The sequence below is a fragment of the Ochotona princeps genome, chromosome X, assembly GCF_030435755.1.
Source record: "Ochotona princeps isolate mOchPri1 chromosome X, mOchPri1.hap1, whole genome shotgun sequence".
Taxonomy (NCBI): domain Eukaryota; kingdom Metazoa; phylum Chordata; class Mammalia; order Lagomorpha; family Ochotonidae; genus Ochotona; species Ochotona princeps.
Window position 1 is genome coordinate 70,294,166 of NC_080865.1, and position 118,297 is coordinate 70,412,462.

General features: G+C 41.2%; 1 protein-coding gene across 2 annotated transcripts; it reads left to right on the plus strand.

Annotated features, from left to right (window-relative positions):
* The first annotated feature begins 2,833 nt into the window (after positions 1–2,833).
* RNF128 (ring finger protein 128) lies at positions 2,834–117,852 on the plus strand. Of its 2 annotated transcripts, none has more exons than XM_004590167.3 (7): positions 2,834–3,463; positions 93,542–93,789; positions 106,887–106,958; positions 110,010–110,092; positions 111,108–111,204; positions 112,074–112,242; positions 116,431–117,852. In XM_004590167.3, the coding sequence occupies exons 1-7, from the start codon at positions 3,058–3,060 to the stop codon at positions 116,562–116,564; spliced, it is 1,209 nt and encodes a 402-aa protein (XP_004590224.1). In that variant the 5' UTR covers positions 2,834–3,057; the 3' UTR covers positions 116,565–117,852. The 2 variants fall into 2 exon arrangements, with proteins under 2 accessions (XP_004590224.1, XP_004590223.1); XM_004590166.3 differs by lacking the exon at positions 2,834–3,463 and adding an exon at positions 51,426–52,134.
* Positions 117,853–118,297: the final 445 nt, after the last annotated feature.

The following is a 118,297-nucleotide window of genomic DNA, read 5'->3' on the forward strand; positions in this document are numbered from 1 at the left end:
ATGCAATAAGACTGAAATGAGAGCAACTGCTCTGTCAGCAACAAAACTAGAGGCAGTTACTATTCCTCATGGACAAGTGAATTATTCTTTTAAATAAAATAAATCTTTTTTTTATAGAGACATTCTGTCCATGTTTCTCTTTTTTTGAGATAAAGATTAATTTATTTTTATTGGAAAGCTGGATTTAAAGAGACAAGAGACAGAAAGATCTTCCATCAGCTGCTTCATTCCCCAAGTGGTTGCAACACTCGGAGCCATGCCGATTCAAAACCAGGAGCTTCTTCTGGATCTCCCATGTGGGTGCAGGATCCCAAGGCTTTGGGCCAGCCTCCACTGCTTTCCTGGGTCACAGGCAGGGAGCTTGAAGGGAAGCAGGGTTACCGGGACTTGAACTGGTGCCCTATGGGATCCTAGCATGTACTGGGTGAGGATTTAGCCATTGAGCCATCGTGCCAGGCCCAATAAAATAAATCTTAAGAAAACTTTAGAAAGGGTGAATAAACATGTAGAGCACTCACTCATCAGCAAATAAAGACTTAAAAGAAAAATTTGGGGTAGGCTTTTGCCTTAAAGGTTAATGTACTGCCTGAGATGTTTTTACTCCTGGAGTGCCCAACTTCAAGTCCCAGTTTCCTTCCCACTTTTAGTTTCCTGCTACCATACACACTGAGAGGCTGCTGCAAGGACAGAAGTAATCAGGTTCCTACTCCCCACCAGGGACACCTGGATTGAGCTCCAGCTTTGGCCTGACCCAAAGCTCACTCTTCTCTCCACTCTCTCTGTCTTCCTCTTTCTCTCTCATAAATGCAATTAATTAATTATTGAAATTGAGTAAAATTGCACCTATTAGTATTATTGTAGGACTAGTTTTTACTCAGTTTCAAATTTTTAAAAGCAACTTGTAGTGATCACCAGTTATGACTCTCAGAAAGCAATAAAAGGAAAATATTGAAGTACTTATATACAAGTCATATAATATTGGTAACCATAAAAGCTCATGCACCTTGCCCTTCAGAGCAATTTGATCCAATAGTTTAATAAACTTTTTAATACACAGTACTGGCACAAGGTGTTACGGGCAAGGTATCTTCTTTAAAACACATAATGATTCAGTTTGTTCAAAAACATAACATGAAGGTTTGAAGCATTATATTAAGGTCTCCTAACAAAATATGATTTCTAATTAATTTAACTTTCCACTAATTTTTTAATATAAACTACTTCATGAGATTTTATTTTAGGAGCAAGTTAATAAATGTTAGAAAAAGTTAAACTAAATTTTTGAAACTTTACTAATTAATTGGATAATACTGAATGCTGATGTTGTATTACAGATGACTGTCCGTAGTTAATCAGCAGACTGATGGCAATGGCTTTCATAATAACAGTAGTAGCATTTATATTTTCATTTTGATTATTCTGTCTAATGAGTACAGGCTTTATGAATATCTGCATCACATCAAAATAGTAGTACTACTCACAAAATAATGGACTTTTTGTTTTTACTCCTAACTAGAATACAAGGTAATACACAAGAATTTTTAAATGTGTGATCGACATGTGTGCCCATGCGTGATTGGCAGCTGTGATGGAAGGTTTAACTTTACAGTGGATTCATTCTGCAGATTCTAAAGTTGGTTTCCTAAATTCCCCCCACCCTACCCTGCTCTGCAAGTTGTCAATAATTGTTACTTTGTGGTTTCAGGGTTCACACCAACGCTAATAGCTCAGATGTCTAGGAATAGACACCAAAAAGCGGGGGCTGGGGTGGGGAGAATCAACTTCTATGACCACCTGCCATCAGCTTACCTCCTACTTTCCTAGTTTGGGTTGTTCTGTCGTTTTGTCTCTGGTAGTCTTCCTGATTCCAGACTACTTGCCTCGGACTTTGGACCATCATTGTGCCTGCCTTCCTCTTAACCTTGTGGCTTTCTGCTCCTTTGATGGCCTGATGCCTGTTTGTCCAGTTTGCTGACTCTTGGCCCAATCAGATTCCTGATAGCACTGTTTGTCTTGCTGTCTGTTCACCTATTCCTTCACCAGCCCTTGGCATACATTGCAATCTCCCCATCCCAGAAAATTGCCCAGACCAGTTGACCCTGTAGCAATATGTGCTCAAGTGCTGCTAGGGTCCAGTGTATTACTTGTACACCTGATTGAAAGCAGAACTTAAAGGCAGCTATCAGAAATAAAGGTGCCCGTACATTTTTAGAAATGTAATTTAAAACGCTGTTGACAATTAAAATTTGACCAGTTGTTTATGTAGTAGAATATAAGGGGCATAAAAATTTATGGCATGCAGCAACTCAAAGATATCAGTCAACAAATATTTGAGTGCCTACCATGGGCAAAGCACTAATACTTGAAACAAAGAGCTCTCTAGCTACTGAAATACATTTGCTTTCCAACAAATAAACAAGGTAGCAGGGGATTTTCCTTGGGGGACCTGCTAAGGAAAACTCCACATAGAGATCAGAGAGGGAAAAAGAGTGAAATCCACTCTACTAATGACCTTGCAATTAGAACTGCAGTTGTTAACTTACTCCTAGCTGAACTGGTTAATGTCATATTTCAACAGGGCTTGGAAAACCAGTTCAGTGTTTTAAGATATTCTGAGAGAGGTGACTTTCAGCATTGTCACGTGGGATCCCCAAGAGTCCAGTTCCTCATTCCATTCCACTCCGTGTTTATGAAAGTGCATTAGCTGGAACAATAAGAAGAAGAAGAAAAAAAAAAAAACTTCACGGCAGGAAGTCATCCTGTCCTGATCAGTTGACAGGTAACACAAAGTTGACCGTGTTATTTATTACTAAGGCAGTCCTGACTAAGGGTTATGTGTTTGTATGGTTGGAGGAGGGACAGGCAAAAGGGAACGTAGATAACTAAAGTGAAATAGATCTGGTGTGTTCAGAGCTTATGTTGCTGGAAGTGAGATCAGTTACCTTGCTGCAACTGAAATTTCAAACTTTTGTTTAGCGGGGCTCTGAGTGGACAATGGTGACTGATAGTTGGACATATCAACAGGCATCTTAAATTTTATGCTTAGATGTGCAAGCAATGAACCAGAAGAGTAAGTCCAAGTTTTTTCAGCTCGTTGTCATTTTGACCTTTTTGCATCAAAGTGCAACATCTTTTTTAGTAAAATCCTATGTGACTGTGACTTACCACAATGAAACCAGCAACCACACTACAACAGAGAGGTGTGAATGTGGTGTTTATGGATTGGCCTCCCCAGTGGCTAATGCTGTGGGGGTGGTGAGCATCCCTAAGAACAACAACTACCAAGCTTGTGACTCCAACACTGAGTTCACGAACACGGAGAAGCCCTGGATTGCCCTGATAGAAAGAGGTAACTGTACATTCTCAGAAAAAATTCAAACAGCGAGCAGAAAAAGTGCTGAGGCTGTGGTGATTTTCAATGCTCCAGATCCTGGCAACAAGACAATCCAGATGGCAAATTTTGGTAAGTACTAATTGATTCCCAAAGGGGGTAAATGTCTTTGTTTTTTTTTTTTTTACTGGCATAAATTGTTAGTATTACCCACTGAATTGGCATTGAAGTTGGAAAGCAATTTTACTTTGAATTTTGTTGTCACTGCTTGGGATTCCTTTATTACTATTTGATACTTGCAATTAATGTTTCCCATGAATGATACCTTTTTCATTTCATAGTTTCTAAGCTCATAGTTTTAAGTATCTGTGTTATATGTTTGCTTATTTAATGAACTGTACCTCTAAATATCAAACATAGCTAATATTTTTACTTCATTTCCTCCTACAAAAATTAGTGTACATAGTAAAGTTATGCAAACTGAAAAACTAATTTTTATGATTAAACCATTCTGCTCTTCAGGCACGCAAATGATACAGAAACTGAGAATTTGACTCTAAGCATTTAAGACTTTAATGTGATTGCAGTATTCATAAATATGGAAAAATTCTGTAAGAACTGTTGCTATCCATTGGAAAGGGTATGGCAGTAATAGGGTCACACAGTAAATCACAGCAAAAATAAAGATCCTCCCTAGAAATATGTACTAGTAATAGGCTCATCTGATTTATTAATTTTCTAAAAGAATTTGCTTTTCAAAAATACTGATTTTGTTTTGTTCTGTCCTATAAAGCAACCGCTTTTTTTGGCTTTTAGACCAATGAATAAGTAGACTTGTATTTTTTGCCCCAGACCAGACCAGAGGAAAGAGGAAATAATTTCAAAGAAGGCAGTAAATTAACAGAATATTTTGATAGCTAATGTTATCACCACCAAATTTGGACTGTAAGAAAATTAATGAAAATTAAGAAAATTTCAAAAATTTAAATGTTTTAGAAACAGTGAAATGTATGTAACATTCCAAGTTACATGTACACAATATAGCTGTTTATTGTTAATGTTTGAAATAACAAGCCAAATGTTTTTTCTGGGTATTCAGAAACCAGGTAAAATGGCCTTTTGGCAGAATAAAATTATTCTAACTATAGCAAAATGCTGCTGCTTACTTTTTTCAAACTTGTGCTGGAGATTGCCAGAGCTTAGACCTCCACACTTGTTTGTCATGTTAAGAGCAGTTCCTAAGCATTTCCTGTGTGTTCCTATATGTTTACTTTTATTTCTGCCAAGTGAAAGCAGGGCAAGGAATTAAACCTGCTGTTAGGAAACTACTTCCTTTAGACGTAAGCTTAGTGCTCCTGAACATTCTACATTTCTTTCTACACGCACTATCATATTCTGCTTATTCACACTCCTGATATTTTTAAAATGTGAACAGCATCAAACTAGATAGCAGGCCTGTTTTTGAAACTTGCTTTGCAAGTCGGGACCAGCATGTAGTGGAATGTAGATCCCCTCACACTGAATTTAAAATATTTACCAAAGGTCACTCACAGTAAATCTCACCAAAAGGTTTGTGTAAACATATGAGTATGTGGCTCTGAACAGAGTTTTTCAAAGGAGCCGAGCAGAGTTATCATTCCGTATATGAGGGAGCCTCAGAGAAAAAAAAATGGAAATGCATATTATGCAAGAGCTGTGAATGACTTCTAGAAATCACACCAAAATAAATGTACCTTTAGACCCCATTTTCCATAAGCTTTGTAAAGACCCCTCATGTATACTACAACATGGATGGACACTGAAAATTATATGAAGTGCAAACGTCCCTGCACTACATGATTCCATTTACATGAAGTGTGGAGAACAGTCAGTTCCACAAAGACAGGAAGTTAATTGTTGGTTGGCTAGGATTCCGGAGGCTATGGGGTAGGAAGTCACAGCAAGAGCGTATGAGATTTCTTCTTTTAAAAAATTTTTTATTAAAAATTCTTTAATTTTATTGGAAAGGCAGATTTGTAAAAGGAATCTTCCCCAAGTGAAGGAGAAACAGAGAGAAAGATCTTCCATCCACTGGTTCACTCCCCAAATACGATTAGAGCTGAGCCAATCTGAAGCCAGGAACTTCTTCTGGGTCTCCCACGTGGGTATAGGATCCCAAGGCTTTGGACCATCTTCTCCTGCTTCCCCATGCCACAAGCAGGGAGTTAGATGGAAAATAGAGCAGGTGGGACATGAACTGGCACCCATATGGGATTCCCATGCATGCAATGTGAGGATTTAGCCACTAGGCTATTGTACCCAGCCCTGAGCTTTCTTCCTGAAATGATGAAATGTTCTAAAGTTGAAATCAGTGATAGTTACACAATGGCAGTCCTTGAAACATTCATGGAAAAAAGGCATATTATGAAAAACATATGCATGAATTTCAAAAATGTTGGCTCCAGAGTAAATTTGTTTCTTAACTCCATTTTCACACACACACGCACACACATACACCCCCTACACACACTTGGAATACCCCTCATCTGCTTCCAATATAGTAGCAGATACATTATAAAAACATTTTTTAAAGCTATAGCATTGTCCTGGTTTTAAGAAAAGCATATTGAAAAGGACAGCACAATGCTATCCACTGTAAGGGTTACTGTTGATTGGCTTTTATTATACATTGGGCATTGGTCTAGGACCTTTAGTATTTTGTATTAATTTTAACTCTTAGTGAGCTCAACCCAAAAGAATGAACAATGTTAAGTTTGGAGTTGGCAGTTATAAGAGATATCAACTACTGTGTTGTTGGATTTTTCTCCTTCCTGGAAATTTCTCAGATATGCAAATATCAGTGATGCACTTGGCAAATACAAAGAAAAAAGTATGGATATGGAAATTGCATGATCAGTCTCTAGATCTTTAAAATCTGAGGTGCTATTTCATAATGTAAGCCAAAATTTTTGTTGTTTTTGATCTCCTTTCATTAGTGGGTTTTTGTTTGGTGACTTCCTTTCATTTTGTTTGCTAAAGCTCACAGCTTCACCTTCTGTCACCTCCTCTTCTTTCAATCCTAAATGTACAATGTAGCCACCTCATACCCAATCACTGTCCTGCCCTTCTTTGGCTGCCCCTTCCTCTCCATTCTTTCAGTCCATTTTTCCATGCTAAGTATTTCTAGACCTCCCACTGTGTGTTTCTTTTTTTATTATTGGAAAGTCAAATATACAGAGAGAAGGAGAGACAGAGAGGAAGATTTTCCCTCCACTGATTCACTCCCCAGTTGGCTGCAATGGCCAGAGCTGTGCTGATCCAAAGCCAAGAGCCAGTAGCCTCCTCTGGGTCTTCCACGCAGATGCAGGGTCCCAAGGCTTTGGATCATCCTGGACTGCTTTCCCAGGCCACAAGCAGGGAGCTAGATGGGAAGCGGGGCTGCCAGGATTAGAACCGGAGCCCATATGGGATCCTGGCATGTGCAAGGCCAGGACTTTAACCACGAGGCTATCGTGCCTGGCCCTGTGTGTTTCTTTTTACTTATTCTTGATGTCAGTGTCTCTAGCCAACAAAAGTAGCAACAGACCACAGGCTTTGTTTTTATTTAAGATTTATTTTGTTATTTGACTTAAAAGTCGAATTACAGAATGAGAGAGGGAGAGAGAGAGAGAGAGAGAGAGAGAGAAATCTTCCATTCACAAGTTCACTCCCCAAACAGTTGCCAAGGCCACAGCTGGGCCAGTCCAAAGCTGAAAGCCGGAAGACTCTTTTGGGTCTCCCACATGGGTGCAGTGTCTCAAGGATCTGAGCCATCCTCTGCTGCTTGTCTAGGCCACAAGCAGGGAGTTGGATCGGAAGTGAAGCAGCTGGGACTAGAATCATTGCCCATATGGAAAGCCTGTGCTGTAGGCAGAGGATTAGCTTACTATGCCACCATGCCAGTCCCGCAGACCATTGTTTTAAGAGTTGGGTTTGTTATTAGTTGCAGCAAAGGGAGAACAAATATCATTGAGAACCCTGGGGCATCTCAGTAAGAGATGGGCTTACAAGGGGATTGGCATTCGGCACACCGTTCATCTACCATCTGGAACTCAAGTTGCAATGCCTAGGTTTGAATCTTACAATGTTCTGCATTCCAGCTTCCTGATAATGTGCACTCTGGGAGGCAACCAGTGATGGCTCAGATATTGGGGTCCCTGTCACACAGATGTCAGATCTGGATTGAGTTTCTGGCTCCCAGCCTTCAGTCTGGCCCAACCCTGGGCTGTTGTAGTCATTTCAGAGGTGAACCAGTAGATGAGATGCTCGCTCTCTACCTCCCTCTCTGAAGCACTGTATTTAAATAAAAAAAAAAATGTTTTCCAAAACTGATGGATGTCCAGGTGTGAGCTTGCTTTAGGTGATTTGGGGGAGAATTTATGAAAGAAAGCATTGATCCATCATCATAGCTTGCTTAAAATTAAAAGGTTTCCCAAGATGTAAGCTTCTTAGTGCTAAAACCAGGAAATTCCTGGGTAAACTGGGACAAGTTGGCTACCCTTGCTAGATTTGTTCTTAATTTGGATGTCGTCAGGAAATGAGAGTGATTCTGAGATTGGGTTTCACAGTAAATCCTTTTTTGTTTTCAATAAGCACAGAGGACTCGTGGTAGGCTAAAGCTGTAATTGGGAAGGAAGTAGTGATCACGCATCTTAGGATACAGGAACATTTCATGAGGGTTGGATCTGGGGCTCTGTCCCTGTTTTATCTGAGTTCAAATATGATTACAGAACATTTTTAATATATCCTATTTACAGAATGAGTTTCTCTAATATTGTTCAGCGCGATGGTTTAGTTTCAACAAGAGCACACCAATTGATGGTACTAGGCCAGGTGCTGATCATCAAGCGCTGCTCCCTAACAACTCTTTTGCTGATGTGCCAGTACGTTCTGTCCCTACTCACATGCTTTGGCCCTTCTGTGCTTCCCTAACCACCATAGGCTGCCTCCAAAAGGGCCCTGGTTAAGTCTAAGGGAGGTTTCTGTATCCTGGCCTCTTGCCATGCCCTGATACTCACTCTTCTGCCTCACTCCTGGGCCCCATCTGTTCAGACTCCCTTCTACAAAGTTTTTTGTTTGTTTTGTTTTGTTTTGTTTTGTTGTTGTTGTTTGGTTGAAGGGGAACACTTCCACCTAAGTATTCCAAGGAGGAATACTGCTGAGTGTAATATCTGCAAGTAAACCTTTCATTCCAAGTTTCTGAGTTGGCTGTATGTTTTGACTTGCATTTTATTTTGTTTTATTTGAAAGGCAGAGTTGACAGAGAAACAGAGATCTTTTCCTCTCACTGGTTCACTCCCCAAATAGCTGCAACAGCCAGAACTGGACCAGGCCATAACCAGGAGTCCAAAATTTCATCCTGATCTCTCCTGTAGATGGCAGGTGCATTAGCCAGGAGCTGGATCAGAAGTTGAGCAGAGGGACTGACATTGTGGCATAGTGGATAAAATTGTGACCTGTGACACCAGTACCCCATGTGGGAGTGAGTTCAGGTCCAGCCTGCTCCACTTCTGATACAGCTCCCTGCTAATATGCTTACAAAAGTAACAAAGGCTAACTCAAATCATCGGACCCCATGTGAGTCTGATACACCCATGTGGGAGACCCAGAGTAGGGTCCTGGCTCCTGCTTCTTGGCTATGGACCACCCCAGCTTCAGTTGTTGCTGCCATTTGGGGAGTGAACCAGCAGGTGGGAAATCTCTCACTCTCTGTAACTTTACCTTTCAAGTAAGTAAATATGAAGGAGGAGGAGAAGAAGAAGTAAAAGGGAAATCTCTCACTCTCTGTAACTTTACCTTTCAAGTAAGTAAATATGAAGGAGGAGGAGAAGAAGAAGAAGAAGTAAAAGGGAAATCTCTCACTCTCTGTAACTTTACCTTTCAAGTAAGTAAATATGAAGGAGGAGGGGGAGAAGGAGAAGAAGAAGAAAAGGAGGAGGAGGAGACAGGACTCAAACTGGTGCACTTATATAGAATGTTAATGTCACAATTGGCACCTTAACCCACTGAGCCACAATGTTGGCCTGTTGCCTTGATATTAGAATGATGTTAAATATAGAAAAAAAATATGCTTCCAGCATCCTTAAGTATGTAACCTTCTAACAATGCTTAGGAAATAGCCATCTATTTCTATTCCGGATGTGCAAGAAAAATCAGGACTGCTGCATTATCCAGGCAGAAAATTTGAACATTCTAATGCTTGCTGAGCAAAGGGTTTTTGAAAGCTAACTACTCTATTTATAGGTAAATTACCTTAAGAAATGCTTAGATTTAAACACTATTTGGGAAGGAAAAATGGTTTGCTTGTTTTTTTTTTAAGATTTATTTATTTATTTTGGAAAGTCAGATCTATAGGGAGAGGAGAGACAAGAATATCCTCCATCCCCTGGTCAACATCCCAAGTGGCCACAACGGCTAGATCTGGGTGGATCCGAAGCCAGAGGGCCCCTCTAGGTCTTCAAATTGAGTGCAGGATCCCAAGGTCTAGGGCCGTCCTCCACTGCTTTCCCAGGCCACAAGCAGAGAGCTGGGTGGGAAGTGGAACAGCCAGGATATGAACCAGAGCTCATATAGGATCCTGGCGCAGGCAAGGTGAGGACTTTAGCCACTAGGCTACTCTACCAGGCCCACAAAATGGTTCTTTTCATTTTTTTGAATGTGTCTAATGAAGTGAATGACAGAGTAAGTGGTGCCACGTTGCAGAATCCTAGAACCCCAACTCCTCTGACTCCTGCCTATCACTCTATCCTTGTCAGAGGTAGTAACCCCCTTCTGCCTTTCACCAAGTTCTAGCCACCCTGGATTCCTTTCAGTCCCTCAGTTCTGTCCTGCTCTCCCCTGCTGTTGAGCCTGAAGGTAACCCTTAACACCTCCACATCTCATTAAACATGAAGTGTCCTGTGGGAAAGCCTTTCTTCACCCAGTGCCTTGCCCTCTGCTGCTTCTATCCAGTCCTTAAGCAGCATCTCTCACTTGAATCATCACAATAACTGCCCAGTGGATCCCCTGATATTCTCAATTCCTTCATAGAGTCTGCTTTTCACATAGCAGTCAGAGTGATCTTACGGAAAAAGTAATTCAGTCCCAAGCAAAAATCAAACCCAGGCTCGGTGTCCAGGCCTACAAAGCCCTATATGATCAGATCTTGTCCCGTGTCCTCCTTCCCCGGGCACTAGGTACTCTGATTTTCTTTCTTTCTCTCTTTCCTCTTTTTCTTTAATCTTGTCCTCCTTCCTTCCTTCCTTTCATGCTCCTTCCTTCCTTTCTTCCTTCCTTCCTCCTTTTCTTTGTTTAACTAACCTAAACAGGTGCAACGTTTTACACTTGCTATGCCTTCTGCCTGAGTTGTTTTGTCTTCATTTGTTTTTTCACATAATACCACTTCCAAAATATAGCCACAAGTAAAATGCAAACTACTACCAGCTCTCCCGCAGACTACAGCAATTAGTTTCTTTTTGATGCTGTCTGCCTGGACTCTTGCTAATGATCATACACATCCTCTGTCCAGCAGACACGAAGATGGAAAAATACAGAGGCGACACATCATTCCTCTTCTTAAATTCCCCCTGGTGACTCTCCATTGTTCCGCACAAAAAATCTAACCTTGACCATGCCTGAAAGGACTTGCGTGGCTTGCCCTTTGCCTATCTGTCTGACCTAGCAATCCAGTCTCCCTGTCACGAGGCTTCCTCCGCTGTGACCTTTGAACATTTTCTCCAACACATGATGTTGGTTCTGCAGAGCTTGTTGGCTTGGTTTTGTTTCTAGCACCACCATCATTATCACACAGAATCCTCCAAATCCCAAACTTGAGCATTTCTTCAAACTTGAGTATTTCTTATTTGAAGAGAATTATCCTCAATTGTCTCTACACCATTTCCCATCAGAATCTGCTGATCACTCCCCCTTCATCTTTTGTAATGTGCAATCGTTCTGTTTGCTACCTGTCTCTTCCACACCATTATGCTCAGTGAAATAAGTATATCCCAAATAGACAAATATCATGTTTTCTCTGATATAAGGTAAACTTCATGCAAAATACAAGATCAATAGCCTTTTCAATACTGTTTTTGCTACATCTCAGGGAGGGGGTTGATATTTTTGTTTTTATTTTCATTCCTTCAAAAAAGTTTATTTTTTTTTCTTATTAATTTCCTCACTGACTCATAGGCTACACAGTAGCATCATTTCCTTCAAGCAGGTTTTTGATTTTCTTTTTCACTTCTTCAGAGACACATTTGGTCATTCAGTAGCATGTTATTTAACTTCATGTTGTAAATTTCTATTTTTCTCCCTGTTGTTGATTTTGTATTGTGGCTTTTCATTTAAGGGGATGTATAATAACTATGTAAAGGAGACCATTATATCCAAATGTGAAGATACAATGCAGTATGCATCTCTACTTCCAGATCAAAATGGACTCCCAATGAAACTGTTTACTATATCTTGACAATAGGATGCTGGACTCTCTGCCATTATCCATACCTACAATGTCAAGATATACTTAAATAACAGAATGATGGACTTAAGACAGTTTATGAAGGACTATACTATTGTAACATTATAGGGGAAATCAGTTGGGGGTGGGATTTGGGGAGGAGGGAAGGAAAATCCCAGAGCATATGAAAATATCATAAAATAAAAAATAAATACATTTTAGAAAGTGAAGAAGAGAAGGGATTCTCACAGGTCACAGGCTGTGCCTGGCCTGCTTGCCACTGAGTCCTTATGCTGAATGTAGTATGTGGCCTTACTTGTTAAGGGGATGAAAAGTTAAGAAACTAGAAAATAGTTCCCTTTTTATTTCTGAACATGATAAGTTTAAATAGAGTTGATTGCCTGGAACAATAAGACAACTTTATTTTTAAATTATTTTTATTTTGACTGATCACAAGAAATAAATACTTATTTCTTAAAGATTTATTTTTATTGTAAAGGTAGATTTACAGAGAGAAAGATCTTCACTCCCAAAATGGCTGCAATGGCCAGAGCTGAGCTGACCCAAAGCAAGCAGCCAGGAGCTTCATCCCAGTCTCCCATGTAGGTGCAAGGTCCCAAGGCTTGAGCCATCATGTGCTGCTGCCTTCCCAGGCCATAAACAGGGATCTGGATCAGAACTGGACCAGCCAGGACACAAACCAGAGCCCACATGGAATAGTACGCTTGCAGGTGGAGAACTGGTCCCTATTTTGTCCTTAAAATATACGTGTGTGTGTGTGTGTGTGTGTGTGTGTGTGTGTGTGTGTGTGTGTTGTAGCACAGCAAGTTAAGCTGACTGCTACACTTCAGATCCAGATTCCTGCTAATGGGCCTTGGGCCACTGCCAAGTGGAGACCCAAATACAGCTGAACCATTTTCAGAGTGAACCACAAGATGGAAGATTTTCTGTCTCCCCATCTCTCTGTCGTTAATGCCTTTCAAATAAATAAAATAAATCTTAGAGTATTGAAATTATGGAGCTAGCATCATGACACAGTGCGCTAAGCAACTGCCTGTGTCCCTGGCATCCCATATGGACATCAAGGTACATACAGCTGCCCCACTTCTCATTCAGCTCCTTGCTAATGTGCCTGCGAAGGCAGTAAAAGATGCCCCTAGTGTTTGGGCCTCTGCACACCTGTGTGGGAGACCCAGATAAAAAAGCCCTAGTCACAGCAGTCATCTGGGGAATGTGCCCACACATGGATCCTCATTCTCTCTCTCCTCTCTCTCTCTCTCTCTCTCTCTCTCTCTCTCTCTCTCTCTCTGTAACTTTTCCCCCTGTCCTACTACTGTGTGATATTTGAAATGGTTCTTTCTTAATGTTTATTTTTATGTGAAAGGCAGAGTTACAGAAAGAAAAGGAAAAACAGGGGGAGAGAAAGTGGGGAGGGTGATCTCCCATCTGCTGGTTCACTCCCAAATGACTGCAATGGCTAGAGCTGGGCTGGTCCGAAGTAAGAAATCAGGAGCCTCCTTCAGGTATTTCACATGGGTGCAGGGGCCAAAACACCTGGGCCATCTTCTACTGCTTTCCTAGCCACATTTGCAGGGAGCTGGATCAGAAGTGGAGCAGTTGAGCCTTGAACTGGAGCCCACATGGAAATCCAGTGCTGCAGGCTGAGGCTTAGCTCACTACACCATGATGCTGGCCCAGGTGTTTGATAGGTTTGTAGGAGACACTATCAAGTATTAGGAACTTCAGTCAAGTGTTTAAATCTTGTTATTCTGGGTTTTTTAATTATTTATTTGAATGGCAGAGTTAAAGAAAAAAGGGATGGAGAGAGAGAGAGAGAGAGAATCATTCGTTCACTGGTTCATTCCCCTCAAATAGTCACAACTGACTGGGCTGGACCAAGCTGACACCAGGTCTCCCACATGATTGGCAGGGTCCCAAGTACTTGAGCCATCTTCACTGCTTTCCCAGGCACATTAGCAGAGAGCCATAGTATAAGCAGAATACCCAGTATTGGAACTAGTGCTGATAAGGGATGCTGGCATTGCAGTATTGGAACTAGTGCTCATAAGGGATGCTGGCATTGCAGGTGGCATCTTAACTTGCTGTACCACAATGCTGGCCCTGAATGTTGTTATTTTTTTTAAGGATTTATTTTTATTCGAGACAGACAGAGAGAGAGTGATTCCGTCAGCTGTTTCATTCCCCAAGCAGCTGCAATGGCTGAATCCAGAAGGCAGGGGCTTGTTCTGGCTCTTTCACATGGGTGCGGGGGCCCAAGCACTTGGGCCATCCTTCCAGGCCCATTAGCACGAAACTGAATTTGAAATAGAACGGCAAGAACTGTAACTAGCACCCATGTGGGATGCTGGTGCTGCAGGTAGAGGCTTAATCTGATATGCCCCAGTGCCAGCCCTCTTGCTATGTTTCTTATAAACTAGAATATATAAATGTATGTGTGTATTTACATCTCTATGCCTAATAGATAAAGATGCATTCATAATTGTAGGATAACAACTCAAAGGGTGAATTCAAGAGTTTACCATTGGTTTAGGGCAAATATTAAAAAGTGGTATTCAGAAATAAATGGCAAAATGCACAATTCTATAACTCTTCTTTTTTCAAAAATAATTTTACTGGTGCCCTGGATAACAGAATTGGGAAAAAAATGTATCATTTCTACATGTGTCAAGTTGAGTGTCAAGTTGTAAAACAAAATATTAAAGCATGTTGATAAATTAGGAAAACTATTCATTTAAAGTAAAATGAAGCACCGTAAAGAATAATGCAAGTAGAGACATAGAAAATATAAAACCATGGACAAGAACGAGAAGTTTGTGGGAAAGCAGCAGATGATTGCCCACGGTGGTGAATTTCTGCCACCCATGTGGCTTCTGGCTTTAGCATGGCCCAGTCCCTGCCAATGCAGCCATTTGGGGGAATGAACCAGCAGATGGAAGATATCTCTCTCTCTCTGTCTCTCCCTCCCTCTGTGTGTGTGTGTGTGTGTGTGTGTGTGTGTGTGTGTGTTCTCTGTCACTCTACCTTGCAATTAAAATAAATCTTTCCCCACAAAAGTAGTTGCTTTAGAGGCTGACATGAACATGGAATATACTAACAAGCATGTAGCATGTTAGGTTTCAAAATTAACTCAGCTTGGGATTCACAGATTTCTATGAACACCTCAAATTTTTGTCAAATCTGGATTAAAACAGGAGATCTTAGCGCCCCCTCTTTTACTTCTACACAAGTACTTGAGTGGCCCCCTACCTTCATCCCCTGAATGGGGACAAACTGCCTGAAAGTATATGTGTTTCTATGGAAAACAAGATACTGTACCTCTGGACACTGGTTTCCAGGAAGAGCAAAGTGAGTGAATTATCTGTGAGCTCTATAAAATACGTTGTTATTAAAATCAAGCATTAAAATCAAGGCATACTTTGTGTGTCTAAGCATGTGCTTTTTACTCATTAATATAGTATTTGCTTAATTCTTGGCTTCTTCCTCTTAACATGTTGAATGTTTCAGGTTAGGACATTGACTACCCTCAAAATCAATGTGTGTGTGCAGTGTGCATTTGTAAATACCCAGAGAACAATGTCTGAGCAAAAACATATAAAGTAGGTTAGTTCCTCGCAAGTGCCCTCTCCCTCACTTTGAAGCACTTGGTTCCTAAGTGTTCTTAGCCCAGCAACACCTCTCGCATTACTCCTAACTTGTACAGGAGGAAATAACCACATGCATTTCCACTTAAACTTCATGTGAAATAACCGCATGCATTTCCATTTAAACTTGCCTGTGTCTCACTTGGGGAGTTGTTAGATATTAAGGAGCTATTTTGATAAAGTGAACCAAGGGAGATTTTGCTTGTTATGCCTGGAAACAACACACCTTAAGGGGAAAATGTAGTATTTGTTTTCTCTCCAATTTTTTATCAGCTTAATCGCTAGGCAGAAAGAGAAACAGACTGAGATCTTTCATCTGCTAGTTCATTCCCCCAGATGCCCACAATACCCAGTGTGAACCGGATTGAACCCAAGAGCTCAGAACTCAATTTGTATCTTTACATTGTGGGGCCTGGCACGATAGCCTAGTAGCTAAATCCTCGCCTTGCATGTATCAGGATCCCATATGGGCGCTGGTTCGTGTCCCTATCCATCCACCTCCCTGCTTGTGTCCTGGAAAAGCAGTCGAGGATGGCCCAAAGCCATGGAACCCTGCATCTGTGTGGGAGACCCAGAGGTGGCTCCTGGCTTCTGATTGGCTCAGCTCCAGCCATTGCAGCCACTTGGGGAATGAACGCAATGAGTGAGAGTGAGCAGACCAGGGTAATGATACTGTCCATGGTATAGCCAGGAAGGTGGGGTTCCTGAAGCAGACCCAAAGCACCACATCCCTGAAGTTGAATCACTCTGAGACTAGAGTGTTGGGCAATGAAAGGGTTTAGGGTGGAGATGCTGGCTGTGATCCAACTGTGATCACAGAGTCTTAGCATGTGAGAATGACTAGGAGGTTTGTTTATGACCAAGCAGGAAGGAAAGAAATTGAGGGTGGTGAAACAAAATGTCTGGAGACTCTGAGAAGCAGGAGGGTATGCGAGACGCAATTTGGAGATAACACATATGCCAGAGGAAGCTCCTGATACTGTGAAGTACTTGGGGTCTGGATAGATGAACTGCTGTTACCGGAAGTCACTGAAGAAATGTGTCCTCATTCATAACAGGAGTTCCGGATGAGTCAGGAGCCACAGGGAACACCCAGAAAAGAGTGGAGGAGGGGACATTACATGTGTCATCTAGTCAGGGACCTAGAAGACACAGTGGAAACTTAGGGGAGACAGGAGCACTAGAGTAAAAGCAATGGGCAGGATGAAGAGAGGAGCACCGAAGTGAATTGGGCTCCATGTGTGCAAGTAACAAAAGCTGCAATGACTGAGGCCAGATGGCATTGGGCAAAAGATTTTAGATGAAATTCTGGAATAAAGTTGTCCAGGCAAGTACAGCACATGGTCTATCAGCATAAAAGGTTGACAACATGTATAAAACATAGAGGAACAAGTCTGAGAGGAGGCATGTTTGAAGGGACTAGGAATGGCATAGCTAGATGGTTGAGAGATGCAAATGTGGAAAAATTTAAGCCTGAGGGCTTGTTCCCAGAGCTGTGACTGGCGATCCCACAGATGAAGACAAAGCATATTAATACCATGTTAGCACCATGGATGGTAATAGGTCCTGAATGACCTGAATAGCAAACCACCCTCTCTGAAGTTTTCAGATGGAATTACTCTGAAATCTTCATCCAGCTGCAAGTCAGCCCTCCTTTTGAGTGGGTGTTATCTGGGTATCTGGAGGGTGCTGCCTAAAAATAGGAAATCATTATAAGAATGTGAACATAGCAGAGAGCCGATGTTCTGAGAAATGATCTGTTTGTTAGGACAAATGTTAATTCTCCTTCTCTGCATTGAGAAGAGAACTTTTAGCAAAAACTGGTAGAAACCCAGTCAAGCCCTTAGGATGTCAAAATGAAATCATTAAATGCCTGGATAGCCTGCATCCCAGAATTGAATTAAATCCAATCTACACTTGTGCATATTTTTAGCTGTTGAATGTGAATGTAAATTGACTTCTCCTCAAAGCAGTCAATTCAGCAGAGGAGGAGTGCAGAGTCGGTCAAATAGCATGCTGGCCTTTATTTTGCTCCGAAAATAACCATTTTTCAGGAATAATTTCTTAGCTGATTTTTTGAGCCTAATATAGCAAGCAGCCTGCCTCTGAATGCTCAGTAGCTTATGTGTATTGACGTGAGCAGCAGTTGAAGGCCACAGTGGTTAATTCCGAGAAATTGAGTACCGCTTTAACTACAGTGGCAGGCAAGTGCTTGTAGAAAATTAGTTGCATCAAAAAACCAGGATATGGTAAAAGCCCATATTGACCAAAGGGTTTTCTGAAGACTTCTTGGAAACGAAGCCAGGTGGTAAAAGAGGCAAACCACTTCACGTGGGCTAAATACAAACATGCAGCTCAATCATTTTTCCAGAAATACATCCTTTACTTCCGGAAGGCTGCAGTGCATTGCCTCAACTCAAGCAGTTTAAAAGAGATCCGGGGGCCAGATTACAAGTTAAACCTCCCTCTGTAGTACCAGCATCCCACAATGGGCTGCTCCACTTCCAGATCCAGCTCTCTGCTAAATCGGCCTGGGAAAGTAGTGGAGAACAGCCTGCAGCCAGTGGGAGAGCGTCACTGTCCTGCAGAGATGGACTTGGTGCACGGACCCAATAATAACACTCGTGGACTCTGACTGATGGTCAAAAGCTGAAGCTTATTAGGGGCATCAGACTTTATACACTGAGGGTCACCAACAAAACCCACCAACTGTTTCTACACTTTTGTTTGGAATTCCTTTTGTATATTCCACCAAGTGTTCTCATTCACATGCTGTCCGCTCAACTGTTTTCATACAAATGATATCCATTTTTTATACGAATGGAACACACTCAGTTGTTCTCATACAAATGATGTCCAATCAGTTATACAAAAGGTATCCATTAGGTTGTTTTCGTGCAAAGGATATCCAATCAGTCACACAAATGGCATCTATCCAGCTGTGTTCATACAAATGTTATCCAATCAATTGTAATCCTGTGCTCGCTGATCTTCAAGGGTCACAATGTCCTTCTACAGGAGAGCGGGAAGAAGCTCCTGGCTTTGGATTGGCTAGTTCTGGTGGCTGCAGCTACATGGGGGAGTGAACCAGTAGATGGAATCGCTCTCTTTCTGTCTATCTTCTCTCTGTCTCTAATTCTGCCTTTAAAATAAAAAGTCTGAAGCGAACTAGTCAGGCTCTAACTGAATTCATATTACCCCACAGATACCCGTGTCACCTGGGAAACCACATGGTAAGGAGAAACCCTAGGCTGTAAATCCCCAGGGTGCTATTCATTCTTGTTTACATATCCATAGCCTGGGCCCAGGCTAAGCTCTGGGGAGAACAAGTTCTGGCTGACAGCTGAGTTGTCTAACAGAAGAATAAAATAAGACCAAAGACTAGTGCTTTCCAATCTGGAAGGCAAGAACTTCCTTATTCTTTTACCACATGTTTACCAGGAGCCAACTCTTTCTGTGACAAGTTTTGTATTTCATACGACGGAAGTTCACAAGGTTCAAGAGAAATGGGAAGTAAAAGAGAAGTTCCAGGGGCCAGTGGCACAGTGGATTTACACACTCACTGCGATGCCAGCATCCTGTATCAAAGTGTCAATTTGAGTCTCCGCTACTCTGCTTCTAGTTGAGCGCCCTGCTAATGGCCTGAGAAAGCAGCAGAAGATGGCCTAAGTGCTTGGGACCCTGTACTGACGTAGGACACCCAGAAAAAGCTTCTGATTCCTGGCTTTGGACTCGCCCAGCTCCAACCATGGCAGCCATTTGGAGAGAGAACCAGCAGGTGGAAGATCTGTCTGTCACTCCCTCCTCCCACTCTATACATCTGCCTTTCAAATAAATAAATTATAAAAATATAATTATGAGGGGCTAGCACTGCCGCATAGTAAGCTATATATCTGCCTGTGGTGCTGGCATTGCACATTGGTGCTGGTTTAAATCCTAGCTGCTCCATTATCAATCCAGCTCCCTGCTAATGCTCCTGGGATTCAGTAGAGGGAGTATGGCTCAAGTCCTTGGCCCTTGGTGCCCGCCTGGGAGACCTGCAAGAATCTCCTGCCTTCCACCTCTGGCCATTGTGTCCATTTGGAGAGTGAATCAGCAGGTAGAAGATCTTTCTGTGTCTCTCCTTCTTTCTTTTATTCTGTCTTTTAAATAAATAATACATCTTTTAAAAAAATAATTCTTGGAGGAAAAAAAGTATCTGATCTTTGTGACTCAATGTAACAGACACATTACCCTAAGATACACAAGCTTATCATCTCAATAACTGAGATCACAGCACAGAACATTTTCGAAGGGATCTGAGTGTGACATAGCAGCATGGATGGGAAGTGATCTAAATGCAGCCCTACACTTCTAGACATCCAGGGGCCTCGTTTCGCTGGTCTCAGGGTACATAGCACTTAGCAGGGTGACTCAGACTAAACCCTTGACTAAGTGAGAGGATGAGAATGAATGAAAAGCTGAAAGGGGAAGCCTAAGCTCCTCTAAGCAAACGTGACCTACTTAACAATTGTGTGCTTAGCCATTGGAGTGCGGTGTCCCTGGAAAGGTTAGGGTTCCTTAGCTTCGTGATCCTTTTCTGGCTATTAACAGTGTTCTTTTTATCAATGTGTTCTGCCTGCAGCTATTTAATGTCTCACGGTTAGCTGGCAGTCAGGGATGGGACGTCTTTGGTAGGCGATTTCTATATAAAGCCCTGGCAATAGGCACTGTCTGGATTATCACCGGTGATTAACAAAGCTACGGAGCGTGCTCACACCCACACAAGGGTCAGGAGTGAAGGAACCAGATTCCAGTTCCTATCTGGTTTCACTGCGCGATATTGCAGTGTTCACCTTATTCCTCCACTTCACCATGTCCGCTGTTAGCGAGGAAGTGGTGTGGGCGCGCCAGGTGGTGTGAATTCGGGTAGCCCGGAAAAAGCCTTCTTAATTCTCACTGGTGTTTAGAGTATGTGGCTAGCGCTTAGAGGAGTGATGAGATGATGAAGTACCTTCAAAGAACACAATCTTCGGGGCATAGGGAAGCAAGTGCCAACTGTCTGCGGCTGTTCATGAAAGTGAACCCGGCTGTCCTTCCCTGGAAAATAATCAAGCTTTATTTTGCACTGCGTTGAAACTCTAAGAGGAAGGCCTGACAGAAGACCTCTGAACTGTGAAAAGGTATTTTAAAAACTCCATGACATGAGTATTTTCAGACATATGCCGCCATGGAATCAAAGTGAGATATTAGAAATCTGCCTCAAAGCGCAAGGTGAATGGTTTAAGTTAATAGTCAATTGCTTGCTTACACACAGATGAATACTTGCTAAGCAGTAGGGGGGAAAAAGTGGATTTTCTTCTACAAGGAAACAAGTCCCAATGCAGAACTTCAATACAACATGAATTTACATTTGTCATGAGAGGAGTCTCCAGCCTAATGAAATATTAGTATATGCTATAAATCAAATGCTAGAACTCACCAACTTCAAACAGTTTTACTCTATTTGTGAATACTTTAATGGTGGAAATAGAGTTCTGCTTTTGTAAAAAAAAAAAAATCTTTATGCTTGGACTGTAATTGTAATAGTTACAAACACTAAATCTAGAAGAATATTGTGTTTTTCATTTCTGGATATTGTTCAATAGACTAGTACTGCCTCTCATAACAGGAGATATATACAGCCTGTGACTCCTCACTCCGTGGGTGTTTAAAATAACAGTGAAATGGGAAATATCTGTAAAACTTTCCCCCTCCATGCAGCAAAACCTTTCTAGCTATAGCTGGGCCACTCCCTTAACCTGTAGTTACATTTATTTATTTATGTATTTATTATTTTTAAAGATTTATTTTTATTTTTATTGGAAAGTCACATATACAGAGAGGAAGAGAGATAAAGGAAGATCTTCCATCCAATGATTCACTCCCCAAGTGGCCACAATGGCCAGAGCTAAGCCAATCTGAAGCCAGGAACCAGGAGCTTCTTCCGGGTCTCCCACTTGGGTGCAGGGTCCCAGGACTTTGGGCCATCTTCTACTGCTTTCCCAGGACACAAACGGGGAGCTGGACAGGAAGTGGAGCAGCCAGACACGAACTGATGCCCATATGGGATCCCGATACATGCAAAGCTAGGACTTTCTGGGCACTTATTTATTTTAAAAGATATATTTATCTTTATTTGGAAGACAGATTCACAGACAGAAGGAGAGAGAGATCTTCTATTCACTCGTTCACCCTCCAAATGACCACAGCTGCCAAAGCTGAGGCAATCTGAAGCCAGGAGCCCCTAGTGTCCCACGTGGGTGCAGTGTCTGAAGGCTTTGGGTCATCCCCTGCTGCTTTCCCTGGCCATCAGCAGGGAGCTGCATTGGAAATGAATCAGCCAAGACTAAAACTGGCACCCCTGTGGGATGCTGGCACTGTAGGAGGAAGATGAGCTTATGGAGACACTACACCAGGCCCTGCAGTTACATTGTGAATACACGAAGTTATGGCAATTTGATTTGGTTTTTAATTCTTTTTTTCTTACATTTTTTTATGCTATAAGTTTTTATGGGAATCTTTGCACTTCCTAATAGATCATATATATTTAAATAGTCTTCCCAAATCACATACTATCCCAGGACTTTACAGATAAAAAAAATATATTAGAATAGAAGGAATAATTAAAGGCTTCTAGCCTTCAGCCACATGAAATGGCAAAAGTACACAGAAACCTCACTGTCCTGAATTTATTTTCAGTTAAATTATTACATATGTTGCATTCTGATTACTCAGAAGCTAAACTGTAAAGTACTATGCTTTACTGAAATAAGCTTTTTTTGTTGTTTGTTTTTAAATAACCAGCTGTGTTCTGGTCAGCTTTACTTTGTGTCAGTTGGCATCAGAGGATGCAGAAATGAAGGTCTGTCTACATTCTGTTTAGTTTCATCATTTGCCTCTTTTAAAACTCAACAGGAGGGCCCGGCGGCGTGGCCTAGCGGCTAAAGTCCTCGCCTTGAAAGCCCCGGGATCCCATATGGGCACCGGTTCTAATCCCGGCAGCTCCACTTCCCATCCAGCTCCCTGCTTGTGGCCTGGGAAAGCAGTCGAGGACGGCCCAAAGCTTTGGGACCCTGCACCCGCGTGGGAGACCTGGAAGAGGTTCCTGGTCCCGGCATCGGATCGGCGCAGTACCGGCCCGTTGCAGCTCACTTGGGGAGTGAAACATCGGATGGAAGATCTTCCTCTCTCTCTCCTCCTCTCTATATATCCGGCTTTCCAATAACAATAAAATATTTAAAAAAGAAAACTCAACAGGAACATGTATCCAATGAAATTGTGTTTGGTATGTGTATATGTGTGTATAGATATATAATTTATACACCTGAACTGTACTTCAGTCTATTTGGCTGTGAAAGAATTGTTCAAAAGATACCTACAAACTGGTTATAGGTACCTATTTGCCACACGGGATACTGAAAAATATTTTGATTCACCACCAATCATTTTTGCTAACAGAGACATTGATTCTAACTCCCCAATCTCCTCCATAAGCAGAACTCCCACTTAATTTATAGAAATTTGGGTTTGTTTATAGGAGGAAGCCTCAGATTCTCTGCCTAGTGGTAGCGATGAGAGAGGAAATGCATCTTTGAAACTCTGCAAAAATTTTGACTTCATATCTATTGCTTCCCAGACAGCTTCTTGTGAACAGATCATTCTGTTGTGATGGAATTTCTCAGTCGGTTTATGTGCCTATGGTGCAATTACTTAACAGCAAAATCATCTTGTTTCATAAGAAACACAGGGAGTACCTAGGTACTTAACAAGGTTTTAGTCTATGTGGGCCTCGAAATGGGCCTTGAATCTTCCTTTTGAAATGAGCTGTGGGCTAGACTACTCTGGGTCAAAACAACTCGTGAATTTATGTCTGGATTTCTTCCTCATGTTTCATAGCTACAGCGGAATTGTTCTTAACCCACTGCATAGCTGAGTGACGCAGCATTTTTTGGTTCCCAGCCTCCTGGAGGAAAGGTCCAGCAGAGGGCAGATTGAGCAATGCTGTGGCTAAAGCAAACACCTCCGTACTTGTCTCTCACGTATTTAGACAACAACTTGTTCTGTTGGCCTCTGAAGTCAGACGGCCAGTGTGTTCTAACACCAATGGCAACTCCTCCAATTAAGAGAACACCAAGACATTCGGTGAGCCGAGGTCAGCCACAAAGATTTGAATAAAACAAAAAATCCATCAAACTGATTATTTTAAGGGCAAGTAACTTGAACATGTGAATGAATTCCCAGAGTAAAAAGACAAGTGAGTCCCTAGATTCTTTTTAGTAGCTACATGCTCATGAAAGGAAGGTGAGCCATAAAATCTAAATATGCTAAGTTAAGCCATTAATTTAATTCACCACCTGTTTATGGCTAGTCCACTGGCAGAGTTTAAATCTCAGGCTAACTTTCTTTGATATCTCAATCGACCTCAGAGTCACTTCTTAATGGGTTAGACAGAAATGTCTATGTAAAATCTAAATAAAAATGTACTGGAAAATACGTTTCTTTTAAAAAAAAAAAAAACATTTATTTATTTTTTTTATTACAAAGTCAGATATACAGAGAGGAGGAGAGACAGAGAGGAAGGTCTTCCTTCCGATGATTCACTCCCCAAGTGAGCACAACGGCCGGTGCTGTGCCAATCCGGAGCTAGGAGCCAGGAACTTCCTCCAGGTCTCCCATGTGGGTACAGGGTCCCAAAGCCATCCTCGACTGCTTTCCCAGGCCACAAGCAGGGAGCTGGATGGGAAGTGGGGCTGCCGGGATTAGAACCAGTGCCCATATGGGATCCCGGAGCGTGCAAGGTGAGGACTTTAGCTGCTAGGCCACGTCACCACGCCCTGGAAAATGCATTTCAAAGCCAAGTTCAAAAATATGTTTTTTTCTTTTACTATCTGCTTTTTTTAGGGAAAAAAGGTTTAATTATTTTTGAAATTTATTTGAGAGGCAGAATGACAGAGAGACAGGGAGAGAAATAACTTCCATCCACTGATTTACTCTCCAGCTGGCCCCAACAGCCAGGGCTGGGCCCGGCTGAAGTCAGCATTAGAGTTTCCTATATGTGTAGAAGAGGCCCAAGTACTTGGGCCTTCTTCCACTGCTTTCCCAGGCACTTTACCTGGACACAAGATCAGAAGTAGAGCTGCTGGGACTCAAACCAGCACTCAGATACATACTGCACAAAGTGCCATCCCCTATTTTCAGCTCTTCTGTATTATTCACATTGGTTTTTCATATCTGCTATAACTGTAATTGAGATCTAACTCAATTCTTTTTAAAGAGACTGATGCATTGTTATCCTGAGAAGCTACTCTTATATTTATATAAAAAGAGATGAAATCCAATTAAAAAAAAAAAGGTTGGCTGGTGCCATGGGGTAGTAAGTTAAGCTTCTGCCTGTGGTGCCAGCATTCCAGTTCATGTTTCAGCTGTTCCACTTCCCAGGCAGGCAGTACAAGATGGCCCAAAGCCTTGGGCCCTTGCACCCATATGGGAGACCCTGAAGAGGCTCCTGGCTCCTGCTCTGGATTGACTCAGTACTGCTCATTTTAGACATTTGTGAAATGAACCAGCAGATGAAAGATTTTTCTCTTTATCTCTCCTTCTCTGTAGATCTGCCTTCCTAAAAAAAACCAAACCAAACAAAACAAAACAAAAAACTCTTTAAAAAGAAAATGAGGATTTCAGTTTCTGAAGGAGAAAATCAATGAGGCAAGCATGTTATTTCTATTTCAGGTGAAATAATTCTCCTAACAGAAAGTGCGTGAGAGCTTTGACAAATGACTACCCCCTGAAGCATGAAAGCCTTTGAATCCTAAACATATGACAGAACTACAATGAAACACACATATATTTAACTGCATGAAACAAGTTTCCTTACATTTTCCCCACCCTTTTAACAACTACATATCAAAAATGTTATTCAATTCAGCTATCTATTTTCCCATCACAATATCTAATATCTCACTCTTCCCCCCTCCTATTTGACTTTGTAAGATTTATTTGTCCACTTGAAAGGGAAAATGACTTGTGGTGGGTGTGGAAGAGAGAAAGAGAGAGAGAGAGGGAGAGAGAGAGAGAGAGAGAGGGAGAGAGAGAGAATCATTTTCTGGTTCACTCCTAAAATGCCCAGTGCCTGGAACTTCATTTGTGTCTCTATGTGGGTGGCAGGGACCCAGGTACTTAGGTTGTCATCCTCTGCTTTCCCAGGTGCGCTCTGTGGGTGTTTAAAGTAGCGGCTTAACCTGCTGCATCACAACACCTGCTTTCTCTCTTCCTTTATTTTTTAATAACCATTTGTCCAATTGGCAAACACTAAATTCCCTGACACTAAAAGAGAGCGAACGAATCTATTTCAACAAAGCACCTGACTGTTCTACTTTGAACCAACTGTTTTGATGTTATATATATAAACTAAGCTTCTAATTATTTCCTAATATACATTTTGTATCTAAGTTTTTGAAAATCATTTATTAAGGCCCGACACGGTAGCCTAGTGTCTAAAGTCCTCACCTTGCATGCACCAGGATCCCATATGGGCACCAGTTTGTGTCTTGACAGGCCCCACTTCCCATCCAACTCCCTGCCTGTGGCCTGGGAAAGCAGTCCAGGACAGTCAAAAGCCATAGTAACCTGTACCCATGTGAGAAACTTGCCAGAAGAGGTTTCTGGCTCCTGGATTCGGATTGGCTCAGCTCCAGTCATTGGGGCCACTTGGAAAGTAAATCAGCAGATGGAAGATCTTCCTCCCTGTCTTTCTGTATATCTGCCTCTCCAATAAAAATAAGTAAATCTTTTTAAAAAGTAATTTATTGGTGCTGGCATAGTGGCTGTTTGATTTTTCAGACCACAGGCTCCTCTTCTGACATATTTTAAAGCCTCACTTAGAAACTAGTACTAATTATGATGTGAGACCAGCATGGTGGTGCATCAGGCTAATCCTCTATCTGTGATGTCAGCATCCCATATGGGCACTGGTACTAGTCCTGGCTGCTCCACTTCTGATGCAGCTCCTTGCTTGTGGCTTGGGAAAGCACTGGAGGATGGCCCAAGGCCTTGGGACGCTGCATCTGCATGGGAGACTTGCCAGAAGAGGATCTTGCCCCCAGGCTTTAGACTAGCCCAGCTCTGATCATTACAGCCATTTTGGGAGTGAATCAGCAGACAAAAATCAATCTCTCTCTCTCTCTCTCTCTCTCTCAAGTGAAACAAATAAATATTTAATAAAATAAAATAAATCTTTAAAAAAAAACCAGAATCCACCAAAAGAGCGTTTTCTATGCTGGTGTCCTTGCCAGTCTGCAGTTGGGCCTCATACAACACTTTTGCAGTTCAAATATTCATTTTTTTTAAGCTTTATGTACATGGAGTCAAATTGTTAAAAAAAAAAAAAAAAAAAAAAGTAAATCTAATCCTAAGTGATGTTGCCCAATTGAGATTTTGTAATGACACATACTTCTCTCTCTGCCTATTATGAGGCCACAAGCCAGCTGTGGCTATTATTTGAAACATAGCTAACAGTACAGACAAATTGAATTTTCCTTTTATTTAGTGAGGCTATTGGCTAGCCCATTGAACAGTGTAGCACTAGATGAATGTTAATATGGGGTCATTAGAGAAGCTACATTAGGTCCATGAAACTCCTTGAGATCCTTTACAGAATTGTGGATGTGTTCATTTATTCTGCACACAGGTTTTGCCATGTGTTCAGAGGCAAATCTAGCCTCCAAAATGTTTAGAACGACCATAATAGAAGCAGAAGTACTTGCTCCAGCTTGGACCCAGTGTTTCCTGACAGCAAAGTTATACATTTTATTGTTTAAATTTTTATGTTATAAGAAAGCATCCAAAATCCCCATTAGCTCACTTTTTTCAAGTTAAATTTAAATGACATATTTCTATCATAAGCATGTGCTTCCTCTTTTTTTATTTTTTATTGTAATAAAAGTGCAGATTCACATGTAGTTGTAAGAAACTGAGAGACTGTACATACTCTTCGCCCAGTTTCCCCTGACGATATGACCTTACATCACTCTAGTGCAATATAACAACCAGGAAGCTGACATTGATACAACCCACCTTACTTGGATTTCACAAACTTTATATGTACTCATTTGCATATTCTTTGTAATTTTGTCCCATGTGAAGGCTCATGTGACCATTACCAGAGTCAAGATTCAGAATGAATCTGTTTTCCACAGGGCTCCTTCCTATTGCCTTTTTAGAGCTACATACTCCTCCATCTGACACCCCCTTTTTAACTCTGAGCAAGCATTAATTTGTTCTTCGATATAATTCTGTCATTGAAAATACGTGGACATATGATTGTTTATGACAAATTATACTATAGTAATAATATAGGGGAACTCGGTGAGGGGGGAGGGAATTGGGAAGGGGATAAAGGAAATTCCAATGTCTATTGAACTGTATCATAACATGATAATAATAAAAAGAAGTAAAAAAATAAATAAAATATGAAAAAATAAATTGGTAAAAGTAAATAATGTATTATTGCATAAACTAAGGAAGAATAAATTGTGGGCTTAATATTGTTTTCTTCTAGTTAATATTGTAATAATGTTTCTTAATTTCTATATTTGTGGGAAACAAGGCATATCAAACTGGTTACATCTCAGAAATGTAAGATAGTTGCTTATTTTCTGTGGAGTCATAGACACAAATATGCATTTTAATAACATAAATATAAGCAAACTTAGTCAAAAGTTTAAAAGAAACCAATTATTCTACTTAAGTTTATGAACAGTTGAAGTGTTTTCAAATAGTACTGTCATGTTTTTGGCTCTAAATCAGTTGTGAAGTTATATTTTATTTAAAATAGAAGCAAACCTCAGATACTTAAGTGAACCAGTGGGTGTTTTAACCCATGGAAAGTTGATGGCTGAGGGCCCGGCGTGGTAGCGTATTGGTTAAAGTCCTCGCCTTGCACACACCAGGATCCCATATGGTCACCAGTTTTAATCCTGGCGGCCTTGTTTCCCATCCAGCTCCCTGCTTGTGGCCTGGGAAAGCAGTCAAGCGTGGCCCAGAGCCTTAGGATCCTGCACCCACGTGGGAGATCCGGAAGAAGCTCCTGGATCCTGGCTTAGGATCAGCTCATCGGTCATTGCAGCCACGTGGAGAGTGAACCCACAGATGGAAGATCTTTCTCTCTATCTCTCCTTCTCTGTAAATCTGCCTTTCCAAGAAAAATAAATAAATCTCAAAAAGAAAAAAAAGAACCGGATAAATGACAGAAGCCCTAATAATAATTCTTAGTTATGACCATGAAGATATTTCTTCAGAGGATTCAGAAAATAAGATCTAGAAATGTTGTTTGTCTGTCTCATGGCTTGATTCAAGAGTTAGCTGGAAGAATGCAAATACATGCAGAGAAAAAAGAGTACTGGGCAGGTGTTAGATACAGTTGTTTTGTGAATGCAGTTTTAAAAAGATTTACTTATTTTTATTTGAAAGGCAGATTTTACAGAGAGAGAGAGAGAGAGAGAGAAGAGATAGAGTAGGTCTTCCATCCACTGGTTCACTCCCCAAATGGCCACAACAGCCAGAACTGAGCTGATCCAAAGCCAGAAGCCAAGAGCTTTCTAGGAGTTTCTCACGTGCATGCAGAAGCGGAGCAGCTGAGAGTTGATGTGGTGTCCATATGGGATGCTGAAGCCACAGGGCAGAGGATTCGCCTGATGTGCCACAGTACCAGCCCCAGTATGAATATATTTTTCTAGGAAGTACTTGTAGTGCATGTAGTTCAAGTCCTTGGAATCTTTTGGATATATTTGCACATAGTTTGTTGCCTTGTTGTAAGAGGCACAGTTGTCTACCTGGACAGAGAGCAGTGCACCTCAGCTCCAACAGGGCAGCACAAACTACTGTAGGCAAAATCATAGCTGTCTTTGCAAAAGAGCTTGAATGAAAAACCCTTTAATGGCTGCACATTGCCTAACGAATCAAGATCAATTCCCAGATACCTGTATGTTAGTCAAGGTGAACACAGCCGGTTTTACTTTTTGTGCCTGACTTTCCACTCCTCTTGTGCTGCAGCCAAACTGAAATGCCACTCCCCAGCGTCACCCTGCTGTTTCCCGACTTGGAGCTGCTGCTGCTGCTGAGTCCGCTCCTGATATGCTTTCCCTCACCATTTGTGCCTGTCAACATCCCACCCACCCCTGCGCAGATGTTACTTTCTCTAGGAATCATCTTTCAATTTTTTGAGTCAGAAGCCGATGTTCCTGCTTCTATTATTGCGTTTCACTTTGCACACCCTCACAGCAATCCATATCTCCAACGGCTCTTTTGTTTAAATGTCATGCCAACGCACTAACATGGATGAATCTTAAATGCGTTTTGCTAAGTGAAAGAAGTCAGACACAAAAGGCTGTGTACTGAATGCTTCCATTTATATGACATTCTGGAAATGACAAAAACCATAGGGAACAAACACAGATGAGTAGTTGTCAGGGGTTAAGAGTGGGAGGAGGGTTTGGCCATAGAGGCACAGCACAGGGAGTCTGCAGAATGATGAGCTGTTCTACGTTTTGATTGTGGTGATAGTTACACATGCTACATGTTCATCAAAACCTATACAACTGTACACTAAGAAGTATGGGTTTGTAAATCATAAAAGCAAGGGAAAAAACTCAGTCCAGCTAAGAAACAACCTAGAAAGGCTGAGCTTGAGTTCTTGCTATCCATTTCCTTTTCTGTTCAAATAAATTCTAATATGCCAAGGTAAGATATGAGGCTCCAAAGAAGACAGATACATGTCCTTTCTCCCAAAGTACTACCACAGAGGAGGGATATAGCCATGCACAGAACTAAACAGCATAGTATGAAAGATGCCATATGTAAGACTGGTATTTTAGAGATACAGTGGAGACATTAAAAGGAGACAATGGTCAGATTGTTCTAGACGTTTAAAGTTCAAAATGTCAAGTTAAGAAATTTCCATTTCATTTATTGTGCCAGTAAAATCACAATTCATTCTTAGAAAGTATAATCTAGGGGCTGGTGCAAAGGTGCAGTGGGCTAATCTTACACCATGCAGCGCCAGCATCCCATATGGGCAATCCCCAGCTGCTCCACTTTCAATTCAGCTCTCTGCTTATGCCCTGGGAAAGCAGCAGAGAATGGCTCAAATCACTGGAACCCTGCACATGTAAGAGAGATTGGGGGGAAGCTCCTGGCTCTCAGCTTCAGCTCAGCCCAGTTCCGGCCATTGCAGCCATTTAGGGAGTGAACTAGTGGATGGAAGACTTCTTTCCATGTAAAAAAAATCTGCCTACAAAAATAAATAAATCATTTTTTTAAAAAGAAAGCTTAATCTGGATGTAAAATGAAGTATGATTTGGAATAAGGGAGGGACTAAAGACAGACAGTAGTCTTAAGAAGAAAGAAAATGTCATTTCCCTATTATTAGACAGACTAGTAGACTATTTTTAAAAGATGTTTTAAAAGGCAGATTTACAGAGAGAAATGAAAGAGAGATTTTCCATCTGCTGGTTCCCTCCCCAAATGGCCACAAAGGTCGGGGTTGAACTGATCAGAAGTCTGAAGCCAAGAGATTCCTCTAGGTCTCCCACATGAGTGCAGGGGCCCATATGGGCCCCTCCACTGCCTTCACTGCCTCTGCTGCCCGCTCAGGCCGCTGGATCAGAAGTACAGCAGCCAGGACTTGAACCCCCACCCATATGGGGTGATGACACCAAGGCAGAGGCTTAATTTAGTACCCCATGTTGCCAGCCCCTAGAATATGCCTTCAATTCAATTCAAACCTGTATTGCTGATCCCCTAGGTACATTTGGGCAAATGCAAACAGAAGGATTAGGAGGCTTTTTAAAAAATTAATTCATCTTCCAGGACACTAACTTTTTAATGGGAGGATCTTGTTGAATTTCTTTTCATCTTCCCCAGCAACTATCATAAGACTTTGTTGACACTAGAAGAAATAAAAACTGCTATTCTAATGAATAAATTAGAGAATGTATGGACTTTCAAAAATAATTACTGCAACTCAGAAATGTTAAAAATACAATTTCTGTATGTCCCAAATGAGTGTTGTTCACAATTTTACATGATGTCCAGGAGGTTAAGGTTGGTAAGATATTTGATTCCTAAATAAGTATATTGATCGTGGTGGTCAGGTAGAATTCATCCAGTACACTTTTCCTTCAGTAATATTGTTTCATTGAAAGTACACTTTCAATGTTCCTTTCTTTCTCTTGTACTTAACATTAGCTTGCCCTGAGTGGCAAGGGCATGTAACTATTGAAAATAAAGTAACAGCAGAAAATGTAATTCTACTCTGCAGTACACAACTTTTCAGCAATTAATTAATTATTGTGTCTTAAAACTTGAAAACCACTGCCTAAAATGCCATATGGGAATCAGATTGCAGGCACTAATATGAATTATCCTGCTTCCTGGGATGTGTATGCTAAAAAGCTCTCCCTGTGTCTTAAATCCAACCAAACAGAAGGCCTTGACACCAGCATAAGTTGTGCCCAAAACTCTATGTAGGGCAAAACCAGCCTGCCTCTGGCCTTGAAAGCACTTCAAGCATTACCTGAGACCAATGGAGACGTTTAATGAACTAGTGGGATCGTGGAAGGTAAACTTCATGAGCCTCTTCTTCAAACAAACATGAGCTCCCAGCTTTCAGTTGCTGCCCTCTTCCTCCCCCCACCCAACGAAAAGCAAATATTGCTGATCCACCTCATTGCTACTGGTAAAAGGTTCTCTGCAACCCTGAACTTGACATGAGGCAGAATACCAAGCAGTCACTGACTGGTGTGCATCAATGGCAGTGGTTATGGAGGACAGACCTCTTCTGATGCTGTCTGCACCCACAGTCATGCAGAGACCCTGGAGACAAAGTGGACTTAGCACCCCTCTCCCATTGCAAGAGTATTGTTTGAGGAAGAAGTGACTTTATGGATGCCAGGGTGTGCTGGGAGGTTCCATGTATCTGGACATATTTCTTTTGATGTTTCTCTTAGTGTGTTGCTCCATTAAAATTCCTGTACTTTATACTGAATGATTTGTGGCAAAGCCAAATTCAAATAATTGTTGTAGCCGTGAAATACTCTCTTGCTAAAAGCCTCCTTGTTTCTTGCCAGTGTCCTGCTACTAACACAATCCTAACACTTATCTAATTCTGGTGTGACAGAACTTAATTACTGTGTGAAACACGAGGGGCAAGCTAGCCAATTTCAAGCATCTCAACTCTGTGATAGCACCTGGTCACTTATTGCCAGATACTTGTTAACTCCAAGTTATTGATCGCTTTTGAACCCAGGAAAACTGCAGCTAATCCTAACGCATATAGTTGGCAGCTGTGAATTTGTGACTGACCTTGGAACACAAAGGCCACCTTTGCCCACACACAGGCCGACTGTAGCTTCTAAAGGGCAGGTCTAAGTCCCCGGAGGTGACTGTGGTTTCACTCTGGCACATTTTCTTTTCCTCAACTTGGGTTTTTAAAATTTTTATTTTACTTGGCAAATAATTGTATATATTCATGGAGTATGACGTGATGCTACAATGCATATATAGGTTGTAGAATGGTCAAATCAAACTGATGAATATACCTATCATCTCAACTACTTAGGCTTTCATTTTGATAAGTGCATTTTAAATCCATTCTTGTAGTTATTTGCAATTGTGCAACACAGTATGTATTTTCTTTTTATTTGGGAGGCAGATTTTACAGAGAGGAGATAGAGAGAGAATGAGAGAGAGAAATCTTCCACCTGTTGGTTCATTTCCCATAATGGCCTCAAGGGCCAGATCTGAGCTGATCTGAATCCAGGAGCCAGGAGCTTCTGGCAGGTCTCCCAGGGTCCCAAAGCTTTGGGTTGGCCATCTTCTACTGCATTCTCAAGCCATAGGCAGTGAGCTGCATCGGAAGTGGAGCAGCCGGGACTCAAATCAGTGCCCAAGTGGGATGCTGGTACTGCAGGCATAGGATTTGCCTATGAATCCCCCGCACTGGCTCCACAACATATCATTATTGTCAGTGGTCACTTTGCAGCAGCATCAGAGCCTACTCCTCCTGTTTAACTGAACTCCTGGATCCTTTAGATAACAGCTCTTTTTTCTTGGTCCACATGCTACTCCGGCCTCTGGAAATCACAATTCTAGTCTCTTCCATGAGTTCAACTGTTTTTTAGACTCTACATCTAAGTGTGACCATGCAGGACTCATTTCTCCCTGCCTGATTTCTTTCCCTTAGAATAATATGCCTTAGGAGAGCCAGTTTTGTGGCACAGTGCATTAAGCCACTACCCTGTAGCACTAACAAACCATGTGGGTGCCTCACTTTGGATTCAGCTCCCTAAATGTGCCTGGACCCCTTCACCCGCATAGGAGGCCCTGAAGAAGCTCCTGGCTTCATGGTTTTGGCTGGCCTAAGCCCCAGCCATTATAGCTTTTTGGAAAACAAAACGAAAAATTTTATTTTTATTTGAAAGATTCACAGAAAGGAAAGAAGAGAGCAAGACAGAAAGAGAGAGAGAAAAAAAGAGATTTTTCACCCACTTGTTAACTCCACAAAAGGCCACAATAGAAGATGAGCCAATAGAAAACCAGGAACCAGGAGCTTCTTCCAGGTCTCCCACATGAGTGCAAGGACCCAAGGACTTGGGCCATCCTCCACTGCTTTCCCAGGCCATATGCAGAAAACTGGATGGGAAATGCAGCAGCCAGGACATGAACTGGTGTCCTTATGGATGCTGGCACTACAGGCAGAGGATTATTCTAATAACCATGGTGCTAGCTCTATTTTTTGATTCACCTATTGAATGGGCTTTTATGTCTTGGCTGCTGTGAATAATACAACTGTGAATAATGTGGTGAATAATGCACATGGGAGTGCAAACATTTCTTAGAATGATTTCAGTTCCTTGGATAAATACCCAGAAGCAGGATTGTTGAATCATATGGCAGTTCTGTTTTTAGTTTTTTGTGGAACCTACATACTGTTTCCCCAAGAATGCTATATGAAGAGCAGACAAGATTTCCCTTTTTCTACATGGCTGCCAGCACTTAACTATATTTCATCTTTTTTCATAATACACAAGCTAGTAGTTATGAACTAATTGTGGCCTAATTTTTGCATTTTCTGATGATTAGAGAACTGCATTTTTTTTCTCTTACATTTGTTGCCCATTTGTGTTTCTTCTTTTAAGAAATACATACTCGGGTCCTTTCCGCATTTATTTTCTTAAGAGATTTATTTATTTTCTTAGAAAGTCAGATTTACAGAGAGAAGGAAAGACAGAGAAAAAGACCTTCCATCCACTGGTTCACTCCCCAAATGGCCGCAATGGCTGGAGCTGAGCCCATCTAAAGCCAGCAGCCAGGAACTTCTTCCAGGTCTCCCACACGGGTTCAAAGTCCCAAGGCTTTAGGCCTTCCTCAATTGCTTTCTCAGGCCACAAGCAGGGAGCTGGATGGGAAGTGGAGCTGCCAGGATTAGAACCGGAGCCCATATGGGGTCCTGGTGCTTGCAGGGCAAGTATTTACTAATTGAACCATCTTACCCGGCGTAATACATCAATCTTCGAAGAATTATATTTATCTTAATTGAAAGCCAGAGATACAAATATAAAAAGAAAAAGAGATCTTTCCCCTGCTTGTTTACTCCCTAAACACCCACAGCACCCAGAGCTGGACCAGGCCAAAACCAGGAGCCTGGACCTGAAACACTTTAATCATCAGGATGTGCAATAACAGGCAGTTGGATCAGAATCAAAGAAGCTGACCCGGAAGCAGGCAATTCGATCTGGCATGCTGGCATTCCAAGAGGCTGCTTAATTGGTATGCCAAATCCCCACACTCCTTTTTTTTTTTTTATGAATTACTTGTTTTCTTGTTATTGCATTTATTTGGTTTTCTTGTATATTTTGGATATCAGCCCTTGTGGGTGACAGGGACCTAACTGCATAAACTATTATTTGCTGCCTTGCAGGGTCCACATTAATAGGAACCCAGAATCAGCAGCCCGACTGAGACCTGAACCCAAGATTTCTAATATGCAATGTGAACTTCCCAAGTGACATCTTGAATGTTTTGCCCACCAGTTCCTTCTGTGATTTTTTGTAAAATTCAGTAGTGTGATGCTTCCAGCTTTGTTCTTTTCCCCACAAGATTGCTATTGCTCTGCAGGACCCTTTGTGATTCTGACTTTTGAGATTTCTTTTTTTAAATTTCTGTTCCACATGAATTTTTAAAGGTGTATTTGCTTATTTGAGCCTTGCTGGGCCAAGCTGAAGTCAGTTGCCCAGAATTCCACCCAGGTCTCTCATATGGGTGGCAGGGACCAAAATACTTGGACCACCATCTGTTGCCTTCTCAGACATATTAGCAGGGAGTTAGAGTAGAAGCAAGCAAACCAGAATGTGAACTGGTACCCCAGTATATGTTACTGGTATGCCATGCAGGAGCTTAACCCACTGCACCACAACACCCATGCCTATGTGAATTTTAAGACTGTTGTTGTCTCTGTGATGAATGACATAGGACTTTTGATAAGAATTGCATTGAATTTGCAGGTAGTTTTATTTAACCTGGACTTTTAATGATATGTATTACTTTTACCAAACATCATAGGATATCTTTTCATTTATGTGTATCATCTCTAATTATTTCATCAGTGTTTTGTAATCTTCAGTATACAGATCTTTTGCCACCTTGGTTAAATGTAAGTATTTTTATGCTATTGCAAATAGAACAATTTTCTAAATTTCTTTGTGTGTGTGTGTGAGGGTATAAATAGTTGGATTTTTCTCATCAATTGTCATGTTCATGTGATGAATGCAGCAAACAGATTCCATGTGCTTTCTATGATACAGTTGTAAGAATATAATGATACTTCATTCCCTTTTTCTTTCCTTTCTCCGTCCTTCTTTCCTTTCTGTTTTTTTTTTAATACTTGAGATAACTTTTTTGAGATAACATTTTTAACTTACACTGTAGTCAAAGGCTTAATGTTCCACTAATACAGAGTTCAAATAAATAGTAGAAGGACCAGAGCCAGCATGGTGGCTAGCTGTCTAATCCTCTGCTTGCATCCCTGGCATACCATCTGAGCGCTTGTTTGTGTCCCAGATGCTCCACTTCCCATCCAGATCCCAGCTAATGGCATGATGAGATAGCAGCTGAAAATGGCTCAAATCCTTGGGCCCCCGAATCCTTGAATCCTTGTAGGTTGACTGGAAAAAACTCTTGGATCTCAGCTTTAGTCCAATTCTGTTCTGGTCATTGTGGCCGTTTGGGGAGTGAACCAGCAGACAGAAGATTTCTGTTGGTCTCTCCCTGTCTCTCTATAACTCTTTCAGGTAGAGTAAATAAATCATTTAAAAATTAAAATGAAAGGGTTAAAGCCTCAGCAGGACTATCGACTAAACTATAAAAGATAATCAAATTAAAATATGTTGTGGGCCCAGTGCAATGGTTCAGTGGCAGAATTTTCACCTTGCATGCGCCAGGATCCCATATGGGCACAGGTTGATGTCCCAGCTACTCCACTTCGCATTCAGCTCCCTGCTTGTGGCATGGGAAAGCAAAGGAGGACGGCCTAAAACTTTGGGACTCCGTGCCCCGTGGGAGATTCAGAAGAAGTTCCTGGCTCCAGGCTTCAGATAGGTTCAGCTCCAGCCATTGTGGCCATTTGGGTAGTTGTTGTCCTGCAGCGATGCACTTGGTGCACAGAGCCAATAATAACATGCGTGGACTCTGACAGATGGTCGAATGTTTATTAGTGGCATCAGACTTTATGCACTGAGGGTCATATAGGATAAGGGAGGAGGTTTTGAGCTTATCAACAAAACCCATCAACTTTCTATACTTTTGTTTGGAACTCCTTTTGTTTTGCATATTCCACCAAGTGTTCTCATACAAATGATATCCATTTAGTTATAAGAATGGTACCCACTCAGGTGTTCTTATACAGATGACATCCAATTAGTTATACAAAAGTTATCCATTCAGTTGTTCTCGTGCAAAGGATATCCAATCAGTCACACAAATGGCATCCAACCAGTTGTTCTCAAACACATGTTATCCATTCAATTGTGCTCGCTGACCTTCTAGGGTCACAATGTCCTTCTACAGATGGTAAACCAGTGGATAGAAGATCTCTCTTCTACTCCTTCTCTCTGTAAATTTGCCTTTCCAATAAAAATAAGTAGATTTTTTAAAAAGTAAAATATATTCAGTTCAGGGCCATTGTGGTAGTGTAACAAGCTAATCCTCCAACTGCCAGCATTGGTATCCCATGTGGGTGCCAGCTAGTGTCCCGGGTGCTCCACTTCTGATCCAGCTCCTTGCTTGTGGCCTGGGAAAGCAGCAGAGGATGGCCCAAGTCCATGGGTCCCTGCACCCATGTGGGAGACTGGAGGGAAGCTCCTGGCTCCTGGCTTTCGACCAGTCCAGCTCTTGCTGTTGTGACCATCTGATGGGTGTACGAATGAATGGAGGCTATTTCTCTGTGTCTCTTCCTCTCTCTCTCTCTGGAACTCTGACATTCAAAAAAAAAAAAAAAAAGAAAGAAATCCTTTTATAAAATATGTCCATTTCACTCATATACAGAAAATACTAATGTTTAGAAATACTACTGAATTTTATAAGTTGATTTTGCATCTTACAACTTTTCTGAACTTTTAAGTTCCAATTTTTTTTTTTTAATGTAGTCTAGGGTTTTCTATAGATAACACCATGTTGTTACGGGGTGCGAGTGAGATCACACCAAACGTGTCTAAGGTTTATTAAGGAGTCTTTATTAACCAAGCTTGGTGATAATAGAGCATACTAGAAATAGCAAATCACAAGTCCATATGGCAATCCAACTAATCATAATCCAACCAAATACAATCCAAAGAGGAACAAATGGTCATTACCCTTAAGTCCATCCATTAAGCTGAAGACCTATGTCCTAGCTTCCCCAACAATGTAAGTTATCCTAAGAGACATACAATGAATAACCTGGACACACTTACAAAGCTACAGACATTCACCTTGCCCTGACTTCTCTGCCCACATGCCATCACTGCTAGGCCTCACCTCTCCTTGAACTCCTGATAGTACACAAACCAGAAAAAACATTACTATATCCATTGTCCCATCTAAGTACACAGGGATCACCTCAGGGGATTACCTGTCCTGGGTCAGCCAGGACTCGAGGTGCCAGAGTAATGGAAGCACCTGACCAGGAAGAGAGCAAGCTCCTGCTTCAAGGGCCTTTTACAGGGGCTTGTGAGGGGAGTGGTTACACAACAATGCAATACCATCCCCTCTCAGGTAGGCAGGAGCGAATATCTAGGTGGGGTGGGGAGGGAGAGTGACTGAGGATGGAATTAACATTCCATGCTGTTAGGACCCACCTTCAGGACAGAGGGCAGGGGACACAGCCACATTTTATTTAACCACTGTGAATGGGTGCTGGCTATCACTGGCTGTATCCCATAACATTCCCCACTTCTAACACCTGAATCAAATCATTGACTCAGTCATGTGTAACAATGTCATTAACAAAAGCATTTTTCCTGCTCCATTCCTTTCCTATTTCAGTATTTCAGTGTTCTTTCTTTTTTCTTTCTTTCTTTCTTTCTTTCTTTCTTTCTTTCTTTCTTTCTTTCTTTCTTTCTTTCTTTCTTTCTTTCTTCCTTTCCTTTTATATATATATATATATATATATATATATATATATATATATATACTGATTACATTGCATTATGTGACACAGTTTTATAGGTTCTGGGATTCCCCCCACCCCTCCCAAACCCTCCCCCCATGGTGGATTCCTCCACCTTGTTGCATTACCACAGTTCAAATTCAGTTGAGATTCTTTCATTGCACATTCTTTCTTTTTTTTTTTTTTTTTTTTTTGCCTACTTCCTCAGGGTAGGACTTCTGGTACTGTGTTGGACAGAGATGGTATAAATCAGTATCCTTGTCCTGTTCCTGATCTTGGGGGTAAAACTTTCAACTTTCCACCATTCAGTAGTATGAATGTGAACTTGTTGTACACAGCCTCTATCGTGCTGAGGAAGAATCCTCATTTGCTAAATTTATGCCATGACAGGATGTTGTATTTTTGCCAACATTTTGTATCAATTGAGATATTTTTATCCTTCCCTGCTTTAATAAGTTACACACACTTATATTTGCATTTGTTAATCCATCTTTGCATCCCAAAGATATATCTCACTTGATCATTTTTCATGAAGGAGTATTTACTCTTGAATTGCTTTTTCAGAAGCCCTGGCCTTTTTAGAACTTATCATATTAGATCTTACTGAAAAGCAATCCCATTATTTCTGTATTTGTAAAAGATTTACTCTTATGTGCATCTTTAAAAACTGGTCCCTAATTTAGAAAAAAAGATTTATTATTTTTATTTGAAAGAAAAACTTACAGAGAGGAGATGAGAGAGATCTTCCATCTACTGACTCACTCCCCAAATGGCCTCGATGGCCAGAGCTGGTCTATTCTGAAGGCTCCAGTCCTTGGGCCCCTGAACCCAAGGACTGGTTCAGGGGCCCAAGGACTGGAGCCATCTTCACCTGCTTCTTTGGGCAACTGGAACGGAACTGGAGTAGCCAGCAGTAGGGAGCTGGAATGGAAATGGAGTAGCCAGGACAGTAGCACCCTTGTGGGATGATGGCAGCCCAGGCTGAGGCTTAGCCTACTATCCCATGGTACCACCCTCCAGTGATCCCTAATACTAAGCTGATCCTATCCATGTTTGCTAAGTTCACTCCCTTTTATGGCAACCCTTTCATTTGTCCTGGGTTATGATTAAGTCATGAACATTTATTTGAGATATATAATCACGAGCTGCTTGATAATATTTCAGCAGTGATGAACCACATGCATGATGATGGTTCTAAAAAAAAAAATCACAAAAGGGGCCCGGCGGCATAGCCTAGCGGCTAAAGTCCTCGCCTTGAATGCCCCGGGATCCCATATGGGCGCCGGTTCTAATCCCAGCAGCTCCACTTCCCATCCAGCTCCCTGCTTGTGGCCTGGGAAAGCAGTTGAGGACGGCCCAATGCTTTGGGACCCTGCACCCGCGTAGGACACCTGGAAGAGGTTCCTGGTTCCCGGCATCTGATTGGCGCGCACCGGCCCATTGCGGCTCACTTGGGGAGTGAAACATCGGATGGAAGATCTTCCTCTCTGTCTCTCCTCCTCTCTGTATATTCGGCTTTTCAATAATAATAAAATCTTTTAAAAAAAATCACAAAGGAACTGAAAAATTCTTAACACCTAATGGATAAAGAGCTGAATACAAGGCAAGAGACAAGGAAACTGCAGAAGAATAAAAAGTAGACCCTCTAAGAAAATTCACAGCAAAGGGCTTAGCAGAAACTGGCCAACTTCAACAAGGCCCTTAAAAATTCAGACTGAGGACTCCAACAAAGAAAGTATTATCTGCTAGCAAGCAAACTGTGGTGAAAAAAAAAAAAAAAAAAGCAAACCGAGCAAATGATCATGGACGTATTTCTGAAAATCATGCCACCTTCTCGAGAGGAGCCTCAGGCAGGTCCTTTGAGAGGAGTGGGCAGAAGGCATTGCTGTTACAGGAGCCAGCAGCAGCTCCATGCATGCCTGCTCCTTCCTCTGAGCAGCTTCCAGTGGCACGTGGAGGTAGAAGACAGTGATGCTGACAAACCTGACCCTGTGTAGACCTCCATTCACATGGGGCTTTGTATCATAGTTTTAAACAAAAACTGACAAGAAAACAGAAACAAAAAGTAAATACAGAACAAATGTTTATAGGGTCAAGGCTATAAAGATACTTTTCAGTTTTAATACAAACTTTCGTTTTAAGCTAAATGCTATTGAAAGAGTGAAAAAGTTTTTAAAATTTTGATGAAGAACAAAGTGACCGTATTTTGAGGCCGATTTATTATTGGAGAAAGACTAGTTCATAAGTGTACTGTACCCTGAGCATACAGTTTTTGTAATGTTTACAGCAGTGCCCAGTAATGTCCTAGGCCTTTGCGTTCACTCAGCCCTCACTGACTCACCCAGGGCTGCTTCCAGTCCTGCAAGCTCCATTCAAGGTGAGCACTCTATACATTTATTACCCCATATACATATATACATACACACACACACATATATGTATTACAGTACTTTTTCTGTGTTTAGAATCATCAATGCTTGCCATTGTATTAAAGTTGCCTGTAGCACCCAGTACAGTACTATGCTGTATAGGACTGAGCTCAGGAGCAATAGGTTAGAGCATCTAGCCAAGTTGGATGGTAGGCTATAGCATCTAGGTCTATGCAGTCAGATTCCAGTTCTGTAATTTGGTTATTATAGGTGGCCTCAACAAGTCACTTTACTTGACTCTTAACACCTTTTGTAATGTGTAGCATATTATACTTGCAGATATGAAGTTCTTGGCCCAAGATATAGGAATAGGGAAAGACTTTTTAGAAAAGATGCCAAAAGCAAGGGCAATCAAATCTAAAATGAACAAATGGGACTACATCAAACTAAAAAGCTTCTGTACAGCAAAGGAAACAATTAACAAAGTGAAGAAGCAACCAACAGAATGGGAGAAAATTTTTGCATACTACACAAGTGATACGGGACTAATATCCAGGATTTACAAAGAGCTTCAGAAACCCAGGGACAGAAAAAAAAACCTATAACAAAATTGGCAAAAGAAATGAACAGACATTTCTCAAAAGAACAGGTTCAAATGGCTAACAGACATATGAAAAGATGCTCAGGCTCTCTAACCATCAGAGAGATACAAATGAAAACCACGTTGAGATACCACCTAACTCCAGTGAGACTGGCCTACATTCAGAACTCAACTAACAACACCTGCTGGCGTGGATGTGGGGAGAAAGGAACCCTCTTTCACTGCTGGTGGGAGTGTGGGCTAGTACAACCACTGTGGAAATCAGTATGGAGAGTGCTTAGAAAATTGCAAATAAACCTGCCATATGACCCAACTATCCCACTCCTAGGAATATACCCAAAAGAAGAGAAATCTGCATGTGAGAAGGGGATATGTAATCCAATATTTACAGCAGCACAATCTACAATAGCAAAGACATGGAAACAACCCAGATGTGCGTCCAAGGAAGAGTGGCTAAAGAAACTGTGGTACATCTACTCCATTGAATATTGCTTAGCTATTAAGAAGAATGAAATTATTCTATTTACAACCAGGTGGTCCCAACTAGAGACCATTATGCTCAGTAAAATAAGTCAATCACAAAAGAACGAATATCATATATTCTCTCTTTATAAGGAAGCCAACATGGAAAATGTAACTCCAATAGTCCAACCCATACTGTTTTTTTTAATTGTTTGTTTGCTTTTTTTGGCTGTATCCCATGTGTTTTGATGTTTTTATTTCAGTTTGATTCCTTCTAAATAGTCTCTTTTCTCTAGTCGAATTCATCACATGCCCATGAATTACACGATGGCATCATTTTTCCCAAGAGAGAAAAAAAATAAAGTTCTTGGCCCATAGTATGTTATCAGTGGTAGTTACTGCTATTATTAACAAATGCTGAGAGACTATCCTTAGGTTTAGATAAGCATTTCTACCGTTTGTAATGGTCCTCTTTTTTTATTTTTAATTTATTTTTTAAAGATTTTATTTATTTTTATTGGAAAGGCAGATATACAGACAGGAGGAGAGACAGAGGGGAAGATCTTCCATCTGATGGTTCACTCCCCAGGTGGCTACAATGGCTGGAGGTGAGCCAATTCGAAGCCAGAAGCCAGGAGCTTCCTCCGGGTCTCGGGGTCCTAAGGCTTTGGGCTGTCCTTGACTGCTTTCCCAGGCCACAAGCAGGGAGCTCGATGGAAATCTGGGAAGCAGGGCTGCTGGGACACGAACTGGCACCCATATGGGATGCTGGCACATTCAAGATAGGACTTTAGCCACTGGACTACCATATGTAATGGTCCTCTTTGAAGTTTTATCTTTCCTTTGAGTTCATAAAAACTTGGTTGCTTAGTTCTCAGGGGCTAGCATTGGGTATAGCAGGCAAAAGTATGGCCTGTGAAGCTGGCATCCCACACGGGTGCTGGTTTGTGTCCAGGCTGCTCTACTACTGATCCAGTTCTCTGCTGATGGCCTGGTAAGGGCTGCAAGGGATGGCCCAGGTGCTAGGACCCCTCTCACCTATGTGGGAGACCCAGAGGAAAGTCCTGACTCCTGGTTTTAGCTTGGTCTAGTCTTTGCCATTGTGGCCACCAGGGAAGTGATCACACAGATGGAATATTCTCTCTCTCTTGCTCTCTCTCTCTCTCCCCTCCCTCCCTCCCTGTCATTCCTTCTCTAACTCTGCATTTCAAATAATCGATCTGAAAAAATATTTTTAAGATTTACTTATTTTTTATTGCAAGGGTAGATTTCAGAGGGAAGAAGACAAAAAAACCTTCCATCTGCTGTTCACTCCCTAAATGGCCCCAGAACTGGAGTTAAGCCCATTAGAAGTAAGAGCCTGGAGTTTCTTCTAGGTTTCCCACATGGGTACAGGGTCCTAAGGCTTTGGGCCATCCTCTATTGTCTTCCCAGACCACAAGCAGGGAGCTGAATGAGAAGTGGAGCAGCCAGGACACAAACTGATGCTCATATGGAATCCCAGTGCTTGCAAGGGGAGGATTAGCCAATTGAGCCATTTTACCAGGTCCAAAATAATCTATTTTCTAATGATTGTATACTAAGTTGAGTTGATTGGGGTTTACCCACAAATGCCGATAATAGTATTTGGAAATCAGCTCCGGCATCACATTTTGTCTGTTTGCTCTAGCTGTTCCTGCTTTCCACACCCCCAGCATTTTCTTCTTGCTGTTCCTTCTCCATACGCTGTCTACACTTCTATGGTAATGTGATGTGAAGCCTCAGCATCGCTGGGATGTTAGGACACTAGTTGTCTCTGGACTTCTTCAATTGTTTCTTGATAAGAGGCCAGATGTGTTTCGTACATAGTAAAAAGGCCAAACACCAGTGTCCACCTGCAGGCCTCTAAGAAGCGTGATCTGCCCCTGTGATGCCTCACTGTTGCTCCTGTAGGATGCTGATCTGTTTATCAGATTCACCATTAGCTACTGCACTGCTCAGGGCTGCTTTCAGTCTGGTATTGCTGATACAAATATTTGGCAGTTAGCCTTTGTGAAAGGATTTGAGGAATTCAAAAAGGCTCCTGGCCCAATATATCTCCCTCGGTGGTCACAGAGCTTGAAATGCATACAAAATACATTTCACTTGAATTTTCTTTGTCATAAAGTAGTGTTTAAATAGAAATGCACTCTCCACAGGGAAGAAAGTGAATCATTACTAATTATTGATATTTAACATCAGAACTGCATTGGACTGCCGCTTCTGCTCCTAGCTGTGAGCTTTGACAAGTTATCAATTCTGAGCTAGTTCCATCTAATATAAAATAATAGGTAGTTTGGGCTTGGCAGTGTGGCCTAGTGGCTAAGGTCCTCGCCTTGATCCCATATGGCCGCTGGTTCTAATCCCGGCAGCTCCACTTCCTCTCTATCTCTCCTCCTCTCAGTATATCTGACTTTGTAATAAAAATAAAATAAATCTTTAATAAAAAAAATCTACCACAAGTAATTAAAAAAATAATAGGTAGTTTGTGGAGTTTAATGAGATTATGTATGTAAAGCACATAGTCAATGCTCAATGAACTTTAGGTTTTATTAGCCCTGTGGAAACTAGAACCCTGAGAGAATCTATTTAGGTTTAGGAAATCAGATTTGTCACGAACCAGGTGAGGCCTGGTACAAGGGAGGTTCCCAGAACAAATGTCTTGGTGGAGTGATGATTTAGCCAGGGAGTAGCAGGGAAACTCCTTGAGCATTGGAACAGATGGGTAGGAGGAAGAGGAAGGACTAAAGTGAAGTTGAACACCGAAACATGGACATTCTCATAAGAAGTGAACTCTGACATAGGGAGTGTTCTAACAGAGGCTAAATGCCGGCTATTTGCAAGAACTGCTCTAGCCAGGGCTTCTCAAACTTAGAGAACTGCGTCCGTGACCTGCAGATCCTGTTCAAGTGTAGGTTATAATAATTCAGTTGTTCTATGATTCTGCATTTCTTTTTTAAATATATTTTTATTTTGAATTATGTGGTACAATTTCGTATAGGCTGGGATTCCCCCCTAAACTCCCACCCCTGACAAATTTTTCCCATTTTACTACAATCGTGTAGTCCTTCAAAAGGAATCATAATTCTATCAGTCTCTTATTTAAGTGTACCCCAACATCGTTGGTACAGACAATATCAGTCCAGCATTCCATTGTCTACACACGTCCAACAGTTTCATTGGGAATCCATCTTTTGTCTGAAAGCAGGGATGCATGTTCCATTATCCCCCCACATTTGTATATGATAGACCCCAGTACTCCATCACTGTACATTTCCATAATTGAGAAGCCATGAAACAAGGTCAACAACTGGTATGAGTTAGAACAGCCACAACAACAGCAACAACATCAACAACAAATCGCAGCACCACTGAGTAACCAACACATGAGTGACAAAAAGGAAACACCAAAAGTCTATTGGGAAAATTTTTTTCCCAAGATTCTGCATTTCTAAGCAGCTTCCTAAGGATGCTGATGCTGCTGATCAACAAACCTCCCTCTGGCAGCAGGGCATATTGTAGTTTTCAAATAACTCTTGGTGAGATAGAGGATCCAACTGGGGCAAGCCAGTGAGTGACCCAGGCACATCTTCAAGTGGAAGGACTTTGATACAGTCATTTTTTGTTGTTATTATTCTTTTTTTTAAGATTTATTTTTATTGGACAGTCAGATATACAGAGAGGAGGAGAGACGGAGAGGAAGATCTTCCATCCATTGATTCACTCCCCAAGTGAGCCGCAACGGCCGGAGCTGAGCCGATCCAAAGCCAGGAGCCAGAAGCCTCTTCTAGGTCTCCCCAAGCGGCTGCAGGGTCCCAAAGCTTTGGGCCATCCTCGACTGCTTTCCCAGGCTACAAACAGGGAGCTGGATGGGAAGCAGGGCTGCCGGGATAAGAACCAGCGCACATATGGGATCCTGGCTTGTGCAAGGCGAGGACTTTTTTTAGCCACTAAGCCATTGCGCCAGGCCCTGATGCAATGTTGATCCATAATCTGATTCTTAGTTTTCTAAGCTTTTAAGTTTTGTAAGCTTTGAGATTTGATCGGTAGTATAACCAGAGACTGTGCTCTTGGAGACTGAGTCACACTTAACCACATTCACAAGAGACCAATATATACGCCAGAATGCTACTTGATGAATTTATAATGAGAAGTCTAACTTCCAAACCGACCAGATACTGTTTGCTCTTCGGTGTAATATCTCCCTGTAGGCCTATTTCCGTGAGGCGCTAAATGATAATCAGAGGGTTGCTTGGTGAGGATGGACTCATTGGATGACTTTAATGGTTCACATCATTAAGTTATGATAGTTTGCTGCCTCCATTCCATAACAGGGCTCGAGCTCCAGAACAGTTCTGCGATATTAGCCTCTCCCCAGTCTCTCTGTCACCAGTTTTACCCTCATGTGATGCTAATGATCTATTTCGCCCATATCTGATGATACCATTTGTTTGCTCCACAGACTCGAATATAATTTCATAGTTTTACAACCAGTTTAAAAAATACAGATGAACCTAGAGCACCCCTACACCCACAGCCTAGACTCAACAATAGTTATCAATTGGCATGTTTGCTTCTTGTATGTGTGTATCCATGTACAAGTATGAAAATATGTAGAGTCCACACTCTATCATAGTTTTCTAAACTCTTCGTGTTCTGGCACAACCTACTTAACTAGCGCCACTTCCCCTGATTTGCGACTTAGGTCCCAGCCATGCCTAACTGATGAATGTTAATTCTCTGAATGTCTCCTGGTGTGCTGTTACAAGACTGTTGTCTACACCTGATATCCTTATACTCGCTTTGCCTCAGTAAATCTCCTAGTTCTTAATTTAGCCACACCCATGTTACCATAGCAGCCAATGCTTTTCGCAGTCATAACATTGATCTCACTGCAGTGTCATTTCTGTTTACCTTTCTGACTGTCCCACTAGATGTTGAGCTCAGAGAGCAGGGATTCTATGGCTTCTTGGCCTTTGGGCCAAGATCAAGTGAGAGCAGGGACTCTTTCGTGTCTATATAATCAGGCCTCTCTAGTGCCTTACACTTAGTAGATGTTCAATTATAAGAAAATCCGAGTGTCTACTGCACAGTTGTCAGCTACATCATTGGCTCCTCAACATGAACACATCTAAAGCCCACTCATCCTTAGTTTCAAATCCTCTTCCTATATTTCCTAATTAAATGTCATCCTGTTTTCTAAGTCAAAATCCCCAAAGCAATCCCCAACTCCTCCCTCTTTCATACACCAAACTGTATCTTACTGATTCTACCTTTAATGCATTTGATTCTCAGGGCAAGAATGGTGGCATGGACGGTAAAGCCATCACCTGTGATGTGGCATCCCATACAGATGTCGTTTTGAGTCCTGGCTGCTCCTCTTCTGAGGACCAGTTCCTTGCTAGTGGCCTGGGAAAGCAGCAGAGGATGATCCAAGTGCCTGGGCTCCTGCATTCATGTGGGAGAGTGGAAGAAGATTCTGGCTACAGGCTGACTCAACACTGGCCATTGTGGCCATCTGGGGGAGTAAACCAGTGAATGGAAGATTCTGTCTCTTTCTCTCTCTCTCTGTAATTCTCCCTTTCTCCATTTTCTCCACTTCTCATCCACACTACCCGTCCAGCACTGAACACCTTGTCCTCTCACCTGGAACACTGCTGACAAGCTTCTACCTGGGTTCCTTGCTGTTCCTTTTGTCCCCTACAGCCTATTATCTACAGAGAAGCCATAATGGCCTCTTAAAATTCAAGTCTCATTATATTGTTCCACATTTAACCTTGGCTGTATTACTCTCTGTTTTTGGCTACATTTCAAACTTTCCAGTTTTTTTTTAAAGATTTATTTATTTTTATTACAAAGTCAGATATACAGAGAGGAGGAGAGACAGAGAGGAAGATCTTCCGTCTGATGATTCACTCCCCAAGTGAGCTGCAACGGGCCAGTGCGCACCGATCCGATGCTGGGAACCAGGAACCTCCTCCAGGTCTCCCACGTGGGTGCAGGGTCCCAATGCATTGGGCCATCCTCGACTGCTTTCCCAGGCCACAAGCAGGAAGCTGGATGGGAAGTGGAGCTGCCGGGATGAGAACCGGTGCCCATATGGGATCCTGGCTTGTTCAAGGTGAGGACTTTAGCCACTAGGCTACGCCGCCGGGCCCCAAACTTTCCAGTTTTACCCAGAAAACTTTCAGTAACCAGTTCCCATGTTCCTCATCAACTGTATCTATTATAATCTAAGTTCCAAACATTTTGCACTTGCAGGGATGGTAGGAAATCTAGTTTCCCAACATTTTATATTTTCTATCTCAATGGCTTTCATTGTGTTTGTAAAGAAATTTTTTTAAAGGGAGGGAGGGAGGGAGAGAGAGAGAGAGAGAGAGAGAGAGAGAGAGAATCCTCTTCACTCTGTATTATTTTCTGCCTTTAGCACAGGTGAAAGCTCTGGGAAGCTTTCCCTTATTTCCCAGTTTGGGTTATGTGCCCCTTTTTGCATTCCTTCATTACTTCCCTTTACTCACTTTGATTGTACCCCTTACACTATGTTCATGTCTATACTAAAATAATCATTTTATTTGTCTTTTTCATCAAAGTTAACTTACAGGTTTTTAAAAGTAAGGTTAATGCTCTATCTGCTTTGATACCCCAATGCTTAGGCCATGATGTATAGTAAATGTGTAATAAATACTTGCTCATGAAAATAACAATTGGATAAATATTATTCTCTCCCCCAAACTTCAGTTATGTATGTAACTGGTAAAATACTTGATTTCTTTTGGGCACATTCTTCAAGGTACAATATAGCTATCTTCCATTTAAGCAATGTTGACTGAATTTTGGGTGTTTTTCACCAATGCATTTTATACAGTTTCTGGAATCTAGTATTGCTTAGGAATGCTTGGTATTACCCATTTCTTCCCCCCATAATAATTTTAATTTCAAAGATTATCATCAGGATTTGAGGATATTAGTTTATAGGCCCTATACATTCCTTTAACCTTTAAAGTCCCTTTCAATGCCTTAGGTTGATGTCTGATAATTATTCATTTACTTTTAATCTAAATACTGGGTATATGAAATTAGTTTTCCTCTAGGTTTCAAACCATGAGAGTAGCAAGTACAAGGTGATCCCATGTTCAACCTTTTGGAATAATATTAAGTAAATATTAAGAATAGAGGGGAGGGAGAGACTGGGATTATTTTTAAACATTTATTTTCATTTATTTGAAAGGCACTGTTACTAGAGAGATACATTTTACCAGTTGGCTAACTTCCTAGCCAACCACAACAGCTGAAGCTGGGCCAGGAGCTTCCTTGGATCTCCCACATGGATGCAGGAGCCCAAGACCTGGACCATTCTCTGCTGCTTTCCCAGGTGCACTAGTAGGGGCTGGATCAGATGTGCAGGGACTCAACCTCGCCTGCATACAGAAAGCTAATGTCGCAAGTTGGGGTGGTGGCTTTTCTCCCTAAGCCACAATACCATATTGTTAGCCCTTGAAACTTGGAATTTAACAAATGCTGGGCTGGATAAAGTGGATTGTATTTGCTTGAATTTAAAATATAGCCAAGACTAAATCTCTTGAATATCATGTTCTCCGATTCTTAAAAACCTCAAAGTAGCAACATTATTTTAGACTTACTGTGTTTTTTAACCTGTTTAATAATAATGATGGTATTCAGCACATATTCTTTACACTCAAGTACTGCTGTAAATGCTTTGCATATGTGAACCCGTTTATTCAATCTAAGCAACTCTACGAGGTAGGTGCTATTATTATCCACAATGTGAACATAATGAGGAAACAGGGGCCCAGAGAAAGAAGTTCTCCAAGGTCAAAAGTTATTCCTAACTAGCAGGCTAATTCGTTGCATATTTCTTGACACCTATAAAAGTAATAGTTGACAAGGTAGGCAAAAATTTTACGCTTAAGTCAGGATAAATAAGAATGCAATAATGGCATAAGTGAATTGCCTGGGTGAGGCCAGCTGCTTTCAGATTATGCAGTTAAGGTCATGAGCGGCGCAGGCATATCCGTTTGGGTAAACCTGGTTTGTGGAAGGTGAAGGGAAAAAAAGGGGGTGGGATGGTTTGTAGGTGGCGTGAGGAACAGTAATTATTTCGTGAGAACTAAGATTGTTTTTAGAAGAGGCAATCCATGTAGTATATTTAGCCTGAGGTTAAGAGTAGGAAGGAAATGCATACACACGTATGACGCTTGTTGGGAACAGGAGGGAAGAAAGGTGCCATTTAAAGCCAGTAAAAAAAAAAAAAAAAAAAAAAGGTTGGGGGGCGGGGACGACGACGTGCCCTTCCTGCCCCTTTTCTAAAGATCAGTAAAGGACTAGCTCCCAGCACCACCCACCTACCCCAGCTTGCCTGTCTACAGCTTAGACTCTGGGGAACTGCACGTTTTACTAGTATTTTCACATTTCTGGCACTGTCGGCCCGCTATGTCCTTTAGGCCAACGTTGGCAGCGGACAGTGTGTTCGTGCACTTCCACCCGACCTCCTACGCTACCAGGAAGCGGTGTCCGTTCGTGGATTCTTCTCCCTCCTAGACCGGACTTTTTAATTAATTAATTAGCTTATCTATTTTATTTAATTCTTTTCAAAACACGACGCGGCACACCTGGCCACCCGACCGTCGCTCAAGCTTTCCCATCCTGTTACCCTTTTAAGAGGCGGATCCCGCAGTGTCCTTTACTCCCTCCCAGCCACCTCTACCCCCAGCGGGTTGGGCGGAGCTTCCCGCTGTAAGCCCCAGAACCCGACGCGGCCGCAGCTGTAGCAGAGAGGAACGCGAGCTCCCGGCAGCTGCGTCTGCCGCAACCCCTCGGCCCACGCTGCGTGCTCCCGGGCTCCGACCGAGCTAGCCGCGCCCCCCTCCGCCCCTTCCCCTTCCCCCTCCCCCCGCCCTGGCTCTCTCCGCCCCCTCCCCACCTGGAACACACCTGCTCCAGGCCCCGGTCTTGCCAAGTGCTCGCTCCGGGCGTTCCAGGGGCCCTAGGGAAAACAGGGCTCGCGTGCGCGACATGGGGCCGCCACCTGGGGCCGGGGTCTCCAGCCGCGGTGGCTGCGGTTCTTCCCGTTTCCTGGCGTGGTGTTTCTTGCTGGCGCTGAGCCCGCATGCTCCCGGCTCCCGAGGGGCTGAAGCAGTGTGGACCGCGTACCTCAACGTGTCCTGGCGGGTTCCGCAACCCGGAGTGAACCGCACGGTGTGGGAGCTGAGCGAGGAAGGCGTGTATGGCCAGGACTCGCCGCTGGAGCCCGTGGCGGGAGTCCTGGTACCTCCCGATGGGCCCGGGGCTCTCAACGCCTGTAACCCGCACACGAATTTCACGGTACCCACGGTTTGGGGAAGCGCCGTGCAAGTCTCTTGGTTGGCACTCATCCAACGCGGCGGGGGTTGCACCTTCGCGGACAAAATCCACCTGGCTTATGAGAGAGGGGCGTCCGGAGCTGTCATCTTTAACTTCCCGGGGACCCGCAATGAGGTCATCCCCATGTCTCACCCGGGTGAGTGCATCTACTAAAAATTGTAGCCCGCTACGTCTCTGCCAAAGATGAGTTTCTCTGCTTCGGTGCCCTCTTCCTTCTAGCCAGAGGAAGCGAGGACCCTTTCTGTCCCGACTCGCTGGGGCAGGGTCCTTCTCCAGACTCTTCAGACTTGCGGGGAGTTGGGGGGGGGGGTGCTGGGCGGGAAAAAGAATCCAGTATTTACGAGTGGAAGGCAAGGCGGCTGTAGAGGCTGGCAAACCAAGGGCTCTTTGGGGTTTTTGTTACCCCACCCCCCACCCCCTCAGCCTCGGCTGCTTTTCCAGGTGTTTCCCAAAGGTACCTTGCCTCCCAGGAAGCCGGTGGGGAGGATCACCTGAAAATGCCTTGGTGGTGGAGGTGGGGGGTAACACCTCAGGTCGACAGCGCCCCCTTCTCCCCTGTTTTTCTCTCCTTGTTTCCTGGGTATCATGTGCCAGATTGTGTTTCAGTGCCCTGCTAACCTCCTTGCAAATTTTGCTGGAAACTTAGTGAAGCTGCTGGGTTCCTCTCTGCCTAGGGATCTCAGGCCCCAAGTGATTGTTGGTATCAGTGTTTGTTTGGGTTGTCCTCTGAAAATTCTGTTTCAGTTGAGTTGAGTTTCCAAACAGGTAATTACATTATTGAAGAACAAGAAGTTTATACAAGAGAATAACGAAGGCCTAGACTTCGGAAAAAACCAGTCCAGGGAGTTGTTACATTTGTGGAGCTAGTGTGGGTTTCTCTCCCCACCACCTGTCTTCTGCCAAGCTATCCTTCCAGAATCCGGTGTGTGATTAGGTATCTGTACTATCTCTATATAGTCCCCGTAGGATTCAAAGAAAAAAGTTACTTTGGGGGACTCCGAAGTGAGGAAAGGCAAGAGCAGTGCGTCCTAACTGCTTAGAACGGGGCCTCAACTCGGACCTTGACTCAAATTTCTTCCTAGTACTGTGACCTTGGGTGGCAACTTTGAAGTCTCTCATCGGCCCAAACAGGAATGAATGGTGAGAACTTTTTAAAGCTTTTTAAATGAAAGCTTTGCCTTGAGGATAAAATGCAAGCATCTTCAAGGACAGTTGGAGTATGTGGCATGTTACCTGCCTTCAGCTCTTACTAAGAGTTAACTGGTATGGGCTAGCCGTGGAGGAGTCCCTGGAGAACCGGATCTGCTTATTTAGCTGCTGGCGTTTCAGTATTTTGCTTAACACAATATAACTGGTCCTGGCCAGAAAACACTTGCGTCGAATGGCAGAGTGGCTTGATGGGAAAGGGCACTGAGCTGGAAGTTGGGGCATTTGAGTTCTTTGGAGTCCCTGCTTTGCCTCTAGATCAGCTTGGTGACCTTGTCCAAGTTACCTGTGAATTGGTAGTATGGAGGTAGGGGATGGAAGCCAAGTTGGCAAGTGTGTGGAGGCAGCAGTGAAGGAGGTAAGCTTTGGGATCCTTTCCAATACAGAAATCCCGTGATTCTTAGGTTTTGTGTTGATAATTCATTGATCATAGCGAAGTTCTTTTTTTTTTTTCTTTTAAGCTAGTAAAAATGGAATTAAGCCTCGCCAAATGTTAAGGTCTTTGCAGGTTTGTGGGATGTCTAAATCCCAGGGTTTGCCTTTGCATTCTCCAAATGAGATTCATTTGCCTGCATGATTTGTAATTGAAGAGTATTTAATTAGAGAGCGCCTGTTTAGACCATTTGCATCCCGCTTCTGTTAAGCGGAATGTTATTATCTGATCATTTAGGGGGACAATAAGGTTAACTTTTGTTGCACTGCAGCTAGGTGCTAAGCCCTCACCAAACGTCTTATACATTATTGAGAGGCAGTTTGGTGTGCTGGGCAGAGCGCAGAGACTGCAGTCCAGAGTGACGGTCAAATTCTGTTTTTATCATACAATGGCTTTGTGTTCATGGCAGATATTTAACTTTACTGAGTCTTGGTTCCCGTGTGTGAGACAGCTAGTGTTTCCAGTGATGTGATTATGAAGGAGAATATATATGTTAACCACCTAGCAAATAAGCAAGTCACTGAATGTTAGTTAATACCATGCTAATGGGCTGTGAAAACTTGATATATAAATGATGCAGTTGTCAATTTTGAGTGAAAATATGAATACACTATACACTACGCCCCCTCCGCCCCCTCCCCACCCTGTGTTTCAGGATATCACATGGAAACAAAACTCTAAATTGTAACACTTAATTAAACTGCATTCAGAAGGGTGTTTTGATACTTTAAAAACTCACTATGATCTGAGGTGATAGCTGTCACAAAATTTGCCATTAAGCTATCTAACCAAAAATGCTAGCAAATAACTTAAGCATAGACTCACATTTTTTTTTTTTCCGAAAGCAATTCTTTTTCACCATAGGGGAAAAAATTACGTTGTGTTTCTCCACTTGTGTTACTGAATATTTCTTTACAAAGTGCTGCCCTGTTTTATTTACACATTTCTGAACGGAATTCTTGGACTTGATTTTAATCCCTGGTCCAAAACAATTGAATTTGTCATATTGTCACAAAGGTAGGACTGAGGCTTTAAGTGTTGATTAATTCGTTAGCTATCACATGAATTACCCAGGAGCCACCAAGTGTGGAAAAGCCATGTTTACAAATTGCTCTCCACTCACCTCACAGGGGCTTGTGCTAGAACCTTTTGTCCTTTGTTTGAGTTTATGCTGAGTGCCCACACTCTCGCCGATCACAGTCCTGCAACTATGGACACATACTTATTTTAACACAGAGAACTAGCTGGCTTTAGAATGGTTGCTTTAAAGTTTTTGTTGAGCAGAGAAAAACTACTGTAATAGAGCAATTAGGAAAATGAAGCTGTTTTTATGCATACTGCCATTTCATGAAAGATTTTTGGAACCTGACATCAAAGCACAGAGTTCATTTCTGTATGTTATTTTGGTTGCAGAGTGTCCAGAAAGTCCTAGTTCACATGGATAAATAATTGCAAAGGACAGATGTTGATTTCCAGCTTGACTTGCAACCTCTGGCTAAGCGTATTTCTGGCTAATCAATCCAGAAAACCTGGAAGAACATGAGGAGAACATTTTAATTTCAAAGTTTAATTATGATATGCATTCCTTGTCTTGAATATGAAAATCAGATAAGAAATCAGTCAAAGCTTAGAGTGCTAAAGTCATCTCAAATGTTGCTTGTCACAACAAGACACGTTAAACATTTCTCACTATTGCACAACTGCTGTTCGACTGCCTCCCAGCACAGGGGCCTGAGCCTTACCTGCTAATTGAGTATAGCCTACGGGTGGAAGTGGTGTGTGTCCTTGCTTGTCCAATTTTTCCTGAGTCAGCATGTACAGACCTGAATTGATTGAAAACCCATGCAGAGCTCTAGCCTTCCTCATCTGTGACACATTTGGAAGAACTTAAAACATCTGCAAAGGCTCGGTGGGAGAAGTGCTTTTACCAAGGGCTGTAAAACGAACCTAAGAAGTTTCTGTTAATGTCTCCAGTGGAATATGGATTCATACAGGAGAGTACTTAAAAAGACTGTGGAAAACATAGAATTAAAAGGTTTATTTGAGGGGGAGGTAGAAAGCTGTAAACTCCATGGGTAGTATTTCTTTTCCTGTACCATGCATTTTGGTGACCTTTTTGAAGATTGCTCACAGGCAACAGTTCCTGTGTTCATTGTTGAAGGGCTGTAGCACAGACTAGTTGAGAGCGCATGAATTGGCAGTCTGCCACTCAGTATTTTTCAAATGGTAGGCCAGATGTTTTGCTCCTCTAAATCTCAGTTTTCTCCTGTGTGATATGAATGTAATAATGAGCTTGCCCCTTAAGGTTGCTGGCTTTAAGGGAGATAAGGCAGATAAAGTATTTAACACAGTGTCCGGCATCCAAGGAGTTACTATTAAAAAAAAAGATTTCTTTATGTTTATTTGAAAGTAAGAGTTATATATAGAGATTTTTCATCCACTGTCTCACTCCCCAAATGGCCACAACAAATCTGAAGCCAGAAGCCAGGGGCCTCTTTCAGGTCTCCTACGTGGGTGTAGGATTCCAAGGCTCTGGGCTATCCTCCACTGCTTTCCCAGGCCACAAACAAGCAAGGAGCTGGATGAGAAGTGGGGCAGCCAAGACAGGAGCTGGTGCCCAGATCGGTTGCTGGCACTGGCAGGTGGAGGATTAGATTATTGAGCTACTGTACCAGCCCCCTGAGGTTTTGTTTGTTTTAAACAAACATCTTTTGGCCATCCTAAGCTTGCCATTCTTTTCCCAAATGCTGTATCTTCTTCAAGATATCACAGTGGACATGTCATTAATATTTTCTTCTGTTTTTTCTCACTAACCAATCCCTTCTTAATTCTTTCTCATTAGTTTTGTTTTTCTTTTTAGAATATCAACTTTCAAAAAGGGCTGGTTTTCGTAGATTGAGAGGTTCACAAATGGATAAGAAGGCATTGGATGGCAATTCACCCATGTAAAATCCCATTGAAAAATCCATTTTCCAGATGTGTCCTTTTTTAAGATTTTAAAATTTTTATTGGAAAAGCAGTTTTACAGAGAGAAGGAAAGACAGAGAAAGATCATCCATGTGCTGGTTCACTCATCAAATGGGTGCAGCAGCCAGAGCTGAGCTAATTTGGAGCCCCAGAGCCAGGAGTGTCTTCCAGGTCTCCTACGTGGCAGCAGGGTCCCAAGACTTTAGGCCATTCTCTGCTGCTTTCTGAGTCCACAGGCAGGAAACTGGATGGGAAGTGGAGCTGCTGGGACATGAACTGATGCCTGTATCAGATGCTGGCGCTTCAGGTGGAGGATTAGCCAACAGAGCCTTTGTGCTGCCCAGCTATGTCCTCCTTGGCTACTTCTATGAAACTCTCCCAAGCAGTGACTTGTTGTCCTTTTCTCTCTTTTGTTTCATTGAGGCTATTTTTTAAAAGACCCATTTACTGGTTTATTTGGAAGGCTGAGTTAGAGGGATGGGGAGGGAGGCAGGGAGATAGAGAGGAGAGAAGAGGAGAGGGAGAGGGAGAGGGAGAGAAAGGTCTGTTTGCTGGTTCACTCCCTACATGGCCAAAGCTGCTGTTGGGTGGGGTCAGAGCCACGTAGAAGCCAGGGGTTTCTTGTAGGTCCATTTGAGTACAAGATCCTAAGTTCTTCCACTGCCACCTTGCCAGGAACTTTAGAAGGGAGCAGGGCTGAAAATGGATCAGTCAGATTTGAAACTGCCATTTATATTGGATACCGGCACTGCAGTTGGCAGTTGAACAAACTCTGCCACCAGTATGATGTTTTGATATAGCTCGTTCTTTTCCTCTTCTCACCATAGCCCACATCCTCAGTGAGGTAATGTCATTTTGTTCTCATTACAGTTCATTTCTCATGTACTTTGTTTCATGTTTGTTTATTTGTGTATATATTTTCTCTTCCTATTGGACTGCAATAATTTTATTATTTTAAGATTTACTTATTTTCACTTGAAAGTCAGAATTAAGAGAGAGTGAGAGGAAGAGAGAGATCTACCATCTGCTGGTTCACTCCTTAAATGGCCGCAAGAGCTAGAGCTGAACTGATCCAAAGCCAGAAGCCAAGAGCTTCTTCTGGGACTCCCATGCAGGTGTAAGGACTTGGGCCATCCTCTTCTGCTTTCCCAGGCACAACAGTAAGGATCTGGATGGGAAATAGAACAGTTGGGACTTTAACTGGCACCCAAATGGGATGCTGGTGCTGAAGGCAGAGGCTTAGCTTCCTAGGCCATGAGGCTGGCCCCACCTTCGTCATATTCTACATCTGAACCTCTGTGTGCTTGTATACATACTAAAATGCACATAGGATGGTCTTGAAACTCCAGGGTTTCTAATGGGCTATAAGGTTCACTAGAAAACTCTCTAGTAGAAGGGGGGTGGAATTCAGTTCATTGGGCATTTATCAAAGTTTTGCTGGGTACTGTGCTTGTTGTCTGACTATAGAAAATTGTTAAGGTAAAGCCCCTCTGTCCTTCAGGAACACAGAATTTAACAGGAAGAAGAGTGTATAGGAATAAGAACCCTCAAAACTTCAGATTATAGGCTCCCTACTTTCTATGATTGAGATCACCAACAGTGGCAAGTATCATGTATTTTTAGTGGCAAATGAACTAGGTAATAAGGAAGTACAAACAGTGAACATTTACTGGGAACTTTGTGTTTTTCTTTATGTTTTAAAAACTGCACCACAGTTGGGCATTTGGCCAGTGATCAATGCACCATCTGGGACAGTGCTTGAGAGTGGATTTGAATCCCAGCTTCCGCTCTGATTTCTGAGTTCTTGGGGAGCAACAGGTGGCAATGCAAGTAGGCGAGGACCTGCCGTGCATGTGGGAGTCTTTGGGTTAGGACCCGTGGCTTCAGTCTGTCCCACCACAGGCTATTGTTGACTGAGTAAACCAGCTCTCTTTCACTTCCATCTGTCTCTGTCTCTTTCTGTCTTTTAAATAAACAGACATATCAAACTTTTTTAAAAAAAACTACACCAGCATTAAATTTATGTCTGCAGTTAAAATTGTTCCATTTCACACAGTGAGGAATGTAGAATTTAATAGCATAAAAATTCCTCCTTTATTAAAATGGAGTTACAGCCTGATCAACAAATTATTTCCTTTTACTTTTTCAGTAAAATATTTTATTTCATTTGAAAGGCAGAAACAGAGACCAACTGACGTAGATATTTTGTTCACTAATTCATTCCCCAAATGTCCCTAAGTCAGGAGCCAGAAACTACTTCTAGGTCTACTACATGGGTGCAGGGACCCAAGATGTTGGGCCACATTGCCATCTTCTGCTGTTTCACAGTTCATTAGCAGAGGCTGGATCAGAATTGGAGTGTCTGGGTATTAACTGGCACCTACATGGGATGGTGGCACCTCAGCATATTAGTACCCACTATGCCCTTGTGCATTCTAGTTTTAAAAAATATGTTGAGCCCGGCACAGTAGCCTAGTGGCTGAAGTCCTCACCTTACATGTGCTGGGATCATTTATGGGCACCTGTTCATATCTCGGCTGCTCCACTTTCCATCAAGCTCCCTACTTGTGGCCTGAGAAAGCAGTTGAGCATGGTCCAATGTCTTGGGACCCTGTACCCACACGAGAGACTCGGAAAAGGTTCCTGGCTTTGGCCACCTGGGGAGTGAACCAGTAGACAGAAGACCTCTCTGTATCTCCTTCTCTCTGTATATCTGACTTTACGATTAAAAATAAATAATTTCAAAATATGATTGTTTACTCATTTGAAAGGTAGAGTGACAGAGGGAGGGAATGAGATTTTCTGTTCCATGATTCACATACCAATGACAGTCAAATGGATACAAAAGCTAGATTTGAACCAGGGAAACTTTAGGAGCTTAGGGTCCAACCAGGTGATTCACATGAGTAACAAGAATCAAAAACACTACCAACTCCCACTGCTGCAAAACATTGGAAATGGGGTGCATGACTGGGAATCGAACCTGTGGCCTCGCATACGTAAGCAAACATTGGAGGCAGTCGCTTAACCAAGTGTGCTATAATGTTAACTTGCATAGGTTACCACTGGGGCCGTTAAGACCTCCTTCTCTGGTTCCAGCGTCCCCTCCCCCTGGACCATCTCTGGGAAAATGCATGTTATCCTAATGGGAGCACCACATTTCATCTCTGTTCTTCTTAAAGAATACCAAAAAAATTTTCTGCTTTCAGATTACAGATTACATTTTCCTATATTTTTGAAACCTGAAAGAATTAAATAAATACAATGAAAACTACCTGCAATTCAGCAGACAGCAATAGCACTATATTCTTGTCTTTGGGAGGTTTTCTTTATTTACGATGTAGGTCCTTTTCTTTTGGCTAGCAGGCTTAACAACCACATGGATGCTATCATTTTCCCCTGTGGAGCAAGATCCTGTCTGGCTACACCATTCACCATCCAGGTTCATGCTAATGGCCAGGAAAAGCATCAGAGATGACACAAACATATGGGCACCTGCTACTCACATTAGAGGCAACAGTGAAGATGCTCCTGTCTACTGCCTGGCATGGCCACAGCCTCTGTGGTCATGTGAGGAGTGACCCAGCAGATGGGAAATTTCTCTTTCTGCTTCACACCCAGGCTTGTCCTGTAACTCTGCATTGTAAATAAATAAAATAAATCTGCAAACATCTATTCATTGTACAAAGAGTGAAAGCCTTGTGCTGAAGCAGCAGAGCAGTAATATAACATCATCTCCCATGTGGGGATTGTAAACCAAGTCACTTGAGTCAGCACTTCCAGGCTCTGGGGCCTCCAGAGCAGCTGAGTCGAGTCAGGCATCAGAGCCATCACTCTGGCATGGGGGGGTGGGTGTGTTGTCATGAGGCCAAAGGCCTGCCCTGGGAGAACTTTGGCTTGTTGCCAAGTGTTGGCGGCTCTTGCTCTGAGGGAGCCGACCTCTGGTGCTCGGGTCAGAGTGGAATCCCGCCCAGGCGCAGTCTCCCTCGCCACCTGGAAGCTGTGTTATGGTGATGATCCTCAGCTTTGTCTCCTCAGGAGTTGTTGCCAAACTCACAGTACCTGCCCTGTGTTGCCACAGTTCCTAAAGCAGCTCTTTGATGACGTCCACCTTGCGGCTCTGTTGGCAAAGGAGAACACAAGGGCCCTTTGTTATTCTTCCGGGTCCTGGTTTGTTTTTCCTTCTCAGCTGTGTGTTCCCCTTGCAGATGTCATGATAGGCAGTTGCTTTCCACATTAACCTGTCTGCTTAGGACAGAGTTGATGTCCAAAAGGCAAGTTTCCTGATTCTTGCTGAGCTGCAGGAAGGTGGCTTTAGGCTCAGAATCTAGCTGTGAATCACTTGAGTGTGATACTTGAAGCATCCAGTGAGGTACAAATCCAGGATTCGCGTTACCCCTACTTCTATAGCTCTTTTCAGATGGAAGATGGAACCAGCGTGGTGGCCTAGCAGGTCAAGTTTTCACCTTGAACACACCAGGATCCCATATGGTGCCGGTTCTAGTCCCGGCAGCTCCGCTTCCCATCCAGCTTCCTGCTTGTAGGCTGGGAAAGCAGTCAAAGCCTTGGGATCCTGCACCCATGTGTGAGACCTGGAGGAAGTTCCTGGCTTTGGACAGGAGCCGCAGTGGCCATTGCAACCACTTGGGGAATGAATCCTCAGACCACGGAAGATCTTCCTCTCTGTCTCTCATTATCTGACTTATCAATACAAATAAAATCTTTTTAGAAAGAAGATGGGAAAATGGACAGAGTAGGTATGGCATAGCAGGTAATGTTGGTGCCCTGTGCATGTGGCCTGGGCATCCCCTTACAGGGGCCTGTTTCCTGTCCTGGCTACTCTGCTTCTGGTGTAGCTCCCTGCTAATGGTCTGGGGAAAGCAGTGGAAGATGGCCCAAGTGCTTGTACTGAGGCCAAGGACGCATGTGGGAGACCTGGATGAAGCCCCTGGCTCCTGGCTTAGGCCTGGTCCAGCTGTGGCCGTGGCAGCCATTTCTGGAGTGAAGCAGAGGGTGGATGCTGCCCCTGTCTCTCCATCTCTAGCTCACATGGTCAAATCAAGAAGTAAAATTTCGTTTTTTTTTTTTTTTTAATTTAGTAAAGGTGATGACCCTAGAATTCACTTGTTCTTGTGTGTATTTCTAGACTATTGACTTGTCACTTCAAACCCAGTGTTAAACGTAGCTTAGTTAACTTCTGTCTGCATCATCAGCCTTCTTAGCTATGAAAAGAAAATGCAGCATGTGGAACTGTTGGTTGAATTTGTGAGTGATCAGTGCGTTCTTCCTTATTATTCTGCGTTTTCTGCATTTCTTGCAATGACTGTTTTACTTTGGTGAGCATAAAACTTAGTTATTCCAAGGGTCTGAGTACTGCAGTAGTGTGGATAAGGCCTAAAGGGAGCATTGATCATGTGATTGGAGCAGTGATAAGAAGAAAGCATACCTGGCAGTTGAAATGATTGGCAGGCTATTATCAGAACCTATGAGGAATGGTTTTGGCCTTTTGAACATTTGGTCCCGTGGGATTGTTAGCTAGATCCTCTCTTGTTAAAACTAACTGGGCTCCTCATATGTGAGATGAGTTTGGACACTATGGGCATGTGAAGGGTTGACCCTGACCTTGGGAGTGTGGCATCACTGTATTTTCTATCCACTCCCCAAGTGTCTCAGCTGTCTTTTTCTTTTCTCTTTCCCTTGAGAAGCCCTGTCACCAGCACCCTTCGTTGTCCATTCTTTTTTTTTAATATTTATTTATTTATTTTTATTGCAAAGTCAGATATACAGAGAGGAGGAGAGACAGAGAGGAAGATCTTCCGTCCGATGATTCACTCCCCAAGTGAGCCGCAATGGGCTGGTGCGCGCCGATCCGATGCCGGAAACCAGGAACCTCTTCCGGGTCTCCCATGTGGGTTCAGGGTCCCAAAGTATTGGGCCATCCTCAACTCCTTTCCCAGGCCACAAGCAGGAAGCTGGATGGGAAGTGGAGCTGCCAGGATTAGAACTGGCGCCCATATGGGATCCTGGCGCATTCAAGGCGAGGACTTTAGCCGCTAGGCCATGCTGCCGGGCCCTCGTTGTCCATTATGTTGACTACTGTTAAGATTACACAACTGCGGAGAGACTCGCAAGATGGCCGACATAGGAGGAAGACTGTGAGGGAGCTCACAGACAGAGAGGGCTAGAACGTGATAAAAGCGTAAGTGGAGCAGCATAGAACTACAGGGAGAAGAACGTGAAGTTCCCTGGACAGTGTGGAGCCAAAAAAAATCCACACAACTTGGAAGAGCAACCAGGGAAAAAGAAAACAAAGGGCAGGGAAGACGACTTTCCGCTCCTGACCTGCTGAGTCACCTTTGAGTGCATACGCTGAAAGCCGCAGACGCTGTGGCCGTGAGGACCAGCGGTGATTGGGACCCGCTGGCATCTGCTCACCCTGGTCACCAGGACCCGCCAGGACCTGCGCCCGATGCGGACATCAGGACCCTGAGTCATCAGGACCCGCTGGCATCCGCCCACCCTGGTCACCAAGCCCCGCCGGGACCAGCAACGGCCGCAGCCTCCAGGTTCCATCCGCCTGCACCCGCTGGGACCAGCAACGGACGCAGTAGCCGGGAGACGTACCCGCGGCGAGGGTTCCCACCAGAGGAAGAGGCAGACTGCAAGAACCTGAGGTTTGAGTGAGTTGGGTGGGGATAGTGGTGGGTTGGAGGCTTCGGGAGTTGGCCCCCCAGGGGCATGCACAGAGCCTGAACACAATTGGTGCTCGTCTCCCCGCCCCTCCCCCCCCCCGAGACTCCAGCGTCTAGGGACACCGGGCGAGTGCCTTGAAACTACCAAAACTGTGTCTGGGAGAAAGGCAAAAGGCACACTGAATACTCCCCTGTGCCTTTGCGGTCTGGCACTCAGCTGGGCTGTGCTATCCCACAGGAACCCAAGCACGCCTCTGGGCTGGGCAGTCCCGTGCTAGCGCTGGGGCAGTCGGTTCCCTGCAAGCGCTGGGGTGGGCGGGCCTGCGCAGGAGGCGCTTCCAGAGAGCACCTGGAACACCCCACGCTCTATAGTCCCATGCTTGGGAGACGCACCAGGAGAGCACTGCGGACCCGCGTGCAGGAGGCGTTCCCAGAGAGCACCTGGAATCTCCACGCCCTGCAGTCCCTGGCACTGGGGACACACCGAGAAAGCACCTAGAATCCTCCGAGCCCTGTGATCCCGTGCATAGGGGAAGCGCATAGAGAGTGCCTTCACTCCCCCACGCCCTGTGGTAGCATACCTGTAGGGGACGAGCTGAGAGTGCGCTTTGAATCCGCTGGGCCCTGGAAGTGGCGCCCTGAGGTCCAGTGTTCTGGAGACGCACCAAAAGTGCCTTGAAAATTCCCACACCCTGCTACTCCACGCCTGCAGACTCCGATCTCTACAGGATAGTGCTTGGAGACCCCTCAGCACACTGGTGCCTAGGTCTCTCAAAAAAAGAAACACTAACACAATGGGAAGAAATACCAGAAAAGGTAATGATCCAGATGAGAGTGCCAACACCCTACCAATAAAGGATCGAAAGCCAATGTCTATTTCGGAGATGCGAGATGAAGACATAGAAGATCTACCAGACAAGGAATTCAAAAAAATAATGTTAAAATATGTCAGAGACAATGAGAAGAATTGGGAGGACTTCAAGGAATTCAAGAACCACACAGCCTCAGAAATACAACAAATGAAAAGTAAAATCCTTGACTTAGAGCACAAAATTGAGAGCCTAACCAACAGAACAAATACAGCAGAAGAGAGGATCTCTGAAACGGAAGACACACAAAACGAACATACCCAGTTCATTAAACAGCTGGAGACAAGTCTGAACAAAGCCAATAAGACCATACAAGAAATGAAAGACAACCTCAGAAAATCGATTATAAGGATTATTGGCCTTCCTGAAGGAGCGGAAAAAGAGTCAGGAATGCAAATGGTGCTCGACGAAATTATACAGGAAAACTTTCAAAACACTTGGAACATGAACCCAGCCCAAATCCAGGACAGTCAGAGGACTCCCAGCAGATATGACCCAAAGCGATCTTCACCCAGACATATGGTGCTCAAGTTCCACTCCAACGAAGACAAAGAAAGAATCCTAAGACAAGTACGAAGCAGAGAAAAGATCACATACCGGGGAAAACTAATCAGGATCACTGCTGACTTCTCTGAAGAGACTTTACAAGCAAGAAGAGAATGGACAAAGATCTTCCAAATCCTGAATCAGAACAACTGTCAACCAAGAATATTGTACCCAGCAAAGATCTCATTCGTATTTGAGAACGAAATCAAATACTTTCACAGCAAAGAGAAATTAGAAGAATATGCCAGCACAAAACCAGCTCTACAAAATCTCCTTAGAAATGCACTAAATCCAGAAAAAAAGGAGGTGAATCATAAGCAAAGATGGCAAACAGGAAGGTCTCCCCACTAAAGTCCACACAAGGAAGGGCAATTACACAGATATCAACACCCACAAAAACAAGTATGGCAGGGCAAAATCACAACCTCTCAATTTTAACTCTTAACACAAATGGCCTGAACTCACCAATCAAAAGGCATAGATTAACAGAATGGATTATCAAACAGCACCCAACTATCTGTTGCCTACAAGAGACACATCTAACCAGAAGAGATTCTAAGAAGCTGAAAGTGAAAGGTTGGAAACAGATATTTCATGCCAATGGACGTGAAAAAAAGGCTGGGGTAGCTGTCTTAATTTCAGATGATGTGGACTTCAATCTGACACACATCAAAAAGGACAGGGAAGGACATTATATATTGGTGAAGGGACTGATCCATCAGGAAGTAATTACCATTGTGAACATATATGCACCAAACTCAAACGCACCTAGCTACGTGAAGCAATTACTCACGGACTTAAGGGGAGACATAGATATACACACAATAATAGTGGGTGATCTTAACACCCCACTAACAACAATAGACAGATCAACAAAACAAAAACTCAACAAAGATACAACAGAGCTCATACAAACAATAGAACAACTGGACATGATAGATATTTATAGAATTTTTTACCCTAAGGCCACAGATTATACATTTTTTTCAGCAGTGCATGGCACCTTCTCCAGGATCGACCACATGATAGGACACAAAGCAAACCTAAATAACTTCAAAAGGATAGGAATCATACCATGTACCCTCTCAGACCACCACGGAATGAAACTGGAAATCAGCAATACAAAATGCCCCAGGAAATACAGAAACTCTTGGAGGCTGAACAATATGCTATTAAACGAACAATGGATCAGAGAAGAAATTAAAGATGAGATCAAAAAATTTATGGAAACCAATGAAAACTCTGTCACAACATTCCAAAATTTGTGGGACACTGCCAAAGCAGTGCTACGGGGTAAACTCATTGCAATTGGAGCTCATGTCAAGGCCCAAGAGAGGCGCCAAATACAGGAACTAAACACACACCTCCAGGAATTGGAAAAACAACAGCAGAAGAGCCCCACACACAATAGGAAACAAGAAATCATCAAAACAAGGGAGGAAATCAACCAGACAGAAATAAAAAAAACCATACACAAAATCAATGAATCAAAAAGCTGGTTTTTTGAGAAGATAAACAAGATAGACACCCCACTGGCCCAACTGACAAAGAAAAAACAAGAGAAGGCAAGAATTAACAGCATCAAAGATGAAAAAGGCAACATAACAACAGACACCGCATCCATTAAGGCCATAATTAGAAATTACTACAAAGCACTGTACTCCAACAAATCAGAAGATCACCGAGAAATGGAAAAGTTCTTAGACTTCTACCACCTGCCAAAACTTAGCCCAGAGGCAACAAACGACCTGAACAAACCCATAACTGAAGTAGAGATTGAATCAGTGATTAAAGACCTCCCAACAAAGAAAAGCCCAGGCCCAGACGGCTTCACTCCAGAATTCTACAAAACATTCCGAACAGAACTGACCCCAATCCTCTACAAATTCTTCAAAACAATAGAAAAAGAGGCAACCCTTCCAAACTCATTCTATGAAGCCAACATTACCTTAATCCCAAAACCAGACAGAGAACTAACAGAGAAGGAAAACTACAGACCTATCTCTTTGATGAACATTGATGCTAAGATTCTCAACAAAATCCTAGCCAACAGAATTCAAAAACACATCAGACAGATCGTTCATCCAGATCAAGTAGGATTCATCCCTGGAATGCAGGGATGGTTCAACATTCGGAAATCCATAAACGTGATACACCACATCCAAAAACTGAAAAACAAGAATCACATGATAGTATCAATAGATGCAGAAAAAGCTTTCGACAAAATCCAACACCACTTCCTACTAAAAACCCTAACCAAGGTAGGCATAGATGGAAAAATCCACAACATAATTAAAGCCATATATGAAAAACCCAACGCCAGCATCATACTGAATGGAGAAAAGCTGGAACCCTTCCCACTGAGATCTGGAACAAGACAGGGATGTCCACTTTCTCCACTACTATTCAACATAGTCCTAGAGGTACTCGCTGAGGCCATAAGACAAGAAAAAGAAATCAGAGGAATCCAAATGGGAAACGAAGAAGTCAAACTCTCACTATATGCAGATGATATGATTCTTTATGTAGAAGAGCCAAGAGACTCAATACAGAGACTGCTAGAACTTGTATGGGAGTTTGGTAGAGTGGCAGGGTACAAAATTAATGAACAAAAATCAACAGCCATAGTGTATGCGAACAGCCCCAAGATGGAAAAAGACTTAACCAGCAAGATACCATTCAAAATAACAGAGAAAAGTATGAAATATCTGGGAATAAATCTAACCAAAAATGTAGGAGACTTATTTGAAGAAAACTACAAACTACTTAAAACAGAAATTGAACAAGACCTCAAAAGATGGAGTAACATCCCATGCTCCTGGATAGGTAAAATCAATATCATTAAAATGTCTATACTGCCAAAAGCAATATATACATTCAACGCAATCCCAATCAAATTGCCCAAAACATTCTTCATGGAACTGGAAACAATGATCCAAAGGTTCATCTGGAAACACAAAAAACCACGGATAGCTAGAACCATCCTGAAGAACAGGAAGTTAGCAGGGGGAATCACAGTTCCGGACCTCTGGACATACTATAGGGCAGTGGTTATCAAAACAGCCTGGTACTGGCACAAAGATAGAGAGGAAGATCAATGGAGCAGAATAGAAACACCAGAAGGAAACCCACACAGATACAGCCAAATAATCTTTGACAAAAAGACAAACGACAATCCGGGCAAATGGGAAGGTCTGTTCAATAAATGCTGTTGGGACAACTGGTTAATAGCCTGCAGAAACAAAAAAATAGATCCACATCTCTCACCATACACTAAGATCAGATCTAAATGGATAACAGATCTAAACCTACATCCAGAAACCTTCAAACTTTTGGAAGAAAATGTTGGAAACACACTGGAACACTTAGGGGTAGGCCCTCACTTCCTAAAAAAGACTCCAAATGCAGTAGAAATCGAGACCAAAATAAACAATTGGGACCTCATCAAACTAAGAAGCTTCTGTACAGCTAGAGAAACAATCAACAAAGTAAAAAGGCAACCCACAGAATGGGAGAAGATCTTCGCACACGACATAGGTGATAGAGGGCTGATCTCCAGAATATACAAAGAGCTACAAAACAACCAAAATGTCAAAACAAACAAGCCACTCAAGAAATGGGCACGGGAAATGGGCAAACACTTCACAAAGGAACAAACCCAAATGGCAAATAAACATATGAAAAAATGCTCAAGTTCCCTGGCAATAAGGGAAATCCAAATTAAAACATCAATGAGGTACCACCTAATGCCAGTAAGACTGGCCCACATGAATAAAAGCACCAACAACACTTGTTGGTGATGTTGCGGGGAAAAGGGATCCCTACTCCACTGCTGGTGGGGCTGCAGGCTGGTACAGCCTCTATGGAAATCAGTATGGAGAATATTCAAACAACTCAAATTCAACATACCGTATGATCCAGCAATAGCACTCCTAGGAATATATCCAGAACACTTGTTTTATGAGAAACCAACATGCACTCCTATGCTCATAGCAGCACAATCAGTAATTGCAAAAACATGGAAGCAACCAAAATGCCCATCAACAGAGGATTGGATAAGAAAGCTATGGTTCATCTACTCCATGGAATACTACTCAGCTATTAAAAAAAACAAAATGCAGTTCTTTGTGGCCAAATGGGCCAAACTGGAAACCATAATGCTAAGGGAAATGAGCCAGTCCCAAAAGGTTAAATACCACATGTTTGCCTTAATTTAAGATGATATGATGTTATGTATAACATGTTATGTTATGAATGTTGTATGTTGTGTATAAACTAAAATTGAAGTATAGGTGAGGTGGTCACAGAAGGTGGCTGGGAACTCGCATTTACTTTTAACATATTGGTTACTCATTACTATGTCAATTAATTCCATAATGATGTAAATTTTTGCTGATGGTATGTTGGAGCTTTCAATTGACTGGGATGATACTCTGCTGGCTCTGTCTTCAGACCAGAGAGGGTATACCTAAGAAGCCGTTGAACTTGACTGGACAATAAGATGCTGGACTCTATGTTTGGTATACGCTTGCAATGGGGGAATCTCAACTGAACTTGAGCGGTGGTTATGCAACAAGGTGGAGGAATCCACCATGGTGGGAGGGTTTGGGGAGGGGTGGGGAGAACCCAAGTATCTATGTAACTGTGTCAGATAATACAATGTAATTAATGAAGTTAAATAATAAATAATTAAAAAAAAGATTACACAACTGCAGAGCTTCTTGTGATGAATTCCCTGTGTTTGCACTTTTCACTCTTGAGACACATTGGGTTTTTCTGATAAGGATAGCTTTTGTCACCTGGAAAAGAGGAAACTTTGTTAGAGTAAAGGCAGAGGGGAATCATGATGTTCTTATTTTATACTGAATTAAACATGTTCAGAGCATGAAATTAGAAATGAATCACTAGTTTTTAAACATAGAATTTTCGTTGGAATGATATTCCACCAGTTGGTGGTCCATAGGAACAAACTGCCAATGTCAGCGCTTCTTTCAGTACTTCCTCCAGTACCACTTCATTTCCTCTTAGGTTGTTATTTCGTGTTCCTCTTTTCTGTCGTTTACTCTGATTTTGATGCTTTAGCTAATTTGACCTTAGATAATTTTATAAACAAATGCACATATATGCTGCTGTACAACCTCCTCTTCCTTTTCAAAATTTTGCTGCTTTCTGTGTAATTCCACTTCATGTGAAGTGAAATTAAACATTGTAACAAACTAATGTTGTTAATGACTAATGAGTGTGACCTTGCCATCACTCATTCTCTGAATCAGGAAAACTTGCAATCAGCCATGTACTTCCCCTTACTAAGTATATATTTTCTCATGTATTGAATCTTTCAATTCTTTTGTTTTACTTTAGGAATTACTATGATATTTTTTTTGGAAAAAATTCTTCTAAATATAAATTGAATCATTTGTATTTGCTTTGCAATTTTTATCGTCAAAGCCTTTTCACAGACAGTGCTCTGTAGTTTCATTTGGGAAACCATGCACTGTTTAACAGTATTATTGTGGGAAATTGTATGGGTTGTAGTTCCAAACAACTGGCAAAGAAACAAAAAGACATCTTTTGAGTCACAACCCATTAGTGTTGCTGTTGTGATAGCTCCATAACATATAATTGATTGTATTTCTTCAATTCATGGATGGTTTAGCGTATTTTCTCTATCTATCTTGCCGTGTTTTCCAGGGTTCTCTTTCTCCTAGGTTTCTGTATCACTTTTTCCACTATTTCACCTTCCTTCCTTTCTTGCTTCCCTTCCTTTCCCCTTCCTTCCTTCTCTCCTCCTCTCCCTTCCCCTTTCTTCCCTCCCTCCCCCTTTCTCCCCTTCCTTCCTCCCTTCCCTTCTTTCCCTTTAGTTCCCCTCTATCCCTCTCCCCCTCTCTCCCTTCCTGTCTTCCCTTCCCCTCTCTCTTCTTCGTTCCCTCCTTCCATTCTTTCTTTCTGCCACTGCCAGCCTGCCTTTTATTAAACAAGACTTATTTATTTGAAAAGCCTAGTTACATAGGTGGAGCAGGGGGAGAAATTCTGTCTGCCTGCTTCTTTACTCCTCAGATGGCGACCAGAACTGTGCTGGGCAGAAGTCAGGAGGAGCTTTTTTAGCGTCTCCCATGTAATTGGGCTATCCTTCTGTAAGGTATACTTTTTAGTTTTTCTTTTTCCTATACACCCAACATTCATTTCCTTTTTCTTTTTATTTTAATATTAAGTGAGTGAGGGAGTTGCAGACCCATGTGGGCCTCCTATTAATGTGGAGAGGATCACAGTGGGGGTGGGGAAGGGAATGTGGGTGGAACAGATACTTCGGTCTTCTGTGTGTGTGTGGCGGGAGATTCCTTTCAGTAGAGTTTGCAATGTTACTGAAAGCTTTATGCGTACAATTCAACTTCAATTTGTGGCTTAGGTAGTCTACAATACATCTTTGATTACGTTCTTTTCTCATCTGAAAGAATTTCAGCAGTCACATTGATGAAGACTAGCAAATTGTTATTCTGTGTGAGGTTTTCATTCCTTAAACCATAACAATGTCTATGTAATGGAATTCCAAAATGTTTTCCATTGTGCTTCAATGTGCTTCAGTCACATTCTTGCTTTCCATCATCACTGTTCCATTTTGACAAGAGGGCACGATGCATAAGATACAAGAAATTGCCAATGAAAACCCACCAGCCACCTCCCTTTTCATAACCTTCAACTTCCACTCTCTGTGCTGTTCCTGCCAGACTGATGAATTTTTGTTGAACTTGCTTATGATACGGGAATTGACTTGCCTTTATAATGTACTTGAAGGTCAGAAGAATATCCTTTGATTGATAAGGAGAAATATGTTTGCTCAGGTTTTTTTTTTTTATTCTGCTGGACCAAAGGTGAATGTGTTTCATTTGTAGTTGAGAGGCAGTATATTACATTGTGAGAACAGGTGTCCTTGAATAAGACTGCTGGGCTGGAATTCTAGCTCCACCAACGAATAATTATGTATTGTTAGGCAAGTTGTTAACCTGGAAATTATCGATCAAGTTTATCGAAAGGGGATAATGATGCCTGCTTTATGTCGTGTTGTGGATGGATATTATTTGGCAGATAGTGACCACATAGTCAATGGTCTGTTGAACCTTTTATTAACAATTGTTTTTGTATTTAATTTTTTAACAGATTCAATGTAATTTGTAGATAAATGGTGATATTCCTTTCCTCCCTCCTTACCACTTTTTTTTTTGCTTCTCAGTTTATCCTTCTTTTAGTTTCTGGATAGCCTACTTTAAAACTACATTACATTAAAAAGGTTTAATATTTCACTGAATAAGAAATTTAACAAGTCAAAAGCAAAAAGACCTGGTCCAGCGCAGTAGCCTAGCAGGTAAAGTCCTCATCTTAAATGCACCAGGATCCCAAATGGGTGCCGGTTCTCTCCCGGCTGCCCCGCTTTCCATCCAGCCCCCTGCTTGTGGTCTGAGAACACAGTCAAGGACGGGACCCTGCACCTGCGTAAGAGATCCAGAAGAGGCTCTGGACTCCTGACTTCGGATTGGCGCAGCTCCGGCCATTGCCGCCACTTGGGGAGTGAATCATTGGATGGAAGATCTTTGTTTCTCCTCCTCTGTGTATATCTGACTTTACAACAAAAATAAATCCTTTAAAAAAAAAAAGCAGAAGACCTTAATTTAGTGCAAATATAGGCAATGGATACAAACAGTAATTGAATAGGAAGATTACCATTTCACTCATATACTGTAAATATGTATGTATTTATTCATTTACCCTTTACTTATATACAGTAAAATATGTATGTATTTGAAAGGCAGAATGACAGAGGGAGACAGAGATCTTCCATCCATTAGTTTACTTCCTAAATATCCACAGTAGCCCGCACTGAGCTGGGCCCAAGTCAGGATCCAGGAAGTCCATCCAGGTCTTCCATGTGTGTGACAGGGGTTTATGTACTGGGGTATAATCCACTGCCTTCTCAGGAACATCATCGGGAAGCTGGATTGGAAGCAGAGGAGCTGGGACTGAAATCACCACTCTAATATGGGATGTGGGCATCGTAATTAGTACCTTAATCTGCGTACACCACAACACCTGCCCCTGCTAACATGTTACTGCTGCCAAGAATGCTACAGATACTTTGATTTTAATCTGTTCACTGACACACTTTGAAACATGTAACTGTTAAAAATGTAGAAACAGAAAATAAAACTAACATTGTATTGCTGGTTTTCTAGGCAAGTCCTGAGAAATATGAGAAATCACATGATGAAATTAACTTGCTTTTCCCCTGTATATTTCCATCTTAAGCAACAGTAAGATACTATATTCTAACAATGGAAATGGTTATTATCTTTTGCTGGCACAGTGGTAAAGAGAAGAAACCCAGGATTCAGATGGATTCTTATATAAATCCCCACACTATAATTTAATAGCTTCTTGTCCTTAGCCAAATTAATATCTTTAAGACTCAATTTCATTCCCTGTAGAGTGGGAGATGATAATTATTTTCTGCCTCATAGGGTTAGTATGGGGGATAAGTTGGAAAATGTATGTAAAGAACCTCATGCACATTCTGATCCGTGAAAGTGTAGTGTAACCACTTCCCGATCATCTACACTTGTAAGGGGTTCTTGAAGACTGGTGATGTGTGTCACTGTAGGGCTTGCCCAAGAAAACTCCTTTAACTTTGTTCAGTGCATTATCTGCTGAGTTTGTCCTGTTTTACCGCTTATCCCTGTAAATACTTAACATCTAAGAAAAGATAATTGGTGAAATAGCCATCGCTGTAGTTGACAACTCCTCCAAGCCATCTCTATCATTTTTTCTCTTTTGAAGATTAGCCTCATATCTTAACTGCATCTAAGTTTGCTCAATTTCAGCAAGTGACCAAACCAATAGTTACATCACTATAAGAACAGAATGTTTTCAACTATGACAACAAGCAGTTGCATTTCTTCTATACTTATGTGATACTTTTTATAACAGGTTAATATGACTTCTAGATGTATTCTATAGACCAGGCTTATTCTCTTCATTGACATGTGAAACAGTGTATTCTGAAAGGATATATATATATATATATATATATATATATATATACACACACACACACACATACCCCATAGGTGTATGTGTATATGTGTATGATCTTGTGTGTTTTCTCATTAGTGGATGAATCGTAGGGCAGAGAACAGCTTTCATGATACTTTATACAAGAGGAAACATATTCATGTAGTAGAATGCTATTACAAATGAAATTTTTTGGTTCCTATATGATAACAGAAGTCATGCACAAGCCCACCAAATTTTCTTTTTCTTTAGTTTGGACAACTAATGGCATACCAACTCATTGGATTAGTAGAACTTTGGCCTCTTTGTGTTCTTGTGGCCATGTCTAAATGAATTTGAATTTCAACAAAATCCTCTTCATGATTTCAATGATAAATGTAATTTCCAACTTGGTCACCCCTTACAGATGGAGGAGAATGCTTACAAAAAGAGGTTCTAATTCCAAGTTTGAACTCCCCTTCATGACCGTGGATTTTGCGGTAGGAGGGAAGGGATCAGCAGACCACAGAGAAAGATAATGCTACAGTACTTTCTTTCCAAGAAAATTCATGTTTTCAGATTTTATTCATTTTATCTTTTGCTAGTAGCAATATTTTAGATTAGCACATAAGTATGAATTTTCATAGTTTTCAAAACCACACAAAAACCATGCTATCTGGCAGCGTTTCAGATACAGAATGCATGTGCTGTCTATACATTGTTGGACTAGTTCTTCCTGATGCGAAAGGTGGATGATAAAGTGGCAAGTAGTGGAGGCCATGTCCAACTTTCATTGGAAGTATGGGCTAAGGCCTAGTTCCATATCCATATATTTTCTTTTAAAAAAAAAATTGTCAATACAAAGGGAACAGATTCATATGTTTCTTTTTTTAAGATTTATTAATTTATATTGGAAAGGCAGATTTACAGAGAGAAGGAAAGACAGAAAGATCTTCCACTGCTGGTTTACTCTCCAAGCAGCAGCAATGGCTGGAACTGAGTTGATCTGAAGCCAGGAGCCAGGAGCTTCTTCTGGGTCTTCCACATGGGTGCAGTGTCCCAAGGCTTTGGACCATCCTCCACTGTTTTCCCAGGCACAAGCAGGGAGCTGGATGGGAAGTGGGGCCACTGGAAGATGAACTGGTGCCTATAAGGGATCCTGGCACATGTAAGGTGAGGACTTCAGCCACTAGGCTACTGTGCCAGGTCCCATGTATTTCGCATATATGTTTATATATGTATATAATGTTTTAAGAACATATTGCCCTCCCTCCATCCCTTGCTACTATCCTCCCTTTTCCTTCCTTTCTTATTTTCCTTTTCATTTTTGCCCTGACAACCTTTCAGTGTACCTTATAATCACAAGCTCAATCTTCTACCAAAAGAAGAATTCAATAAGTATTTTTTTTTCTTTTTCTTTTTTTCTTTAATTAATTGCATTGCATTATGTGACACAGTTTCATAGGCTCTGGGATTCCCCCAACCCCTCCCCGTGCCCTCCCCCCATGGTGGATTCCTCCACCTTGTTGCAGTATTATAGTTCAAATTCAGTGAAGATCTTTCATTGCAAGCATGTACCAAGCATAGAGTCCAGCATCTTATTGTAAATAGAGGAGCCACTATTCCCTGGGAGGATATACTAGGGCTATAAGCAATCATTAGACCTCAAGATGACAATTTCACTCATGTGCATGACTTCTTTTTGTACTGTATAAGCCGGAATACAACAACAGTTTATCTAGTCAAATTTTCCTTTGCAAGAACTCCCATTATAGATTTAAGAATACAAGGACAAAAGGATCACTGTTATGTTAATTTATGTAAGTTTTCCTAAAACTCTGTTGACTCCTATTTGTTTACCCATTTTAAGTGCACAGAAAATCTTTCTAATCATTTAATCTGCTTCATATGTCTTGTTAGTGGTTGTTTCACCTTGTATCATTTTCGGTACATATTAAATTCTGATCAACTCTGTATATCACGTAATTTATTATCCCTTAGAATTGGTGTTATAGCGTTTACTGACTAGTAGTACTCCAGAAAGCATTGATAAACAATGATAATAAGCATTAAATTGAGATTGTACAAATCTTACCACCCCAAACAAAGACTGTCCATGGAAAATGTTAGCATAAAATGTTTAATACAAGTACTGAATACCCCATTTATTTTTTTTTAAATAATGTTTTATTTGCTGAGGGGTGTCCCGAGCGATCCTGAGGATTTGGTTAAGAACTTTCATTTGTTTTTAACATATTGGTTACTCAGTACTATGTCAATTAATTCCATAATGTTGTAAGTGGTTGCTGATGTTATGTTGGGGCTTTTAATTGATCGGGATGATACTCTGCCGGCTCTGCCTTCAGACCAGAGAAGGTCTCCCTAACAAGTTGTTGGACTTATCTGGACAATAAGATGCTGGACTCTATGCTTGGTATATGCTTGCAATGAAAGAATCTCAACTGAACTTGAACTGTGGCAATGCAGCAAGGTAGAGGAATCCACCATGGGAGGAGGGTTTGGGGGAATCCCAGAGCCTATGAAACTGTTACATAATGCAATGAAATTAATTTTAAAAGAAAAAAAATAAAGTGGCAACAGCAATTAGTATAAATTTTTTTTATTTGAAAGATAAAGTGAAAGAGAGTCTCTCTCACACACACACACACACACACACACACACACACACGTAGATCCTCCACCCACTGGTTCGCTCCCCAAATCAAGGCAACAACCAGGTCAAGGCCGGGCTGAAGCCAGGATCCAGGACTCCATCCAGGTCTCCCACGTGGGTGCAGGGGCCCAAGTACTCAGACCATCTTACACTGCTTTCCCAGGCACATTAGCAGACAGCTGGATGGGAAGTGGAGTAGCCAGGACTTGAACCAGGATGCATGAGATGCCTACAGTTCAGGCAGTGTCTTAACTTGCTGTACCACAACACTGGCCTCTGAATACCCATTTTTAAATTAACATATTTACTATAGCTTCTTCATGGCCTCTTTAAGATTTTGTAGGGACTTGTCCTATTCCAACTACTTTGAGGCTTCTGTTAATGCCCTTGGAACCCCATCATCGATGCTGGAACCACCAGTCAGTCTCCAGGTAAACCAGGACAATTGTGTTCTCACTTTTGTTTGGAGCTAGAATGGCAGCTGTTCTAGAACCCATACTTAACTCTGAACCTGAGGTGTAGCCAGACATCAAGTTGGCAAGGGATTGTTTGTCACCATTAGTTCAGCTCTGGTGGTGTAGAAATTTCAGCAGGCAGTGCTGTAGCCGTGAACATCACAGTGAACCCCAGGTATGTGGAATAGTATTGTAGAATGTCCTTTCTGTGGACAGACTTATCCTGCCATCTTTGCATTTAGGGCAAGCGTGCTCCTTCGTCTTTAATGGACCAATTTGTTTTCAGATTAAATAATGATTCAGCTTGTCACAAATATAGAGTACAATAGTCCCTCTTTATCCATGGATGGTGTACTCCAAGACATTCTGTAGATACCTGAAACTAGAGAGCACCGAAACCTAAATACTGTGTTTGTTTCTTAAGCATACCTGAATCTAATAAAGTGTACTTTATAATTTAAGCATAGTAAGAGATGGAAAAATAGAGCAATTACAGCATTTTTTTCCTGAATCTTCCATCTGCTAGTCCACTCCCCAAAGGGCGGCAATGGCCAGGATTGGGCCAGGCCAAAGCCAGGAACCATGCCATCCACGATGTTCATCAGTGACCTTTTGAGCAGTGTTTTTTCCTAATTCCCTTATGTTTTTAATATGCTGTTTCATGATGACTGCATCTGCCAGAAATATTTTAATGTCACATCAAGCCTGTGACCCATTCCCTATGGTATTGCCTACAAAAACTGCACCAAAGGATATGTGAAGTGCTGAAAAGCAGCTTACTGTATTATATGTACATAGCCATGTGCATCTTTCCTTTAACGAATTGAAAACAATATGGATGGATGTTTGATATACGGGTTAAGATGCCACTTGCTACATCTGCATCTCATATCGGAGTATGTGAGTTGGAGTCCAGTTGTACTCCCGCGTCCAGCTTTGTGTTCATGCATACCCTGGAAGGCAGCAGGTGCTGCTTTAAGTAGCTGGATCACTGTCAGCTATTGTAGAGACCTGGATCGAGTTTTCCAATCCCAGCTTGGTCCTGACTACGCTGGACATTTGGAGAGTGAGCCAGTGGTGGGAAAATTCATTCTCTCTTATTTGCTCTCTTTCATTTGAAAATATAATTTCAAAATAAGTAAATGATTTTAATGATAATACAAAATGATTTTGAACACAGTCTCTACCACTACCTCTACTGAATGCTAAGAATAATTGCTTTAAATGATAGCAAGTTGGGAGCATAATGACATATTAAAGAGGTAGGCAATACCAATTTGGTTCAGTTACAAGTAATCCAGAAACAAATATTTCCAGGTACTTTTAAGAAATAATTTGCATGCTTTTCTCTTTCTCATGAAGTTCAGTGATAGAACTAAGCTGTGTATGTGTGTGTATGTGCGTGCATGCGCCTGCCAATTGGAAGGATTTCACTGAAGAAGTCAATTTAAGAAACTTAGATTTTGTTCTTGTGTGACTGGGACTAATCAAAAGGAACACAAAAAGTTCTGCAGTGCTGTACCCAGAAGAAAGAAGGGTTAATTTGGCTTAAGTGTTGAGATTTTTTTTCTTTCTGTTTTTCTAAAATGGTGTTACCTGGGATTCTTGGGCCGATCAGCGTTTGTATCACTCTTTGAAATAGTTGAGTTTCCCCAGGTGCTCAAAGAGTTTGGACTATCAGAGGAGGAAACCAAGCCTTGACAACTATTTACTACTCAGAAGTGTATTTGAGTTGGTTCAGATTTTTGTTTGCTTTTAGTATTGTTTATATAGCTTAGAGGGATGCACACCCATGTGGGCTTCCAATTCGAATGCAGAGGTTTGATGGATGCAGGAAGGTGGGTGGAACAAATTTTTCAATTTTTTTTCTTCTGTGTCTGTTCAAGGAAAGAGGAGTGGGCCTCTCCTTGCTATCAAACTGCATCAGCATCTAGGGATGGGGAAGATTCATTTAATGATTCCTTAGAGACCCTGGTGTGGGCTAGAGTGCTCCAAGTGTGTAACTTGAATGGTTTTGTATATTCACATTTTAATATTATGTGTAGGGGTAAAAGGTCCAGAAGGTCACAAGCTATTACTTAGCACATATTTCAATATGTGTTCAGTGAATTTGTGTTCATAAGTAAGTAAACAACATTATGCCAAAGCCATATGTCATTAGCTTTTTTTAACAAAAAAGTATTTTTCTCATCAATTCTCCCTGTTTATGTGATAGTAATATGAGAACAGATTCAATGTAGTTCCTAGATTATAAGAATATCCCTCCCAACCTTCCTTAATTTTATATATATATATCTTTTCACTTGATCCTTAGCTTTATTTGAAAAAGTGAAAAGGGTGGGCCACCAACAGAATCCTAGACTAAGTTTCTTTGCTTTTCCCCAGGACTGTGGAGGATCAAATCAACACCCTTTATATTAGCATCTTCTTTGATATTCAGTAGCAACAGTTGCTGCAGCTTGTGTTGTTTATATTTTGTTCCCAAGATAGTTACATATTGAAATCTCTTTTCACTGATGAACATTAAAATTTGAGACTGTTTCTTCCAGCACTTAATTGTTATCTGTTTCTACTCTATCATTTTTTCCTAAAATACTTCGGCTATCAGAGTCAAGATTTGATAAAACCTGAGTTACTTCGTGTTTCTATTAATGACTTTTGCAGAAATTTGTTTATTATACTTGAAAGTCAGAATTACAGAGAGACAGAGACAGAGAGACAGAGAGGGTCCATATTCTCAGTGGTTCACTCCTCAAATGGCTGTTGTGGCCAGAGAGCCAGGAGCTTCTTCAGGGTCTCCCACATGGGTGTAGGGGCCCAAGGACTTGAACCATCCTCTGCTGCTTTCCCAAGCCATAAGCAGGGAACTGGATCAGGAGTGGGGCAGTTGGGACATGAACCACACCCTTATGGGATTCCAGTTCCTATAGGCAAAGGATTAGTCTCCTGTGCCATTCACATTGGATCCACCCCATGTCTTTTAAGCGGGAAGCTGAAGGATTCTTTATAGATTGGGGCCTAAACTAGTATATACATTTATGCCATCAAGTTAAATATTAAGTTATACTGGACCCCATAATTTGTGTTTAAGCAATTAAAGTCTTGCTCATTAATTTGTCATATTTCAAGTGGTATAAATATATCAGAATTCTAGAAAATGACAGGTTTTTCTGCTATTTAACTCTGAAAATGTATGTAGCTGATATAGCCCATTAGCATTTATAAATAAATTCTTGGTTTATCTACAAGGTAGATCAGCATTTAACTACTAAGTTGTAAGTCTGTCTTAATGATGTTTTACTTAACATTCTAGGGAAGAAAATGTTATAAATACTTTCACGATCACTGTTGAAGCAAAATACATATTCAGAGAGATTGAAAACCTGAAGTAGCAAGTGTTCTATAACCTGGGTTTAGGTTATTAGTTATTTGTTGTCCAAATATTGGTCACCTTTTCTTATCAGACATTTTTAACAAATTAATTTTTTCTTTGATGTGGATGCTGTGATTTAGAAAAATTGTATTAAATTAGGAACTGCTATAAAAATAGCAGAAATGTAGTCCCTTACCTTTGCTAGAGTTGATTATAGACCCTTCGAGACCCAGTATGGCTCTGTCTGCTTGAGGCCAACCTTGCAACCCAATTTTCTCATTCCACTTTGTTATTTTTGCTACATTATGCAGCTTCCATTATCACTTTTTTGTTTTTGTTTTTTTAACATTTATTTATGTGTTTTTGTATTTATGTTGGAAAGTTAGATTTACAGGGAGAAGCAGAGATAGAAAGATCTTCCATCCACTGGTTCCCTCGCCAGGTGGCCTCAAAGACCAGAGCTGAGTTGATCCAAAGCCAGGTGCCTCTTCCAGGTCTCCCACTTGGGTGCAGGATCCCAAGGCTTTGGGATGTCCTTGACTGCTTTCCCAGCCCACAGACAGGGAGCTGGATGGGAAGCGGGGCCACTGGGATCAGAACCGGTGCCCATATGGGATCCCAGCGCATACAAGGTGAGGACTTCAGGCACTAGCCTACTACTCCGGGCCCCACTTTTTGTTTTTAAAGAGCATGATTAAGTTGATAAATGAGCAAACAATTGCAAAACAATTTACTATTTTTACAAATTTCTTGGTATTTGAAGCAAAGACTTTTTCTTTCTTTTTTTTTTTTAAAGATTTTATTATTATTGGAAAGCCAGATATACAGAGAGAAGAAGAGACAGAGAGGAAGATCTTCCATCCGATGTTTCACTCCCCAAGTGAGCCGCAACGGGCTGGTGCGCGCCGATCCGATGCTGGGACCTGGAACCTCTTCCGGGTCTCCCACGCGGGTGCAGGGTCCCAATGCATTGGGCCGTCCTCTACTGCTTTCCCAGGCCACAAGCAGGGAGCTGGATGGGAAGTGGAGCTGCCGGGATTAGAACCGGCGCCCATATGGGATCCCGAGGCTTTCAAGGCGAGGACTTTAGCCGCTAGGCCACGCCGCCGGGCCCGCAAAGACTTTTTCTTTTAAGAACTGTTTTAAAGGTATTTATTTGAATAGCAGAGATATACCCTTTGGGGGGAGGGCAGTGCCCCTGGGAGCGATCCCATTCACTGGTTTACTCCCGAAATGTCTGAATAGCCTGGACTGTGCAGGTCTAGAGCCAAAGCTGCGAGCTGGAAGTGTAATTCAAGTCTCTCATGTGGTTGGCAGGAACCCAGTTACTTGAGCCCTTGAGTCATCATGACGGTCTCCCAGGGTGTGAATTTGTGGGGAGCTGAGTCAGAAGCTGGAGCTGCGTATTGAACGCAGGTTCCATGATGTGCTAGTTGGAAATCTTAATTGACAACCTTAGCTGCTAGACTAAATTTCCACCCCATTTTTTTTTTACCCAGGACCCCAAATGTTCCTTTTTATAAGGGAAGCTATTCTCATACTTACCTAGTTACCAGTTTTAGAAGTGATTGGAAAAAGATTTTGTACTGTTGGCCATAATAATAAATATGCCATAATGCATTTTAGTGGCTTTGATAAGAGTCTTAAAAGTGTTACAAGGCTATATAGAGAGGATACTTGCAATTGCATACAGGAATGGGGGTACATTTTACTTTTTTAAACATCAATTTATTTAAGGCAGAGTCAGAGGGAGAAATAGAGGTAGACACACAGAGATCTTCCATCTACAGGGAGCTGGATGAGAAGTGGAGCAGAGACCTGAACTGGACCCCATGTCTGTATGTTTTAAATGTTCTCTTTACGCTCTGCTTCCTAACACACCAAAAATCAGGGTGATGAGATAGAATATGACTCCTCTGTTGCTTCTCTTAAAAGGCAAACTTTAAATACAGAATGTTTTATAATCCTTTTAAAAGACCACTTACAGTGTCGCTAGTTTTGAGCAGTTTGGAATTAGCTAAAACAACACAGTCCTTCTATTTGGCTTTGACTCTGTGATGTCCAGTGGTGAGTTGGAGTCAGATTGCTCATTCAGTTATATACCCCCTTCTCTGCAACATCACCTTTATATGGCCAGGAGTGGGGAGTAGGGAGAGGAAGAGGAACAGTTATACCATGGAACTTGGCATACACTACAAATCAAAGCTTCTTCCTGCACTCCTGAAAGCTAGTTTTGATAAAGGTTACTGCTGCACCCCTGAATGTACTTACTTGATTTTCATTTTTACAGTCAAAAAACAGATTCAATTGCACTGACAGTAGAGAACTAATACAGAATATTGGTGGAGAGCAGAGGCAGTAGAAGCAAACTCTTGGGTTCACATACTAGCTCTGTACTTAGTAGCTTGTATTGTGCTAGGTAAGTTAGTCAGGCTTACCTTTAAAGGAGAGAACAGCAATACCTACATCATGGATATTCATGTGCTGGTTAAGCATGTTAAGAGCCTAGTTTCTAGGTGGATGCTATCTATTATCCAGAGCATAGCAAGGGACCAGGAAGTGAATGAAACTTGCTGGCAATTAAAGTAAATGTCAGAGGGTACTTGGCACTGACAGCTGTCTCTGGGAAGCCAGATTTACTACTACTGCTGTAGTCCCAAGATTAACTGTCCTTTTTGAGTCAATGGTAGGAAGGATAAAAGTGAGAATCTTCCTCCTAGAAGGGAAATTGCCCAGTGTGTGAACTGCAGGGTCTGCGAAGTACATTCTAGCTACAAAAGTACATGATGGTGACACATCATGTAATTGGGCACAGTCTACTCTATTAAATAATGATTTTAAAAGATGATATAGTGTCAACAATCATAGGATATCCTAGTGAAGAAAATAGCGTGGTGTCGATGACTATTTGAAATGTCCATGGGCAATTGTTAAACTTAAGTGTTTCTGTAAAATTACATGTGTTATTCAGTGGAATATGCTCCCTGACGGTATAGTTAATGAAGAGACTCTCTGTACCCAAGGCAGGGTTTTCAGGTTAGAGAGTGAGCTATGTCACTGGACATAGGAACCAAAATAAAGTAGTAGGTAGAAATTAAAAACCAAGTGATGGCGGGAGAAAAGGGAACATTTATTTTCTTCCCTTGGAGTTTGGGGAAATTACGTAGGAGCAACATTGAGCTGGCAGTTGATGAAAACAGGAATAAGCCAAGTGCGGGACTGAAGGGTGTTGTGGTCAGAGTAGAAATAGGGCCTTTAGGCTGACAGAGCAGAGTGAAAAAAGAATTCTGTAAAGTGAATAACAATAGCCAGGCATATGTGTCTTGATTTGGGTATTAATGAGCTGAGGATGTAGTAATAACTAACAAATTGGAAAGGATTTATCTGCAGGATCACTTTCCAAATGGAGAGAACTGCCAGAGCTGAGCCAGTTTGAAGCCAGGAGTCAGTAGACTCTTCCAGGTCTCCCAAGTGGGTGCAGGATCCCAAGGACTTGGAGTATCCTCTGCTGCTTTTCTAGCTCATTCGCAGGAAGCTGGATTGGATTTGGAGTAGCCGTGATTCAACCTGGCACCCATGGGGATGCTGATGCTTAAGCAGCAGCCTTATGCACTATGTCCAGTGCCGCCAGCTTTTAAAAACATAATTTATTTCTCATGGGAAAGAGTGACACAGAGAGGAAAAGAGAAAGTAATTTTCCATCCCTTAGTTCACACACAAATGGCAGCCAAATGGGCACCACAGTTAGGTTTGAACCAGGGAAAAGGTGGGAGCCCCCAGGTTCATCCCAGTGTTTTATATGGATAGCAAAGGTTGCACCCACTTAATGTCATGTCCTGTTGCCTTCCCAAAAGTATTAACAAAAAACTGGAGCTGAGGTGGAGAAGCTGGGAATCCAACCCATGGCTCCAATAAGTAAGCCAGGATTGCAGCCAGTCTATTAAGCCACTGGGCTACAGTGCTGACCTGTAATGGGGGTCCCCCTTCTGTGGCCCTTAAGAGCACCTTCTTTGCCCTCATCTGGCCTTGTCTGCTTCCGGCTCCCCCTCCCATAGGCATCTTGGGAAAAATGGGTGTATATCATTGACAATGTCATATTTTAGTCCTGCTATAATTCTGATGGAGTACCAAACATGGTTTCTATTTTTGAATTAGGAAATTCATTTTCTTTTGTAGAAAGCCTGGAAGACGTGGAAAAATCTAATAGAAAATGAAATGGCTTGCAGCTGTGCAGCACAGTGATCGCCCTGTGTTCTCTGTTTCCATGCAGTGAAATAGCTTTCAATTTGACTTTTTCGTGTGATGGCTATTTTTTGTCACTATTAATATTGTATTAAGAAAATATAGAAAACTTGTAAGTTGATATAAATCCTGTAGATAATAGCGTTAACATTTTAGGAAGGTTTGTTGTCATTTTGTTCTTTTGATCTGCGTATGTTTACAGAATAATTGTACATGCTAGTCTTCTACTCTGCTTTTTTGGTGTTTCTCCCTGTCATCAAACATATTCCAAGGATTTGCTTGTATTTGAAGTGGTGGCCGCTTGTGGACTGAAGGAGCCTGTGAGCTTCCACAATCTTATAGGAGATCACATGGGTATGCCATAAATATGTACATTTACATGACAGTTAACATTTGAAAAAATTTTTTCAGTGAATTTTAAGGTGAGACTATGTGATGGAAGAAGTTTGTATTGGAGCATTTCACACCATAAAATGCTCCCTAGAGGTTTGTGTATAAACATGCTCAGCAGTAGCCATGAACATGGTCTAATCTAGCTCATATACATTGCCTGCCTTGATCTTAGTCTTTGGGAGGTTTTCATGACTTGTTATTTAGATCCTTCTTTTGGACTGGTGTGTTTAAGAACCGTCTGAAATGCAGGGTCTCCTATGGGATAGGATCATGTCTGGCTGCTCCACTCCCCATCCAGCTTCCTGGTGATGGCCTGGGAAAAGCCACTCACCTAGGAGACCCAGTTTTCATGTGCATCTGGGTATGTTCTCTACTGCACAGGCATCAACAACTGAGGATGCCTAGTCCTCATACTTGTACTGCAAGGTCAGACCGCATGTCTTGTGATTTTCCTTGAAGATGGGGTTTTGAGTCCAACAGTCTAGTTGGGGAGTTCCCCAGGAAGATTGCCTGGGATGACCTCAGACTTGACTCCTCCATGTGCCAGCTAGTGCAGAGTCAGGCTCAGTCTGTCACTAGCACCAGCTAATGCACATACCAGTGGAAGCAGCTGTCTGGTCAGTTCTGCCTTCAGCTCCATCTCTCAGGCAAACCTATGTGTGTTACAACTCAGCCCAGCTCAGCCCGCCTCAGGCCAGGACTTCACAAACACCAGCGGGTGCCACAGCCTAGTCAGGATGATCTCCAATAACCCGTACCATGCCCGCCCCAAGACCTAATTTTTTTGGTATGTTGACCAGTGTTGTGGCCTAGTGCATCCTGTCCCACATCCCCTCTGGTTTTTATGTGCACCCATGAGTGCTGTGGCCTAGCTCAGCCCAGCCCACCACCAGACCCAGCCCACACCCATGCTGATGGGTGCTGCAGTCCTGTCCATCCTGACTTACCCCGGCCCTGGCTCTCACTTTAACCAATGGGAGCAGCAGTCTAGCCTGTCTCCAGTCCCAGCTTTTGCCATGGGTGCTATAGTCAAACCCAGCCTGGCCTGACACCAGTTCTGGGTCTCATGTAAACCACTGGGAGCTGCGGCCTGGCCCACACATATGCTGATGGGTGTAGCAGCCTGCCCTGGCCCAACCCCATCCCAGTTCTCACTCTGAGTAGCAGGAGCTGCGGCCTAGCAGGAGGGTCCCCAAAGCTCCCTTACTAGACCTGCTCCCAGTTTTATTTTTTTATTTTTTTTAAAGATTTGTTTATTTTTTATTACAAAGTGAGATATACAGAGAGGAGAGACAGAGAGGAAGATCTTCCGTCCGATGATGCACTCCCCAAGTGAGCGCAACGGCCGGTGCTGCGCCGACCCGAAGCCGGGAACCAGGAACCTCTTCCAGGTCTCCCACACAGCTGCAGGGTCCCAAATCTTTGGGATGGGAAGTGGAGCTGCCGGGACCAGAACCGGCGCCCATATGGGATCCCGGGCCGTTCAAGGCGAGGAATTTAGCCGCTAGGCCACGCCGCCGGGCTCCTGCTCCCAGTTTTAGATCTTACCTGTGCCAGCAGGTTCTGTGGCCCTTTCTGGCATGGTCTGCTCCCAGTGCCAGGTTATGCATGTGCCGGCAAATACTGCAACCTAGCCCAGCCCTGATTGCAGCCGCACCCTATTCTCACATGTGCCAGTGAATGCTGCAGGCTGGCCCAGCCCAGCCTGCTCCCAGCCTCGGCTCCCATGAGTGTGAGTGAGTTCTGTGGTCTTTCTAACTCGGCCCAGGACGAGACTGGCAGGTGCTATAGTCCTTCAGGAGAGAGCACAAAAAAATCCCCTACAGAATCTATCTCCAGTCTCAGTTCTCATGTGACTCTTGGTGCTGTGGCCCAGTCTGATGTATACCACCCTGTACCCCGACAATCACTAGTGGGTACTGCAGCGTAGTCCTACCATGCCTGCCCCATAATCCCAGCATTTGCATGTGCCAGTGGACAGCAGGTGATTCTACCTAGTTCAGCACAAGTCTCACACATGGACAGGTGCCTTGGCTTAACCCAAACATGCCCTTGGGATTCCCCTTTCTGATCCCTCCATCTCAGCTCCATCAATTACCTGTAAGTATAATAGCCTGGTCTCAGAAACCCATAAAAATAATTCTGCACCTGTCAACCTCTCAGTGGTCCCTATTCCAGTATGTCCTCAGACAAGCTTCCCCAGGCAATCGGCTGCATCCCTTTCCCACGCGCGCTGGGTGTCTCGGCAGGATCCGGGATGGAGACCTATATTCACCTTCTTAAAAAGTACCAAATACATTTTCGTAGGTGTGTAGAAAATGACTTAGCACGTAGGGGATATTTCTACCATTCCTCTCACCCATAGCTCTGCATTGTAAATAAATAAAATAAATCTGCAAACATCTATTCATTGTACAAAGAGTGAAAGCCTTGTGCTGAAGCAGCAGAGCAGTAATATAACATCATCTCCCATGTGGGGATTGTAAACCAAGTCACTTGAGTCAGCACTTCCAGGCTCTGGGGCCTCCAGAGCAGCTGGGTCGAGTCAGGCATCAGAGCCATCACTCTGGCATGGGGGTGGGTGTGTTGTCATGAGGCCAAAGGCCTGCCCTGGGAGAACTTTGGCTTGTTGCCAAGTGTTGGCGGCTCTTGCTCTGAGGGAGCCGACCTCTGGTGCTCGGGTCAGAGTGGAATCCCGCCCAGGAGCAGTCTCCCTCGCCACCTGGAAGCTGTGTTATGGTGATGATCCTCAGCTTTGTCTCCTCAGGAGTTGTTGCCAAACTCACAGTACCTGCCCTGTGTTGCCACAGTTCCTAAAGCAGCTCTTTGATGACGTCCACCTTGCGGCTCTGTTGGCAAAGGAGAACACAAGGGCCCTTTGTTATTCTTCCGGGTCCTGGTTTGTTTTTCCTTCTCAGCTGTGTGTTCCCCTTGCAGATGTCATGATAGGCAGTTGCTTTCCACATTAACCTGTCTGCTTAGGACAGAGTTGATGTCCAAAAGGCAAGTTTCCTGATTCTTGCTGAGCTGCAGGAAGGTGGCTTTAGGCTCAGAATCTAGCTGTGAATCACTTGAGTGTGATACTTGAAGCATCCAGTGAGGTACAAATCCAGGATTCGCGTTCCCTACTTCTATAGCTCTTTTCAGATGGAAGATGGAACCAGCGTGGTGGCCTAGCAGGTCAAGTTTTCACCTTGAACACACCAGGATCCCATATGGTGCCGGTTCTAATCCCGGCAGCCCCACTTCCCATCCAGCTTCCTGCTTGTAGGCTGGGAAAGCAGTACGGAAGATCTTCCTCTCTGTCTCTCATTATCTGACTTATCAATACAAATAAAATCTTTTTAGAAAGAAGATGGGAAAATGGACAGAGTAGGTATGGCATAGCAGGTAATGTTGGTGCCCTGTGCATGTGGCCTGGGCATCCCCTTACAGGGGCCTGTTTCCTGTCCTGGCTACTCTGCTTCTGGTGTAGCTCCCTGCTAATGGTCTGGGGAAAGCAGTGGAAGATGGCCCAAGTGCTTGTACTGAGGCCAAGGACGCATGTGGGAGACCTGGATGAAGCCCCTGGCTCCTGGCTTAGGCCTGGTCCAGCTGTGGCCGTGGCAGCCATTTCTGGAGTGAAGCAGAGGGTGGATGCTGCCCCTGTCTCTCCGTCTCTAGCTCGCATGGTCAAATCAAGAAGTAAAATTTCGTTTTGTTTTTTTTTTTTTTTAATTTAGTAAAGGTGATGACCCTAGAATTCACTTGTTCTTGTGTGTATTTCTAGACTATTGACTTGTCACTTCAAACCCAGTGTTAAACGTAGCTTAGTTAACTTCTGTCTGCATCATCAGCCTTCTTAGCTTTGAAAAGAAAATGCAGCATGTGGAACTGTTGGTTGAATTTGTGAGTGATCAGTGCATTCTTCCTTATTATTCTGCGTTTTCTGCATTTCTTGCAATGACTGTTTTACTTTGGTGAGCATAAAACTTAGTTATTCCAAGGGTCTGAGTACTGCAGTAGTGTGAATAAGGCCTAAAGGGAGCATTGATCATGTGATTGGAGCAGTGATAAGAAGAAAGCATACCTGGCAGTTGAAATGATTGGCAGGCTATTATCAGAACCTATGAGGAATGGTTTTGGCCTTTTGAACATTTGGTCCCGTGGGATTGTTAGCTAGATCCTCTCTTGTTAAAACTAACTGGGCTCCTCATATGTGAGATGAGTTTGGACACTATGGGCATGTGAAGGGTTGACCCTGACCTTGGGAGTGTGGCATCACTGTATTTTCTATCCACTCCCCAAGTGTCTCAGCTGTCTTTTTCTTTTCTCTTTCCCTTGACAAGCCCTGTCACCAGCACCCTTCATTGTCCATTCTGTTGACTACTGTTAAGATTACACAATTGCAGAGCTTCTTGTGATGAATTCCCTGTGTTTGCACTTTTCACTCTTGAGACACATTGGGTTTTTCTGATAAGGATAGCTTTTGTCACCTGGAAAAGAGGAAACTTTTTTGAAGTATAGGCAGAGGGGAATCATGATGTTCTTGTTTTATACTGAATTAAACATGTTCAGAGCATGAAATTAGAAATGAATCACTAGTTTTTAAATTCAGCGTTTCCATTGAAATGGTATTCTACCACTTGTTGGAAGATATCTTCTGTCTCATTTCTTTGTAGCTTTCTCTCTTCTATGTAAAAGTGCATATTAAATAAAAATAAATACGTCTTTTGAGGAGTTTTATTTGCTTCTTGTAATGGCAGTTAGTTACAGGGAATGAGTGAAAGATGGATGCAGGAAGGAAGGAAGGGAGAGAGAAAAAAGAGAAATAATCTGTTCTCTGGCCCACCGGCAAAATGGCCACAATCAGCTTGGTTGGGGTTGGCCAAGGCCATGACCCTGGAACTCTTCTGGGTCTCCTATGTGGGTAGCAGGGGCCTCCGCTTTTGAATTGGCATCTGCTGCTTTGCCTGATGTGTTAGTAGGGAGATGGATGGGAAGTCAAACAATGCAGTGTCACACTGGCTGTCATATGGGATCCCATTGTTGCAAGTGGTGGCTAATGCAGAATACTGTAATACTGGCCCCTGTGATGAAATTATGAAAGTAGGGGAGATCAGAACCAGGTTTGAGGTTGCTGTAATCGTTTAGGCAGGAAAGTTTTATGCACCAGAAATGTAGAGAAGGACATGATAATGGGGAGACACTAAGGAAGTAAACAGCTTATCTATGACTAGCTGAACAGTAAGGATTTAAGCATTAATACAGGTGACCAGAAGGGTCGTGGCACAGTAATTGTAATGGGATCAGTGTAGGATGAACAGTTTTTACATAGCTACAAGAATTGGTAGTGGATGGGATATATCCTAATGTATAGAAATAGGTCTTTTATATTTATATAAAGCTAACTGAGACTTTATAGTTTAACTCCATACTGAATGTATAAACATGGTTTATGGCAGGTTGAAAAACAGTGTTGTAACCAACATGTTAAAAGTAAATGCGAGTTCCCAGTCACCTTCTGTGACCACCTCACCTATACTTCAATCTTAGTTTATACACAACATATAACATTCAAAACATAACATGTTATACATAACATCATATCATCTTAAATTAAGGCAAACATGTGGTATTTAACCTTTTGGGATTGGCTCATTTCCCTTAGCATTATGGTTTCCAGTTTGGCCCATTTGGCCACAAAGAACTGCATTTTGTTTTTTTTAATAGCTGAGTAGTATTCCATGGAGTAGATGAACCATAGCTTTCTTATCCAATCCTCTGTTGATGGGCATTTTGGCTGCTTCCATGTTTTTGCAATTACTGATTGTGCTGCTATGAGCATAGGAGTGCATGTTGGTCACAGAAGGTGGCTGGGAACTCGCATTTACTTTTAACATATTGGTTACTCATTACTATGTCAATTAATTCCATGGTGATGTAAATTTTTGCTGATGGTATGTTGGAGCTTTTAATTGATCGGGATGATAGTCTGCTGGCTCTGTCTTCAGACCAGAGAGTGTATACCTAAGAAGCCGTTGAACTTGACTGGACAATAAGATGCTGGACTCTATGTTTGGTATATGCTTGCAATGGGGGAATCTCAACTGAACTTGAACTGTGGTTATGCAACAAGGTGGAGGAATCCACCATGGGGGGAGGGTTTGGGGAGGGGTGGGGAGAACCCAAGTATCTATGTAATTGTGTCACATAATACAATGTAATTACTGAAGTTAAATAATAAATATATAAAAAAAAAAAAAAAAGAAAAACAGTGTTGTTTCTAATATGTACACAATGTGCACTTCTTGACTCTCCTTGTGTTTTAGTTTTCATCTGGTCACAGTGGCCAGGATGTTCATGAGTACCCAGTCCATATCTTCTAAAACAGTAACACTTATTTCTCTTCATCAGAAGCTTATTAGAAGAAATTTACATCTGTGATTTTAGAAAAGTCTTTAAATTTATAAGATATTCTGGTGCTAGCTGTTGCAGTGAGTAAAGCCACTGCCTATGGTCCAGCATCCCACATGTGTGCCGGGTTGTGTCCTAACTGCTCTACTTCTGAGTCGGCTCTCGGCTAAGGGCCTGAGAAAACAATGAAAGAAAACTCAGCTATATGGTCCCTGCCATCTAGAATGATCTTTGAGTTCCTGGCTTCAGTCTGGCCTATCCCAGGCTCATATGGGGATGCCAGTATCATAGACAGTGGCTTAACCTGTGACACTGCTGAATGTATTTTTAAAATTAATAACTTCAGATAAAGGGAAAATTTTAGATAGCATACTGCGGGATATTTCTGTTTGGCTGATCTTTTGAAAAGTTTGTCTACTAGGGACTATCAGTTCAAGGGTCAAAGCAATAATTCTTTTGTTTTGTTTATCTGAGAGACATAGAAAGATCTTGAGTCTTCTGAATTCCTTCCCATATGCCCACAACTGCCAGGGTTGGGCTGGGGAAAGAGCCAGGAACCAGGAACTCAACCCAAGTGTCCCACATGAATTGCAGGGACCTGTTGGGCTTGCTGCCTCTAAGGGCCCCCACTAGCAGGAAGCTAGAATTGAGAGCCAGAACCAGGAACTCCAATATAGGACATAGTCATCTTAACCTGCATCTTGACCTGTAGGCCAAACATCCACTCTTCAGTAATAATTCCACTATGTTCCTTGCTGTGTAAAGTTTATAGTCTTAATTTGACCCTCAATATGGTAACATGACTTTCATATTGTACCATTACATATATATTCTAGTCTAAAGGTCATTTTAGAGTATGTGTGTTTACATTTATTCCAGATTAGAGCTTGATCATTAATCCAGACTAATACAACCTAATATCAGTAGTCTTCTCTGATTGGCAATATATTAACATTCAACAACTCTTATTATTGGTCTAAGGTCATATAAACTAGAAGGAATATAAACCTTGATCAGTGTTGGAATGAGATGAGCGGTTTGACATTGTCACAACGCTGGGTAAGATAAGGTTAGCTCTTTATTTTTTCCACAGAACATACATGTGAAAGTGGAGAAAGGAATTTTCCATATATTAGGCCTTTAATAATAAACTTTGTCTCATTTGGATTTGTTTGTTTTTAATTGGTACAAAATAGAAAGATGCTTCTTTTAATTTCTGTTAACTTCATTACTAACCTAGTAGTTCACATAAAACCATAGGATTCCTTGGGCAGATTTCTCATTGCTTTTCGGGATTTAGAAAAATGGCACAGTATGGAGATATATATATATATATATACACACACACATACATATATATAGTTTGTAATTTGGACTTATAAACATTGCTTCAAATTACTATCTTTGTAGGTAAATCCTTGTATGTATTGGTAGTGAAATCTCGTAATAGTCTATTACTTTATTCATTGGGAACTGTAGCTAAATATTTCTGTGCTTCTTCCAGCTTAGATTCTGTAGGAGGTAAGTTCTATTTTTTCAACCATCCATGAAACTGTTTTTAAGTAGGCCTTCAAATATTATAAGATACAAATTAGTCCTCAAAGGCAATATGGTTGAATTACAGGTACTTAACCTGAGTTAGGGGAGAGATTTTCAGATAAAATAGGTTTGTCACTAAATTGTGATTTCCTGAAGATCAGGAATCAAACCTCATGCATGTTTATATCCCCTTCATCTTTTATATGTATAGTAGGTGCTCTGTAAATTCCTGTTAACTGAGAAAATATCCTCCATTAGTATCATCAGGACTCATTTGCCCTCATGTTAGCCATTGAATTTAGGTTAAGAATATCCTGGGCCCGACGCAATAGCCTTGCAGCTAAAGTCCTCACCTTGCACGCACCACGATTCCATATGGGCACTGGTTCTAATCCCAGCAGCCCCACTTCCCATGTAAATTCCTGCTTATGGGCTGGGAAAGCAGTCGAGGACGGCCCAAGGCCGTGGGACCCTGTACCCGTGTGCGAGACCTGGAGGAGGCTCCTGGCTGCTGACATCAGATCAATTCACCTCTGGGTGTTGTGGCCACTTGGGGAGTGAATCAACAGTCGAAAGATCTTCCTCTGTGTCTCTCCTCTTCTCTGTATATCTGACTTTCCAATAAAAATAAATGAATCTTTTTTTAAAAAAAATAGCTAAAACCTGTTTTAAAAAAGAATATCTTAGGAAGTTAAAACTGCATTTATTCTCTCTTACAGGTGCAGGAGATATTGTCGCCATCATGATCGGGAATCTGAAAGGCACCAAAATTCTACAGTCTATCCAAAGTGGCATACAAGTAACAATGGTCATCGAAGTGGGCAAAAAACATGGCCCTTGGGTGAATCATTACTCAATTTTCTTTGTTTCTGTATCTTTCTTTATCATTACGGCAGCCACTGTGGGCTACTTTATTTTTTATTCTGCTCGAAGACTACGGAATGCAAGAGCTCAAAGCAGGAAGCAGGTTTGTGTACCATTTTTTGCCCATTTTAAACTTTTTTTGCCTGTTGAGCCACCGTACCAGCCTCATTTTAAACTTTTTTTTAATGTTTCAATTGTAGTTTCAGTGTCATTCATTTTAATTTACTTGCTTGACAGTGACCTATGACACATTTTATTTTTTAATGATAGTAAATATGTACTATCTCTTTTTATTTATTTATTTTTATGATGCAGTTCCATAGGCTCTGGCATTTCCTCTCCCCAGCTGACCTTCCCCTACTGATTTCCCCTGTATCATTACAGTAGCATAGTCCTTCATAATCAGTCATAAGTCCAACAGTCTACTAAATAAGTATATCCTGACATTGCAGGTATGAACAATAGCAGAGAGTCCAGCATCTTATTGTTAAGACATAGTTAACAGTTTTGGGCCCAGCGCAGTGGCCTAGCGGCTAAAGTCCTCGCCTTGAAAGCGCCGGGATCCCATATGGGCACCGGTTCTGATCCCAGCAGCTCCATTTCCCATCCAGCTCCCTGCTTGTGGCCTGTGAAAGGAGTTGAGGAAGGCCAAACACCCACTTGGGACCCTGCACCCATGTGGGAGGCCTGGAGGAAGTTCCTGGCTCCTGGTTTTGGATTGGCGCAGCACCGGCCATTGCAGTCACTTGGGGAGTGAATCATCGGATGGAAGATCTTCCTCTCTGTCTTTCCTCCTCTCTGTATATCTGACTTTGTAATAAAAATAAATTTGAAAAAAAGGAAAAAAAAGACATAGTTAACAGTTTCATCGGGAGTCCATCTTTGATACAGAAGTAGACATGCATACTGCATTGTGTATTGTACCTGATTGACAGTGATCTATGCATAGATTTTAAAAAGAATATCCACTCCATATTCTCAAATCTCCCCCCACCGACCCTGCAATTTGTCGAGGAACTTAAGCTTGCCTGATTAAGTCTTCTAACACCTCATTAAAGAGCACAGGCAGCATTTGATTACCAGATGAGTAGGAATACATATGTTCTTTTAAATAATTTCTGAAAGTACAAAAGCACTTCATACCTATTATGTAGAAAATTTAGAAATTAGGAAGTGCAAAGGAGGTGACCTTCACCTAAAATGCAGTGTACTGGCCAAAAGTATCTGCTGTTATTTTTATACATGTGTTTGCATGTGGGTCTGTGGCTGAGAAGGCATTGAATCATGCATGGTGTAATGCTGGGCTCCAAACAGAATTTCTACCACACTGTAACACTGGATATATTAAAAAGAGACAAGGTATTGAAATCATGGAGTAAAACTACCAGAGCATGGTTGAGCAAAGAACTACACGTGTTTGTGTAGTATTAACCCTACTGCCTGTAACCTGTCTATCTTTCTTCCTGATAGCGTCACTTTTCTCCTGACTCAGCTAAAATTGCATGGACACCCCCAGGCATACATTTTTCAGTTATACAGTTATCACTTGGTATCTGTTAGGGGTTGGTTCCAGGAACTCACCCCCTCCCTCCAGGTACCATAATTTGCAAATATTTGAGATTCTTTTGTAAAATGGTGTATTTGCATAGAACCTGTATACACCGTTCACATAGTTTAAATCATCCTTTTTAGAAAAAGACTTATTTTTATTACAAAGTCTGATGTACAAAGAGGAGGAGACACAGAGAGGAAGATCCTCTGTCCACTGAATCACTCCCCAAGTGACTGCAATGGCTGGAGCTGAGCTGATCTGAAGCCAGGAGCCAGGAGCCTCCTCCGGGTCTCCCACGCAGGTGCGAGATCCCAAGGCTTTGGGCGGTCCTCAACTGCCCTCTCAGGCCACAAGCAGGGAGCTGAATAGGAAGCAGGGCAGCCAGGATTAGACCCAGTGCCCATGGGCTACCGCACCGGGCCCTAAGTCATCCTTTAATACTTATTACACCTAATAAAATGTGAATGCCATGTGAATAGTTGGTATGCTGTGTTCTTTTAGTAATAAGGGGTGCAGGTGCTGGCTTTTTTTTTTTTTTCTGAATATTTTCAGTCTGAGGTTGTTGAATCCCCAGATGGAACCCATGGATAGAAAAGGCTAGCTCTAGTTGCTGGCAAAAATGAACCTCTGATTAAATTGTGCTTTGCTCCAATTCTGTGCCTGTACTTGCATAGCTGAAGTAGCAGGAAGAAACATATATACAGCTGTACTGGCTGATCTCACATTAATTTTGTGACCACAAACTCAGAGTTTAATGCTGCCCACTAATCATGCTGTTTTTTTTTTTTTTTAATCATGCTGTTTTCTTAATCATTTACTCTGCTAATGGTTCTTTTGTCTTTGAGCCTCTGGCACCCCAGCCAGCTTTAGTCCCACTTGATATCTTATTCCACTGATAAAACTGAAGGAACTCAAAAGAGTACTTCAAGTTCTGCAGCTTGGACTTGTGCTTTCTCTGCCTTCTCCTTTTTCTCACTTCCCGTATAACCTTCAGCAGCAAGTCCTGTTGCCTTGACTTTCATTATATATTCAACATCCCCACCACTGCCATTGCTTTTGTCCTGGTCCAAACTCCCATCATATCTTACCTCCCCCTCAACACAACAGCAGCATGGTGTGCTATTTCTTGGAATGCTCAGTATTTTCATTCTTTCAGGTGATCTTCTGTTAGAAGCAACAGAAGATATTTAGATGCCTGGAAGTCGTTTCTCAAAAGGCTTTGCATTTCTAGTCACCTCATGCCCTTTTTCTCCAAAAAGCAAAGAGAAGTGCAGTTTATTTTGGGGATGATGAGAGTAATGAGGATCATTGAAAATTAATTGAATTTCAAAGTGCATGAGAAGTTGAATTGTATTATAAAAACTTTATACAGATTACATACTGGCAAATGGAAATAAGTGATGATTATCTAAGTGTTTAAAGTTAATTGACTTCTGTCCTTTCCTCAGGGAGGCAGCTTATCACATTGGTGGCAGGTGCAGCCTGTTACTAGCTATGCCAAAAGGATGTTTAAAATTCCTAGGCTGTGCCACTCAGTACCTTCTCACTGTGTTAATAGTTGACGTTTCTGTATCATGCTCCTTTTTTTATCTGAGGCTGGATAGAAGTTGGTCTCCAGTATGACTGACTATTCAAAGGTTACAGTTACAACCGCAGGTTTGGTTTGTGTATGTGCAAGGTGGGGTAGGGGTTTCGGTATTTTAAATTCTACAATAAATGTTAACATGACATTACACTACAGAGGCAAGTCATAAGGATTATAAAGAACTCTGCCTGGAGCCCAGCATGGTAGACTAGTGGCTAAAGTCTTTTCCCTGCATGTACTAGGATCCCATATGGGCACCAGTTTATATCCCAGCTCGCACACTTCCCATCCAGCTCCCTGCTTGTGGCCTGGGAAAGCAGTCAAGAATGGCCCAAAGCGGTGGGGTCCTGCGTGGGAGACCCAGAAGAGGCACCTGGCTTAGCTTAGCTCCAGCCATTGTGGCCACTTGGGGAGTGAATCGGCAGACAGATCATTCTGTCTTACCTTTTCTCTGTAAATCTAACATTCCAATAAAAATAAATAAATCTTTAAAAAAAAAAAAGGAAGCCTTCCTGATGTTGCACAAGCTTCATTGGACATTTAGATATGGTCTCTTTGTTCGTTTAAGTAATTTTCGCAGTTCATAAAATATTATGAGAATTAACCTCTGTAGAAATGTTCAGGATTAACAAAACTTTTTTTCAACTATAAAGGATTTTTTAGAAAAAGGCTTTCTTTGACATCTTAATGGATTCTATTTACCTCTCCTTTGGGTACTGATAATTGTTTTGTAAATATTTGAAAATCACACTTACATACTTAATAGTCATGATTTCCTATTGTTTTTAAATGTAGATATTGATGCATATGATGGTTAAAACTATCACTAAGCATTGAACTGGGTTTATCTTCATTTTACTAGTAGGAATGGTGATGAAGCTGAGTATGGAAACTTTATATTCATTAGGATATTAGGAAAAATATATTCAGAGATCTCTTCATTTTTAAGATTATGATGCATAGTATATAATGCTCTGCTGAACCACCAGAAAACTGTGTGGCATGTCATAGTATGATGTGTAACAAGACACATTGTTTCTGTTTTGTAGATGGAAAGCTTTTCAACAAGATGAGAGGTTTCAATGGGTTGCAAATGAAAATAATACTAAATATTCCAAATTAGATTCATGTGCCTACAAAAGACAGCCTTAAGCTGGGACAGGAAGGTTGTGGTAGACCTTATGGCACACTCAGACTGAACTGCTTTTGTGAGTGATCATTGTAACTGTTGACTGTAGTGCGGTGTGCCCCCACATTTTGTAGGGACAGTGTGTGTGTGTGTGTGTGTGTGTGTGTGTGTGTTTCTCTCCTAACTGCATTTAGGCTCAATGGCAGTAATGCATATGTTAAATTAAACACCAACCAGTGAAAAAGAAGGCTCTAGGTGAAACAGGAGCCAGCCTACGTATGACCAGACAAACTGAATTTACATTTAATGAAACATGACTTTCAAAAGAAAAGGCTTTGGGCTCGGCAGTGTGGCCTAGTGGCTAAGGTCCTCGCCTTGATCCCATATGGCCGCTGGTTCTAATCCCGGCAGCTCCACTTCCTCTCTATCTCTCCTCCTCTAAGTATATTTGACTTTGTAATAAAAATAAAATAAATCTTTTAAAAAAAAAAGGCTTTGCTAACTGCAGTAGATTGGAAATGATTATCTTCAAAGAGGAGGGGAAAGAATGGGAGTCCTTTTGGAAAGGTCAGAAAGCCTTGACAGAAGGGCTGCACAGACTTGACACGTAGTGCTAGGAGTTAGAGGACTCGTCATTGGAAGAGAGCAGTTATTCCAGTACTATATAGTATATGTGTTAGCTATTTTAATTAAAATGGAGACCCAAGTAGCCGTGGAGTAATAGTCTTTCATTTTTAATTGTGGGAGCTCTAGGGGAGAATCTTTAACACCCATGTTGATCCCCAAATTGATGGCATTAGGTCAAAAGTGTAAATTACGTTTCTGATTTCTGACTGATATTTTGAGCAAATGATTTATCAACATAAGACTAGTAGAAATACAACTAAAGCTTAAATGACACTGTGTACTTGCAGTTCTTCAAGGAAGAGCTAAGTAGTTTTATACTGCTTCCTGGTATATTTTTTAACCAAACCAAACTGTGTTAAAGCCATGTTGTGACATAGTATAAAACTGATATTGATTGTAATCTGCAACTACCTTATATAAAGAAACAACATAGTAATTCAATGTGCTGTGAAACTTAAAACTTTCTCATGGTATGACATGAAAGGAAAATGATTGACTCGAGAAAGAATTGGCATGATTTAGTTCATTACTAGATCAAACAGTTCTGCACAAGTTCATCCCAAAGTTGAAGTAGCAATAAGTCAAGGGAGGGGTGTAAATGGATAATTAAATTGGCACAGCTATATAAAGATGTTTGTGATGGTCTTAGAGCCTGGATTAACTGTTCCTTTGAACCTATTTGCACACCTTGTTGGTTTCTACAAATTTTGGGTATGCATATGTTGCTCTTATCACAGCTTATATACAAATACTATACTGCTGAACTAGTACCTGAAATTAATTGGGAAACTCATTAAATTATCTGCTTGTGATACCACTATCAACATGCATGCATTTGTGTTTGATGTGTCTGTATGTATGCATCTGTTCCTGCCTAGATTTGAAAATTGTTTAGGGTCTTTCGTCAAACATTGAGAACTTGACCTCTTGGGTATGAACAGCTGGTCAAGTAAATTCTTGTCAAATGACAGTTTACAGTCTTTCTCCTGACTCACTGAACAAAAGAAAGTTCTTACAATAGGTCTTAGACATTTTAGATATCCATTCATGTTAACTGAACCACTCGTTTCTTTTTCCAGACTTACTGAGTTATAAGTGAAGATATAAATGTGTCAATTAAAGTTGTACAACCTGATGATTTGATACACACTGAGAATTTAGCACAAAAAAATGAACAAATCCATTATAGTTATCCTGGTGCATGTGTGTTTGGATGTATTTTAGGTTAACAATTGCACTCTTAACAAATTTCAGATAAACCATGTTGTGATCATGTACCTAGAGCTTAATCCATCCAAAAATGTTGACTTCATAGTGTCAGGGACTGGATAGGGCTTGGGGATAAAGAAAATTGGGAGATATTGATTAAAGGATACACACTTGCTGTTAATTCTAAAGGTATTAATTGTTTTTCTTTGAAAAAAAGTGTTATTACCTGAGCTATAACCTACAATTGGTTCAAATCTCACTGTTTTTCAAATTCTGCCATATACTGTTCCTGGTGATCATCTTCATAGGCATGATCTTCACTCTTATTTTTCCACCATCTCTGTTGTTCCATTGATTTATATTTGTGTATCTTTTATAGCCAGCATCTCCTCCTTCCTACAGGAATACTTTTATCCAGATCTTACTGAACAACTGCATGGCACAAAGAATGAGTTTGTTCACAGGAATATATCTGAAAAGGATCCTTTCAGTACAATTTTGATCTTAAGAATCTTGTTTACAAGCTCTGAACCAAATTTTTATGACAGTGCTTAATTTTGAAGTGTAGTGACTTAAGTGCAGGCAAGCCTAGTTTGCTTATTTCTCTTGCTTTTGCACACCCTGCTTCACTCAAGTAATTACGCTTGATTTCACACTTAATGTTATTTATGTGAGTCCCAGGTCAGCTAGAATCCATGCATCCTGGGGCCAAAAGTAGGGCTGATGTCACCCAACCAAAACATATTTTACCTAATTCAATATAATGTACAAATGAACTGGGTGAAAATAACCTTGTGTTCACTATAATTTTTTTAATTGAACATGATAATAAAGAATAAGAATTGGTCCTATTTTCTGTATCAGCTTCAGTGTATTCACAGAAATAAAAGGGGAAAAAAATACTGCGTAGCTGAGATTCCTCAGTAACCAGAGCCATTGAAGTTTTGATTAGAGGATTGGCATTTAAGCTTCAGCTAAGAAAATGGGCCAACAACAAGCTTCTTTGAATCAGCTTTCAACTCTACAGCCAAATGTTCTTAGACCAGGTATCTCTTGGAATTGGAGAGGATGTTTATATGGTTTCTTTTAAAAATATATGTAAAAATAAATAAATAAATAAAGTATATATACATACATATGTCCCCAAGTTACAGTAAGTAGTCAATTCAGGAAGAATTTCAAGATTAGATAATAGCTAACTTTGAGGCTTCTTTTTTTTCTCCTTGTTTTTTTACTTTATCTTCTTCACCAGGAATGTGAAGCCTTTTGAAAGTGTCTTTGCTATTACACAATGGAGGCAGTGTACTGTGGTGGAGAGAGATCATTGGCTTTAAAAGCCAGATAAGACCTGGGTTTGAATTGAATCATAGCTCTGAAAAAAAAAAAAAAAAAAGGTAAAGCTTCTGAACCTTAGTTCTCGTGTCTATGAAACTCAAAATAGCTATTTCATAAGACTGTTAAACAAGATGATACAAGTAAAAAAACTCAGGGTTGAACTGGTACATGATAGGGGCCCAACAAATGTTCTCTAAACTTTTATTTTCCAAGATTTAGTGAAACATAGGCTTTTAATAAGTAGGACACTGAAATTTATCTTGTTTGAGAAAATCATAATCTATTTCTATTTTCTAAATTCATAATATGTTCTTATAGTAACTATTAGTCACTGAGAGAATGTTTGAAGAAAAAAATCTAAGGCCTAGTCCTTTAAATACTCATAATCTAGGAGAGTAAGATACAAAGGATATAATTACAGAATATTTACCCAATGTCTGTATACACTCCTCTTCTAACAGGTATCTGGGTTGATTCCACGTCTTTGCTATTGTGGATTGTGCTGCTGTAAATATAGGGTTACAGGTCACTTTCTCATATGCAGATTTCATTTCCTTTGGATATTTCCAGAAGAGGGATAATTGGGTCATTCAGCAGGTTTATTTTCAGTTCTGTTAGCACTCTCCATACTGATTTCCATAAAGAATAAGAGTTGGTTGTACTAGCTGACACTTCCACCAACAGTGAAGGAGGGTACCTTTCTCCCCACATCAATGCCAGCAGATGTTATTAAAGTTCTGAGTGTAGGCCAATCTCACTGGAGTTCAGTGGAACCTCAGTGTGATTTTTATTTGTGTTTCCACAATAGCTAGGGAATCTGAGCATTTTTTCATATGTCTGTTAGCCATTTGAATTTGTTCTTCTGAAAAATGTTCATTTCCTTCACTGATTTTTTCACAGGGTTTTTTGCTTTGCTATCACTGAAGTTCTTTGTAAGTCCTGGATATTAGTCTGCTATCTGTTGTATAGTGTGCAAAGATTTTCTCCCATTGTGTTGGTTGCTCCTTCACTATTGTAATCATTTCATTCACAGTACTTGCAACAAAATGGTCCCAACTAGAGACCATTATGCTCATTGAAATAGGCCAGTCCCAAAAGGACAAATATGTTTTCTGTGATATAGGGCAACCTTCTTGCAAAACAAGATCGATAGATACAGGTAAACATACATGTACATATATTTATCTAGTGGGACTGTATAGTAGAGACTATTACATCGAGAAGTGAAAATGTATTACAGTGTACATATCTACTCCTGGATCAAAGATGGACTCCCAATGAAACTGTTAAATATATGTTGAGAATAGGATGCTGGATTCTCTGTCATTGTCCATGCCTACAAAGTCAGGATATACTTAAATAGCAGAATGATGGACATGTGACTGTTTTTGAAGGACTATTGTAATAATATAGGACAGTTGGGGGAAGGGAGTTGGGTAGGGAGGAAAGGAAATCTCAGAGCCTACAGAACTGTATCATAGAATAATAAAATAAATTTAAAATTTAAAAAATAGATGAGTTTTTAAAGCAGATTCAGGCTCAAAAAAATTAGGTAAAAAAAAACCCAAATATTATAATTACAGAGTATGATAACACATAGAAACTGTGCTACCAGAACTTACAAGAGCGAATCTTGATATGGTGGCAAGGCCTTGAAAAAGTACACAGTATAATTTGTGTAGTGATGTAGATACGTTCTTTTTTTCTTTTAAGATTTATTTTTATTTTCATTACAAAATATACAGTTATACAGAGAGAGGAGAGACAGGAAGATCTTCCGGCCAATGATTCACTCCCCAAGTGACCCTATAGGCCGGTGCTGCACCAATCCATAGCCAGGAGCTCTTCTGGGTCTGCCACACCGGTGCAGGGTCCCAAGGCTTTGGGCCATCCTCAACTCCTTTCCCAGGCCACAAGCAGGGAGCTGGATGGGAAGTGGAGCTGCTGGGATTAGAACCGGTGCCCATATGGGATCCCGGGGTGTGTTCAAGGCGAGGACTTTAGCCACTAGGCCACGCTGCCAGGCCCGATAAGTTCTTGAGGTTCTTAATTTTTAAAGAAAGAAATGTGACTTTTCGCATGGGTACACAGTATCTTTAAATGGTGAGATACTAAAGCAGAGCAACTGGGATAACAGTGATGTGGGATGCCAGGATTGCACGTGGTGCCATAACTTGTAGTGTCACAATGCTAGCTGGACTTTAAAAGGTTTTATTTCTTTGGATCATGCAAAACACCTGACACTGTGTTTTCTTCTTAGTAGGTTCTCGATAGAAATCTGTTAAGGAGCTAGACCAGTCTGATGCTAAAAGCTGGGAGATTCCTTCAGGTTTCCCACATGGGTGCAGGGACCCAAGGCTTTGGGTCATCCTCTACAGTTTTCCCAGGCCACAAGTAGGGAGCTAGATGGAAAGTGAAGTAGCTGGGACACAAACCAGCAACCATGTTTGAGCCACTGTGCCAGCCCCAATTTTAGTGTTTTAGATAGAGGGATGCATGTTTTCAACTTTTGGTGTCACTGTGACACTGAAGTAGTTTGAATATTGATAGAGATTTTGTAAGATATTTCCTTTAAAACTCTTAAAATATGTGTTTTATACGCAAGTCGCTTACCTTGCATCCACATTTAAAGAAAACAACTTTTCTTTTCTTTATGAAATTTCAGAAGGAGCTATTGAAAACAGTAAATTTTCCTTTTAAATAAATTTTTATTCCAAGGGTGTGTGATTAAGCATTGGTTTGTGCTGTGCTGCCAATGCTTTAGGATACTTTATAGGCAATTCCTTGCTTGAATCTTCTGGTATCTTGGATTTTGCCCTTAACTATTTTTTGTTTCCCTCCCTCCACCTAATGTGAAAACGATGACCTTAATGTAATTTCCACTGTTCTTCTAAGCTTAGATTCAGGCATTACATGTAAAGTTTGCTTCTAATCCTGTGCTTTAAATTAATTTGCATTACAATCTTGGCTATCATTTGGAAAGATACATTTAACATTCACTCATGATGAACTGATAAGCATTAGCACTGAGTCTGAGGCACTTAAATTGTATTGAATGAGAAAGCAACTATATAAACTTAATCAAGTGAAAATGCTAGAAAGGTATAACTTTTTTCTCACTGGAGCAAGTTTCTGGCTCCTGGCTGCTAGCATCGGTCTGCCCCAGCCCTGGCCATTGCAGCCATCTTGCAGGTGAACCAGCAGGTGCAAGATCTCTTTGTTCCCCACCCTCCTTCTCTCCTTCTCTCCTTCTCTCAATGTGACTCTGGTTTTCAAATAACTAAATAAATCTTTTTAAAAGCTGAATTAAGAACTATACAAATATGGAAAAGAGATAGATTACTGTTATCTCTTTTTGCTATCTCTTTTTCAAGATGGCTTAACTTGATATAACTCTTGGCTTTAATGGGGTTTGCACTCACCAACTCACATTTGGAGCAAGACATAATTACTTTTTGAGTATTAGTTTTCTTACCTGTTAGATTTTTTTCTGAAAAAAGATCTACTTACTTATTTTGAAAGTCAGAGTTACAGAGAGAGGGAGAGATCTCAAGAGATCTTTCATGTACTGGCCTAGTCCTCTAGCTGGTTGTAATGGCCAGTGCTGGGCTGGTCTGAAGCTGGGAGCCTGGAGCTTCCTCCAGATCTACCACATGGGTGCAGAGACCCAAATACTTGGTCCATCTTTGTTGCTTTTCCAGGCACATTAGCAGGGAGCTGGGTGGGAAGTGGAACAACTGGGACATGAACTGGCACCCATATGGGATGTTGGTGTCACAAGCAGAGGCTTTATTCACTACACTGCAGTGCAGGTCCCATGTGTCAGATTTGATGTCAAACTAGTTAATATGAAAATTTTCAGTGTCCTTCCGTTCGCTGTCACTCTATTACTTACTTTGCAAGTAACAAATAGAAGGGAAGGCATTTGTGTTCAAAATAAAGTCATCATAAAATTCCCCCTTTTAATTCACAAATCCCTAAATGAGAGTGTAAGGACCTCTTTCCTGCCTGAAATCTTGGCCACCTTCTTAACTATTTCTGTTCAGCTTTTTTTTTTTTTTTTGTGACAACAAATTGATCATTTTTCACTTTTTGTCATTAGGCCAAATACCTGTCACAAAATGATGTCTTTGGGAGACGGGCATCCAGGAGATTCCTGTACTTACAGATTATTCCCTTCCAAAAATACCTTTGCTATGAATATGTGTAGAGATGTTGAGGGCAGGTTATGTTTGTTGATGAATGGTGCATTTTTTAATTGAATTAAGTATTGGACTGAGTGCCTGTTAATGCCCAGTATTGTGTGGGACAATTAAGCCACATTATCTCTGTAATTTCCATGGAACCTAGCTGTCAGATGGGGAGCTTATTGGAGTGGGGAGAGAGGGGAAACTGTTGTGACATTCTCAGAGTTAACCTCTCGTTCTCAGCACCTGCTTTTTTGGGTTGATTTTTCTGCTAAGTTTATTTATTTTATAGTTCAAAACAAGTTGAGTGTGCATCATCTATACTATACATGTCCATTTTAGATTGCACACAGCATTCACTCAGGTATGAAACCTAGGCCTTGCTTGAATTTATACATATGCTCACATGCGGTATTCATGTGTGCAGTGAAAGGGAATGATTTATTTGCAGCATCATAGATAATCTGAGGTTAACACTAAATGTCACACCATTTGGGATGGTCTTCCTTTGATCAATTCATTTCACATAGCAGAGGGACAGTCTCTCAAGGATTCCTTCTTGATAATCTTTCTTTGATTCCTCCTACACCCCATCTTCACATCTGATTCAATTAGGAATAATGATTTAAACCTTATTCCTTAAAGGAGCCTTGACTTGCCTTTGCATGTCCAGACTCACCTACACAAATGTTCAGTTGAGCAAAAAGATGGTACTCTTAGAATCAATACCCTCTGTAAGGTAATTGTGGTTATAAACAGTATTTATTCTCCCTAATACCAAACAATCTAGACATTGCCATCATCCTAAGATTATAAATGAATAAATAAGCTCAAAAATTAAATGATTTGTCTAAATCCATTAGTATGATAATCCAGTACACTTTCTTCTACTCATCAAGACATGAATTCAATTGTAACAGATGCACTTTACGGTCCTCTGAGCTCAAAAATAGTTGATGGCTCAGGGGCTAAATCCTCACCTTGCATATGCCAGGATCCCATATGAGCGCTGGTTCATGTCCCAGCTGCTCCACTTCCCATCCAGCTCCCTGCTTGTGGCCTGGGAAAGCAGTCAAGGACGGCCCAAAGCCTTGGGACCCTGCCTGCATGTGGGAGACTCAGGAAACTCCCAACTCCTGGCTTCAGACTGGCCCGGCTCTAGCCATTGTGGCCACTTGGGGAGTGATTAGTGAATGAGGGATCTTTCTGTCTCTCCTTCTCTGTGTAAATCTGCCTTTCCAATGAAAATAAAATCTTTTTTAAAAAGCTTCATTTTTTTGAATACTTAACACTTGAATCCATTTGGAATAGGGACAGGACACTTGACTTTTACCATTATAATTCCAAGGATGCTGTTTAATAAAGCAGTGAAGCAGAATATGCAGAATGTTTCATTAATTTGAAAAAATTGTGCCTCATATCAGATAAATGGTACATTTATTGTGGCTAATTAAAGTTTATATTGTGAAGTTGATTTATACATCGATTCCTACCCTATAAATATTTTTAAATCTCTATTATTTTCATTAAGCTTCTTTCAAAAATAGTTTTTCTAATACCTGCATTTTTATTACAGAGACAATTAAAGGCTGATGCTAAAAAGGCTATTGGAAGGCTTCAGTTACGTACATTGAAACAAGGAGACAAGGTATATTTAAGCCTTTTCAATGTTTTGTTTTGTTTTAAAGCACTGCTACTAAGCCATACTAGTTGAATGTTCTTACAAACTGTGGTTTTAATTGGCAGTTATAAACGGTGTTGAATTTTTCTATTTAGTGCTGGAGTTATGGTGAATAATGACTCGCAAAGTTGTCTAGGTCCTAATCCCTGCGTGAGACTGTTGACTAATGAGGCAGAAAGGACTGCAGATATTATTAGTTAAGGGTCTTAAGTTGGGGGATTATCCTGGATAATCACAGTTTCCTTGTAAAAGGAAGGAAAAGGAAGATTTTGCTACAGAACAATAGAAGATGTGGAGTGGTTTGAGGAAGAGGCTCTGGGCCCAGAATGCAGACATCCTCTAAAAGCTGGAAAATTTAAGGAAAGGGATTTTCTCCTAAAGATTCCAGAAGGAACATACTGCCAACACCTTGCTTTTAGACTTCTGATCTTTGAAAGAGTGCTATTTTAAGCTGGTAAGGTATAACAGTTTGCCATGCTAGCAGAAAAAAACTAGTACAGTGTTCCAGTGTACTTTACTTGAACATCCATTTTCCAATTTAGTTATACAACTCACTGGAATAAAAATATGCCATTCACACAATAGCACCAGTATCATTAAATACTTAGATAGGGGGCTAGTTAACACCCAAGCGTCCCATATTGAGCTATCTGAATTTGAATCCACGTTCCACTCTCAATAGCAGATTCCTGCTAATGTCCACCCTGAGGAATAGTTGATGATGGCTCAAGTAGTTGGATCCCTGCTACCCACCTTATATAAAATACATGTGAGATCTACATGCTGAAACCTACAAAACACTAAAGGAAGAAATCTAAATGAGTAGATTCATGTTCATGTATCGGAAGGCTCACTGTTATGATGTCAGTTCCTCCAAAAACTAAGAGTCAAGGTAGTTTCAATAAGAACCCTACAGAATTTTTTGGAGCAATTGGCAGATTTATTCTAAATTTGTGTGGAAAAGCAGAATTAAAGTAAAACAACTTTGATAAGGAAGCGCATCTTTGGACAGTTTATTAGTACTTGATTTGCAGAATTATTTTAAAGCTACAGCAATAAGATAGCATGGTGTTGGAGAATGGTGACCTTTAGGAATACATGGAATCAGGAGTTCAGAAATAGGCCCACATATATATATGGCCAATTACTTTTTGATGCAAGTCCCCTTTCCAAGAGGACAGCCACTTGTTGACTGTTCCTGAGCAATGATTTAACATATTAAGCAAAAAAAAAAAAAAAGCAAACATATATAAGTGAACCTCAATCCATTACAGATTTAATCTATAAAATTTAGAACTATGAAATTTCCAGAAGAAAATTTTGGAGAAAAATATATTCATGTCAAATTACTGGTACTTCCTAGATGTCAAAAACACATCTATAAAGTTTAAAAAATGGAAAGTTTGACTTTGTCAAAATTAAGAATTTCAGCTATTTGAGCAACACTGTTGAAAAGACAAGGTACAAAAGTGTTCAAATCACAAATCTTTTAAAGAACTGTCTAGGATATATAAAAAAAAACCCATAAAACTTAACAGTAAGAAAACAAAGTTTAAAAATGGGAAAGTAAAACAGTCACTTCTCTGAAAAAATAGCATAGTGCTGCTATAAATTATCTGTGGAAAAAAGTCAAGAAAAATTAATTTCATTGTAAAAAAAATTGCATTTCATGCCTAGTTTTTCATAATGTACAGGTCCATGAACTTTTAAAGGCTCTCAACATGGATTTAAAAATGTTTACATCATGAAGTTATCTTTTAATTACAACTTTCCTTGCACATTTTGAAGTATCTTCATATGTTCATGATAGCCACATAAAAAGATGTCCACATTATTAGTCAATAGAGAAATGCAAATTAAAACCACAATGAAATACTACATTCATTAGAATGACTAAGCTCAGTACAACTGAAACAAGATATAGAGCAACAAGAGATCTTATGTATGTGCTATTACAAATTAAAATGGAAGTTCTTAACAGTTTGGAAGTTCTTTATGAATTTAACAATATAGTTATACTAGGACTCAGTAATCTTACTACTAGATATTCTTTTTCTAATCTTTTTTATTTTTAGTTTATTTTATTATTTTATGATATGGTTCCATAGGCTCTTGGATTTCCCCTCCCCATCCCCAAATTCCCTTCCTCCAACTAATTTTCCCTACATTATTATTATAATAGTATAGTGCTTCATAAACAGGGGAAAAAAGATCTCAATCACATAAAAACTTGTACATATATGTTTATGTAAACATTTTTAATAAGCAATTGTTTGTAGCAGCTTTATGCATAATTACCAAAGACTACAAAGAACCCAGATGTCCTTCAGCCCATGAATGGATAAGCTGTGGAACATCTATTTTAAGGAATATTATTTAGCAATTGAAAGAGAATTTTCCTGATATACACAGAAACATGGAAGAATATCAAATGGATTAAGTGAAAAAATCTGGATTTAAAGGTGAAATAATGCATGACTCCATTTGTATGACATTCTAGAAAAGCCAAAACTATAGGGAGTAGGAACATATCAGTTGGTTGCCATGTGTTGAAGCTGTTAGCTACAAAGTGATGGGAAGGGATATGTTGGAGTCTCTCCCATCACTTTGTAGTGTTGTTGATTCATTGTTGATGTTTATTAGATTTTGCTAAACTGTACATGAAAAGGGTGGATTATATTATATGCAAATTATATCTTAATTTTTGAAAATCGGGAAAGATAGCAATGGAACTTGTACAAATACATTTCATCAATTTTAAGACCAGGAAAAATTAGTGCTATAGGTTTCTATTTGTTTTTCTCTTTCAGCTGCTTTTATTTTTCTAAATGTTTGAAATCTAAATGATTTTAAATCACCTACTAAAACCTTGCAGTTACCTAGTCTTACCTAGTTGTTTAATAATAAGATGCTCCTTCTTGTATAAGAATCTGTGCTAGTTAAATATACACATAGTTTGATATTTCTCTGTAGTCTAATGTGTTATAAATCAGAGTAACAAACACTATTTACTCATAGGAAATTGGCCCTGATGGAGATAGTTGTGCTGTGTGTATCGAACTGTATAAACCAAATGATTTGGTGCGCATCTTAACCTGCAAGTAAGTTCCATTTTCCTTTATATCATCAATAAGCTGATCCACAAAAAAGGATTGTAATGAGGAAAGCTATTTTAAATGTTTCCAAACTGAAAGAAAAGAAGTATTTTAACTTATTTCCACATAAAGAGATTTTTAATAACAGTGAACTTGCTGTAAGTCTGTTGCATTGTTGCCATAATCAGGAACAATTTAATCCAAATTTATTCCATAGAAAAAGGTGAACCTACTCAACAAGTCAGTTTATACACACAAACACACACACATAAGAGAGAGACACACACAGAATATATATGTGGTGTGTGTGCATGTATGTATAAATTGGCCTGTGTACATTTAAGAGTACTTCAGATAGTTTGTAGAAAGAGTTAAAAGATGTTTGTTTTGGTTTCAAAAACTCTTATACTTACATGTATACATAATGCTCTTATATACAGTTGTAATCGTACTAGATTATTTCATTTTAAAATCATTTTAAGAATCCCATTGGGGGTAAAATCATTTTATGTGCATTTATTTGGAAGTTTTTACTATTTAGGGTTTTATGTTATTATGCTTTTGCTTTCAACACTTGTAACATTCTTCTTTAAGTTAATGGCAATGCTTTTGGAATACAACAATTTACTGAAGCATCAGTACTGTGTAAACTCTGCACTGTATTATACTGTGCTAATGAAGGTTATTTACTATACCATTATACACTTAGAGAATGACAAGATTTGAAATACTGTACAGTTTTAGTTCAGGTAATATCATAACCACGTCCAAGTAATAAGTACTAAATCTGTGGGGAGGGGGGATAAAGCTAGAGTAATGAGGCTTTTCATAATTAAAATACTATTTTATGAAGTTTCCAAATTTTGTTTCTTTCACTTGTGTTAATAGTGTATTTCAAAGGAAAGACAGACACAGACTAAGCAAAGCTACATAGTATTAATCTGTTCATATACATTACGCATAGCATTTTTGCTATTTGGCAACCAATAACTAAATTTTGCTTTTTTTATTCTTTCATTAGCCATATTTTCCATAAAACATGTGTTGACCCATGGCTGTTAGAACACAGGACTTGTCCTATGTGCAAATGTGACATACTGAAAGCTTTGGGAATTGAGGTAAACATTGCTACATTATTTATTCGGGAGGGACTGGGAAGGTGTGTTATTCATGTACATGGGCTTTGAGAATAGTGTCTTTTTTTCTAACCTATGTAATATGCTAGGATTACAGTTTATACTTAAAATGGGGCATGTTTACATCAGAGACAGTGAGATGCCATATCCTAAATAATCTCCATTTTCCTTCCTCCTCTGCTCTCAAATGTATGTACTGTTACATCAGGATTTGAAGTCAAGACCATAGAAATTACCAACTTGGACATTCCCCCTGCTTTCCTCTTTCTTAATATTGTTTTTTTTTGAGATGTTAAACAATACTTTATTATTTATCCCATATCTTTTTTTCCAGTTAAATTTGATTTTTTTCTCTTTCTTAATATTGTATAGCAGCCAGCTTATAATTAAATGAGCATGTATAATTTGTGCAAGGATAATAAATTCCCATTATATTTGAGAAATTAAAAAGACCAATTTTCAAGGTAAAAGACAAAGTCAAGGTCAACGAAGTCTTCTTGACTTGACAAGACACATAGATTCCAGTGATCCTCAACTCTCCTAGGGAATGGCATGACATAAATATCTTTGAGTGCCTGTCTTGTACAAGACATTCTGTTATAAAGCACAGGGATCATGTCAGATGTGAGGGCATTCTTCCTTTAACATCTCTCACAGCATTGGTTCAACTACTTGCTTTTAACTGCTCTGGCTGTGGCCAGCATAAGATTTTGGGGGGATCCTGAAAAGGGACTATGGGCTTAAAAGCTTGAGAAATGTTGCTCTAATGAGGCACTTATGAGGAAAGTTTTCAAAGCTATGTTAAAGAGAAGCTTGTCCTTTGTTTTAATTTGTTGGAATGCTTTCCAAAGGTGGATGTTGAAGACGGATCGGTGTCTTTGCAAGTCCCTGTATCCAATGAAACATCCAATAGCGCCTCCCCCCATGAAGAGGATAATCGCAGTGAAACTGCGTCGTCTGGATACGCTTCCGTACAGGGAGCTGATGAACCGCCGCTGGAGGAGCATGTACAGTCTGCAAGTAAGCACCATGCTGAGGGTCAGAGAAGGCCCCAGTGTGGCTCCTTCGTGAAGCATGCTGGCCATAAGATCGCTTCTGCTGTTGAGTGTTTGTTTCAGTCATTCATGAATACATCTCAGATTGTTGCTTCTGAAAATGACCCAGTGAAGCATGCACCCCTACTCTAAATTACTTTACACATACTCAAATGAACCTATAATAATAACCAAAGCACCCCAGGAATGGGGATTATACATGAAAGATTTATTGCAAAGCTTCTCTCTAATGCCCTTAAACACGGACTTAATATTAGAAGGACTACAAAAAAAACTTTAGATTTTATAAACCATTATCTATTATAGATCAGTGATTGGTTATTATTAAGATAACAGAATATTAAATCGATACAATAGAATTTAGTTTACAGAAGCTTCACAGGAGCCTATGTTTTACAGCTAGGAAATGGTGTTTAAAAATAGTATGTGCTGCCACCTGTTGACAATTTGTCATGAAATCAACAGACCTTTAGAAACTAAAGTTATATTATTTCCAAGTGAATTACTATTACAACTTAGGGATTTTATACCTGTGGAGAGAATTTTGTTGTTTTTTCCAATAAAGAGAAAACCCTAAAAAATTTATTTTCCCAACCTTTTCAACCTCAGCATTTTTTATGCTTTTTGTTGGTTTGAAAGCTCCACCCCACCCGACCAATCCTCATATTGAGATAATGCTATTCTAATAGAACAGTAGAAGAAAAAAAGCTTTCACTGACTTGTGAAAATTTCTGCACCCTATGACAAAGGACTTTGTCCTCTAGGCATATCAGTGTTATAGATATTAATTCTGCAAATGTCACAAGGAACACTACTGTGCAAAAGGAAGCCTTGTATTTCTTGTAATAGGTTCAGATGCTTCCTTGAATATAAAGCAGTGAATTTTTTTCAAGGATTTCTTTCTTTTTATTGGGAAGGCAGATCAGATTTACAGAGAGGAGAAACAGAGAGAAAAACCTTCCATCCACTGGTTCACTCCCCAAATAGTTGTAATGGCTGGAGCTAGCTGATCTGAAGCCAGGACCTAGGAGCTTCCTCTGGGTCTCCCACATGGGTATAGGTTCCAAGGCTTTGGGCCATCCTCTACTGCTTTCCCAAGCCATAAACAGGGAGCTGGATGGGAAGTGGAGCAGCTGGGACATGAACCGGCGCCCATATGGAATTCTTATGCTTGCAAGTTGAGATTTAGCCCTTGAGACACTATGCCAGGCCCAAAATTTTAATATTATATGGATATACTACCCAGAATAGAAAATAATTGTCTACTTTTCCCAGATGATGTGTTTCTTTCATTATGTGCTAATAGAAGTCAGTGAAGGTAATGGAAAGCATATACCATAATTCAATTTATTTCTAGGTCTTTAAAAAATTCCAACCTACTTTTTTGGTGTTCTGTCCTTGCGGGCAGAGGTTACCTTGGTGGACAAAAATGCAGAAAAGATTTTGCAGAGAATTTGAAAAACTAACAATGCCATGTTCATTTTTTTGTATCCTTTATCTGAGTGAACACCTACCCATGTGCCACAAACCAGAAAACAGGAAGACCCTAGATTCTTCCCTATCCTCCTTCCTATTAATTCTCAGCTCCATCCCCTAATTTCCAACCTTAATTGCACAGCCATGATTTGAACTACCAGCATTCTGTCTATGCATGCCTTTCAATACTTGTCCTATCCCAAGAAACTGGAAAGAACCAATCTAATTCCCAATTCTCCTTTAAGACTCAGTGCTTTTGAGAAGCCTCTCTTGACTTGTGTGTGGGGGGGCTTCCTGTTTCCCTAGAAAAATGATCATTGCATGTGTTGCACTGAATTATATTAAAACCTGTTAAAGGTCCTTTGGGCAGAGAGTGTCTTGTAGTCACAATTATCTCCTCAGCCTCTAGCACAGCTTTGCTTTGTGCTAGATACTCTGATTTGAACAAGTGACCCCTAAGAAGATATTTTATTTTGTCTGTGATTACACATTACCAGTGTCTGGCACTTTAACATTAGCCTTGATTCTTATGGCAACAGTTGATTTTCATAACCTTGTAGACACACGATCAGTTGATGTCCGTTTCACATTATCAGAGCCAAGTTCGTGTATACCACTGATTGTCAAACATAAGCACCCATAGAGGCACCTGAGAGTTTGGGGGAACATAATATAAAGAGGCCACTCAGAGTGTTGGAGTCAGTGGGTCTGGCAGGTTTATGCAGCAGCCACACTTTGAAAACCATTGAATTGGGGGTCCTCATGGTTAACAGTGGCTGCTCATTAGAATCACACTGGCTTCAGAAATGCGTAAATCTCACTTCTGAAGCCAGACTATACAGCAGAGCAGTTAAATCAATCAGGAGAAAGGCTCAGGAACAGGTTTTACTTTTTCACTCTAGTTTTGAAATAATTTCAGAATGAAAACATTTCAAAAACAGCTCAAAGAATGCCAATATACTTCACTCAGGTTCTGCAAATGTTACCATATGCAATTATCAAAAACAAGCAAATTGATAAAATGCTACTAACTAAACTCTAGACATTGCTCAAACTCACAGATAACCCACTAATATCTTTTTTTCTGTCCAATGATCTCATATTTCTTCCTCTTTCTGTTTTAAAAGATTTATTTGAGAGAGAGAGAGAGAGAGAGAGAGAGAGAGAATGAAAGAATCAATCTTCTGTCTGTAGGTTCACTTCCCAAATGACTGCTATGGCCAGGGATGGGCCAGGCCAAAGCCTGGATCCTGGAACTCCATGTGAGTCTCCCAAATGGGTAGCAGGGATCCAAGCACTTGGGCAATCTTCTGGTGCTTTCCCAGACGCATTAGCATGGAGTTGGATCAGAAATAGAGCATCGGGCCCGGCAGCATGGCCTAGCGGCTAAAGTCCTCGCCTTGAAAGCCCCGGGATCCCATATGGGCACCGGTTCTAGTCCCGGCAGCTCCACTTCCCATCCAGCTCCCTGTTTGTGGCCTGGGAAAGCAGTTGAGGACAGCCCAGTGCATTGGGACCCTGCACCCGTGTGGGAGACCCGGAAGAGGTTCCAGGTTCCCGGCTTCGGATTGGCGCTCACCGGACATTGCGGCTCACTTGGGGAGTGAATCATCGGATGGAAGATCTTCCTCTCTGTCTCTCCTCCTCTGTGTATATCTGGCTGTAATAAAATGAATAAATCTTAAAAAAAAAAAAGAAATAGAGCATCCAGGACTTGAGCCAGAACTCTAATATAGGATGCCAAAATTACAGGCAGCTGTTTAACCAACTCTGATACACGGTTATCCGCTTATATTACATTTAACTGTTATGTCCTCTTACTCTCCAGTCTGTGACAGTGCCTGGGCTGTTGTTTTTCTTTTCTTTTTGTTTTGGAGGAGGGGACTTTGTTTTTCAAATCCTTGACCCATTTAAAGATTAGTGTCCAGTTATTTTGTAGCATGTCTCTCAGTTTAGATTTTTCTGCTGTTCCTCAGTTATTAAATTAATTGTCCATTTCTGGCAAGAATACACTTCCCAGTGCTCACTATTGTATCATGAAACACATGATGTCTTTGTCTTACTACTGATCATTTTAATTTTGTTCACTTGGATAAGGTGGTGTCTTTCAAGGTTGTCACATTAAGCAGGGGTGGGGAATTTCTAGTCCACAGGCCATAGCATAAATAATCTGATTTATTAAAAGAACAAAAATGAATGGAATTACAGAATATGATAGAATTAGAAAAGACATATTTCTTGTAAGTGAACATTGAAATTTGCCTTGCGGGCCCGGCGGCATGGCCTAGCGACTAAAGTCCTCGCCTTGAACGCCCCGGGATCCCATATGGGCGCTGGTTCTAATCCCGGCAGTTCCACTTCCCAACCAGCTCCCTGCTTGTGGCCTGGGAAAGCAGTTGAGGACGGCCCAAAGCCTTGGAACCCTGCACCCATGTGGGAGACCCGGAAGAGCTCCTGGCTCCTGGCTTTGGATCAGCATAGCACCGGCCGTTGCACTCACTTGGGGAGTGAATCATCAGACGGAAGATCCTTCTCTCTGTCTCTCCTCCTCTCTGTATATCTGACTTTCCAATAAAAAAACTTAAATAAAAAACTTTTTCATATTAAAAAAAAAAGAAATTTATCTTGCAAGGAGAGAGAAGTGAAATTACTCTAAAATTGTTGTTTCTTTTTGCAGATGAAAACCTACAGCTGGTAAACCATGAAGCAAGTTCTGTGGCAGTGGATGTCGTCCCTCATGTTGATAATCCAACCTTTGAAGAAGATGAAACTCCTGATCAAGAGACTGCTGTTCGAGAAATTAAATCGTAAAATCTGTGTCAATAGAAAACTTGAAACTTTAGTAATAACAGAACTGCCAATCAGGGCCTAGTTTACTATTAATGAACTGGATAAAGTTAATACAATAAGGATGATACTGAAAGTGCTGAGATGACTAATATTATACTATAGATAACAGGCTTAAAATATTTAACCTATTAACTTTTTTCCACAAACTCATTATAATGTTTTTCACAGGCAAGTTTCCTCTCAATAGTGATAGCAACGTTTTTAAACATTCAAAACTTTCTTCAAGTAGTCATGTTTTTCATTTATGAAAATTTTCTTATAAAGAAACATGTTGCTTTGAAAATGTGAAGTAGTTGTAATCATTTTATTTTATGATAGTATCTTAAAAATTATACTACTTTAGCTTGGGCTATATGTGTCAGGGTTTTTTCTCCAGGTGCTTATATTTATCTGGAATTGTAAAAAGCAATGCAAACTTAAGCTAGTATTTCATGAGATGTCTATTTAAACTACATTCAGTTGATAGAACAAGATTAAAGCAAACCATTTTATCTTTTTCTTGTTTTTAAAATTAGGCTTAATATAATTCAAGTAAGTGTTGAGCATAGCTTATCAAGAGTATGGACTGAATCAATTGGACCATTAATGATATCAATTTGATACAGGATTTTAGACAAAAGGTTCCTTACAGAAATATTGTATAACTATTTCTTAATTATGGAATTTTCAGATACATAGTGTATAACTTACTATGCCATTTGAAAATGGTGATTACTGAGTCACACGAAACTTGATCATCCATCTTTGTGCATGAATTAGTCTACAGAAAATGTTCTCTAATTATCAGTTTGTTAAAACATGTTTTCCAAACAATGTTGACTTTGAAAATTGAGTTTACATTTCTCCTAAATGGGCTGAAATGACATTAAATTCTGTCCATGCAGGTATAAAGATAGTAAATGCATTTTCTTGGTGTTTGAAAAAGAATTGACAGGGTTGGGGAAGAGGGAGAGAATTCCAGGTGCCTTAAAAAGTTTGAAGCTTCATCCACCAAAGTTAAATAGAACTGTTTTAAAAATGCACTTTATTTGTATTCTGCGTGGCTTAACTTTTATTTAGAGTTTTTTTTCCAGTGCAAATTTCAGCAGAATTTAGGCAAATCCAATTACAGACATGTATTTTTGTTTGCTGAATGTAGAACGAATGAAATCATTGCATTCTTGTACACTGATTTGAAATGCTGTAAATATGTCCGATTTGTATTGATTCTCTTTAAATATAAAATGTAAATAAAATATTCCAATAAAAATTTTTGTTTGCTGTTGAATTTCACTGCCATAGCAACTTTTCATGTACTAGACTACTTTGAAAAATTCATGGAAAGTAGAATTAAAAGATAAGTTTATTTTGGTGCAAAACATTTTGAAATTCATGCATAGTATTTTTGTAAGATGCATCACTATCAACTTTTCAACACCTTTCATGTGCTTGGATGTCACAATGTTTTGTGCCAAAGTAGACTTCTCTTTCAGTGCCATTTTTTCGTGATCTTTTGAAATGTCGTCCTATAATATGCCTGGATTGGGCAGGGGAAGGGACAAGAATAGTTGAATGTAAATGGTCATTAATATATTTGAGCAGTAAAAACAAAAACTTTAGTATGGTATACATTGTCACATTTCATGACAGAGAGGAAATACTGCCATTATAATATCACTAAACTTAACATGAATTATTTTTAAATGTGAACAAGG

What these genes read in the sequence shown, in the direction of transcription:
- RNF128 (XM_004590166.3), top strand. Translation starts at nt 51,651, where the DNA reads ATGGGGCCGCCACCTGGGGCCGGGGTCTCCAGCCGCGGTGGCTGCGGT. An exon ending in GTGCGCATCTTAACCTGCAA is followed by an intron (nt 110,093 to 111,107) that starts GTAAGTTCCATT and finishes TTCTTTCATTAG; the next exon opens with CCATATTTTCCATAAAACAT. An exon ending in GGAGCATGTACAGTCTGCAA is followed by an intron (nt 112,243 to 116,430) that starts GTAAGCACCATG and finishes TTCTTTTTGCAG; the next exon opens with ATGAAAACCTACAGCTGGTA.